This window comes from Gekko japonicus, unplaced genomic scaffold (assembly GCF_001447785.1).
Source record: "Gekko japonicus isolate JY-2015 unplaced genomic scaffold, Gekko_japonicus_V1.1 scaffold33, whole genome shotgun sequence".
NCBI classification, from domain to species: domain Eukaryota; kingdom Metazoa; phylum Chordata; class Lepidosauria; order Squamata; family Gekkonidae; genus Gekko; species Gekko japonicus.
In genome coordinates this window covers 2333714-2477892 of record NW_015174272.1, presented here as the reverse complement: position 1 = coordinate 2477892, position 144179 = coordinate 2333714, and the positions used below count along the sequence as shown (strand labels likewise).

At 44.8% G+C, this 144179-nt stretch overlaps 1 protein-coding gene across 1 annotated transcript; it reads left to right on the top strand.

Moving 5' to 3' along the window:
- The first annotated feature begins 67202 nt into the window (after positions 1 to 67202).
- LOC107120889 (zinc transporter ZIP10-like) lies at positions 67203 to 140007 on the top strand. The gene is made up of 24 exons (XM_015423652.1): positions 67203 to 67382; positions 68629 to 68726; positions 70361 to 70484; positions 72408 to 72492; positions 74572 to 74630; positions 77654 to 77745; positions 79547 to 79657; positions 90175 to 90369; positions 92321 to 92375; positions 93746 to 93845; positions 97543 to 97601; positions 99367 to 99484; positions 101736 to 101809; positions 104890 to 105023; positions 122812 to 123240; positions 125101 to 125317; positions 126464 to 126641; positions 128215 to 128384; positions 131789 to 131941; positions 133161 to 133239; positions 134181 to 134432; positions 135276 to 135356; positions 136097 to 136287; positions 139609 to 140007. The coding sequence occupies exons 1-24, from the start codon at positions 67203 to 67205 to the stop codon at positions 139759 to 139761; spliced, it is 3387 nt and encodes a 1128-aa protein (XP_015279138.1). The 3' UTR covers positions 139762 to 140007.
- The last annotated feature ends 4172 nt before the right edge of the window (positions 140008 to 144179 follow it).

Sequence of the window (144179 nt, the reverse complement as noted above, 5' to 3'; positions counted from 1 at the left end):
ATTCCCTTTATAAAAATACTGCCCTTTACAGTTCTGTTTTGCATAGTTTGTGGAATGACAGAAGTGTAGGAGCATTCCTGACCTCCTTAGGCAGCCATTAGACAAGGTGGGAGTCACAGCAGAGAATGTACATGTATGAGCAGCTGCTGGTCTTACCCACTTGCCAGGTGTTACCTTAGCAAGGCTTTGCTCAGATGAGCGAAGCTGTCACAGTGGAACATAGCAGGAGGGTTGGTCCTACAGATATGAGGGTCCCAGGCCAAGAAGGGCTTTTTTGATAATTAACCAGTCCCTTGAACTGAACCTTGTGAGTGGTAGGTAGCCAATTGAGTGACTTCATAATAAGCTTAGTATGCTTACTCTGCCTAGCTCTCAGTGGTAATTGACCTGTGGCATTTTGTACTGGAGATATTTGTTACAGATGATTCTGGATGCCTCATGTCAACTATTTTGACCTGAAAATCCCCATTTCAGTTTTATAAACTGAGGTCATGATCAGTGTTCCCTCTAAGCTGAGTTATAGTGAGCTAGCTCACAGTTTTGTATCCTCCAGCTCACACGTTTTTGTCTCAGCTCAGGGAGGTGGGCTCCAAAGCGAACTAATTTATGCAGCAGCCAAATGGCTCGCTCACAACTTTAATGCCATCACAACTTTAATGCCAGGAGCTCACAAAGGAGAATTTTTGCTCATGAGACTCCACAGCTTAGAGGGATCATTGGTCATGATTCTTTATTTCTGTGACATCCCCTATCTCTTCAGCCTAATTTCCCCACACAAATGTACACATTTTTCAATGTTATTTCTGGGTCAATAAATCAATATGATACATTAATACACAGTATGCATATAAATGAAGTATGCTATACATATTACTGTGGATTTCTTTATTAAAATATTTATACCCCACCTTTTTTCTTGGCTCAGGGTAGCTGTTGGTCCCATGAGTTGGCTCCAGTATACCCATTCCACTGACTTTCCTTCGAAAGGCACCAAGAAAAGGCTCCTTGGATCACAAGAGAGCACCATTGCTAGCATACTTGAACTGCAGGACCCACCCCTGTGCATCCATTCCACTAGCGATGAAAGCTTCCTTTTGTGTAAGGAAACCTTCCTCTGGCAGAAGAGCCATATTACACTGGAGCAGATTACCTATTACACTTGTAGCCCCTCCAGGCTCCCTTGTTAGCTGAACATGTTTATAGGATCCAACCTCATTTAAATTGCATACAAAAAAAAAATGCACAGTCTGTATGCAGAAGACAAACACTTTTACAAAACCAGCAGTAAAAAAAGCAAAATAAAATAAAATGCTTGTCAAAAGTATAAATGAATACAAAAAGAAATTAAATAGGGAACATTTACTCATCCTTAATCCTTATTTCTTTGACATTTCCCTTTCATGAGTGCCAGCATAGTCCTTATCACAGCCTAATTAAAATAACGTTTGTACAGAATTAGGGGGTGAAGATGTTTTAAAAATAGCTTGGTTATCGTAGAAAAGATTGCATTTTTGTATGAATTTTATTTTCTTCACTAATAAAATTACCTCTTCAGAAGGGAGAATATATAACCTTTGTGTTACAGGCTTTGCAGTAGTTCAAAGAGCTCCTTGACAAACTCCAGGGGGAGTACAAAGAAGTGATTTCTTGAAAGTGTTATTTTACTCATTGCTAGATGTTCAATTGTAGAAAAGCAAAAGGCACAACCCACAGTTGGGACTCAGTTGCTAAGTCTGGATACAGTACAATCCAGATACAGAAAACAATTTAGAGAAAGCTAGGCACATGCATTTAAATGTGTGGTTCAGGCTAGAGAAGAATGTGATTCATTTATTCAACTCTTTTGTCCTGGACCTTTTTCTGGTCAGGTCAAATAGGTATTCCAAGTGTAAAGAGCATAGCACAATGGCTCTATCACTCCACTCTACCCAGGTGGGGGGGAGGGGGGAGTTGTCTTCCTGTGGATCTAGTTATACCTAGCTCTGTAAATGTTTACCACTCACATGTAGTGGAATGGATTTATGGGATCCTGCCTTGTAAAAAATGTTTGTAAAAAGTTCAGTTTGTGCACACAATACAAACAAATGTACAAATTTATAGCAAAAAGGCAAAGAACTAAAACCAACAAAGATATAAATGTATACAAGACAAATTATTTATTTAAGAAACGTAATCACTTCCTCCCCAGGGATCTGCTGAAGGTGGTTCACAAAGTAGAAATGAATACAGTTAAATGATTTCAAAAACAGCAAGAATAAAATTATCAATGTCGAAATGGGCCATGAAAACAGCAGTGTGTGTGTGTGTGTGAGTGAGAGAGAGAGAGAGAATAAAATTATCAATGTCAAAATGGGCCATGAAAATAGCATTCTCTGTGTGTGTGCGTGCGCGCGTGTGTGCACATGTGTGTGTGTGCGTGCGTGTGAGGGGGAGGCTGCCGTCAAGTTGCAGCTGACTTATGGCAACCCCAGCAAGAGGCTTTCAGGGCAAGTGAGAAGCAGAGGTGGTTTGCTATAGCCTTCCTCTGCAGAGTCTTCCTTGGTAGTAATGACCCTGCTTAGCTTCTGAGTTCTGATGAGACTAGGCTATACCATGCTGCCTTCCCTCAGAAAAACAGCATTACACAGCCTAAAATGGTATCTAAAAATCACTGAATAAAGAACATTTGCTTGTCATTAATTTTTGTTTTCCTTGACATTTCCATGCCATGAGTGCCACTTTATTCCTTGTTATACTCTGATTGCAATAGGGATTGCAGAGAGTTGCAGGTGGGAGAAGGTGTTTTAAAAATAACTGTGTACTGAGTCTCTCAAATATTTGGCTTGCAATGGCTATGGGGAAATCCTGTTCATGCCATTGTTAAGCCTTCATAAGAAAAAAGGACACAGTCAACTGCATAAAACAAGAGGGACTAGCTGAAAGAAGTTATAGAAGTGTCTGTATAGAAAGTGACCGCTATCTAACATATTTCAAACCTAGAGAATATAAAGAGAAAACCAAAGGTAAGCTGTGAAAACCATGGCTAGGATCTGCCATGGCTTTTCTAAAACAGGCTGGGTGGGTATTCTCTGATCAACAGTACAGCCCCGCCTGGAACTGCAACATGAGATATGCTTTGGATTTTCTCACTGATCCCCACGCCCAAGGATTTAATAACTAACCCAAAGCTGACTTTTCCAAACATTTCCCACATTTCCAAGCTGTAGAAAGTACCCTAATATTCTTACCTGTCTCATCAACTGATAACTATTGGCTAGGCAATGACCACTTGATCTGATTCATCAGCATAACAGATCATCAGCCAGAAATGGATACAGGTTAGAAACCATTGCTAATTCTCCAAACCCTGATCAACATACCTCGATACCGATGTTTACTTTAAATGTTGAAGTTGGTTTGTAAATCAAACATATTCAGCAGCCACAGACGAAAGGAACCTACTCAGGGAAAAAGTAGATGTTTGATTTTTACAGACTTTTACAGCACTCTGGTTCCCAATTGGGAGGGGGAGCTTCAGCCTTCATCCTGAACAATTTCTGTGAGCCAAAACAGTCACATTTTAAGACTTCACAAGCCTCAATCAGTTCATGTACAGCCCCGCATCAAACCACTACAGTTTGGGGTAGTGGTTAAGTGCGTGGACTCTAAACTGGGAGAACCAGGTTTTATTCCCCACGCCTCCACTTGCACCTGACTGGATGACCTTGGGCAAGCTGTAGTTCTGATAAGAGCTGTTCTTGAAAAAAGAGCAGTTTCTGTCAGAACTCTCTCAGCCCCACCTACCTCACAGGGTGTCTGTTGTGGGGTGGGGAAGGGAAAGGAGTTTGTAAGCTGCTCTGAGACACCTTTGGGTAGTGAGGGGCGGGGTATAAATCCAATCTCTTCTTCTTCTTCAAATAAAGGCCCTCCTTGGCCATTCAGGATTGGAAAAACAGTGGAGGAGGAAGGCTGAAGCTCCTCCTTTCCTTGTGCTATGCTTCCAAGCTGAATCAGCCTCTAGAGGGTTTGTTAACCCCAAGTGGACTCAGACTTAATTTAGTTTGGCCCTCAACTATCACACTTTAAGTTGAATAGATGAATATAAGAAATTCTTTAACATGAATGGCTTAATGAATAATATTCATTCATACATCCCCCCTATTTCTTTACAGAACCCAAATAAATTAAATTAATGGAGCTTTTTCATTTTTTCATTGATCTGAAAAAAAATTGACATCTCTTATGGAAAGGCCATTCCATCAGTTGGTAACCAGCATGTTGCCATCAATATTTACCATTGTTATACTATTTCTGTACTGCATGTGTATTAGTGAAAGTTATTGACTTGAGTAGATTAGCACTGATGTCAATAAAATAATCTCAGGCACTGAGCAAGTCAGACTTTGCATTGAGTTAATTAAGTGCCATAGTGCCTAAATCCTGTCAATGCCACAGCTGGCTTGTATTGGTTGCCATGGGGAGAGCGGCATTTATGCACAATTTAAGTCTATAAGGCGTCTGCAAGGTTGGATTTGTACTCAGTCATTTGTAAAGCAAAACAATTTTATAACATGAGATTTAATGTTCTAGTCAGTGTGTAAACTTTGGCAATGGAACAAATATACAGGAAGGGCAAAATATCACCATTGTATTTAAATGTATGTATAGATTTTTAAACAAAACTTATATGCCAAATCAATACTGTTATGACTTCACATGCATAAGCGCACTGTTTGCTTCCCTCTAACTGTTTACCTTGGCTATATTTCTCTAGTGTCCCTGAAAGAGATGTTCTGAGTTAAATCTCATTTTAAAAATGTTCTCTTGGAACCCTGGAACACGCTACCAGTTCTTAAAGGTGCCATGTATGATTACAGTGCCAAGTACTCCAACCGGTTGGGTTTTTTTCTGGTCTCTGTGTGGCATGAGGGATCAGTGGGAGAAAGACCTCAGGTGTTGCAATAAGCTCCTGGGTGGGGGATTCAAGATTGTAGTCAGAAGGTAATGTTGTATCCCAAGTTGACAGTTTGGTTCAGACTCCTTGGGCTCCTCTTGCGCATCAAAAAGGGTTCCTGAAGGTATTGCAGCTTCTTCCTGTGGCAGTGTCAGGTTGTCAGGCTCCATCTGTGGCCTGGGAGCTGACCCGCCCGTGGCTGCGGCATCTGGCTTCCCACCAAGGTGAGTTGGAGGGAGTTCGTTAAGGAGGAGTCTGCCGTGGGGCCTCAGATAGGCAGGGGACGGGGTTAACATTACCCCTTAAGCCCCTCTGCCGGCGTGCGCAGGACTCCTCTCATTCTCCCTCTCTCTCTCGCTCTCCATTTTTCTCAGCTCAGTTCTGTCACACGTTTCTCCTCCCTGGGCCCTCTGTATCTCCTTTTATTCCCCCTTCGCCACTCCCAGCACCACCTGTGTTTCCCGCCCCCTCTACTCCCAGTCTGGCCCCGCCCCGGTGATAAGCCCGGACACCGTCTGGGCATTCTGGGCATGGTCACAAGTGCACCGGCAGCAGTCCTGTTGGCCCAGGGGCCACGCCGTCGCCTGGGCTCCTCGCCATGTCCACCCTCAGCTCTCCCTCCACGATGTCTGCCGGGGTGCACACTCCAGGGGTCGTGCTCTCCCAATGCTACTGCAACTCTCTGGGTCGCCAAAGGTTGTCTGTCCCTGGGCTTCCCGCGCTGAGGTGCTGGGCCACAGCTCCACCAGTTGCCATGGCGTTGTGGTTGCTCCACTCCTCTGCTGGTTCCTGGGTGAGTCAGGCTGTATAGAAATATGGATTTCTAAAAACCCCTGCCTTCCCCTGGAATGCCTCTTGCTGATACCCTGCTGTGTTGATTCCCTATTGAAGCCATATGGCCTCAATAGCCTGCCATATAACCCTACATTCTTCACACTCCCAGGCTGGCAGAAGACCAGATGGCCTAGCAAACAAGCAAACAGTCACGTAGGCCATGGGTGGGTTGGAATTTGGGGGGCACATGACTGCGGCTGTGCCCTTCAGAGCTCTGACCATTCAGATTTTGTCCCCATGGCAACCTTACAATTGGACACTCCCATGTCTACTCCAACTGGCCCCTGGCCAGGGCTAGGTTGGAGACTGGGATTGCCCTATATCTGATCAAACCCTATGGAGAGAACTCTCTCTTCTGTTCCTGCTATCTCTGCTGCTCTGTGGACTTATCCCTGAAATGCTCTTGTCCTGCCATGTGGTCTGTGGGAGAACAAAGGATCCCCTTGTGCCTTAGAGCACATGAAGGCAAGGAGAGGATGTTCCTCCTCAAACCCCCTTGGGGGTACCTGGACTATTCCAATGCACAATATTGAACTCTTGGATGCTACTCTGATGTTGGTAAATATGCTTCTTACTTTTTAGTTAAGGCAAAACTTGCCTAGGCTTGTTATTTTGAAATCCTTATTAGTCTGTGCTAAGTTCTATACTGAATAAACTTATTCTGGTTTTCTAATTTGTCTGTATTGTGGTAACTGGACTTCAAGCCTTTTTCCTGTGCCTGCTGCTCACCAAATGGCACTACCTTGGTAAGATTAACTGCACAGCTCTGGATTGAGTTGCTAATGTGTTAAGTCCCAGAGGCCAGTTAAGAGTCTAAACCTTGCTCTTGGACTGGAATGGGACCATAGTTTAAAAAGGTTCTGGTGGCTATTGTCTTGAAATCCAGAGAGCCTACATCTCTGGGTGATTGAGTAATGTATTGAGCCAGTGTAGAGTTTTCCCCTCCATCCCTGGACTGGCCTGGGGGGGCAGAATCTATAAACAGGTGGTTGGGGCATCTCTGGGGGTTGGGGTGCACAGGTGCACAGCCCACTCCTCATGTGAGTCTTTGGTTTTTCCACCTGACAAGGAGGATCCTGTACTCTAGTCCCTGACAGAAGGTGCTGCCCAGCCTGGCCGAGTTGCATGTGGAAAACACTGCCCAGCTGCGTCATGGTGGAGTGGGGGTGGCTGGGCAGGCAAGGGGAACACCACTGTACCCTGCTTTGCTGCCAAGGAAAGCAGTGGTGCCTTCTTTCTTCCAGCTGGTTCTTCTTCTCCCCCTCAGTTGGGGGTTCAGGGTTGGGATGGGCCAGGGGCAAGTTCCTTTTCCAAAGCAGTTTAGGTTTCTTGGTCTACCCTTGGCTGGATTTGGTACCCAGCCATTGGCTTGGAACAACAAGATGTTTCTGCAGTCAGAAGGATTTCCATGGAGTGCTACTTTCTCATCTTCCCCTCACAAACACACACACACATTGCAGCCCAAAATGCTTCTCACAGTGTCTCAGCATGGGGGGAGGAGGTATTTAGGGTTGCAGCAGGATGGGGAGACTAGGAAGTCACACTCTGCATGTGGAAATCCTTCTGCCCATGGCAATGGTCTGTTGGATTGTAGTCATTATTATACTTAGTCATTGCCAAGAGCTTCCCTACCTGAGTCCACTGGCAAGTGTTGGGCAAGTGTTGCGTTTCTGTCATGCTAAGCTTTGCAGAAAGACAGAAGATGTTTTCCACAGTGGGGTTTGGTCTCTGATTCCTAGCAACAGTCTTCCCTCTCTAAATCAGGGATGAATGAATGTTCCCTCTTTTGTTTTGTTTCGTTTTATATTTGTTCATATTTTTATCAACAATTTTTGGTCCTCTACTTTTTGCTGTTGGTTTTATAGATTCATTTGTATTTTGTACCCAAGTTGTATGTTTTTGATCTGCGATGTATATCATGTAGATGTTTAATATATGTAGAAGACATGCATTCATGATTTGTTGATTTACAGATGATACTGAAAAACGTATTTTAGTCCTATAAGAAAAATTGTGGGCAAGGAACAACAAATTGACAGAAAAATCAATTACATGAGAGAGAAGCAAAATTGAAATGGGGTTTTTTTGTGATTAAAACGAATGGCATTCCCATTTCAAATATTCTGTGATGTATGAAGAAGATTCTCTGTTTATGCTGAGTGTGAGGAGAGGCAACCAATGGTTATCCCTTCTACTCTGGGACTTTATATGTGATTCCTGCCTTGGATGTTCAACCATTTTTCCTAGTCCTAAAGCCTCAAGAAATCCTTTCATTCTGTTTCTAGCCGTTCACAAAGATCATTTTAGGGTTCTTGGTGTTTGTTTTATGCTGGATTTATGCCATGGCTTGCTGTTTGTTTGCTGTATTATTTGAGTTGCAAGTTTCCTCAAGCAAATCTTTGGAAATATGACATGTACATTTTTTAAAAAAAAAATCTAGGGGGCATACATGAAGAATTTTGGAACATTCTTGCTCAACAAAATAAACAATTTTGTCTAAACTAGAATAGACCTCTGTTTGTTTCTGTGAATTCCTATGAAAACAGGCACAGTTGTCCCCAGAACAATCTCCATCTTGCACAAGGACCCATCGCTGTCCACAGAGTATTACTTAGTTTTATCTTTGATATTGATTTATATATTTGCTGTGTTTATAGTTTGCCTTTCTTGCTGAGACTGAAGGCATATTATAAAATATAAAATGATGAAATCAGACACTATAAAACAATTAGTGAACAATGCAATGGGACTAGGATTACAAAACTGAAACACAATGCAAACAAACTGAGGCAAAGTATATGAAAGTGAAATTGCAAAGGTAGAAGATAGCATAGTAAAGAAAGATGATACTTACAGTAATCGTTGAAGGAAACTACAATCCTAGTTCTTTACACAGGCTACCTCCTGCACTATTCCATTCTAAAGGTAAAGGTAAAGGTTCCCTTGCTCGAAAGCCAGTCGAATCCGACTCTAGGGTTGCGGTGCTCATCTCCGTTTCAAAGCCGAAGAGCCAGCGCTGTCCGAAGACGTTTCCGTGGTCATGTGGCCAGCATGACTAAACGCCAAGGCGCACGGAACGCTGTTACCTTCCCACCGAAGTGGTACCTATTTATCTACTTGCAATTTCTTGCTTTCGAACTGCTAGGTTGGCAGGAGCTGGAACTAGAGACAGGAGCTCACCCTGTCTTGCGGCACCCGGGTCTTGAACCGCTGAACTACTGACCTTCCACAGCCTGCAGTTCAGCGTCTTAACCGCTTGAGCCACCGCAGCTCCATTCTACTGTAGTTCTAATCTGACATTTCTTGTCTCATCTCTGGTTTCAAGATGTTTTAGCCAGGGTTCTGGGAACTGTATAATGCATTCTGCAGCTTTGTGACATTGGCTCCTAAAGGCACTACCACAGCCACATTGCAAAGACAGTCAAAGGCAGGAGGTGGTACAGCATAGTGATGCTGTCTAATAAAAATGTCAAAAATATCACTGGGCATGTTTAAACTGTGGGAGTACCTAAGTAGCTCTTTGGATCTAGGCCTTTTGTTCTTGACTATTACCTCTCATTCCATAGCCCAGGCAAGGTTGCCAACATACCTGGAGTAAATTGTCCTGTCCTTTTAATAGAGATAGAATGGGATTTTTGCCCTGGCCTAGATACCCCAGGCTAGCCGATTTCATCAGATCTCAGCAGCTAAGCAAGGTTGGCCCTGGCAATTATTTGGATGGGAGACCTCCAAGGAATGCAGTGGCAATGGCAAACCAGCTCTGAATGTCTCTTGCCTTGAAAACCCTACAGGGTCACCACAAGTCAGCTGTAACTTGACAGCACCAAAAGTGTGTGGGGGGTGTTATTAACCAGGTGGTGTTATTAACCTTCATTCCATAAAATGCTTCAACTGCCCATTCTCACATAAAAAGACTTTTTTAAAGGGACAGAACATCTTTCTCCAAGCCTGTTGGGAATTCTAAGTCCAAGGCCAAAAAGTGAATGTCCTCAGGGACCATCCTGAATGAAGCATCCACCTGTGCATTCAGGTTCTGAATAGTATGAACTGTTGTACCAAACCCTTTCCCTTTTCCTGAAGGAGAAATATGAGGAAATGAGAGATCTCTGTGGGCTTGAAGCATGATTATTGCTAACAACAGCAGTGGAAAGCTGTCCCTCTATGCTTATAAACCAGCTAACTTGAGAAGAGTCTGAAATGTAATGCTCTTGACCCCCAGGGTCATATCTCAGCTAAGCAAAATAAACAGTGAATTGGAGAACCAGGATGAAAGCTCTGCCTTCCAGAGTGATTTGAGGTATTTCTGAGAATGGGATAGTCTCCCTCTCTTGCATTATTATCTTCTACTTTTATTTCTCCTTTGCCTTTCACTCTAATCCCCCTCCTGCTCTCCATCTCCATGCTGCAATGCAATTCTTTTTTTCCCATTCCTTTTTATTTACTGATTTATTTATCTGATTTTTGACTTAAAGCCCAATTTGCCCCTCCTCGCTAACACATTTGGAAAAGAATTTTCAGCATATTAGAAGTGGAAATTAGTCTCCTGTTCCCCCCCTTCTTTTATCCATTTCCCTCCCCCCTTTAGTTTTATTTTTTAAAATTAAGTGGTTTTTATGCCACGCTGTCCTAAATACATCCCCAACTGGTGCCACCCTTCAAAGAGACCAAGCACTACCCTGCAGATCCTTTCAGGGGTTCCCTGAGCCACTGCTGTTTCGATCGGAACAGTTTGTCCTTTGCTGTCACACATAATTTCTATTAAACTAGCTCATTTTTCTTAGTTGTGAGTGGAATTGCAGGAAGCAGATAAGTTGTCCTGTCCTTCCCCTCTAATGAATCATGCTGCCTTCCTTCCTGCATTATACACACTGGCCAAGCTCACTGTAAGTTAAGCCTCATGTAAAATGTTTTGTTCAACACAATAACCTACAAACCCAATGCAAAAAAATAAGAGTATATTTAAAAGGGGCCCTGTCAAATCTGTTTTTTTGTGTCAGAAACCAATGGAACATTTTGACAAAAGTGGAGGTGCTGATCAGTGTTCCCTCTAAGCTGAGTTAGTGTGAGTTAGCTCACACTTTTTTAGCCCCCAGCTCACAGATTTTTGTCTTCGCTCAGGAAGGATGGCTCCAGAGCAAACTAGGGTTGCCAAGTCCTTTTTCTTCCATGGCGGGGGGCTCCCGGATGGCGTCTTCAGCTCAGATGGCTGTGGCCCCGCCCCCAGCGTGCCCGGCGTCATCACGTCACTTCCGGCTGATGTGCACGCCGGGGTGGGGTTTCCCCCGGGGCCCGATTCCGCGGCGGCGGAAATCGGGCCTCCAAAGCGGGGGGAAATCCACCCCCCGGGGGGACTTGGCAGCCCTAGAGCAAACTAATTTATGCAGTAGACAAATCGCTTGCTCACAACTTTAACGTCAGTAGTTCTCAAAGTAGAATTTTTGCTAACAAGACTCCACAGCTTAGAGGGAACATTGGTGCTGATCAGCGTAGCCTCACACCTAAACATGACCAATAATGGTGGTGTGTTCAGGGCTTATCTAAGGCAGCTTCACATGTTCATCGATCAGTTGCATGTTCTTATTGTGTGCTAACCTATAATACACTTTCTTGGTCCCAGTTCAAGGAAAATTACCCATGCTTGAGTCTCATTTAAATCAGTGGGGCACATTAGTGATTGCTAAGGTAACTTCTGTGAATCTGAAGGACTGCGGGGTATAGTTCAGATGGTTAAAGCAGAATACAAAAAAAATGAAAATGCTTTTGTTAGAAATTTGGAAGAAAATCTGTGTGAGGTGTTCAATAAATTCTAAGAGGCTATAAAGTGCAACTGTGGTGGAGCTGGGCTGCTGACAAGGACATTCTGACCTCTGAAGGGCTGAGGGCTGCATGTAGTACTTCTGTAGCAAGACAGAAGCCAGACTTTTTTGTAAGAGAATAATTGAATTGTATTTACTAGGCTGACCTTGGGTGCACCATGTGCTAAATCTGGGCCTTTATGGTTTACATCCTGAAGTTTTGAGCATGTTTGGGGTCAGGTCATAGCCCAGCTGAGTGGCATTTCAAAGACACATGTCTGTATAGTGCTGGCATCCCAAGGTCATGAGCAAGAGCCATCAATTTCTGTATGCATTAGAGTATCAAATGCTTGCCTTGGAAATCAATTGGCTTATGTAAACATACCTTTTTTCTCATGCTGTTTATGGAAGTCTGTTATGTAGTTGATGTTCCACTGTAGCTGTCTAATGGTGGGATCATAGGAGGAGGAGGAGATTGGATTTATATCCCGCCCTTCACTACCCAAAGGTGTCTCAGAGCAGCTTGCAAAGTCCTTTCCCTTCCCCTCCCCACAACAGACACCCTGTGAGGTAGGTGGGGCTGAGAGAGCTCTTGACAGAAACTGCTGTTTTTTTCAAGAACAGCTGTGCCAGAACTACGGCTTGTCCAAGGTCATCCAGCAGGTGCAAGTGGAGGAGTGGGGAATCAAACCCGGTTCTCCCAGATTAGATTATGCGCACTTAACCACTACACCAAACTACATCATGCTCTATTTGGCTCTATTTAATTGATTCTGCAGTGTCACTTGTGAACTTTCCCCCATTTCTAAATTTTGTTAATCAAAGAAGGTAGTGTGAAAAAGCAGTCCCTTTCAACTGGTTCCTGATAAGCAAAGGTTCTGAGGCAATATGTTCTCCCTAATAATGGAAATACGGGCTTTAAAAGAACATGGATATTGTGTGTGTGTGTGTGTGCGCGTGTGTGTGTGTACGCACGCGTTTCTTTCTTGGCGCGCGCGCGCGCGCGTGTGTGTGTGTACGCGCGCGTTTCTTTCTTTCTTGCTCTGGTGCCCCTACCTCTGTTTGGTTGTGTTGATAATAAAATTTAAAAGGTTCCACAATCCACAGCCAGCTGAATACGCAGACACATAGAAGAAATCACATACGATTCATAAAGCATCACATTTTTATGAAGGCACAGGAGATCTTTATTCTCTGCTGAGCTCTCACCCATCCCTGAAAGCACATTTCTCCATTTCATTTCTGCCTTATCAAAGAAAGCTCGAATACTGAAGTCGTCTCAATTCCTTAGGATAAAAATTACCCGATAAAAATAAGCTGATCCGCCAAACTCCACTACTGTGTAAGTGTTTCCTATCCACAGGGTGCATGGCAAGGTTACAGAAGCATGAAGACAGAGTTGATTCTGTGAAGTGGTTATTTACCTGCCTTGCATCTGGGCAACTGTGCTGGATAACCTGGAAGGCATTTGATGTATGTACTTCCTTGGAAGGTAGCATGTAGGTTATAAGACTGTGGCGAAGTAAAAAGCAAGCACAATCAATGGCATAAAGAGAAAAGGGACTCATTTAAACAGCAGGAATCATTCATGCAAAAATGTGGCTCAAACTGTGATTCGAAATGTCTGTAATTAATTAACATTCAGAAGAGATCTCCTGTGTCTCCTCTGTTTTTTTTACTCTGAAGAGAAGCGCTCTATATACACAAGGCCCCACCATGCTCAATTTCTTCCACAAAGTCTCACTTCCGCCTTTGGCAGAGCATATGACACAGATGGCAATTTGGCAGGTGGTTTGAGCAACAATCTGGATTCCTTATAGCAAACTTTAGCATGTCAGTTGCACCCACTCACTAGATAAGAGCCACCAAGCATTGCTCTGTGAGCTCCTATTCATCAAGTGTGACAATTTCCTCCTGAGATAAGAGGGATCAGATTATTTACTGGCCAGAAATGGGGCTTCAAGTGGTTCAAGCAAAATACCTTTAGCCTCTTATAAAACCCACTATTCTGCTTGGAGGAGGGATTTATGGTTTTATATATGTAAGAAGCCTTCTGGCCCCGGTCACACGGAGGATTTGCCATGCTAAAGGCACGAATGTCAGGCGGATTTTTGGGGCACGATCACACTGCAACATCTGGGAAGCGTAGCACACCCGTTGTGTCCCACCAAAGATGCGCAGTAAAAAAGTATCTCGGAAAGTGCACTAGTATCCAGAAAACGTGGGGCAGGGGCGGGCGTCCGATCGCGAGAGCTCTAGTATCCCATGGCATCCGACGCCCATCCACATCCCATCACAAACCGGAAGTTTTTCATAAGCACATGCGCACAAACACATAACTGAAATCAGTGCTGCTCCGCGGAACTGTGTATGCGCACAAATGCGAAATGCTTGCCGCGCTGCTTCTTTGCCACACTCCAGCATCGCCGTGTGATCGCCAGCTAACAGCCTAAGCGTGAAGACTTGGGGGACCATGTGATCGGACTACCGTGCTTTATTTTGTTCCAGGGTGAACAGCCACGTCTCCCCCCTGCACTATCTGGCCCATGTGACAGGGGCCTCTGCTGGTATAACGACTTCCTGGCTCTTATAAAGGATGTACTGTGGTAAACTTTTTAATGCCTTTGTGCCAGAGAAAAGGCTTCCTGGGGAATCATGGGAATGGTTTCCTTCCTGGCTTCTCCCTCTCTCTACTCAGCTCTTTTCTCTATGAAGTCAGTGGGTTGGATCCAGTGGAAGAGCCCATGGAAAAAACTGCTGGAGTGTCTCTCTTCCCACCTTCCTTAAGCAGACTGAAACTTCCGTCTGAGGATCAGGAGACAGCCAAAATGCCCAACAGGATGGGGTGCTTCAGCAATGAGTAGGAACTGGGTAAAATTGTCTTTTGAGGCTTGCATGAATGGAGAAGGGAGAAAAGCTATTTTACCTCATTGTTCTAGTACCCTGTCCTGTGGCACATTTTGCTTGTGAGGCTTCCCCAGTCCTCAGAGGAGTTTCAGGACAAATGGCAGAGCCTGTGTGGAAGTTAGGGAAAATATTTGCTCAGCCAACTGCTTCCACTGGATCATACCCAATGCTAGCAATGAGATAGCCAAAAAAAGGCAGAGTGGGAAGGCCATATGGCAGGTCATTAGAATGCTATATTGTTTGTAATTCCAGTCTAGCACGTAAAGTTGGCCCAAGTCTAGTGTGTACAGAATCATTCACATAGACCCTTGGCTGAACTTGTGCATTCCTGTGGGGAGAGGGCTGTAGTTCACTGGCAACAAATGTGACTGAAAGGCTGCAACCAGGGTTTATGGCAGCCAGATGGTTTCAACAAAAATGTGGGACACACATGATAAAAAAAATTGTTGATGATAGATAGATAGATAGATAGATAGATAGATAGATAGATAGACAGACAGACAGACAGACAGACAGACAGACAGACAGACAGACAGACACATACAAGTGGGATTTCTCAAGGACTTGCGGGAGGCACCCCTTCCTGAAAGCTCCTATAGCCTTTCCCCTTTTCCAGCTTCCTTCTTTCCTTCTAGTTGCCAACCTCCAGGTAGAGCCTGGAGATCTCCTGGAATTACAGCAAATCTCCCAACTACAGAGATTAGTTCCCCCTTAGGGTTGCTCCAGGTTGGGAAATTCCTGGAGATTTGGGGGTGGAGCCTTGGAAGGGCCACATCTGGGGAGGGACCTCAGCAGAATATAACACCATAGAGTTCACCATCCAAAGCAGCCATTTTCTCAAAGGAAACTTGTAATGTATCCATCTTGGACCACCTTGGACCACGTGCGTGGCTAGGTTGCCACGCGGTCATGCAAAGCGGCTGAGCTTCGCTCTCAGGAACAATGGGCCAAGCGGATCCTAGCCCACACCAATAGGAGGGCTAGGCTCCCGACCGAGAGCCCATGGAACTCTCAGCCACTATAATGACCAATCACTTGTGTGGGGGTGTATTTTGGGTGTGGGATTGTTGCACATATAAACCAGCCTGTAAAAGTATGAGAACTGAAATCACTAGTAAGTCTCAGTACTTTTCAAAACTGATCTCTGTCGTCTGAAGAGCAGTTGTGATTCCAGGTGATCTCCAGCCCCCACCTAGAGGTTGGCAACCCTAGTTCCCATGGAGGAACTGGCTGCTTTCCTAACCTGGAGCTGGCAACCCTATCTTTTCCCCATCCAACAGCCTTAAGCTTTCCCTCCCCTCTCAGCAGCCTGTGCCTAGGAAAACTGTGGCCAAGTTGTGTGGTGCTACAGTTCCCTGCCCTATTCTCTCAAACTCAGTCATTCACCAACCTACATTTTATCTCCCTTCCATCTTCAGCTATAATTATTATTTGTTTACTTCATTTATACCCCACCTTTCTCTACAGTGGGGACCAAAGCAGCATAAGTTATTCTTTTCTCCTCCTTTGTATCCTCACAACAACCCTGTGAGGTAGATTAGGCTGAAAGTATGTGACTGGTCCAAAATCACCTAATGAGCTTCTGCAGCAAGATGAGTATTGAACCTAGGTCTCCCAGACCCTTCTCTCAAGCTCTAATCGTTATAACACATTTCATAGCGTAGTTGCTGTTGAGCAGCAGCAAGTAGCCAGGCCTAGTTCAGTCATGCAAGTCGGGTGGTATCAAGTCCTTCAGAGGCTGCTGAAAGCCCTAGAGTTGCCAGCCTCCAGGTGTGACCTGGAGATCTTCCAGAATTAGAACTAAACTCCAGACAACAGAGATCTTTCCCTCTGGAGAAAATGACTGCTTTGGAGCCTTGGAGGTTGAACTCTGTGGCATTATATCTGGCTGAGGCCTTTCCCCTCCCCAAACCTTGCCCTCCTCAGGCTTCACCATAAAATCTCCAGGAATTTCCCAGCCTTGAGCTAGCAACCCTAGCCTCAGGCATGGCTGCAAGAAGTCCCCCCTCAGAGGTGAAAGTAGGCCCTGCCCCTTCCCCCTGCTTTTTACTCATTGAAACTCAGCCTGGAATACTGTGGTTGCTTAGCAATGGCCACTGAGAGGATCCGTTGCTTAAAGCTACAGGAGCTCCTTTAACATTTTCAGGTTTTTTAAGCTGGCCAGTGTATTATTTTTAGATTTCACATTTTTCTGCAAACCTGGGGCCCTTTTCAGATTTGTAGAAAGAGCTGTCTTGCCCCAGTCACTCCATTTAAGTATCCAAAAATGGGCCAACTTCAGTATTAGAATGAATATATAAATATCCCTTTAATAGAAGATTATGTGTGGAAATAAAGTTTTTAATGGCATAGAAGTAAATAAGATCCTATTAAGCCTCTGTTAAAGGAGCAAGACATTTTTCTGTAGGCAGCTGACAATCCTAACCAGGATCAACCCAGTCCTAGTCTGACATGCTAAACTATACCCCATACTACACCACACTGTCCCCTCATGTAACACATACAGGGAAAGTACTTAATAGTAATAGTGCCTACACTAATCAATGTTGCACAAAGGTAAATATGCAGACACACTCCCTGTACACGTACCACCTGCTTATGATCCCACCCCCATGATCTCTTTTTCACTTTTCTCTAGAAGATGAAATCCTGCTACCATCTACTCCCCACAGTCAGCCGGAACCAATATGGGAAGCCGACTGGTCAGCTGCAAAAGTCTCTCCCTTTCCTGCCTTCTTCAGTCAAGCCAACAGGATATCCCCAGGAGTGTCCTGCCTGGCCACGGAAGGGGGGGATTTGGTTCTTTTCAAACCTTGCTAGCTGTGTTGGAGAACAAGCAATCAGCAGTGTCATCACATAATTAAGACACAGGGCAAAGAAAAAGTGTGTGCATGGAGGCTGGTTGCATGATTGCAGGCTTACTTAATTAAGAAATACCAGACATTTATAAAAACACTGAACTGTCCAGTTCAAAACTGGACACCTGGCAAACCTAATCAGGTATGATGGGGAGATAGGAAGGCCCTTTGGCTTGGGCCTCAAGTTCAAAGGCAGCCTCAAATTAAGAGGCATGCTGATTTTAAAATATATTTTATAAGTTTCTCAACTTCTTTTTATGTGAATCTCCATTGGATTCAAATGCGGAATACACTCTCAGCTTAGAGCTGCAGATTGAAGCACATGAGGGATGTGATTTGGTCAAAGATATTATTTTTGTTAATATAGATTTTGTCATATTAAAGAGTTAAAATGGTCATAAAATATTAATACAAAAATATTAATTACAGCTAGGTGTCCCGCTCAAGGCTGATATCCAGTCATCATGGTGCAAGTCAAGGAAGGAGTCAAGTTACTGGGGCTGGAGCCAATAGCACCATATCATAGCTGTTCTTCCAGCAAAAGCTGAGGGTGGACTGAGGTCTTCAATGCTCCTGCAAGGAGGTAGAGATGAAAACCCCGCCTTTTCAGGAGTAAACTACAAGTTCTCTAGTGCTCTGACAGGATAGGAGTGGTTCTTAATTTGTGTGTGTGCACTTGTATGCCTACAAGTCATGGTGACTTCTGGTGACCCTTAGTGGGGTTTGGACATTTGCCTCTGATTGCCCACCTCTGCATCCTGAGCCCTGGTATTCCTTGGAGGTCTCCCTTCTAATTACTTGCCAGGGTCGGCCCTGCTTAGCTTCCAAGATCTGATGTGATTGGGCTCGCCTGAGCTATCCAGGGCAGGGCAGGGTGGTTCTTGACGTTGAGAAGCTTGGGCAGGCCTTCAAATTACCCACCCAAGGTGAAAAATTACCTGCCCCCAACACCAATTCCCCACTCTTGAGGAATGGAGAAACAGGAGAAAAATGGCATCCACACAGTGACACTATAGGAAGCTTCCCTAGTCTCTAGGGAGCCAGCATGGTGTAGTGGTTAAGAATGGTGAACAGTTCCCAGGAGAAGCAGGTTTGATTCCCCACTCCTCCACATGAAGGCTGTTGGTGACCTTGGGCCAGTCACAATTAATTCTCTCAGAAGTCTCTTAGCACCACCTACCTCACAAGGTGCCTGTTGTGGGCAGAGAAAGGGAAGGTGGTTGTAAGCCACTTTGAGACTCCTTAGTGTAGAGAAAAGTGGGGTATAAATACCAACTCTTCATTTTCTGTGGCAAAGACCATAGAGACTAGGTGAAGCAGCCTAAATCACCACCTATAAGTGATATAGGCCCTGGTCACACGGGCCGGATAACACCAGGGGGAGGTGTGGCTATTTGCGGCGTCGCAGTTTGATTTGCGATTATGCGTTCAGATGCGATGGTGGCTTCCTCCTTTGGCACCCGCGGCAAACAGGATGACAGGGGAGAAAGCTGCACACCGGCGCAATCACACCAGAGGAATCCGCATGCAGCCCATGGCAAAACATTTGCCAGTAGGTCATCCCAGGTAATTTTTTAATGCGCCTCTTTGGCGGGACGCCACGGGTTCACCACGGGAGTGCTACGCCTCCCAGATGTTCCGGTGTGCCTTCAGCGCAGCAAATGCTCCGTGTGACCGGGTCCATAATATCCTTTTCAGACTCCACCCACCCCAGGTACTACCCTGGGCATTTGCCAAGAAAGCGTTGGGAACCCTAGGCTTGAGGGGTCATTTGGGGAAAGATCTCAGGTGATGCAGCAAGACCTGGAAAGGAGGGTTCAGGGTCTGAGTCTGAGCAGGATGTAAAACCTCCTCCTTGTCTGAGTCTTCAATGTCTTCAGTTGGTGAGGAGCAGTCAGCACTATGACACTAGAAGCCTCAAAAGCTGGAAGTAGTCCAGCCTTCTCTGGACTTCTGAGAGGGCCTGGCTGCAATTTATAAGTTTCAAAGAAATGTTCAAGGCCCTCTTTCTTTGATGACTTCTTATACTGCAATCCCAAACAGAGTCATACTCTTTGAAGCCCACTGACTTCAATGAGCCTAGGGGTAAATTACATGATACCTTTGTTTACAAGTTGTCTCCAGGTTCACCACTTTGATCCTGAGCCAGTGGGAACTTTGGAGGTGAGTGCTCGGACTACTTCCCCTGCAGCTACAAAGTGATATGAATAATTTCCCACCAGGGGGTTCTCTATGGGAAAAGGCTGGGAGAGAGCAGGAGCCCCCTCTTCCACATATGATACCCTTTCTCAGCAAAATCAACTTCTGAGGCTTTTAAAGTAACATTCTTGGAGCTGACCTGTGATGGATCAAAGTGGTGAACCCGGAGACAATCCATAAACAAACAAGATGTGTTGTTTTGCCCCTAGAAAAGTGTTACTCTGTTTAAAATCACACTGAAAGTCTCTTTTCTGTATCAGTGTGCTTATATTTTCAACCCAGAGTAGATCAGCGGGACAACAGCATGTGAAAGAGAATTGATTACTTCCCTGACATTCTGCTTGGTGAAAGTACAAGGCTGAAATTTTGGCTTTTCTGTTGCTGGAAATTGGTGCTATTTCTTGGTAAAACAATGGCTGTAGGGCTTGTGCCTAAATATCAAATTTAACATTAAAAGCTAAAGTAATAGTAATGCTAACGTAATGGGGTAATAGCAAGATCATTCACATAACCCCCTCATCTGAATCTTTGTCTTCTTATGAGAGGATTCCTCAGTTCACTAGCAACAAATATATTTTGCATACACAATACCCCAGTTTTAATCCCAGTATGCTCCAATTAAAAACTTCTCAAGTAGCAATACTAATGAAGACTCTTGATGGAAATTCTGGAGAGCCATTATCCATCTGAATAGCCAGTGATGGGCTTCATGGATGGACCAATGGTTCACATATGGCAACTTCATATAATCAGAATCATATATTAAAAACCATCTTTTTATATTTTTTTATATGATACAGTTCTGATATGCTGTTTTTATTGCTGAGGGCTTTTTTTGGTTTATTGAGAAATTATTTCATTCTTTTAACATTTGGAGCACTTTTAGGAGCCTGTGTGCCATATACAAGGCATGTAAGTGTTTTAAATAACCATAGTGGGTTTAGTGTAATACTTTAGTGAAAATTAATCAAATCCTTGGCCTCTAAAGCATGGCATCAAGTCAAATTGTGTCTCCTACCAGTGATAAAGCATAATGCTTCTTTCGGGTTGGCTGACCAACCTTTGCAGATCTGGAGACCACTGAAGCTTCATCCCTATCCATCCCGGGGTCAAATAATTGTCATTATTTACATTTATATGCCATCTTTAATACAAGCACTTTGCAAACATTAATTAATCCTCAGAAGAGTCCTGCAAGCGAAGTTACTGTTATGGGAGAGAAACACGCCTAAGATAGAGCTGTAGATATGGAAGAGCATGGAGAGAGAGTTAATATGGTTGCCCCTGTGCCAAGTAGGAGCAGATGTTCAGGGCTTTGACAGTTGATTTCCCAGCATGGGTGAAATAAGAATGTATTCTAACTGCAACTTGTTTTAATTTACAATATTTAAAAGAGAGGTGGTAACAAGAAGCATATAAAGTGATCCCATCTTTCCCAAATTATCAGCATCAGTGCCTATGTTCTACTTTGTAAATTATCTCTAAACAATCTTTGTGAAAGAAAGAGTGGGAGTCTGACATGTTCAGGGCTGCTTTGTACAGCTGAAACCACAATGAAGACATGGAGCTCAGATTATGGTTCTCACCAGGGCTCATCATCTCCAGTTCAATTGTAACAATGGAAAGCTACACCAACATCATCACTGCCACTACTGCTGCCACGGCCTTCCCTGAGAAAGCTCAGGGCTGCTTCCTCCGTCACATATTGTGTTCCCAAATATACACACCTAAAATGACTACAAATATGATGTGTGAATGCAGCAAACATATATTTGCAAATATATGTATCTTTAAAGTATACTTTTACATTAGGAAGTTGGGATTGGCTACATTCTCTTATCTAGTGTAGACTCAGGGGTTTTCTCCATGCGTGACTTATTCCTGCTTTTCTTAGCAGTCCATCTGCTAGAACTAGATTTGTGTTTAGGATGGAGGTTTCACATGCCTTTCCTCCCTCTGCATTTTTCCAGTGGTTTATTTTCTCACAGGATTTTTGAGCAAGGGTATAGTTGTATTTGGTGGTGTTGTGTAAGCATTAAAGTACCATATAAATGGCACCAGTAGTTTGGTAATGATCTGGACCCCAGCTATTTATACAGTCTGATCTATAATAAAAATATTGTGGTGTTTTGGTTTTATTACACACACGTCAAAAAAGAGGATTTGTAACCACTGTACTAGAATGCAGATAAGGGTAAAATCACCTCTCAGCACTGAGGGGTGCACTGAGTGGAGAAACGGATGAAATCTTGTAATTCATTATTCTTTTGGCTGGTTGATATAAACATGTGTGGTAGATGGGAATCTTCTTTTGCCCACATTCACCTGACAGCACAGATCTAAGCAGAGTTACACTGTTTTAAGTCCACTGGCGTCATTGCACTGGCAAATTTCTGACTTCGTCTTAATGATAGGCTTACCTTGCTGATGCAAAAAAGTCTGCCTACTGGCTACTGAATCTTCCCTGGTCAATGGAATGAGTACATGACTACTCTGCTGCCAAGAACTGTCACAAGCCTCTAGACAAAAATCACTTCTGAGCTCCCTTCCCTCCCATAACCTAACATTATGTTGCCCAAACATTATGACCCTTTTCAAACAGCCTATCTATTCCATTTTAGTAACTGGTTACTAACAGAATTTTTCTGTCATTTTAGACGGACCTGTTTTACTAACCAGCTGCTAACTGAATTAATTTATCTGTTCAGACCTGGGTCGCTATGAGAGCACACACACACAAATGCAAAAGAATCTGAAAATATTGATATGCAAGATAAGTTTTTATTTAAGTCCATAAAAGGGAAAGATAACAGGTCTGATAAGAACCCGGTGTGCTTGGAAGGGGTGCCAGGTCTTTCTTGGCTAAAGTGGGGGGGGGGAGTAAGGTTGCCAGCTCCAGCCAGGGAAACTCTTGGAAGATTTGGGGATGGAGCCTGGGGAGGACAGGGACCTCAGAGGGGTACAATGCCATACAGTCCACTTTCCAAAGCATTCGTTTTCTCAAGGGGAACTGATCTCTGTAGTCTGGTTAACACCCCCCATTGAAATTTCCCACCATGCAAACTGTGTTAGCAGAAAAGGGGTTTTCTGGGTCAGAACTGCTGTTTGAGAGCCACCCATGATTGACACAAGAGTAAATGTACGGAAACCAATAAGGCTACTCTCATGGAAATCTGCATTTAAAGATGCTTGCACTTTTCCCATGTATTAAAGGAAGAGAGGCAAAGCAAAGGAGGCTGAGAGTCCAGGGATCTCTATGGTGCCGCCATGATACTGATGTGCTATATTTGTTTCGCAGTTTAGTGCTCACATAAGAAAGTTTTTTTATAAAAACCCTCAGGGAACGATTGTGCCCGTGCAGTGCAAAAGGGCAGGAAAAGAAACCGGCACTGTTTGAAATGACCATAGTGCTTCAGAAATGGCTTATTAACAGAAGGACATTCATTGTGTGAAACTGCCATTCCTGTATCGCTTTACTCAGAACTGGGCCAATGACAGCTAACATCTGGTTTTGAATAGTAATGTGAAAAGGCTCTATATGAATATAAGTCATATGACTTGTCCATCCTCATGAGCCCTCCAAGTGAAAAGAGTTACTTCCAAGGGTAACCCTGCTATGGCAACATATTGTTCTCAGATGCCCTGTGACATTCAGCACTGGCTTTATGGGATAAAGATGAAATCCTGTTGACTCAAGGGGATGGAGGGAGAGAGCCATTTCACTGAGCTCCCTCCATCCAAGGAAACTTGGGTCCAACCCATTGTCCACCATGAGGCTATACACCTACTGTGGACATAGCAGGTAGGATCACAAATGATGAACTCTGATGAATGTATGACTTCCTAGTGTAACATGCCCTTACTACAGCATAGTTCTGTGCTTATTAAGCAGGGTAAGAAGAATTCAGGTGGTTCATCTTGGTGCTTGCACTACTTGATGTTTACTTTCAATGACAGAGAAATATGGAAAGGAGATCATGAATTTTCTGTCATCCAACTGCTGCTGGCCTTTGAGGTTGACTCAGATTAGAAAGTTTTTGAAAAGAAGAGGAAGTTATGTTCTTGGCAGATTTCTTACATTGTCTTCCATGTGGCGATTACTTGTAATTCTACCGAACACTTGCAGTGCAATGTTAATCAGACTTATACTCTTCTGCGCCCACTGACTTCAATAGACTTAGAAGGATGCAACTCTGTGCATGAGTGTATCGATAGACACTTAGTGAATACTTGGGTAATATCTTTTAGGCTGCAGTTAGTTTTTAAGTTTTGTTTGTAAAGTGTGGAGTTGGGGAGACAGAGTTGGAATGAGCCCACCCTGGGATTGTGAGGGAGAGAGTGCTGTCCAGAAACACCCTGCGGAACCTTCCACTGTGAAAGAAAAGCACAAAACAGGGCAGCTGTCCCACTGCTCTTTCCTTGCCTCTCTGCCAATTGGCATCGATTGTCAGTTATCTCCATTCATCTACCTCCATATGCTGAGCTCAGCCTGTGCATTCCTTCCATGAAGAGATCTTCCCTGCTGCTCGCAATGGGGGCTCTATATATTGGATGGCTGCAGAATTGAATGCTTTTCCATATTGTGTTCATTCTGAAGAACTTAAGGTATGAATGAGCAGAATTTAAAAACAATCAGTGTTTTTAAGAAGCTCTCAAAAGGACAACAAAACCCACAGATAAAATGTAGATTTAAGGGTGAAAAAAAGGGATCTGGCCTTGACCATCTTATTTTCTTCCCCACTCATGCTTAGTTCTAGCCAATGGGGAAATTTAAACATGTCGTCAAATGCACATGCATGAAAAAAGGACCCAGACTGTTATCGGCATTTCTAAGATAATATATGTCACTTGCTGTTTATGGGGAAAATCCTGCATTCCCTTTGGGTCAGGGAGGCCCTGTTTGGATTGTAAATTGTTTGCAAATTTCGAGCAGGCCCTTCAAATATCAAAAAAGGCATTCAAAATTAGGTTGAAAATGCTCTTCCATTTTCATTGTTATATATTACAAACTAAATTTTGAAAGGGGTGTTTTAGCACAGCTTGGGGTGAAAATACCTGCATGGCTTGTCTCTCTTTTCTAACCTTGCCCATTTTAGCAGACTGACTCATGGTTCACTGGGGCTGGATCATAATTTTTTTGCTTTTACTGCACCCAGCTGTGCACCTGATGCAACCAACAGGGGGAAAAGGCTCATCTTATAAAAGAGGTGCTTTCCTTGGTTGTCTTGATCCTGTTGAGGCGGATAGCTTGTTTTTGCTGTAGTTCCAGTCTTATCCATTTTGCATCCTCTCTTGGATTTCAAAGCTGAGCATCATTGTATTTGTTAGTGTCAGGTGGATTTATGCTTTCTTGCGCTGTACTCTGGGATCCATGGTTCTACCTGGTCCGCTCCAAGCAGGTGCCAGCTCAACAAATGCTGCTGACTGATTAATGCTGCTGACTGTGCAAGTGCAAAAGCAGCACATACCGTCAAAATGGAGATGGGATTAAATTATGCATGACCTGACCATAATGACCGTGGGGGCTGACATAAACACATGCAAGCCAGTGAAATTGTGATTAGATATCACTGAACAAATGCAAAAATTACTTGAATTGGGAGCAAGTAACTGAAGGGATCACATGAGGGGACATTGTACAGCTTGACACATGATGAGTACTGCAAAGAAAGTACATTCCAATAGCAGTAATCTTTTTTTTGCAAGGTTCTCAGCATCTCTGCTTCAGACTGAGAGAAAAACCATGGCGTCCCTTCATCCCAAAGCATTTGATTGTTCAGAGGGACTCTGCCTCCTTTCTCACTCAAAAGAGCTTGATTTAAATGTTATGCTGCAGCTAAACCTGTAGGATTTTGAACTCACCCACATTTTGCTTAATTTGGGCTGCAACGTGTGCAAAGAAGTGCAGGGTGCCACCTCTGGGATTGCTGTGTGTCCAATGGAACTGCTCCTGCAGAAACTGGATTGGGTCTAGGGTTGCCATTTCCAGGCTGGGAAATTCCTGGAGATTTGTGGGTAGATTCTGGGGAGGAGAGGGGCCTTATCAGAGATGTGATGCCATAGAGTCTGCCCCCCAGAACAGCCATTTTCTCCAGGGGAACTGATCTGTCACTAGAAGTGACATCATCAGTAAGCATTGGGTCCACAGGTGCCTATATAATGCTTATAGGTGTCTATATATCTCTGTTTTCAGAGATAGAGACCATCACCCTGAAAGAACTGACCACCCCCCGGTTTCTCGATCCTACGTCAGTCCTGGACAAAGGATCAAGTGACATCATCAGTAGGCATTGGGTCCACAGGTGCCTATATAATGCTTATAGGTGCCTATATATCTCTGTTTTCAGAGACAGAGACCGTCACCCTGAAAGAACTGACCACCCCCTGGTTTCTCAGTCCTACGTCAGTCCTGGACAAAGGATTGGGGTGGCAATGCTCATCTGGGAGTCTTTCTCCTTCAGGACACTCCCCACCCCAATTATCTCCGGAATTCTGTTGGCCTAGCCTGGGATTTTGGAGAGTTTGGCTGTCTGGCTGGTGTACCATTCACCTAGTGCACCAGCAGACAGTCTGTCTGGCTCACTGAGGTGATGTCAGCCTGGGCCTTGGAGTTCCCTAGACTTATAGTCTTGGGAGACTTCAACCTCCATGTAGATGACACCGCCTCCATGCAGGCCAAGGACCTAGTGTCCTCTGTGGCAGCACTGGGACTCTCCCAGATTCTGTCAGGTCCCACGCATTAAGCAGGCCACACACTGGATTTGATCTTTGGCATGGAGATTGATATGGATCTGATTGCGAATGAGGGAATGCCATGGTCAGATCACTTTGTCCTGAAGGCCAGTCTGGGCATCCCAACCCCTCCCTGCATAGGCAATTTATGCTCACCCACAGAGACGTATGGAGTCAATTGGGTTCCAGAATGCTCTGCAGGATCCAATGCCCCCTAGAAACTCATTAGATGAGCTGTTAGAGGACTGGAATCTCCAGCTCTGGCAACCCTACTTAGCCCTCTCTGTCCTGAGGCAACTATTTAGGGGGCAATTTGGGGTCAGAAACAGCATGCCCAGACGGTGAGTCCCCATTCCCAGCCAGGGTTCATGCCTGTGTGCTGCCTTCTGCTGCTAGAGACATCCCGCCCCATGATAGGGCCAACAACCCAAAGGCAGGATTTTTCTGCATATCTTGACAGTTTCTCACATGTAGCAACCCCCTCTGGCCCATTCAATAGCCCAATATGTCCACACATTGAGGATCCATTTTAAAACAGAAGGAAGGATTACAAAAAAGGAAGGGGTGTAGCTCGATGATAGAATATCTGCTTTGCATGCAGAAAGATCCAGGTTCAGTCCCCAGCATCTCTAGTTAAAAGAATTAGTTAAAACAATGTGAAAGACCCCTGTCTGGACCCCTGGAGAGCTGCTGCCACCACTTAGAGTCAACTGGGGTTTCCAGGTCCTCCCTGGCCACCAGCAGGGTGGGGGTAGGGTTGCCAGATCCAGGTTGGGAAGCTCCTGGCGATTTAGAGGTGGAGCCTGAGGAGGACGGGGACCTCAGAGGGGCACAATGCCCTAGAGTCAACCCTCCAAAGCATCCGTTCTCTCCAGGACAACTGATCTCTGTAGTTTAGAGATGAGCTGTAATTCTGGGGGATCCCCAGGTTGAGTGCTCCCTCTAAGCTGTGGAGTCTTGTGAGCAAAAATTCTACTTTGCGAGCTACTGACACTAAAGTTGTGAGCGAGCAATTTGTCTACTGCATGAATTAGTTTTCTCTGGAGCCATCCTTCCTGAGCTAAGACAAAAATGTGTGAGCCAGAGGCTAAAAAACTGTGAGCTAGCTCACACTAACTCAGCTTAGAGGGGACACTGCCGTCCCACCTGGAGGCTGGCATCCCTAGCATCAACAATACTGTAAGGTAGCTTCCTGTGTTCAATGCTTGAAAAATATTTCACTGTAACTGCTGATTTAGAAATGTCAGCCATTTGCTAAGCAATATGAAGCAATTAGGGAACCATGCCAGCAATTGCTGCAGTACAAAAGCTCCTGTCCCCCAGTTTCCCTTCACTATCTCCATTCATTGGGGACTAAAGAAACTCTAGAGCTTCCCATTGACTCCTGGGTTGTAGTGCTACCTCTGCAGCAATTGTACAAATCATTTCCCAGAGAAACAAGTGAGAAGTATATTGCTGGCTTTCCCTTTTAGTGTTGCTAGGTACTTGTTTTAAGGGACAGCCCCCCTACAACCCATCTTGAGACAGTGCAAGAAATATCTGCAGCCCTGAGTGAGGGACTGAATCTGTGCCAAGCTGCACAGTAAGAGTGTCATAAAAGCATTTCTCTCTTTTCTTCCATCTTAGCTGGGCAGGATTTAGGGTGGGGGCAGGGGATCCCCCTGCTTTTTTGGACTCATGCCTGACACCATGCGCAACACACTGACATCTCCCAGAGGATTTGGGGGCAAAATTCTATGGTTTGAGGCTGTTTTTACCATATAGTTTGCCCAAAAAGCAAAGCATTATTCCCAATGTCGCTGAAGCGCTGATGTCACTTCTAGGTGATGTCAGCGTGTCGCACAACATCCCCATCCACCCCCAGAATGCCACCCAAATCCCCCCCACCGGCACGACGAAGGGACCTCGCAACCCTAGCAGGATTCAGTATCAAGCATGGTTCATCACACAGTAAGAACTTGGTGTCTTTATCAATTAATATAAAAATAAATATTTATTATATGGTGTACACAATAGTAAAATGAAGGAGAAGGAGGAAGAGGAGGAGGAGATCAGATTTATACCCTGCCCTTCACTACCTGAAGGAGTCTCAGAGCAATTTACAATCTCCTTTCCCTTCCCTTCCCCACAACAGACACTCTGTGAGGTAAGTGGGGCTGAGAGAGCTCTTTCAAGAACTGCTCGTGAGAGGACAGTGTTACAGCAGATGGCTAACTAAATTTAACGTGAGTCCTTGCCAAAGTTTACGGAGGTTCTGCCAGCCCCAGAGAGTACCAGTGATGGAGACAAGACTGGTGTTTTTCCAAAACAAATTGTCTTTTTACTGAGCAATATCAAAATCACATACACACAAAATCAGTCTCACATTCACATACAATCAAGTTTCCTTTAGAGTTACAGGAATAGAAAATAGTTTCTCATTTACTTAGGAGGTAGGTAGGTGCACGGTTTAATACTTGCCTGTTCCTGAAGTCTTGTCTGTTGCAATGTAAAAATAGGTGAAGAATGATAGAATCTAGGGGTACTTCTAAATCACACTGTGCTAGAAGCAGCTAGCAGGGCATGGACATCTATGGCTGCGCACACCAAAGAATCAACTAAAGACAAAGGGTTTTAGCAAGCTGGGCAGAAGGGGAGTTAAAGCAGGCAGGAGGGGGGTAGTGGCTAGCAAAGACCTTAACGCATGGTCTTCGCGTTTTATAGTGAAATCTTCGGGTTGGGTGGCAACCCAGCCAAACTGAGATCCCCCCTATCTGTAGTCCGTCCCATCCCTACTTCTTATTGGTGTGTAATATTGAAATACTAGACTCTAACTCATGGAAATCCATCTGGTCAGGTGCGAATTCTCCGTGTCATAATTCTCCTTGATGTGCAGATAGATACTTGCTTTCTCAGGCAAACAAGGTACCATCCAACAGGAAATGGCAATTCAGATGCAGATTAGCTCCGTGTAAAACATGACATCAAGTCTCTCAGCAATGGGGGAATACTTGTCTTTTTAGCTGTATTTCCTGCTAACAATGGCAAAATGTGCTTCTTCTTCCCTTAAGGCTTAGTAGCTGTGTTTGTGTGTCTGCAAACTCGTTAGCATGAAATGCAGTTCAGTACCTTCTATGTGAAAACCTCTCTCACACAACAGGCGATTCAAATAGCTTTACCTTTGAGCCTATGAGCAAATGTGTGCGCACAATCTATGTAGTGTGTTAGCATATATATAAATTCATAAACAGCAAATATTAGTCCATTTCTCAACAACAGCTCAGAAATAATTTGTAACTGACCCAAGGTCACACCAGCAGCTGCATGTGGAGGAATAGGGAATCAAGCCCGGTTCTCCCAGATTGTAGTCCATGTTCCTAACCACTACACCAAACTGGTGAAGCATTATCAGTATATTTTGGGTTGAGTTTGTTCCCCCCCCCCTTTTCTTCATCTTTATCGATTACTCAGTGACTGGTGGTAGGACTAAGGCTGCCAGCTGCCTATCCATGACAGGTGAACATTTGTCCCCATTTTCCATTGCCCGTGCTCAACTGAGCAGTGAGACAAGAACTGGTGAGCAACAGTGTGATATCATGGGCACTGTGATATCACTGGCACTGTAACATCACTTCTGAGTGCTCACCCAGAACTGACCTCACAACCCACCATGCCATGGGGATTGACCCCATTTCTATTGTATTTACCACAGAGATTAGAGGTATTCTTAGAGTATTACAGGGGGGGCAGTGATATCACTTCCAGGCAATCACCCAGAAGTGATGTCACAGCATCAACAATGCTGTGCTCGCCCCAACAACAGCTCCTGGGGGGTCACAAATGCAGGCTTGACAGCCCTAGGTGTGACAGGAGCTGTGACTGTATGTTACCTACCAGAGTAACAGCAATACCTGCTTCCTCATCATTACGTTTATATTATGGCAGTGGGGAGGAAAGTGTGCAAACGCAAGTCAACTGCAGCTTTCACCCACTGACATTTTGGCCACGTGCTGATTGCACAAAGTCTGTCTCCTTAGCAAATAGGGTAACTTAGCTGCCCTTCGGAAATGTGATCAGTTCAATCATGTAAAGGAAAATACCACAAGCACAGTGCTTCTTGCCCAAAGAGGGCAGAGGAAACTCAAGGTTAGAAAACTGAAATCATTCTTCTTTTGCTTTCCCCAGGAACTGTTACTGTTAGAGTGAATAATTGCAAAGTGGCTGTGTCAAGACAGGCCTAGTTCTGCTTGCAGTTCCTTGACAGTCATAAAATGTGTAGTCTACACCATGAAAATAAAACAGGAACAAAATACCCTAGTAAGCTACGGAGTCTTCAGAAACACAAATGCCATGGAATATAATATGACACCTGCAAAACACTCTTGCAGTTGAGTCCTGCTCTAGGGAAACATGGCATGGGAGAGTGAATCAGCCTATACCCAGCATCGCAGAGATTGCATCCAGACCTGCACTCTTTGGCAGTTCATTTTATTATACCTTTGTTTCTCATTGTTTTGGAATGTACTATACAACACCAGAGTTACACATATGAAACATGTTCAGATAGGATCCTGGCAGTTTTTCCACTAGTAAAAAAGGTTCCCCTTTTCAAGTAACAAAAGGACTATGCCAGGAATTATGGGACCCACATGGCAAGAGCCCAAAGGTATGGGACCTGCAGTGGGAGGGGAATTGGGTAGGATCAAGAAGAAATTTCACAGGATCCAACTCCTAATCTGGAAGCACCCTTGGAATGTGTGGATCCTGAGTCACATGAGGTCAGTAATCCTCATGACAAAGGAAGTTCTTGAATCCACCCCTCCTAGGGTCCGTGGACCCCCAGGAACAGCTCAGGGACAAAGCAGAGGTCTCTCCCATTGGCTGTTTAAGCCATTATCATTGTTACATTTTATCCTGCCCTTCATCTGGGCCATCTGCAAATGCAAATTACATTAGGATCTAAACCATTTTAACCATTATAACTATTACATTTTATCCTGCCCATAATCTGAGGATCTCAAGACAGTGTACATAGTCTCCTCCCTTCTTTTTATCCTCACAGCAACCCTGTGTGGTAGGTTAGGCAGAGACACAAGAAATTTGCCCAAGTTGACTTCATGGTTGACTGAGACTTGGGATGGGAGGGTATGTGATGTGATGGAACGAGGGATGATTTTTATCTCTCATCTCTACCATTTTGACACCCAGATGATTACTTGAATTTAATTTGTCCATGCATCAACCAAATCCATGATTTTTAAAACATTTTGTGCCATTCTATTTCTATGCAATGCTTACTTTTTTCAATAAAATTTGTGCATCAATTGGTTAGCATAATACATATCTTATGTGTATCAAGGGCAGACACTGAGCATGTAAATACATCATAAATTGCATATAAAAATGTAGAACATGCAAATACAATACAAATAAAGCTACAAAACCGCCAACAGAAAGTGGAGATCCCAAACCACCAATATTAATAATGAAATGAATATCAAAAGAAATTAAATAGGGCACAATCACTCAGATGAAGGCTGAATGTTCCTTGAATACTTAATACAAAGAAATTCCCTCCAACTGGCACGTATGCTAGTTAGGAAAGATTAAGCTGGAGCTCTTCTCCCTGACATCCTAGTTTACAATGTGCAAGGAATTTTAGATGCAGAGAAGCATTCAGTCATGTGAGCCACCACCTACAGCTTGACGTACAGACAATGAATGAACAACTCCAGTAGAAACGGATATCCACAAAGGACCTGAAAGGAAACACAGCTCCCCAAATGTACCATCTCTGCCTGCCTCCACAGAAGTGAACAGGCCATCTCCTTTTGCTCTTGTGAACTGCAGCTGCAGCTTTTGACATTTCGAGTAATCAGACAGCTAAAAAAAAATCCGATTTTTTTACCTGACTATAAATGTCTTGTGAGTTTCCAAATAAAACCATGTTAATGAGATTCTCATATAATGAGCCACAGCCCTTCGTTCTATTTGTGCTTAAGTGTAACACTTGAAAGGATGCCTCAAATGTGCCAGATCTTTATGTGGTCTGTTCTGTCTTCTGTTACTCTTGAAAGGACAGAGAGAGAGAGCGTCTTTGAAGGTGCCTGTCAGGCCCCTCTCACTGTTCCAGGAGATGTTATTTCAAAGTGGTGAATTGACCTGATGTCACACATGCACACATTTTGTACAATAGCCAAGGGGAAAGCAGGTTTCCCCCTGCAGCTTGTTTTGTACCACCTACAGTCCTGCTCCACTGCCATGTCTCATCAAATCATAGGAGAAACATGCCTGTTTGAGGAGATTTTTAGACATTCTCCCAGCAGCATGGGAGCTGCTTACTTTTGAGTGGGTTCTGTGCAGCTGGGAGAATGTTTAAGTGACCCAAACATTGGGTCTGCTCACCTGGATCTTTGCAATCAGTACTCCTTCTTGACCTGGTGCCAGCTCCATGGGAAAGACACAAGATTCAATGTAAACAGAAGCAAGTCACAGATCCATTCCTGTAATGGCTTCTGGTTAATCTGTGTCCCTGTTATCTTGACCGTGATACCTTTGGATCAACTGGAGTGGAGCCACAGATACCACATCTTACCCTGTGGCACTGTGTGGGTGATGTTGCCAGATCTAGCAGCACTCCTCATGACTCATCACCTGTTTTAAGTGTTGACTGGGGGGGGGTAACATTGCATATTTTGGTTTGTATTGTGTGTGTGTATACACATATATATATACACACACACTCCTGTAAACTGCTTTGAGTCCTCAGTAAGGGAGAAAAGTACGATAAAAAGATTATTTAAAAGTACATAAATAGGTTACAAAAATATATAGCTCTCTGATGTTTGATGTGCTGGACTGACCCTGCATGAATAAGGCATGTGTCCAAGCAGTATAGAACACAGAAAATGAAGTGGCTTAACTTAAGAAACTTTAAACTGGAAGAGGAGCGTTTATTCTCTGCCCTTGGCTTCAGTTAATCTCAGGGCCTAACTACACAATACTTTTTTAAAAATAAGTACATGAAGCTCTAAACAGGAACTCAAAAAAATTGCACAGAGGGGGGCAGGAGCCCCTTCTTGCCCTGTACCACGGTTACTAGCCCAAGTGGTCCCCTGCTGAGTTTCAAATTGACGTCTTTCCAAAACTTTTGTGTGGCTGCAGAGAAAGTGAATTGGGTCCAGAGAACCCATACCCATCTCATTAAAAATGCCTCACATAGTTCGATTCTCACAGACGGGCAATGTACTACTCAAATGGATGGTGCACTCCTTTTACCAAACAGTCCTCAAGGCAGACACTACACCTCAACGAAACCCACAAGCGCTGATTAATTCTCAGGGCAATCATGAAGGATATTTGAGTTGCGTTTCATTTATAGACTGTGTAGGTCTCCAGTAATTGGAACACTGCAACTTTTAACACATAACAGATGATACAGCAATGGGGGGAATTTGTCACTGTTCTGCTTTACTGCAGCAAGAAGGGCTCATAAGTCACACCTGACAAATCTTTTAATGACTTCTAAACTTCATTCACTGAAAAGAATGATCATAATCTCAAAAAATGATAGGTTACAAATCTTTCTATACTCTTAAAAATGGGTTGAAGGGCAGCATGTGGCTTTTAACCCCTTTGAGCAGAAATCTAATGCTTAAAGTTTATTGCGCTGGGAATATTCAATGAGGTCAAGTGGGTGAAAAACAATGGATATGACAATCAGTGCTCACAAAGTAAAGTCTGAGTGCTAAAAAGAACCTGTGTTATCCTACACTGCTTCCAACCATTGGTGCTGAATTTTTAAAAAGTGTTTTAACAAAGTGCTTTACAATCTGAATTATATTTGCCTTCCTAGCAAGCCTATGACATAGGTCAAAATGTTACCACCAATGGCCTGCCTTGTTGTTTGGGGAAATTAGCTAGGCAGCAGGCAAGGCCACAGGGGTACAGGAATCGCACACCACTTGTATACTGAGGTCCAGCACAGTAGGAAAACTCCAGATTTGAAGAGTAAATTAAATAGTTTTTATTAAAGTATTTCCCTAACTACAAGCACACTAAACGTTCAAAAAGAGCAAACAATATAGAACTAAGAAAGTAGAGGTAATTGATAGTAAATAGAGGGTCAGCTATGGGGTGATACAACCTGTCCAGACGTGCAGAGGTCCATGAAGAAGGGAAGGTTTAGGGGTGGTCTGCCAGTTGGCATCAGAGCAGAGGCACACACTCTGAGGCCATGTATTCGCTGGGATATAGACATTGGAAAACAATGCAGACCAATGGGCGACCCTGGGGGCTGGTCTCAGGTGAAAACAATAGATTACCTGGGCCAATACTGGGTCTCAGGGGTGTATGTTGCCAGTAGGGGCAGACTTTAGGTATGACCAATGAGATCAGAGTCTGGATTAACAATGGCCTTGATTAAATCAGCCAGGTGCTGGGTGACTGTACTGGGGCTGTCCGTTGTGGAACAATAGAGTGATCTGGCGTTTCCCTGGTACCAGACAAAAGGAGTGATGTTTCTTAATGTGTGGCAGGATGAACCTGAATGGCTGACCATTTACTAGACATGGAGAGTTAATATTTCCTTGATAGGTCTGACATAGGCTTAAGAATGCAGATAGGTGAAACAGGACAGGAGGATGGAAATATGCAACACACTTTGTTCATGACAATAGCACAGACCAGAGGCTTTTTGTCCCTGCCTGTCTGTACATTTGACAGACAGAAGACTAGCCATTTGGTCAGTAGAAGATGCCTGAGGCAAGGGCAGAGACTTGCCCATTCTAGTCCTCTTTGGACTAAGTTGACAGGATAGAGGTGGGGGGGGGGGTTGCTTGGATGGAGAATGCTTGGCCGTACAGCCAGCCTGGAGAATTCTCTTTGGCCTGAGTTTTCTCAGCCAAGATGTGGTTCTCCTAGCCTCCCAGCAAAAGCCACTGTTTAAGCCAAGCCTGGCTTCATAGGGCACTGCTTGTGGAGGTTCAGAGGTCATTTTTGGGGTGTCTCTCTCTCAGGAAAAGCCCACCCGGGTTCAAGGATGAGGAGGCTGGCTACAACAATGGGGGAATGAAGTCTAAGAATGATTGCTCAGGATTGTTTTCCTTCCCCTATCCAGTAGACTATATGTATCTAGCTCTCCCTGACCCATTTCTCATAGTAATAGTGATAGGGCATTAGTATTCCTTTCCCCATTCTATATTTGTAGTATGTAGTGTATAGAAAATGCAAAATAAAAAAAAAATCCCCTTTGGGGGGTCAAAAAAAAAAAGGATTGTGCCATGAGTCAAGGGAAGGGGTAGGGTATGAAGGTTGGTCTTCCAGATCCAAATGATTCTTTCTAGCCAATGGATCCCACTAAGAGCATAACCTAATGTTGCCTATTTTGTATGTCACCCATGGAACTCTGTTTGGCATATATAATGTTTCCTGGAGGTCTACCAGTCCAGATCCTCTTAGCATCAGCAAAGTTGCTGCATTATGTTTCTTAGACTATGCCCTTGGGATCCCATACCTTACAAATTATTAGTGATGCTGTCCTGCACTCTGCAGGCCGGCCCAGTTAAGTCTCCTCTGGAACAGTGCCCTCATGTCTAGATAGTGAGGCTTGGGAGCACTGACAGGTCCTGGCAGCCAGGAGCCGGAAATGAAAAGAATTTGTGCCTACTGGACCAGCCGATCCAGTAAGGCAGCCTTCCCAAGCCTCGGCCTAATAGGCTGAGATGTAATCAGGTTCCGTTGCCCTGCAGGCAGGGGTTGAGATCCTGTGGCTGCACTGTGCCTTGGCCAGGATCCTATGAAGAATTATTGTTCTCCGTGCCTGGCTCTGGGATGGGATTGTATGCTGCCAGTCAAGTACTTCACCTCCTTTGGGCCACTTTGGACTGGGCCAAATGCCATCGCCATTCCTGCAGAGTGATAGTGTCCTTGGGGGGGGGGGTGTCTGTGGACTCAAGTCCTGCCCAGCTGAGCACCAGTAACTATTTCAGGGTACGGTGGAGAGGCCTCCATTGCAGGCTCAGGCAGGATGGCTTCTGTTGCTGCTGGACCCCTGTCAGCAGCCACACCAAGCCCGTAGCCTGTGTGGGGCCCACGGGGCCTGGCCTTCCCACTAGTTTTGTGGGCCCACTCCCCCTCCCCTGCTCCCCCCTCCCAAATCAGCGCTGCCGCTGCCGCCCCCTCCTTCTCTGGCCCTGACTGTCAGGGTCCCGGCTCCGGCCACAGCCCTTCCTGCCTTGGCGGCGGCCCGCCTATCGCTTCCCATCCCCGCCCCCGGCGGCGGGCCCACCTCCCCGCCCACCCGAAAGCGGGGGCTGACCAGCCGGACGATGGAACTCTCCGCAGCCGCAGCCCGAGAGGGGAGGAGAGGAGAAGCGACCCCGGCAGCAACAGGCAGCGCCTCCGCCCGCGTGCCTCCGAGATGCAACGCGGGTGGCCCTCCTCACCACACGTGCACCGGCCGTGCCGCTCCGCTCTCCGAGAGGCCTGCACACCTGTGGCGAGGAGGGCCGCCCGCGTTGCGTCTCGGAGGCGCGCGGGTGGCGGAGGCACTGCCTGTTGCTGCCGGGGTCGCCTCGCCTCTCACCCCCTCTCAGGCTGCGGCGACTGCAGAGAGTTCCATCATCCTCCAGCCGGTCAGCCCCTGCTTTCAGGCGGGCAGGGAGGCGGGCCCGCCGCCGGGGGTGGGTGGGAAGCGACAGGTGGGCCGCTGATTTGGGAGGGGGGAGCAGGGCTGTGGCCGGAGCCGGGACCCTGACAGTCAGGGCCAGAGAAGGGGGGAGGGCATTACGCCACACACTCCGCCCCCCCTTTCCCCAGGGCCCCCCCACTAGGAGGGCTTTAGCTACGGCCCTGAGCCACACAGCCATGTTAGGCTCTCCTTGGTCCTGCTGGTTCTCCTCAGCTGGTAGCCTTGGCTCCTCAGCCTCTTCCTCTGAGTCTAATATGCTGAGCTGGTTGGAGGGGGTCATGACACTGGTAATGGACAAGCACTCCTCTGCTTGAATCACAAGCTGAATGCCATTGCAACTGACCTCAAATATTCTACACGGAATATTTTAAGTTATTCTGAATTGGATTGCCAGTATTTTGCATGTACGCATTCTTGCACTGCTGCTTTCGACGTGTGGTTTGAGGGGAGCAGGCACCATTCCATAATGCAGCCATGTGGCCTGTCCCCTGCCCACCCAATCAACCCAGAAAAACCTTGGGAAATTTTCCCAAAAGAGGTGTTTTGCTACTTTTACGATGGGTGCTTGCCTGGTATTTCCATTTTGCCTGCCTCATTCTCAGTTCTGCTGAAGCAGTGGAGTAATAATTTATCTGCCTACTCTTCATTTTGACCAGTGCAGTTCTAATCTTGGATGGAAGGAGGAGTTGAGTGGTTTTAACTGGGTTGCAAATGCTTTGGGATGTGTGCGTTCTTATACTGCCATTTGGTGGTTTGTGTGCAGGGGAAAGTATTGCATTGCCTAAGCAATCTTGCAATGTTCGCTGTCTTTCATATTATATGTGTATGTGTGTATGTGTGTATGTGTGTATGTGTGTATGTGTATATATATATATATATATATATAGTAAAAACTTGATACTTTTGCAATAATAATTTAATGATATAAGGTGAAATATATAAATTTATTATTAGTGAGCTTGCAGTTCTGGAGATGGTTCTTTAGAGGTGTGGGTCGTGAAGGGTTTTATGTTTTAAGATGGCTGATATATATATATATATATATATCATGTGTCACAGTGTCTTCTTGTCCCATGATTCTGAGAATGTGCCAATAGTAGCTAAGAGCTGGCCACCTAGTGTGATGAAGACTGATGGATGCCACTGATTGTATAGGCCCCAAAGCAGCACATCAGTTCCTAATGCTCATTGTTTTTAAATGATGCATGCCCTGCTCCTGACCCTGGGGTATACATGACTTGGCCAGCAACCCAATACATTCTGAGCATGTGCCAACAGTGACTACCAGTCAGCTGTCTAGTGTGATGACAAATGCCATCAACTGTGCAGATGCCGAAGCCAGACATAAACGTTAAAACTGTCTTCTTTTTAAAATGAGAGCATAACAGCAGCTGGAGAGTATGGATGAGTGTGATTTTTCAAACATCTTGTTTGCAAGGATCTCATAGTGCCACTGGAAACTGCATGAGCTTGCTGCTCAGAAAGTCAAGTAGCAAATTCAATACGTGTGCCTCCTAATCCAGAGCTGCTCAATATCAGTGATGGAACAGCAGTTGAAGACGATCAGATATTAAGATGGATTGACATATCGATGGATAGATACAGATATATGGATATATGCCACAGCTGAAATGGTGGGGGGAAATGGCAACAGTTGCTATTGTGCAGCTTCTGTGGTACTTTTGAGGTAATTTGGCAGTTTGCAAGTAGTGGAAAGGAGGAGAAACAGAAGCACTTTCATTGCTGTGCAGTCCAGCTATTCAAACATGCAGAGTGAGCGTTTCGTTGAAGAATAGGCAATGTGAATTAGAGCTGACATTCCTTTCCTGGACTGCCATTTAGAACCACTTTCCATTACAACAGTGTTGTTTTTGATAAAACAAAAATGGCCAATTGCAAGAAAACCAGCTGTTGCAGGGCTCAGTTTGGTAAGGAAGATTGACCTTAACCCCATAAAAACGTATTATTACTGGTCGCTGAGAGCAGCAGAAGCTGTTGCTTGGGAAATGAATTTCACACAGATCTCCATTTGGCCAACACTTAAGAATTCTGATTAATATCTGAAGTGCCCTGCAAATTTGCTACTGTGTTTGGTGTATGAGGATGAGAAGGCAAGTATTTAGCACTTCTGTTGCCCTTGTCAGTAAGGATGGTTTCAAATTTCTCATTTGCACTATTTTACAGAGAAATGCTAAACCGAGTTACATTGTTTTGAGTCCACTGATCTCAGCGAGTTTAGGGAAGATGCCGCTCGACTTTAGGTCCCCAAAATCTGCTTTAAATACCACATCACAGCTGATTTATGGCAACCCCATGGGGGGGTTTAAGGCAAAAGACATTCAGAGGTGGTTTGCCATTGCCCACCTCTGCATTGTGACCCTGGACTCCCTTGGTGGTCTCCCATCCAAATACTAACTAGGGCTGACCCTGCTTAGGATCTGAGATATGATGAGATCAGACTAGCTGGGGCCATCCATGTTAGGATTTTTAATATACATGTAATGTATAAATGGTATGTGCAAACTGTACAATGTGTATACACAACCCAAATCCACAGAAAAAACAGCAAGAGGGCCGGCTCTTTTTGTAGCAGGAACTCCTTAGCCCCTAATGTAGCCAATCCTCCAAGAGCTTACAGAGCTCTTCTTACAGGGGCTACTGTAAGCTCTTGGAGGATTGGCTACACTAGGGGTGTGTTGCCTAATATGCAAAGGAATTCCTGCTACGAAAAGAGCCCTGGCAAGAACCATACAGAAATATGAATGAATATAAAAAGAAACGAATCAGGGCGCATTTAGTCATCCCTGCCTCTTATATCATCATTGCAGTTTCCTTCCCCTTTTTGGGTTCTGCTCTTCTTTTTTTCAATTGCAGGGGACCTCTTTCATCTGGTTGTGGTTTCACCAGTGTCATGCACCCTAGCTCATATAGATTATTACTTGGTTTTCAGAACCTCATAGGAGCAGCAGCAGGAGACAGTTTAGTGCATCCCATTTGGTTGCTGAATTTTTCTGCACAGTTTATCCCCAGGGCTTCCACGTGGCGGGTGGGCTCACCCTTTTAAAGTCCCAGGCTCCCACAGCAGCCATTCCCCCTCTGTGTCATTTGGGCCTTTCCCAAGGTTTTTTCTAATCGGTAATTGACATACTGATATACCCTTATATTGATCTTTATTTATTTATTAATTATTGTTTTAGATTTATATCCCGCCTTGCCTGCGCGTGATATGTCAATTACCAGTTTAAAAACTCTCTCAGTGCTGGGGGTGAGGAATGGTTGTTGCAGAAAAAATGGCATCAAAGTGGGAGGGTCCCAGAGGATCCAGACTTTCCATTCCACATGGGTGCCACCTTGGCTTTGCTGTGATCTTTCAAATAAAAAGCATAGCAAAGTGGGTTTTGGAATAAATGTACAAAAGCTGGGGGAAACCTTGGAGCTGCACAAAAGCAACATGATAGTGTGGGGAAGTAGGGGAAAAAACCCTGTGTCCCAATGACATCCCAGCTGAGGCAAACAACCTGAGTATAAGACCATGGAGTCTAGCCCTGAGGATGCCTTTTAAATTGGAATGTCCTTTCCATATGCAGTTACCATCTGGACACCCCCCCCAAAGGATGTGTCAGAAACTGGAGGACATCTCCAGAGGTGACAGCCGCAGTACTCATCAGTGGCTAAATGGTGTGCATGATGTTTACCTTGCAGTGGTTCCTGTGGCCGCATGGGAAACCTAACATCTGTTCAAGATGGGTAATGTTTAAATGCAGGCAACCTCTCAGTTAGTGTCTGCAGATGCTGAGAAAGTCTTTTAGGCAAGTGGCCTAGTAAGGATGCTCTCCAGGGAAACCTCCTTTCTTCTTCCTTAGTGCTTCGCAGCTCATTGCTGGATAATTTAATCACCTGTCTTTGCCATGGAGTTCCTGATGAGAAACTGCCGGGATTGTGCTGATATAATTGCTGTTATTCATGCCTGTTGTTATTCCTCCACAAAAGCATCTCTTTCAAATGTTACAGATTCTTTAATATGCAAATATCGCCTGCTGTTAACTGATCAATTGGTCTGTCTCATGCTCTTGGTTTGTATAAGTGCGTCATCATAGTCCCTGTGGCTCAGAGATGTCATTATTATCCTTATCCCCTCGCCTCCATTTGGCTGTCATTGTTTCTCAGCTCTTCTAGCCATGCTGAGCTGAAAAAGGAATTTTGCACATGGCCAATTTTCAGCCCGGGAGAAGAGTTTGGTGCGCCACTTAAGGCTTGTTTATATGACAAACTGTCTTATCACGGGTACATTTTTTGCATTGCCACAAACTATATCATTCATAGTGCCTGTACTGCATACACATTTCATAGGTGTGACCGCTCTCTTGCCACTCATTTGGTAGAGCGTGGCAGGAGGGAGGAAAGAGAGGAGCCATTTTCCGATGTGCATTTCAGCAGCACCAATTCTACTGCATGCTGGAGGCACAGCGCCCTGTTATGCTATGCAGTCTGAGGTAATTGTGGCTCATAATGGTCCATAAGAGGCAGTTGCTTTGAGAGCTACCATGGTCTAGTAATGTTAGGAGTGCTGGACTTTGGCTGGGGAGATTTGGATTTAAATTCTCACACTGCAGTGAAGCTCAGCATAACTGTGGGCATCTCGCTCTTTCTCTCTCAGCCTCATCTACCTCACAGAGTTTGTTGGGAGTGAGGAATCATTCATTCTCTTTGGAAGAAGGAGGGGGGTAGTGGTTAAGGGAGTTAAAGCTGGTGTGATGGATTTTCAGATTCCTGTAGCAAACACACTGATTCCTTTCCTTCTTTTGTTCTCTGGGCCTACGCAACTGGTCTACCCAGTGTAGTCACAGGATTCACGTTTCTCACATCTCACATGCAGCAAAAGGAAATTGATCCTACACCTTTGGGATGTATGTGAACAACAGTTAACTCTTTCACAAGGTGCTGGCTTTTGTGTCTGGTAAGTGCTGTCAAGTTGCTTCTGACTTATGGTGACCCTATGAATTCATGACCTCCAAACCATCCTATCATTAATAGCCTTGCTCAGGTCTTGGAAACTGAGGGCCATGGCTTCCTGTATAGAGTCAATCCATCTCATGTTAGGTCTACCTTTTCCTGCCGCCTTCAACTCTTCCTAGTATTATTGTCTTTTCCAGTGAGTCTGGTCTTCTCATGATGTGACCAAAGTATGAGAGTTTCAGTTTAGTCATTTTCGCTTCCCGTTACAGTTCAGGCTTGATTCAATCTAGAACCCACTTATTTGTCTTTTTGGCAGCCCATGGTATCCATAAAACTCTCATCCAACACCACATTTCAACTTTCTTCCTGTCAGCTAACTTTTCACCATCATAATAGAACCATGTGGGCAACCTGTAGTCCTTAGCTGGAGTCATTCGTAGAAAAAGAGGTGCAGAAGCTCATTAGCATAACTCACTAGCATAATTTATTTGCATATGCACACCCCCTGACATCACCAGAAGTGTGTCAGAAGGCAACACCCACCGCTCAGGCTCCACTGGACTGTTTTGGATTGCTAGCTATTGGGGAGGGACGTGCAGATCTGTCCTCGCAGAGGAGGGAGAGCTTGTACCTGAATAAAACTTGGTCTTAAAGGTGCCACTGAACTGTTTTGGACCAGGGGGCCGGGCTCTGCAGCTTACCTGGCTGCTTCTTGCTCTGACTGAGGGCTGCTGGGAGCAGGGGGTGGGGCTTGTTGCATGTGCCTGCCCCCTGGGCTCCTTACTGCCGGATCGCCACTCCTGTGTGCTCCTGCAGGAAATGACCCCTGGTCCTTAGCATTTAGCATGTGATAAAAAGAATGTTACCACTCAGCCACACCCAATCTGAAACGAGCAATGACAAGATCTTCCTTGTCACACGTCATCACTGGTGTCCAGCTCTCCATGGACCACCACAATACATGTTTGTCTGTATTCACCAAGTGAGTCAGAGCGAGTCAGGGGCACCATATCCAGAGCAGAGGAAAGCAAAGTATGCTTTGAAATAACCCCATCAACTGATAGCAAACTTCTGATCCTCGCCTGTTCTCTGAAGCACTAGCTGCCTCCTGTGTCAACATGTGCCACACAACACATTATCAGAGTGACAGGGAGAGACAAACACAGCAAAGAGTGCCTCACTAATCACATCCCTTGTGCTCGAACAGCAACTCTTGTCAGTGTCACATCGCTTCAGCTGGGCCTCTTGGGAAAACACTTCTTTATGAACTTCTAACTCCAAGTGGATTCTCTGGCCTCAGTTGCTCTAACAGTGTTTTTAAAAGAGCCTGAAGACCAAACTTTTAGACATGGAAAGCCAAAGTGAGGGACCTTTTCTAGTTAGGTAGATACAGAAGCAATTTCTAGGGTGGTGGTTTTTTCCTTGTTGTTAAATGGACGTTTAGAAGAGCTTTGTGCTGCTGTTCTTACGAAACAGGATCATGTTCTAAAACCAGATTTACTAATTAGGAGTATAATTCAGGGAATAAAAAGGGATACTAATAAGGCAGTAAAGGGATTGTTTCCACACCAAGGTTACAGTCCTACATAGAGCCAGGTAATAGAATTTAAATAGTCTATTGCACACAATTTTTCAATGTAGAATATTTCAGCTTCCTATTCTGACCGGTAGCAGCTCTCGAGGGGGGTCTCAGGCAAAGAAAGAACTTAAGCCAGAGATACCAAGGACTGAGACCTTCTGCATGAAAAGCATGGGGTATTCCGCTGGATAAGGATGCCAGGCTCCTGCCTGGCAGCCCTGGGATATTCTTTTTTTTTTTTAATTTAGAAACTAAATTTATAGACTGTCCTCTCCTGAGTACACAAGGCTCAGGGCGGTGAACAGCAGTAAAAAAAAAACCTCTCATAAGATAAAAAAAGGCAAACAATTTAAATAGTGCAGAATTTTCAAGTGGTGCTAAAACCTTCAAGATTCCAGATTGTGCCACTATCTCGCAGGTAAGGTAGACAAGAAACAGGAGGGGGGGAGTGCCAGATAGAATGCACCCATCTCTGTCCTCAACCAAAAACCTGGCAGAACATCTCTGCTTTGCAGGCCCTGCAGGACTGCATTAAGTCCCACAGGACATGGATGTTAATTGACAGAGAGTTCCACCAGGACTGAAGAAGCCCTGGCTCTAACTGAAGACAGTCAGCTGTCTTTTGGGCTGGGGGTCACCAATAGCACTCTTTGGGGGACATACCAGAGGAGGCAGTCCCAGAGATACATGGGTCTCTGACCGCTTAAGGGCCTTGAAGGTTAATACCAAAACCTTGGACCTGGCTTGGTACTCCACTGGGAGCCAGTGCAACTGACACGGCACTGGTTGAATATGTGCTGTCCGTGATGTTCCAGTCAGGACCTGTGCCGCCGCATTCCGGACCAGATTGGGGGGTAGTGGGGACAGGTGTGTGGGTATCTGCACAGACTGTGGGAGTATGCTTATGTCAACCTCAATGTCAATTCTGAATTTTATTGGGAGGCCATTAATCTACAGTGAAACTTTGCATGGGTCAGTAGAATTGTCAGAACATCTAACAGGTCCAGGAAGACTGGTCATTGGCATTCTCTTGTTTTATCACCTCTCTAAGCCCTCAAGTGCATCAGACAGTTGCAAAGTGTCCTCTCTTCTTGCATTTGTGGGCATTCTGTGGTGCTGATGTGCTCATTCATCTAAAGGACATCACATCATTCCATTTTGCTGGACCTAAAAGCTGTTTCACTACTGTTGCTTTTGATTTTTTTTTTTAATGTAGAGCCATGGATACCTGCATCTCTTGAAGAATGCTGTTGGTCCTTTTTAAGAAAACAAAAAAAGTTGCAGTATTTCCATGTAAGTTCAGTTGCCTGCTTCCCTCTTGAATAAATCACTCAGTTAAAATGACATTAGCGCTCCCAGAGCCTTAGTTCATTAACTAAAATCAAGTCAATACGCTGCTGAGGGGAAGCAATCGCACGAAGGTGCCTGTGAGCACAAGATGGGCTTGCAGATGGGGAGACAGCTTTGTGTTTGCCTATTAGGATGTGCCTGATAAAGAATTACAGAGCCATTCCTGAGAAATTAGTCATGGCCAGCCATTAGTGATAGTCCTTCTAGGCTACTAATGAGCTGGATCCAAATCATTGCACCAAAGGTTTTGTTTTAATGAGATTAATGCATGTAGCATTGTCCATTGCCAAGTATGTAATCATTTGCACCAGTGGGACCGTATATGACATTCTCTTTAATTGTTCGCTCTTTTTTGAACATTCCTTTTGAGACTCCCTTGCCTCCAAAGAATTTAACCACCACAGCCCTCCCCCCTCCTTGCTAGCATAAGCTAAATGTTAGCCATAAAATTCGGAGTATGCGAGTGCTGCCAAAAGTGGCTTATCTGATTCAATTGACCTTTAAAATTTATTTTGCTTCTGTCAAAAAGCATGTTAGCCTACACAGGAGAGATTTCCAAGGCTATTAGAAGCAGAAACTATAGAAAAGACTACTTGTTGCATTTATCTGTAGAGCATGACGTTGTTTCTCTTCTTGTTGAAAGAAAGAGAAATAAATGAAAAGGATTTGAATAAGGAGCTCAGGGGTTCTGCGTTCGAGAAGGTACAGAAGATTCATGTGGCTCAATTGTCAAACATTAATATTCTGTCAGAGGGGCTGCGGTTCGCATGAGGAAGATCCCAGGTTCAATTCCCAGCCTCTCCAGTTAAAAACAGATTAGGTAGTTGATGATGTGAAAGATTCCCCCAGCTGTGGCTCCAGCGGTTGGGGAGTTGGTACATTCTTGGTGTTGGTGGTCTTCCCCAAACTGGTGACTGAGGAAGTCTGTTTCCATTTCTCTTGTGATCTCTTAAAGTATGTCCTGTACCAGAAGCAGCAACTGCCTTGCCTTGTGAGCATCTCCCAGAGGAAGTTCCTCAAGCCCCCATGCCAGGTTGAAGATGTGGGCAGACTCATCCTAGAGATTCAGACAATGATAAGAAGCATTGGCAAGTGCTTGGTGAACTGGAGAAGTTGTTCCAGCATTTGGAAATCATGTTCAATCTGACTTCTGCTTGGGGGCACTACTGTCAGCCCTAAGCCACTGTATGAGATCAACCTGCAGGACATCTCGGTATGTGGCACCAAGGAGAGCTCGCAGATGGCGGCCTATGTGCACAAACTTTTCTATTCACTCTTCCTGGCAAATGTCTTCAATGAGATTCAAGATGTCTCCGCAATGGGAGTCATTGTTATGGTCCAAGGGCACAGCAACTATGGTATTCACTGTTTCAGAACTAAACCACAAACTACCAACTCATGGGAGGAAGCTGACTGTCAACGTATCATGTAGTGACTGACTGTAATGAAGCAACCCTTTCTTCTTATCTGTATGTCCCCAATTCAATTCTGAGAGCAAAACATGGCAGATGCAATGCAGACTGCCTCTCCATTGGTGAATGCCAGTAGAATCTTCAAAGCAGAGTTGGTGTGGGAGTATGCCTAGTGCAGAGCCAAAATAAAAACAGGGTATTGCACATTACATAGGCTGCAATCCTAGAATACTTTGCTGGGCATAATAAAATGGCACTGGGACTGAGAAATAATGACTCCCCAATGGTAGTTCTTGTGTTTAAACTGTTAGAACTGTGGAATATCAAGTCTTCACAGGATCTTACCTCAGCAAACCACTGAACTCCTGTAAAAACTCCTGTAAAAAAAAAACCCTGCCCCCTAATATCATGTAATTTTTCCCTGGAATTATGTGAGTTCTACATAAGAACATAAGAGACGCCAATGTTGGATCAGGCCAAAGGCCCATCCAGTCCAACACTCTGTGTTACACAGTGGCCAGAAATACCAGTGCCATCAGGAGGTCCACCAGTGGGGCCAGGACATTAGAAGCCCTCCCACTGTTAACCCCCCCAAGCACCAAGAAGACAGAGCATCACTTGCCCCAGAACCCCTATCTATACCTTGTGGCTAATAGCTACTGATGGACCTCTGCTCCATATGCTTATCTAATTCCCTTTTGAAGCTGTCCATGCTTGTAGCCACCACCACCTCCTGTGGCAGTTTATGCTAAATGAAGGTAATGGATACACGAAGCAGCATAAACAAAATCAATCACTTCAAAAGCTGAGCTCTTTCAAAAGCTGAGCTCTTTGTTGTCACATCTGGTAACTGTTTTGAAGAGCATTATGTCATTTGTTTAATTTCCCCCAAATGGATCATGTAGCAGATCTCAACTTTGCTTTGGTAGCATCAGCTGATAACTTTTCTGAGCAGTCAAGACCAACCTATTGCTTAGAGAAATGAGCCATTAGCCCCGAGTGGCAATGCTGTCACTGCTTCCTCCTCTGACTAGATAGTCCTTTTGCTGGGGCTATGGAAGATGGAAGTATAGCCACAGTTGCAGGGCAGTATTTGAAAGTGCCTTGCAGCATGTGTCTACCCAATCATGTGCAGCCTCTCCACAAGAGAGGCAGATGCCATTGGGAAATTCAGCTCTGGTGTGGACTTACTGCAATGCACATGGTAAGAAATACCAGGATTGTTTCTATGCAGAAGCACACTTCATTAGACTCTATTACAAGGTTGGAATGTTTAAATAAGCCTCAGCATGGCCCATTCTTGAGTAAACGTACATCACCTTATGATGATACCGGAATGTTGTTTGAGTCCAGTTATTCCATGGGTGGAGTGAGTTTGTATTGTTTATCAGCCACTTCGTCCTGCAGTCCTTGAAAAGCTACCACTTTCAGTACCCTCTGTGACAACAAGACAGGCGGCACCAGAGGCTACAACAAGAAAGTATTAGTTAGGAATTGTCTTCCTTACATCTTAGGACTTTTCATGGTCTGCTGTATCTAGTAATACAAGGGGAAGACAGCAGAAAAACACTTCTATAACCTTGCTCCATTCATGGAAGCGCTGGGTCCGAAGCAATTGCAGAAAATTTCCATAGTGCTCATAACTTCTTTGCCTTTCTGTCTCAGCTTCTGTAATTCACAGGCTGTAGAACAGACTTCAACAACCTGTTGTCTACAACCCAGCAGTTCTCAGAGATATAGACCTTCCTCAGAACGTGTGAATGGTTGGTAGGGGAGGTAGAAGATGCTCTGTCATCTTTTCTAGGTGGATAAAGCTGGAAGTCCTGGGCTACACCAAGGGCACCTTGTGTTGATTCCTGGGCACCTGTGGGGCAAGTGTTCTTAAGTAGGCCTTTTTGTCTTTTCAGATCCTTCCCTGGCAATCTTATATTATGCTCTTGGCCTATTTGACCTTTTTCCTTCTCTTTCCTTTTCTGTAGGGAACCAAGCTTTAATTGGTTCCATCAACTGAAGCTTTAGTGGGTTAGGGGGGAATTATAATCAGTGACTACAAATTTTAATTAATTGGGACTGAGAATTAAGGACACACATGTTTATTTTATGAGACTCTTTTGGTTCTGGTATGTTGCTTTAAGAGGGAATCAAAAGAAAATATTAAAGACGGCCTTGCTTTCTATCAATGTGGAAGCTTACATCACTCTTCCTTTCAACAGACACTTGCCTATATTGAGGTTTTAGAAATATGCAGGTTGTTTAATCAGTAAATTAACCAGTGAATCGGTTAAATTGGTACACAGCCCTACTTTTTCCTGATCTGTATGTCCACAGGGCATGACAGGATAAAGTGATGTAGCTAAGCAGTGTTTTGACTGAGCACATGAACAAGCTGCCATACCAAGTCAGACCACTGGCTTATGTCGGTCAGCACTGCCTACTTTGACTGGGCCACCAAGGTCTCGGGAGGAAAGAAAAAGATATTTCCCAACATCTGCTACCTGTAGTCATTTAACTTGAGAAGCCAGGAATTAAACTTTAATGTGTTATTAGTTTTAATTATAACCTCTTATTCATATCATTTCTATTATGGGTATATAGCTAGGGGTGATCCAAAACCACACATGCAAACCAAATGTTTACTTGAATATTAAGTTAAATCCTATTAGCTATTCCACTCACCCTCTTCCAGTTCTCCTCCTGACTGGTTCCACCATGCCATGTGGCTTTCCTTCATGAGTTCTATGATTCCTGGGATATGCTTTTCTTTGGTCAAAAAGGCCTTCTTTCTCCCTCTTTCATCCGTGAAAAAAGACAGGATACAGCACAATATCTTTAGAATTTCAAATGAAGCACTGCACAGTTCAATAAGGTCAGCCCAGGATCCCTTGCCATGTAGCAGAGGCTATTGGTGGAACATTTTCAAACTGCCTCCTGAAAGACTAAAGACTGGCATTTAGAAGACTTGTAGTGATCCCTATCTTCTTTTAGAGGGCAGAGCGATGAATGTTTTGAAAGCACAATGATCAGTGGTAACGGTAAGCATGGCCTGGAGAAATGTAGTTTCATCCTGGTTCATGGGTTTGTGAGGTCCCATGAACCAGTAACAACAAACTGGGACAAACCTTTCCCACTTTGTGAACTGGTTCAGGTTTGTGAGGTTTGGTATCTCCACCCCCCTCCTTTCTGCTGGGGGCAGCCCCCAAGGCCAGCAGAATGGAAGGGGGGGGAATCTAAGCCATTTAAAGGGAACTTTCCCTTTAGATGGCTTGTACCCAGCTTTTGCAAGTGGGTGCCATGCAGGAGTAAGTCCAAGCAGCGAGTTCACCACTTGGACTCACTCCCACACTTTGTCTGTTTGCAAAAGCCATTTAAAGAGAATGTTACATTCCCCTTTTAAAAGTCTTTTGCCCTAGGAAGCAGGGGGGAGCAAGAGGGACTGTAGTAATGGCCCTCTCACTCCCCCCTGTTTCCCACCACAAACCCCACAAACCTCCAACAATTTTGGATGGGCACGAACCTTGGGTTCACAAACCACGAACCAGCTCAGTTCAGCACAAATTTTGGTTCAAGAGCCAGTTCATGCCCATCCCTACTCAGTGATGCTCACAAGTATATCTACCTAATGCACTAGTATCCTTTCCCCCTGTTCTTTAAACTAATTTGTTTGAGTGGACTGCTGTTATTATTATTGTTGTTGCTGTTGTTGTTATCATGAAAATATAGTTGCAAGCTTGCTATAGAAAAGAAGCAATACTTTGAATAATAAAAGAAAACACAGAAAGGCAAGTTATTACTATTGTTTCATGTTTCTTATTGGAGAACAAGCATATTAGATTTCTCCTGCTTTATTGTCTGCCTTAGCTGTCAAAACACTCACTTATAACTGAGGATTTCAGAGTTAATAACTGTGGTTGAAACTGCTAACACTGAAGTTGTCTCACTGAAGCCAATGGGGCTTCTCTAAAGCATGTCGTTTCAACATTGCAGCCCAGGTATTTTCACTACTAAGCCTATATTCTAGGGCATTGTATCAGTACAATGTTTCTCTTTTCTTTGATAATGGAGCAGGTTCACACCAGAGATGACGAGCTTTGTTCCCTTCTGCTCTCTGCTTATAGCACTATAATCTGAACCATATGGGCTAATGCATTCATACTGTGTACTGAACATCCTGCACTGCTATGTGATGCTAATGGGATAACTTTCAAGTGTACCTGCAAGGCCTAGTGCCAGTAGCATAGTGACCACTCCATCTGTTTCCACCCATTGCCATTTCTCAAGATCAAGCACAGTGTTCAAAGAAATGGGCAACTGCCTGAGAACGGATAGGGGAAAGGAGGAACAAAAATGTAGAAGAAATTTTCAGAAGGTAAATGGTACACAGCAGTCACAATATCATCCCCATACCTTTCCAATAATTGTTCCCTCTACAGACAGATTGTCCGCCAGCGCTCCAAGACCTGACATTGTGGCTTAGATCCAGCGATGCACAAGCAGAAACATAAATGGATTTAACCCAGTTAGCCTTCCACAAGCTCTTGTTCAAAAGCTAACACTTTCTTCCTTATGCATTATAGTGCCCAGAAATTGATTGCACAAAATGGAAATGGAAGCAAGGATACAATCAGTTTGGTTTACTGTAATTTGTTACCTCAATCTTTTTCTTGCATTTCCCCTTGCTCAAGAGGTCTACCATACACAGGAATTTTATGGTGGATCCAACCTTCAGTCTGTTCTCTTCAAGGCCATAGCTAAGCTATGAATCTACATGTTGTTGCGAGTACAGAACCTGATGAGCAACATGGAAGTTAAGCAATTTGCCCATCTTCCCACATAAAAGGCCTTTGGCAGTTCTTGAATTATGTCAGCTCTTATCTCCAAATCCCATCCTCTGCCAGTGCCGTTTCTTTAATCAGCTGTTTGAAACTAAACACCTTGCAGGCACTATAAGCAAAACGCATTTGAAAATGTAGCATCTGCTCAATAGTGTGCATTGCAAAGCCCATTTATGCACAATTGGCAGACTGATGCCATCGCAGGGGCTGGGGGATTTAGTTGAATGCTTGTTAGAGAAGATTGAGGAAGTGTTTATTTTCCACCTGAGTTGTGAAATGTTGTATGTGGGAGAAATCTCATACATTATCAAAAGTACCCCTAAGGAAATTATCAGTCTGGGTGGCTAATTTGCATCTCAAAGGCATACAAACAGAGAGAATGAATAGTCTTCATTGGCTTAGATTCACTAGATATTTTCCGTGGACGGGATGGATTTCCATCTCTTGAGCATGACCTTCTTGCTTCCTCCCTCCCACTGCAGCTCCAAATACTTCCTGAAATGCTGCTCCTGGGGCCCTGGGAGTGCAAGATAGGAAGGGGGAACTGGTGGAAATCTCTCTCCCTTTGAACCATGGAAGTCCTCTTCTGGATCCTACCCTCTGTCTTCAGTTCATACAATATATTTTCAGAGGCACAGAGAAGTACACTTGGTGATAGTGAGAAAGGCATGACTTTGTGAATTTCGAAGTTATAGGATTCTCAATATCAGTGATTGTGTACCAACTTAGCCCGCGCACGTGGTCGCTCTGTACTCGCAGTCAGCTAGGTAACCAGAGCTTCAATCTCAGAGACAATGGGTACCTAGGATCCTAGTAACAGCCTATTGGCTGACCAGGATCCTAAAGGAACCCTAGCAAATGTAGGATTATGTAAATAGCCAATCACGGGTGTATGGGTGTGTGTGGGTGGAGCTGTTGTTGTGTATTTAAGCAGCCCACGGGCTTGCCCTGTATCTTCTATCTTCTGAAATCACTTAGTAAAGTATGAGCTGAAAATCACTCAATGATGCGTCAGTCTCAGTACTTTTCATCAGCCATGAAAACTGTGTGATCATATACTTCTGGGATGATCCTACCTATCCCAAAATAAATGGAGAAGCTTTGCAGGATAAATAAAATGTATACCTTGCAATCCTTGCACCATTTATTTTGCTCTCATTATTCCCTTTTCCCAAGAATTGATTCAACAAATTTCGCTCAGCACATAGATGTCATTTCACTCAGCACATAGATGTCATATGGTTCCCATTTTTGTTTTGCATTTGAGTTAACGTACAAAGCTCTCAGTCATTTAGTCATTCTTTATCTCCTTGATTTCCATTATGTTTCGTTCTGGACTGTACATTTTTTTTCTGCCTTTATTCTTGTTCTATAAAACATCTTCCTTTTTCTCTTTCTTCTCTGTATAACAGAAATGCCCTTTTCATCATATTAATGACTGACTCCTCTTTTTTTAAAAAAAACCTGAGCTCTTTTGATCTCCTTTTTCCTACTAAACATTGTTATTTCTCTTATTTCCCTTGACCTGTTATATTCTTCTCTCATTATTCTCTCTCCCACTGCATTATTTTTAAAAAGCAAGTAAACACATTTTGTAACTTAAATTGTATTTATTTTACTATTTTAAGTTTGAGCATCTTTATATCTCTTCCTTCCTTCCTTCCTTCCTTCCTTCCTTCCTTCCTTCCTTCCTTCCTTCCTTCCAATTTTTAATTGCTATATCTAATTCTCAACATGACTTTAGATAAGGTAGATCTTTTTACAGATGTGGGATAACCCCAGATTTGCAGAAAAAATTGAAAAGAGAATTTTTTAAAAAGTTACCTTACAAGGTGGGAAAGCTAAGATTTACTTCATGAGATCTTGTCTGCCATTTTGAAAAAAATCCATTTTGAAGGTTGCTTAGCAACTGCATACACACGCAAAGGCAGCAGGAAGACAGTGTGGCTGGGATAGGAGGGAAAGGGGGGAGGAGAGAATGAAAGGAGGGAGGAGGAGACACAAGAGGGCAAGAGGAGACAGACAGAAGCTGCAAGAGGAGTTTGAAGGTGGACAAGTGATGGGGGATGGGCAGTGTCGGCAGCAGTACAGCTTCTGTTTACTGCCACTGCTGCTTTCTCCTTCATTCCTTCCAGGCCCGTAGCTAACATGGGGCCCATGGGGCCTGGCCCCCTTGTGTTTCTTCTGGGCCTCCTCCCTCCAGGGCTGCCCCCAAAGAGCTCCAACTTACCACCTGCACTGTACTTCCATTTAATTAGCTGATGCCCCCCCCCCAAGGCCCCCTCCCAAAGAATTCCCTAGCTACGGGGCTGATTCCTTCCCACCTCCCTCCCGCCAACACATGCAAGAAGGCAGGCAGGTGGCACTGGGGTCTGTCAAGCAAGGATGGGATTCTCCTCTCAGGTCCCATGCTTGTCTTTTATAAAACAGAACCTAGTGGGTAGTAATAATAAATTATGTGCCATAGTTCTTCAGAAAAGGGTGCAGAACATTAGCTGTACTTTCATAATCCCAATTTTAAAATGCCAGAGTTAGGGTTGGTTTTGAATTTTTCATCCCTGCTGTTTCAACTCAAAAAGCACCATTTTGATTTCACTTGTCCCTTGTGTGAATCAAACACAGGATTCTTCATTTCTGCATATTTTTGTTTCTTCACACTAAAGTAAGCACTCTACATATATCTTTATTTATATCTATATCTATGCCTCTCCCTAGATAGATACATAGATAGATTGATAGATGACAGATAGATAGATGATACATGATAGACAGATGGATAGATGACAGATAGATAGATGATACATGATGGAGGGGGCTGGATCTAAGGTTCTGTACTGCTAATGTGGAGCCTTCTGCTAATGCAAAGAGCCTTCCACTGGTGGAATATCTATCTCAAATTACAAGAAGTCTCCATTAGCAGGACAGAACCTTGTGTCTAGTCCTCTGTATGTGCGGGGTATGTGTGTGTGTCTGTGTGTGTACCATATAAATAGTGTATTTCTAGAGAAGCAAAAGACTATTTTGAACAATTCTGCAATTCTGGTTTATGGAAATGATTGGACTACACAAGATTGAAAAGTTGTCCATCTTCTGAGAGAAATACTAAGATCTTCTGGCATTCCAGAGAGAAACCAGTGGGGACTGAAAGGTTATTAAAAAGATTGCTGTCTTTACTGTTAAACAAATATTTTTGCAATTGCAATTGCAGTTTGGGGATTTCCTTGTAAATTCCCCTGAACTCTCTTTAAGGGAATAGCTAGTACTAGAGATTTCAATACAATATGTCAGAGGTCATTTCGGAGGGGAACGCGGGGGATTGCAGTTCCCCCGGGTGAGGTACGAGGGGCGGGGCACATGACGAAGCCCTGCCCCCCACTTCCGGCCGCCCCGCTTCCGGCCCTCATTCAGCCAGGAGGAGGCAGGAGAAGAGGGAGGGTAAGTTGCTTCCTCCCTGCCTCTCCCCACCCCTGCTTGCCTGGGGCCAGGGAGGGCCTTCGCGGGGCTTCCTTGCACTCCCGCCGGCCTTGCAGGTCCACCGCCGGGCCCCTCATGGGGCTCGGCAGCGAAGCTGCAAGGCCGGCAGTGGCGGCCGGGACCGTTGGGGGCGGGGTGTGTGGCCTTATTACACACTTCTGGTGATGTCAGGGGGTGTGGCATATGCTAATGAGTTCCCCTAGCTCTTTTTCTACGAAACGACCCCTGCAATATATTAATATGTACTGGTGATTTTATAATGGTATGCCAGTCTCTGTATTATTTATGACAAACTTTCTATACTTTTCACACTTGCCTGGTGGAATTCTCTGCCTGGTGACATCTGCACCCTGCAGGAATAACACAGTTCTGCAGGGCATGGAAGACAGAGATGTTCTACCAGGCTTATGGTTAAGGACAGCAATGGTTACCACCATTATCTGCCCCCTCTTGGAAGGAAGAAATCTATACTGTTTAATGCCTTCTATAACTCAGATTGCACTATTTTAATGGTTTTTATCTTGAATGACTGACTTAATTTATAACTATCTATAAGCTTAGTTATATAAATTAAATTATGATGTTTTAAAACTGTATTAGAATGTTGTACACTGCCCTGAGCGCAGTTAAGGAGGGGGGCAGTTTAGGAATCAAATAAATAAATAAATGCTTGTGCATTTACAAATGATTCTGGGACAAGTTACAGGGAACATTTTCGGTTTGCATAAGGCATTTGGGAGGTCTTCTGGGTTTAAACAAACCTCTGATCCTTTGGGGCAGGGAATACACCTTAGAAGTTGAGTATTGCAGTGAAGAAAACAAACTGTCATGGTGCCAGCTACTGCTAGCATCCCCACACTCCAACAAATTATTTCACATGGGCATTATGTGCTACATGCTCCAGCGCTGGCCTCAAAAAACTTATCCAAACCCTAACAATGGCAGAAGTGTCATTCTTCCAGCATGAATGTATGCTTGAGGAGCTAGTGTTTCCGCTACGGAAAAAAAGGAGGGCTAGACTGAAGAAGTGTGGCTGCCAGTGTTGCCATACCTAAGCAGGATTCCCAACTTCAAGGTGGGACCTGGAGTTCTCCTGGAATTTTATTTAAACTACTGTGATTAGTTCCCCTGGACAAAATGGCAGCTTTAAAAATGAATTCTAAGGTATAGAGGGCCAGGTTTAGGGGGCCCAGAGGCCCATATCTGCCCACCACCAGACCCCATTCCCACTCACTCACATGCCCCCACTTGCCCGCGTGCCCTTTCTCTACCTTCTTATAACCTTCCCCACCATCCAAAGCAGCCCACATCACCTGCATTCCCTTTATCCAACAGTACAGGTTGTGCATGAAACTGGGAGTTCTGCCATTGTGCTTTCAGGAGCACCACCACTGTGGATCTTATGCACACCCTTTCCTGGAAACGCTGAACAGGCCATGCAGCCAGGTGATGAACAAACAAAGTGCGTGGATGGGAGAATCAACCACAGTGGATCTTGCCAGTCTCTCTGGGACCCAGCAGCTTCCCTCCTCAGGGTATGCTAACTCCAGCCCTGATGGTGTATCACAGAGTCTAGAGGCAACAGAAGTCCTTGAGTGGCTACAGAGGGCAGATGCTCTAGGACTTTCACTTCTATAATACACCATAAAAACTCTATGGAATACCATAGGGACTAAGAGAAACTGATTGTAACTTTACACTAAAAGCCTATGTGCCATCTGAAGATTGAGAGAGGAATGGGGCTGCCCTTGGGTTGCATCCTTATACAGGTCTTCACAGTGGATTTTTCTCCTTAACACTGAGGGAAAACTGAAGAGGATTTTGAGAGGGGTTTTAGGTTGAATGGATAGCAGCACCAATATGTAGGATCAAAAAGTTAATATGAAATACCAGAAGCTTGCATACTGAAGCCTACAAGTGATCTTGAGCGGGATTAAAAGATGGGGGAAAGTAATATGAGGATAAATATTCACATTTAAAACTTGAATTATGGTGGTAGGAATTGACTTTATAGGAAGAGAAGGAATAGGAGAAGCTAACCTTTGACCTGGAAGTGCATCCCAGGATGTGATACCACATCCCTGCTGAGCATCATCCCCAACCCAAACTCCACCTTCCCCAGGCACCAAATCTCCAGGAATTTCCCAAGGTGGAGTTGGCAGCCATATGCCTGAAAACAAAAATTGGAAGAAAACACAACCAGAAACAGCAGACTAAGTAACCAAAAGGTATACAAAGTATAAAAACGCACTGGGTAATATACAATCTTAATAAAGTGTCTTCAAAAAGCCAGGAAAAGATGTGGTACAAACCTCCCTGACCAGAAATACTTGTGAATCATAAATGCAAACTAAGACTTGATATGAACATATTTTACATCTATTATTTAACACCCAGTTGTATCCTACTTCAGAATCTGATAGCTGACAATTGCTATTTGATTATTAACGTGAATGGTATTTGACAACATCAGGGTAGATGGAATCGAATCAAGGTAATTTAAAGTATGATTGAATTATTTAAATCTCAAAAAAAAGACCAAATCTTTACATTATTGATTTAAGTTTTCATTGTCTTAGTACATATGTTTCCTGATGAAGCATGCAATTTCTACTTCTAGACATATGAGGTTTGAGATTATTATGAGACATCCAAGCAGAAATATCAGTCAAAAGGACATGTGGGATTGGATTGAAAGGGAAAGTTTGGGGGAGAGAGAGCTTGGTGTCATTTGCAAATAGGTATGCTGAAAGCCACTGGCTTCAGTGAGGTCACTGAGGTATAGACTATATAGAAATAGTAGCAAGGACCCAAAAATAGGCTCCTGAGCTAGTCAGGTAGAGAAAGAACCTGCTGAGGTCAAGTCTCAATCTCACACTGGACAATAAGCGGGAGATCCATCACAGATTTCCCACTTTTTAAAACATTCAAAGCAGCCACAAAGAAAAACAGGAAGGTATGGATGGTGTCACTAGGGGAAAGTATGACTGTTTGACACTTTTTTTCTTGTACCATTTTCCCTATGTGAATCATCTCTTCTACTTCTGCTGGGTTTTCTTTGAAACATTGTTCTGGATAATGATTTGGAACTCCTGTTAGGGTTGGTAATCTGTGCTTGCACCGGTGTTGATGCATATTAAAGAAAATAAACCATCCATCAATGGATGCTATAAATATACATGGGACTTTGCATTAATGTCCAAGTTAACATAGGATGGTAAAATAAGATCCACCCCAGTAGTAATAATAAATGTATTACGAAATAGGCATTATTTGTAATGTGCTGGAATGACAAGTTTAATGGTAAATTTCAACCTTATTATCTTTTTGTTTTGTTATAAATGGAGGAAGGGAGGGAAAGCTAATCTTGTCAGATCCTGGAAGCTAAACAGGGTCAGTACTTGGAAGGGAGACCACCAAGGAAGCTCTGCAGAGGAAGGCGATGGCAAACCACCTCTGCTGCTCACTTGCCTTGAAAGCCCCTTGTTGGGGTCACCATAAGTCAGCTGTTACTTGAGGGCACACAGGAAACCATCAACTGTTCCATTGTTAAATATCTTATTAACCTAGATATATAAATAATTAGGTGTCATTAGACTCCTGTAGACAACACTATTTAAGACATAGTTACATATAATTAATTATGTTAAGTTCTAAGATAAGGCATAGGAATCAAAATGTTTTGGGTGTACTTATTACACGGCTACACTTTTTATATACACAGCTTTGGGGGTCATAAAACAGTTGTGGGGGGAGAATACTGTTTTGATTTGTTATATAAATTTATATGAATACCAATACTATAGGTGTTTTCTTCTTGCTTTTAAAAAAAATCACCTCTCCAAAGCTACTATTTACCTTGTGGTAGGAAACATAAAAAGAAAACAATTGGAAAAGAAAGGTTAACTAGTTTCTGGATGAAGAAGCACACGCGCCCCACATGCACATCAGCCGGAGGTGACATGATGACGCCAGGCACGCTGGGGTGGGGCCACAGCCATCTGAGGGGGAAACATAGAGTTTTCCCCTCAGATGGCTGTGGCCCCACCCCCAGCGTGCCCGGCATCATCACGTCACCTCTGGCTGACGTGCACACCGGGGTGGGGTTTCCCCCAGGGTCCGATTCCGCAGTGGCGGAAATCGGGCCTCCAAAGCGGGGGGGGGGAATCCGCCCCCCGGGGGGACTTGGCAGCCCTATGCTAACATCAGTAGGTGCTTAAGGCATGTGGCTGTCTGGCTGTATGCTAATATGCCTTTGTCCAAGCTGATGGCGTAACAGGGATGGTAGCATGAGTTAGAGAGCAACAACTTTCGACAAAAAGCATTCAAAACCTAGGCAGTTAGAGTGACTTTTGAAGATTCATAGGGACTCAGAAGCCTAGTTGTGTACAAATGAGCTGAATTGGTCTTGCCTCACATCATTCTGGATTTTTAATAAAGATGTGTGTCTGAGCTTAATCCTAAAATGACTTGAATATACTTTCTCTAATCTCAGATGCACAGAAGTCTGATGTGATTATTCAGTGACAATGAAAAATCATTTTGCATATGCTCAGTGACACTTTCCTCTTTATAATCAATCACATGTTTCAGTGTTCTAACCTTCACAACAAGGTCCAAGTGGGTATTGGCTAAAATCAAGTATTATTCTCTGGTTGTCTATGATGACCTCTTTCAAGGTCACCAGGTGAATCTTCACATCTAGTTCTCTGCAGCCACCTTTGAATGCCAAACTCTACTTTCCATTTCAGCAGTGTAGCTTCTGCTTTGTAGTGGGAGTCACTGAACAGGAATGGAGAGATTCTGTGTTGTGGCACTTACACGCTGCTGGGATTCTTCTCAGCCAGTTAATTATCTGAGTTTTTGGAAACATGTGACTGTGTTCAGCTTAGGCACGAGAAGAAAAATCATGTTCCCCATTTGCAAACAACCATGATAAGAAGGAAATAACAGCTGGGCCGTGTGTTGTCTTTACACTGGAATAATGAGAACCTTCTGCAAAAAGGGAGAAGTAAACTCTTGCGCCTTCTTCACTGACAGTTCATCACTAAGACGGTGGCCTCTGGGGACAGTGTGACACCTGGCTCTCAATTAAATAGCTAATCTGTGAAGCAAAACACTTACAATCGGGAGGAAATAGCTTATCAAGTAAACCAGCCCTGGCTTTAGGCCATCAGTAAAGTGAACATCAATAATTTTAAAGGATTTAAACATGGGAACAACAGCAGTGACCACAGCACTGAAAACTGTTGCACCCATTGTGTAGAATGAGGTAGTAGACTTGTGAATTGCCCTGTTTCATAATACAGTCAGATGGGTGTATGGCAGTTTTGAATACTTCATATTAATACTGTATCTAAAACTCCAGTTTACTTCACGCAAGGGAATATTGTTTTCAGGGGACAACATGCAGAAGTATGTACCTCCCCACCACCACCAACACACATATAGTTGGAGCCTGAAGAAGTGAAATGCAACTCAGTGTCAGGAATCCATGACTGGATCTTCCCAATAATTTTAACTGTACTATTTAAAGTATCTAGGGCAGCTGGGTAAGAGCTTTGTGGGGAGCAGAAAAAACTGGCTGCACCTATTGGCACGTATACAGCCATGCAGTACCTCAAATGGAATGGTATTTCCATTTGCAGAAGGTACAGTGATTTCTGCCCATTGCTCCTTCCACTGCAAATGACTACCTTGCACCTGTTGGTGTTCATGAGGGTCTACTGATCTCCAGAAACAAAATTTGGGGGGTGGGGCTCAGTGGACTGCAGCAGGAGAGGGCAGCTATAAAGGAGAATGCATTCCATGAAGTCTGTGGATGGTTGGAGACACACTGATGTTGTTAACAATTTAAATACAAAAGAAAAAGACAGTCAAAAGATGGGTACCTGTTTCTCAAAATCTGACTTTCCTGCCAGGGCGGTCTTAGTGATAATAAGGCCCTGGGCAAAATTGGAGGATGAAGCCCAGAATCACTGGGTAAGATGGACAGGGTATGGCTCCTGCCCCCTTGCTGCCCAGCCCCCATCAGCACCCAGCTCATTGCCACTTCCACTGCTCTGTAGCAGTTCGAATCAACTATAGGGCAGTGGTAGGGGACCCCCAAGTAGTGCAGGTGGGGCAATGAGCTGGGCAGTATGAGGCAGGCTCTTCTGGCAGCAGGGCAGGGCCAGGGCAGACCAGCAGTTGGGACCCACAGCATTCCCTACAGTGCCAGGCTTGGGGTATCTGCCCCAGTTGCCACATAGGAAAGACCACCCCTGCTTTCCTTTCTCCACTGTCCTGCTGCAATCCACTGAACCTCTCAAAATTCTGCTCCTGGAGGTTAAGCAACCATCACAAACAGTGGGAGGGGAGGCTAAGATATGGAGTCAGAGGGTTTGATGACAAAAATACCCCCTCCTCTACCAACAGAAGTGCCATTCTGCTAGCATTAGTTCCATTACATCACCAAAACCGCACCTTTGTTTACTACCCACCATCTGGGAGTAATAGATTTGATGAGTGAAACAAACCCCTTCTCCCCTCTCCATATGGCTTTGATCTGCATTGGTATTCCATGCACCTGAAATTTATCTTTAAAAGATGTGGGGAGATCCATGATTCTTGTCTTGTTTGGTTCGAACTTCATTCCAAATAATGGGAGGGATGCTCTCAGCTTGTTGATGAAGTGTTTGAGTTGATGAAGTCATTTTCCCCACTAAATTCAGCAGGCTTCTGAAATCTGCACACCATTGGCCTGATTCATACCATTCTCCCTCCCCTACAGGGTAGAGAATGGGAAATGCTCAGAGTGACTGCTACTCACTGTAGGAGTTTCCCTTAGCTCAGAAAGCAAAAGTCATACCAGGGCTTTAGGACCTGTAGGGGATGCAAAGCTAAATTAATCTCATTTTCTGGCTGGTTTAATAGGACATGATGTCTAAGGGGAGTTTCTAGCCAGGGGCTGAGATTATAGTGGAAGGCAAAGGAAATGGTACACAAATGTATTCAGGTCTGGACTCTCTTAGCGCCTTCTTTATATGTTTGAGTTAACAGGAAGCCAGTGTTGCTTTGTTGGGGTTTAAGTGCATGAGGTGGTGGTTGGATCTTCCTGGATTGTTTAAAAGCAAGCAACAGTGCTACAGTGCTCTAGTCTGGATTGGAGCTGCAGCAGTGCGGGGGAAGAGGTTAACCCCTCCACTCCCTGCATGGTTTTGCAAGTCAAAACTGACCTGCTCCCTCAGCACTGCGATTAGCCTCGGAAAGAAAGAAAAAATCAAACAAAAAGAGGATGCTCAAGGTTATTTATTTATTTATTTATAACACTGGTAAGTGTATCTTTCTCCCAGGCAACTGAGACCCAAAGTACATAACAGATTAAAAACCAGACAAATCACAGAAAGTTAAAACAACAGTTTGTTAAAGCAGCCAGCAGAAATGTCATAAATGAAATCCTTAAGAGACCCTTACCTTATCCCTGACCTGAGGCTAGCCTGACCTCATCAGATCTTGAAAGCAAAACAGAGTTGGCCCTGGTTAGTATTTGAATGAGAGACCAGCAAGAAAATCCAGGGTCAAAGTGCAGAGGCAGGCAATGGGAAATCAGCTCTGAACATCTCTGGCCTTGAAAACTCTATGGAGTCACCATATGTTGGCTGCAACTTGATGACGCTTTCCACCACCACCTTAAGACACCCCTGCCCCATGAACCAACCAACTACAGAAGCTGCCTCCTCAGGTTCTCTTTGAATGTTCTGTCTTACAGTCCTCATAAAAACTGCAAAAGAGATGGGGCCTTCCTGACTTCTACAGAGAAGGCCTGCAAACAGGCAGCAATGGAGCACACCGTGGCAGACCCAAAGTGAGCTTCCTAGCTCAGTAGGGATTTGAATCCAAGTCTCTCCAATCCTAGGCTTGATTTCACCAGAGCATTTCTACAGATGGAACAATTTCCACTAGTGGAGCAAAGCTTTCTCCCCTCCTCCTACCCACTAGAGCCCCAAATACCCCTCCAAAAATGCTGATCCTGCAAGACAGAAGCCCCCCACAACAGCATTTGGGAGGGCCACTTGGGGATGCAATGGAAGGGGGGAAACAAGGAAGTCACATTTTGTGGTTGAAATCCTTCCATCCATGGAAGCACTCCAGTGGATCCAAGCCCTAGTCCAGGACTCTAACAATGATGCCACACTGAATCTCTCACACACTGTATGGTTGGGGCCCATCCTCACTGGAGCCTACACATCTTGAACATGATGGTCATCAAGATGGAGCAGGAGCAGTTCTGATCCAGTCATTGCATCTATAAGTAAACATTTTTGTTTGGACTTGCTATATTCATGACTGAACTGTGACATTCAGATGAAGGGGGAAATGCCGTTTTCTCAGAATAGACGTACATCAGGAGGCTTCCGGTTGACTGGTGCTGGGCGGCGGCTGCTGCTTTATGATCCTCCCTTTTGCAAGTGTTTTTATCTTTTACAAATTGTTTTAACTGGTTATAGAGGCTGGCTGCCCTAAGGAATATTAAGGAAAAGCTTTTATAATTTTGCAATCTCTAAACTGGGATGACATCCAGAAAGAGAAGGAGAGCAGGAGAAGGAGAGGGGGAGGGCTGTGATGAAGCGCTTCAATCTCCGGCAAACAAACAAACGAAAATGAATGATTATTTCTTCAAAGAAAAGGATGTGACTATATCGTATAATGTTCCAGTCTCTAATCAGTTCTCTCCACTGGAGACCTGCCAAGACTCTTCAGTGCTGTTAGAAACGCTGACTGAAGGAATTTATTCATCCAGCCAGGAGTTAGAAAGGCAGACGATCATAACACAACCGGAGACGTCTGTGCCTGACAACTTTGCTACTCTAATGGCTAGAACTGTTGAACTAATCTCTAACCTATCGAAAGATATAATTTCATATAGTAATTTACTGTCTTCAAAGATTGATAATCTAATTAACAAGAAAACTCTGTCAATTTTGTCATCTCCTCCTCCTAGCTGTAACAACGCAGCCAATTTAAAGGCAAAGACTCCTGCTCATTCCAAACTGCCTCCTGCCGTGATTCCTCACTCTCACTTTATTCAAAAGCTCGTTCTCCAACAGAACCAATTGTGTTTTACAGTTTCTCTGTTTAATGGCTGTTTCATCTCCTGGAGAACTAAAAAGGACATCAGCAGGCATTTGTCCTTCCTTTTCAGGACCAAAGTATTGCCTTCGGAGATGACATTTGTTGAACCTCTCAATGGACACTTTCAGGCTCAAAAAATGCTGGTCACTTTTAAATCTTTTGCACTCCCCGCCCTGATATTGAAGCGAAGGAAACAGCTATCTCAAAGGGGTATAGCGGTGACACGAGTATTTATCAACCTCTCTGTTTCTCCTCTGTTTCGCAAAGTTTGCTCACTTAGCAATCCTCCCTCGGACATGAACACAACCTCCAATCTCCATCAGAGGAATTCTGCTAACGTCCCTATCCTGCCAGAGTCACACCCTCATGTCCCCTCCTATTTGGATAACTCTGTGGAGGAGAACCTTATACAGTCTTTTAAAACTTTACCTTCTCAAGACCAAGTGGCCATCACTGACAGACTAGAAGCTTTAAGAATTAAACTTATCGAATCCAAAGAACCTTGTCTCTTGCCGGATTCTCTTCAACAAGCTTCGGACGGGAACAATGCCATGATATGTGAGAACCAACAGGACAACCAGGTTCCTTCCCCTGAACATTCCCAAAGGGAAACTTCTGTTGTCTTACCTTCCAATCCAATGAGCCTAAGCACTGAACCTCCCTGTAAAAATGGATGTGTCTTTATAGACGATGACGGCAAACTTGATCTCATAACTGCTCATTGACTTCCCGGTCCTGGGTCGGTCCCTCCCTTCAATCAATTTTTTTCACTCCTGTCATGGAATATTGCGGGCTGGGCCGGCAAAGCTCTGGATAGGAATTTTACTGACTACTTAACCCAATTTAACATTCTTCTTTTACAGGAAACATGGATGTTATCAGATTTTGATCTCCCTAATTATTTTACATTTTTCTCAGCAGCTCTACCAAGTACCAAAGGGGGAAGACCATCGGGGGGGCTTTGTATTTTAATCGATACAGCCTTAACTGCAGAAGCTACAGAAATCCAGCTCACAGACAATAATGCTCAGGCTGTTCATCTTAAATTTGCTACCTATTCTTTATTGTGTTTTAACTGTTATCTCCCCCCCCAGCGATCCCAGGCACAAATTCGTGCACTTTGGGAGAAGTTGGAATCAAGTATTGACTCCTGTATGCAAAGGTTTCCCAAAGCTATGGTGTTGGTTGGCGGAGATTTAAATGCAAGGATGGGTCCTAATGATGACATGTTATCTTTTAATTATGGTTTTAACTTTGCAGCCAGTGCTCTTCCTTCTTACAAACGTTTTTCTTTAGATCCAGTTGTAAATTACGCTGGTCTATGTCTTGCACAAACGGCCCATAAGCTTGATTTGTATATTCTTAATGGCGCTGTAGAGGGAGACCGCCCGGGTCAATTCACGTTTTGGGCCGGCTCTAAGCATACAACAATTGATTACTTACTGTCTTCACAAGATTTCTTTAGAAGAGTTACGGCTCTATTAGTAGATGCAAGAACTGAAAGTGACCATCTTCCCCTTATATTGAGCTGGCCAAAGGATTTAGACGGCTTTTCTAACAAGCATGTACTCTATCCCGCTCCAGTGCCATCGACTGGCAGACAGAAACGTAAGTGGAATGAGGAGTTAAATGATAAGTTCCTTAAGTGGACTTTGTCAGAGCAAGGGGAAATCTTCTTCAGTAATTTTGTAAATCAAGCAAAGGAAGACCCCTCTCCTCTGACCACATACACCCATTTAACTTCCATACTAACCCCTCTTTTTTCAAGAGAAATCTCTGTGACATATGTAAGGAGATCTTGCTCTAATAGCTGGTTTGATAAGGACTGCAGGCAGGCTAAGGCAAATCTAATTAAGATCTTCAAAGCTTTTCAAAGTACTCCAAATCCTATCCTAGCAGCTGAAATCCAAAAGAAGAAAAAAGAATACAAGGCAATTTTGAGAGCCAAAAAGTTAGCCGACTCTCAAACCAAATGGTTGGCCTTGATCAAAGCTGCTAAGGCAAAAGATAGCAGAGAATTCTGGAAACTGGTTTCGAATTCCAATAGTCAATTCTCCAAGGTATCAGCCAGTAAGATTCCACCAAAACTCTGGGAAAATCACTATTCGACTTTGTTCAGTGCCTATCATTCTGATTTGTTTATTTCCACCCCTCTTGAGAATATCCCCTCCTGGGATCCGGTGTCTGTCCAGGACATTGAACAGCTAATTAATTAACACCTAAGAAGGCCAGTATAACATGTAAATGGTACTTTTAAGCAAACAGCTGTGGTTGATTCTTATTAATAATTTCTGGAATTCAAAATGGTAAGAACAATTAATAGCACGCTCTTTGATACAAAAAAATGAGCTCTAATTCCATAAATGCTTCCATTGTTTAATAGCCAGACACATTAGCTGGCTTGTAAAAAAGTAAATTGCAACCTTCCCCTTACTTGATTAAATTTAATCACTGGAGCTTGTGCTAGCTATTACCTTTCCCAAGTGAATTCCTTTATGTGTTGCAGTTCCTAGACTGTTAACATGCAAACAAAAATGGCAAAGAAACAGTATGTCAAACACAACAGCAGCCATGCTCCTCTTTTAAGTATGCTATTAAAAGCATATTGTCTTCGCTCAGGAATGTCTAATTGAAAAAAGAATTCTGCAGAATTCTTTCAGTTAAAATCAATCAAGCATCGTCATAGCTAGTAAAAATATATGATGCTGTCAGAAAGCAAAGAATGGTATTGTACCCCCTGGTCATTTCCAACGTGATCTTACCTAAGGGCAATATTCCATACAGTGGCAAGGAGAGGGAAGCCCATTTCTTTTCTCACTGTCCTGTCCAGCGCAAGCTGCGCTAAGCCAATGCTTTCTAGATGTGAGTCAACGCACGACCACTGTGGAGAGCTTAAATCATCTTTATTTAACTTCACACGCATTCAGAAGATCATTTACTCCCAATCAAGCTGATAGCTGGGTGGAAAGTTACATCTTGTGATCTAGGTCTGTTCTATAGCCATGGTGAGAAAAGAGATGGGCTTCTCTCTCCTTGCAGTAAGTGAAGATGGACAAAGAAACAGAAAAGAACAATAAAACTCCTATCTTTGTGCCTCTGAGCTCAGGAAATTACTCTTAATGAGCCAGTCAGAGGGAAGCTTCTGGGACCCCTAACTGAGAACTACAATTCCCTGGTGCAACTACTCTTAAAGATACACAGCAGTTTTACTAAACTACAGTTAACGCTGACTGGGGGAAGCGCACACTGTAGTATCTGTACATGGTGATTATATTCCCTTTACCAACCACTTATATCTTCTCTGGAGCTTAAGAACTCATCAATACATCATTCAAGGTTTTTTTCAGTTTCAGAGGATGGGGGCAGAACTCAAAAGACTGATAATATGAAGGGACTAGACAGTTTTTTAATTAACCTAGTTCTAGGTGAGAGTCTGAGAGATGCACAACTTTTCTGAGAATATATGGTTTCCTTTGTGCATTCTCTATGTGAGTTCTGAGTATCTAACTCAGATGGGTGGGGGGATTTGAGCAGCCAGGGGTTTTATGTTTGGTATTCATGACTGGTGTCCCTTGTTCCCAAGAGGAGATCCTGCAGGCAAGCAGTGCACACTGGTGTTCACCTGATGGTTTGCAGCTAGCCTATCTTACCATCAACAGTTCCCTGGTGCCCAGAATGGAACTTCCCCAGTATCTAGGAGGAAATTACCCAACGAGCCGGCACTATCCCTACCCAAAGGTGAGTCCCACTTCCATTCTCCCATGCAAAGAGATGGAAATAGTAGTTACAAGGACATTTATGTGCAGTTCCTAGAGCGTCCAAACAAAGTACCTTGCCTGTGCCTCAGCCTTTATTTTTATTTTTCTTGCATAATTGACCAGAAGCAGGGTTTTTTCAGTGGTGGTGCCTCATCTTTCAAAAAGCCCTCTCCTGCGAAGCTTTTACCCAGGCTTTTAACTAAGGGTTTTACCTACTGGGGATTACCTACAGTATTTTAAACTCCTCATTGTGTGTTTTATGCTGTTAGGACCGGGATGTTTTAATGACAATCACTTTTTTTTAATAATAGTTTTGTTTTATTGTCTTCATTTTAAGCCTCCTTGAGCCAGGTTGCTGGAGCGGTGGCATTTTCCCCCTAAATAAAATAAATAAATCATATTTGTAGAGCCAGCTATTAGATAGAATGCCTTAGCGTTTGTCCCTTCTCATTACCTGATCCTGAAACTCTAGTATCTGGTCATAGCAGTCCAAAGCAGAATCTCTGCAGGCCACAGTGCAAGAATTCCTGAGTTCTCCTATGCTGCTTCTCCCAAACCTCTCTTTGCAGCATCCAGTGCAGCTGTACCAAAATCAGAGCCTTCCTGACCCTGGAGAGAGAACAGCGTCTTCAGGGTTCCTTGCTTCTGTCAGCCGTAATCACTGACATTTCTCCTACTGTGTAGTAGAACCCTCAGTTCCTTAATATTTTATACTTTTAAGGCATTGATGATTTTTGGGTTTGCCCTAGGATCACACAACTTCAGTTCAGAGACCTGTGCAAGATGTTTATATTATATTATTTATTTATTTTATTCATTTATTTTGGTAGATTTATACCCCACCCTCCCCACCGAGGCAGGCTCAGGGTGGCTTACGTAAATATTTGAAACAATTTAAAACCATATACAAATCTAAAGTGCTATACATAAATTTTACATATATGACGGCGAACGATAATCCAGTATTCTCCATAGCAGGCATCAGTTAGTACAAGTACTTAATTGCTCTTCTCAGTAAAGCTGAGTTAAGCCATTCCTCAATCTGTTCATCATATCTGAGTACCCAGAAACATTATAGAGTATGGTTTGCCCACAGCATCCCACCACCTTTCTCACAGCTTGTGTTCACACTGGCATTGTGTGTTGTTTGTACAGCGTTGCTCCCCTAGCACATTCTGATGTGTCCTTAATTTCACTCTGTCGTGACTTTTCCCCCATCCTCTTAGGCTGGCCAGCGCATCCCATCGGTTCACCTTTTAGTGGTGAATCTGTCTGGGCCACTTGGCACCCTGGAGTTGCTTCCTCCTGAATCCTTCCAGGGCAGGTGAGTGGGGGGGGGAGGTGTTAGTGTTGACCAGCTGTGATATTTTCCTGCCCTAAGTCTAAGAAGCAGTGCGATGGTCGAGAGAACTCATTAAAACTTGGCACCCTTGAAAATACGTGATTTCTAAAACGCACAGATTAATAAGGAATAATAAACAGGAATTTGGCAGGAAACAGCACCCTCGTGCATAATCTGTGCAGGGTCCAGAAAGAGCCCAGTAAGATCTTGCCTTTCACCATATCTCTCAATATTTTAATTTATAGTGTTCCATCTATTCAAATGACCAAAATGAATAACAGAAACAAAAATCAATTGACAGCTATCAGTCCCTAAAGACTTGCCTGAATACTTTTTAAAAAAGATTCTTGAATAACTTCATAAATGCCTGCAGGCTGATACATTGACAGGCCTCCCTAAGGAGGGAATTTGAAATAGCAGAACTACAACCAGGAAAACTGAGCTAGGATCTCCCAACAGCACCTTCATGATCAAAGGTGACCCTGAGCTTCTTGAAGGCTGAATACATAGGTGCCCTTGAAAATGCTTTTCAGCACTTCTCCTGTGGCTGAGGTACATATGTGGAAAGCAGAAAGGAAATCCTAAACATGCAAGTACTATTTCTAATTGTGAAAAACAGACTGTTTTATATGTGCTTGTACCAGGCTTGTAATTTATTATTTATTTATTTATTTATCACATTTATACCCCGCTCTCCCCGCTGAAGCAGGCTGTGCAAAAAGGCTAATTTACAATCACATTCCAGCCTTTCTACACTTCACACTACCATGCAATTTTGGTCATAGGATGGGAGAAGAGATGTCCTGGGCTCAGATTATATATAGGGCTTTAGTGGTCAGGCTCAGGAAACATGGACAGCCTACGCCAGACTGGCTATATCTTAATGTCTAACGTGCAGCCTTTAATGTGAGTTTTGGTTAAAAAAAAACCCTTTGCTTTCCACATGCCTTGGTAAACAAAACAAGCTGGAAGCACTCAGTTGCTTAATTCAATGGCGGCTTAATGAGCTTGAATTGGTCCAGCTGAGCATTGAGACCCACCGTGGACACAAGCACACTGACAAAGAAAGAAGTCGTGAGTCTAAATTGGCTCTTACGTTGGTTCTTCCTGGAATATGTTGGTGTAGGAGTGGTCATGTCTTTTCAGTGTAGAAGGGAGGGGTCAGCATCTCCCAAGGCAAGCTGCCTAGGGGCCGGATTCCCTGTCCAGTGAGGTCAATATGATGGGCCCAGAGCCCAGGATGAACAACCTGGCAGTGCAAGATGAAAAGCTTTCTTTAGAGCCCATTTCAGATTTAACGCCAGCAGGGACACTAGCCAGGTTCAAAGCGTCTTTTATGCAACTCTGGCTCTCCCCCCTCCAGTAGCTTGGCTGGGAAGAGTCCTGTGCAATGACTCTAAGATATTTGAGGGTGTTATTTCATTTTGTTTCAGGAGTGGATTCTGCCAAATCAGAAACAGCATAGTTCTTACTTGGCACAGGAATGATACAGTTCAGAGCGGGGCTTGGAGTGACTGCTGCTGCTGTGTGAATGGCTTGGGCAAGGGCTATGTTGGCTGTTTGGATTGCTTCCTGATCCTCCACACCCAATGGCTTTTCTCCTGTTCTGTCCCCAGAGAGTACTACATCACCATGGTAAAATGGGTGGCACAATCCCGGCTGGCTGTGCGATGGTTAAACAGGCCGCAGAACATGTCTGTGTTGAGCTTGTGTGAGGCCACCACAGGGGCCTGCACTGAGGTAAGCAGCAGGCCTTGTGACTCTGAGCCTGGTGGCAAGGTACCAAGGGGAGAGAGGCTGCTTCCACACTTAAGTTGGATAAGTCTGGAATGGACAGTATTAGTTCACCCAATTTTAGAGAATTCAGACGATATTGTCAGCCTAGGGTTGCCAGCTCCTGATTGGGAAACACCTGGAGATTTGAGGGGTGGAGCCTGAAAAGAGCACGGTTTGGGGGGGGGGGGGTGAGGGAATTCAGTAGGGTGTAATGCCACAGAGAGCAACCTCCAAAGCATCCAATTGAACCTGGAGATCAGTTATAATCCCAGGAGATTCTCAGCCACCACATGGAAGGTGGCAACCCTATCCGTCAACCAGTTGTATTCGTCCAGTGTCAGTGGCTGCCTCCACACAGGGATTCCCCCCCCCCCCCCGCATGGCAAAGAAGCCACCCCTCATGAAAGAGGGACGGTGACACCATGCTCATTCCAGGAATGATTCATGGTGGTCTTGGGGCTTTCCCCTTTAACTGGGAGGCAAAAATAAACCTGTTTTCCTCTGGGTTAAAAGGGAATCTGAGTCTGTGTGGCGACTCCTTCCATCACCACTGGGGGGGGGGGAGCAGCAGAACTAAGCTCCATATTCAAAATGACATGCAGCAGTTTGCGGCCCAGGGTGCCAAATCTGGGTTAGTACATTCCTAGAGATGTAGGGGTGGAATTTGGGGATGGGAAGGAGCTCAGGCATGTGATGCCATAGAGTCCACCCTCCAAAGCTGCCATTTCCTCCAGGTTCCTGTGGTCTGGAGATCATTTGTAATTCCAGGAGAACTCCAGGTCCCACCTAAAGGTTGGTAGTCCTGTCACTGCCACATTTTATTTCTCCCCTTTAGTCCTTGAAAGGCTTCCCCCCCCCATTCCCTGCTGAGGCATGCTTTAGCATTACAGCATGGCCTTGTGGGGAAAGAGGGTTTCCAGGCTGCGGGGGGGGGGGTGTCTGATGTGATCACTGTCACGCCTGCACTTTTTGCACAGGTACAGCTGAGGTGTAGCTGCAAGTGGGGTGTAGATGCCTTTCCTGCTCACTCTTGTGTCTCTTGCTGCTACTGCCATGTGGCAAGGGTGTGTTTTCATGCCCTGGTGTGAAAGTCACCTGTGTTGTTTTTTATCTCATGGTTTATGGTGAAATTTTTACTTAATATACAATAGAGGAGAATTTTTATAATCATAATTGAACAACAGAGAAATTAATTAAAAAATGATGATCATGGGACTTGGGGAAAAAAAGAATTACTGAGCACTAAGTTTAGCTGAAAAGAGAAAGGGCACTCATTAAAGCCTTAATGACTGGGAGAAGAAACTGATGGAGGATATACTGCCGGAGTGAACAAGAAGTAATTCGGCAGGGAGAAGCTGGAGAACAAAAGAGGGAAGAAACAGGGCCTTTGCCAAACATGGAGAACTGCTAGATTTTATGCAGAATATACTGTTATATTCACTGCTGTGCTGTGTTTTAATTCCACTTATAAGTAATTGCAGAAAAAGGGTAATTTAAGACAGCCAAAAGTCACGGTGTGGAAGCAACCAATGCAAAGAGAAAAAAGCCACACTGACTAAGTTGTTTCCACAGGTCTGAGCAAAGAGGGCTCCTGGAGGTAAGGCAGAAGGTGCTTAGAGTCTGGAGGACCCCCAGGAATGTATACTTAAGCCCTCTTTGTGCAGGTTATTTGTCCCTTAATAGATCAGCCCTATTCAGGATGAGTGGGTGGATGTCGTCTGCTCTTTCAGAGCATGTCTGACAGTGAAGACATAATAGGCGGTGGTTCATTTTAATGCTTTTATGTCTATCCTCTAGGGGTGAGCACAGGATGCAGTAGTGCGATCTTTTATGTGATGTGCAGTTTGAACCAGAGGCTCTGCTAAAAACCTTGTGTGTTTCCTTTAGAAATACAAAGTGACCTCGGATGCTTGGGTGGACATGCAGGTAACAGACTTGACACCATTTTTGGTTTCTACTGTTGGTAATCCAGGTCAGCTGCATGCTCATATCTTAGAGGAACAAGAAACTTTCTGGTATTAGCATATGTGACCACTTTACACTTTGAAGTGCAAAACACAGGTGTAGTTGTCACATACTTGCAAATATGCACATTATATGGGTACACTAGACAAAGCTGGGATTGGATGCATCTACTCCCTAATGAGCATAACATTTGAATTGTGTACACACATTATAGATAACATACAAACATACTGGATGTACGTGCATACATCTGTTTGTAAGAAAGAACCAACATGTGTTTGCTTTACAAATAAACTGGAGGCCACTACCTGGGTAAATGTGGAGCATAAATCACATGTTTAGCTGTACCTGCACTGAATGCAATGTAAGAATTACAGAATGTACATACGAAGAAAAAAACCATGTACACTATAATGTGCGTATGCATATGTTCACCGTAATGTGTGCTCAGGGCTTGTGTGACAAACCTGGGCTTGTGAAATGGCCTCCTCTGTCCCGGCTGAAAGACTATCTGAGCCCGGTGACAAGAAATGTACTTGCCTTCTTTGTCCTGGGAGACGTATCTGCACTGAATGTCTCTGGGGAGCAGTACTAGCAGGGTAGCATTGGTTACCTTTCTGGAAATCTGGCTGCTATGAAAAGAAGCAACCCCCGTCCCCAGTCAGCTTATTGTGCAAAACAAACCTGTAGATGGAAATGCCCTAGGGTTGCCAACCTCCAGGTTGGACCTGGAAATCTTCCACTATTATAATTGATCTCAGAGGTCATTTCGGGGGGGATCGCAGTTTCCCCGGGTGAGGTACGGGGGGCGGGGCACATGACGAAGCCCCGCCCCCCACTTCCGGCCGCCCAGCTTCCGGCCCTCATTCAGCCAGGAGGAGGCAGGAGAAGAGGGAGGGTAAGTTGCTTCCTCCCTGCCTCTCCCCACCCCTGCCTGCCTGGGGCCAGGGAGGGCCTTGGCGGGGCTTCCTCGCACTCCCACTGGGTGGCCTTATGACACACTTCCGGTGATGTCAGGGGGTGTGGCATATGCTAATGAGTTATGCTAATGAGTCCCCCTAGCTCTTTTTCTACGAAACGACCCCTGATTGATCTCCAGATGACCAAGATCAGTTCCCCTGAAGAGAATGGCTGTTTTGGAGGGTGGGCTCTATGGCATTATATGCTACTTATGTCCCTCCCCACCCCAAACCCTCCCTCCCTAGTCTTCATGCCCAAAATCGCCAGGTATCCCAGCCCAGAGCTGGCAACTCTAATTTAATGCCCCAATTCAGACATGACAGTTGTCATCCAAGGTTAGACTTGAATAGGAGCTGTCATGAAAGGGGGCATCTTTTGCTTATTTTTTTGGAACACTGGTGTCGTCCCAATTTGTTTAAATCCTAAAGGAGAAAAATAGTTCATCAATTGGAAAAGACAACAAAGAGCAAAAAGAATGTCCTTTCCACAGAGAGCCTAGAATAGCCAGAGCTAGGTGTATTTTATACTTAGAAACAGATGAATTCTGTGCCTTGAATCAAGGATACAAATTGAGTATATTTATTTGCTTGCTTATTCTGCATAGTCTATTATTCATTGGGTAGCTGTGTAGAAGGAAAAACTAGAGAAATCCTGCCTACTGGAAGTCAGGTTCAGACTGAGTTTGCCAGCTTGTGATCAAAATGATCTCTATGGCAATACTGACTAGAAACTTATAAACTTGCTTTCTTAAAAAAATTGAAATCTCAGGTTCTCAGGATGCTGGAGGGGGAAAGGCCTGCCCCCCCCCCAAGGATGTTCCAAGTATTCTTCCATAGAATTTTTCACTTACTTTAAACAATAAAACTTTCTAGTCCTTTTACTTACATATTCTCTACCCCATTAGACTTCGACCCATGAAAGTGATCTACTTGAGATCCTGGAGAGCTGGTGGTCAGAAAAACCAAGGGCCTGACTTACAAGGCAGTTTGATAGCTTGTGTGAGGCAGGGTAAACCCCAGCCACATCCCATAAACTGGGATATCCTGCAGTGCAGCCACAGCCTTGTTCTTCTAACAGCAGGGGATGCCAGTCTTTTCTGAAGATGCCGAAACTCTCTTTCTGCCAGTGCCGGTGAAGCAGGGGGCCCGAGGAGAATTCCACCACGTCACCATGCTTTCTACACAGGTAAATCTTAGCCAACTGGTTGATCTAGTAGTCCACTTTTTAAAAGATAAAATTTTCATCTAGAGAGACTACAGACCTGGCAGATCAATTCCCTGTGGGCCAGTCTAAGCCTCCCAGCCCATGCAATGGGCCATGATGAGATATTTTAAATTCTGTTTCCACTCTAGGGTTACCAGCTGTCCAGAAACAAACCCAGCCTTGCTTGCTCCTCTTTCTTTGAAAAAGGTTCAGTGTGCTATGTGGAGGAAGGTAGTGGCAAACCACCTCTGTTAGTCTTTTGCCTTGAAAACCCTGTGAGGTCACCATAACCCGAAAGCAACTTGATGGCACTTATATGCACCCAATATGCAGACATCTTCAGATGAAGCGTTTGGTGGCACAGATTTGCATTTCCAGGTTGTTAAAGGGAGACTACAGGGATTGGTTGGCCATTTGACTCCCACCACAGACACTACCTCCTATATAGGGGGCAGTGCCACAGAGCTCCTGCCACAGCTCTTGGGTTGCTATTTGTTTGCTAATGAGTCTTGTGCGCCTTTCAGATTAGCATTGCAAGCAGAAATTTAACTGGCAAAATGTTTCATGGCATGGGTAGGCTAAGTTGAAGGATGCTTCTGTCTTTCTGCCTATCATATAACTTAAATGCACAGGAGCTCTGCCAGGAAAAACCGTGGAAACCTTTAAGTGTTCTCAACTAGATAGTCCTGAAAAGCATGAGCTGTAGCTGGCAGTATATAAGACGAGTTTTGAGCTGAAAAGACGATTGGATGAAGAGAGCCAGTGTGGTATAGCTCGGAGTGTTTAGGTCTGAATTCCCACTCTGTCATGGAAGCTTGCTGGATGACCTTGGGCCAGTCACTGTTGGCCTAACTTCTTGTTGAGAGGATAAAAACAGAAGGAGAAGAAAATTATGTAAGCCACTTAGGTCCCCATTGGGAAGAAAAACTGGGTATAATGAACCAAATAAATAAGTGATTCCCAGAGAAACTGTACTGTTGAAAGATTATACAGTAGTACGTATTCAGGGACTCTAAGAGTTGAAAGGAATTGACCCCCAGGCATTGTAAATAATTGCTTTGTCTGCTTACTGAATTCATTTATTTAAAAAACGAATGTCCTTCCTCTCCAGAGATGGATTTGTGGCAGCTCACTGCTAAAAGAATGTGTAGAATAGTTGAGTCATGATGACTTAGATCTTTATGAGGCAGAAACCAAAAAGAAAAATATATAATGCAAAGACAGTCAAATCCAAACGATCATTAAGGCCTTCAGGAGGTAACGGGTCTAATGTGGAAATCCAAAAGGCTTCCCTCTGAAACAACAACTTATCAATATTATAAGAGTGATAAGGCCTAGACTGAATCTTCTCAATAACAAAACATTTGAAATCAGTGGGTTGTTGTTTCAGAGAGAGGCCTTTTGGATTTTCACATTAAATACATTACCTCCTAAAGGCCATAGTGATCATTTGTGTGGTGCTGCTCCTTGGGGTGTGGGGGTGCAGGCGAAGCAAAGACGACAGGATACAAGCTTGCAGGAACTGTCTGAAACCTCTCGGCTTCCCAGCGTTTATTTATAAGCTCCGTTTTCCCCCATTTCCTCCCCCCCTCCTCTCTTCCTCCGTCTATCTGCGTAGAGGAAAGTTTCAAGCATTCTAGCATCCTTAAGGAGTGTGTGAGTGTGTGTGTGTGTGTAAGCTCTCTGTTATCTGCCAAGGTCACACTGACTGGTAGGCAATCACCAGACTTCTCATGCTGTTAGCACACAAATACTTCTGGATTCCCAATCTCCAGGCAGGAGAATCCTACAATTTGGATTTGACTGCCTTTGTGTGATATATTTTTCTTTTTGGTTTCACGGCTAAAAGAATACAACAAAACCAAACAGTGCAGGGGGTGAAAACAACATAAAAAAACAAAGAGCAGCCTAAAATAATATCCATAAAACTGTCCCCAAGGGTAGAAGAAGAATGTGAAAACAGCTTAAAAAAAGATGGAACCCCACAGTGATTAAAAAGACAAGTTTCAGCCCCGGTACCTGAAGGACAGGAAAGCGGGTTAGGAGCTAGGCAAGCCTCAAGGGGGAGGATGCTCCAAAGGCAAGGTGCCACCTCTGAAATAGCCCCGTCTGATCAGACAGCCCCCAGTCTTTTTGCTCTTGGAAATGGGATGCTGGGAAAGTGACAGACTGTTCATCATGGAAACTGGGCATGTATGCCATGGCAGGAGGTCTTGCCAGCTTTTGGAAAATGCACCCTGCCATTGTGCCCTTTCATAGAAGCAGACTTCAGCGGGTGAGAATGTTTACCTGCATGCCTGGAAGAGCTTCACCTGCTGATTTTGTATAGATCCAGCTGCTGTTAAAAGCACAAGAGCAAGTCTGGCCAGGGATTTTTCTGGTCATGTGTCAGCTTTTGTTCATTGGGAAAGCAGCTCAGGCATGTTCAGGTCAATGCTCATGTACCTTGAAGCCCCCTCTTCAAGAACAGTCCACACATTCCACCTTGCAGGCTTGCCACCTGTGACTTATTTCAAAGCCCTGTTTCGTGTGAATAGAAATATTCACAGGGTAGATGATATGACCTGAAATTACAAGAACCAATTCTATTAGAAATCACCATCCTTGTAATGTATGAAAGAACTGTTCGTGTTCTGACGCATGCAAGAGGTCATTCCTTTGCAATGTCCTGGCGGGTTCATTGTTCTGGAGTTCTTCAGGTGACAACTCTGCCTTTCTGATTCCTGGTCTGTTTTTGTTTTCCTTTATTGGTCCTTCTTCTAGCCATTGAAGAGCAGCCTGGTATCCAGGCATTTCCTTACGTTACTTGTTTATTCGACTTTATACATAAGGAACCATCATGCACCTGTAAAGTTTAGAAGGTGAAGCTTTTCCTGACATGGCGATGAAACAGTGGGAGCCTGCTTTGGTTCTGCATGGCAGGCACATAGATTTTTTTTTTAAGTAACAGCACTCGTGGGGAAAATGTGTGAGTCTCACCACATTTCCTTTTTCTCTCTTGCCAGCCCAGCCGCAAGGAAAGCAGCGTGCGCCTCCTGACCTCTGGAGACTGGGATGTGATCAGGATCCTGGCCTACCAGGAGCACAACAAGCAGCTGTGAGTCCCTGAAACGAGACAGGGAGGGTTCAGGGTGTAGTGGCAGAGCCTCCGCTGTGCATGCAGGAGGACACGGGTTCAGTGCCTGGCATCATCAGTAACAAGGATCGGGAACCTCCCTTTTCTGCCTTAGGCCCTGGAGAGCTGCTGCCTGTCAGCACAGGCCATGTTGAACCATGGACTGGTGGCCTGACATTAGGCAGTTTCATAGGATCCTTGCCTGTACCAGTTCCTCAACAAGTGGGGGGGGGCAAGAGCGTCTGATTGAATCTCTCCTGATTCTTAGGTACTTCCTAAGTGCCGAAGATGGTCCCTCCACTAGACACTTGTACAGGTGAGTAATACGACCTGCGTGAAACAAATTACATTCTTGCCACAGTGAGCCAGTTAATCATAATAATAATAATAATAATAATACTTCTTTTTATATGGCATATTTCAAGTATTAAATCAGCTCACATGCGTGTTCTCTCCGTTTTTATCTTTGCTTGAAGAGGCTAAGTTATAGGGTTACCAACTACGGATTGGTAAGTTCCAGGATGTTTGGGGACAGTGGTGCTTGGGTAAGAGAGAGAGAGAGAGAGCTCAGCAGGGACGTGATGCCACAGAGCCCACCCTCTGATGCTGCCCTCTTACAGTATGGAGATCAGCTGTAATCCAAAGAGAACCCAAGATCTCCCCAGTCCGATACGCCAACAGTGCAATCCTTGCAAGGATTATGTAGGTTAGATCAGTGTTAGCCTCATTTTGCCTATGCAAGGCTGAGGCCTAAGGCTATCTAGTGAATTCATGGCCGAGGTGAGATTTTTTGGGGTGAGTGTGCAGGGCTATTTTTGGGCACGAACGCACAGGAACGGAGTTCCGGCTGGCTCCCAAGTTGGCCACGCCCAGCAGGAACTCATTAGCATAATAGGCCACACCCAACAGCAGAAACTCATTAGGATTGGCTACATTAGGGGTGTGCGGCCTAACATGCAAAGGAGTTCCTGCTACAAAAAAAGGCCCTGGGTTTTGACAACAAACAAGGTAAACAGAATAAGAAGCAAAAGGTGGGTGTGGCTGGATAACCACACTTCTGGTAACATGGGGGTGCGGCCTAATGTGCTAGTGAGCTGTGCTGTCAGGGGTGTGGCCCAATATGCTAATGAGTTCCTGCTGTTGGGTGTGACCTATTATGCTAATGAGTTCCTGCTGGGCTTTTTCTACAAAAAGACCCCTGGACTGTGTGTGTGTGTTTGCATTTGTGTGTGTGTGTGCACGTGTGCCCATTCCTGGAAGTCATGGCAACCTCTGCCGACTCCTACTGGGTCACGGAGGACGTTCAGAGAAGTGGCTTCTGGCTCTGGCCTCCCGGTCTTGGTATTCTCTGGAGGTCTCCCATCCAAATACCCTGCTTAGCTTCCAGGATCTGATGAGACTGGGCTTGCCAGGGCTATCCAGGTCAGGGCATGGATGAGATGAGATTTGATCACCATCTTTGATGTCTTATTTACATGAGAATGGGCCAAATAATGATTAACCCAACATAGCTATTTTAAAAAAAAAAAAAACCTTCTATCCCACCTTGTCTCCTCAGATTCAAGGTGGTGTACAACTGTTACCAGCAGCTAAAAAGAAATACCAAACGTATCTTCCCCTGCCCACCACATGAAAATCTGAACTGGGCCCTAATCGTCATATGTTAAACTTCAGGCCCTCTGGCCTTTTTGCAATGATAACATGCTGCCACCTAGTACTATTGATAAAGAATGACACCTGAGCAAATCAGAGATTTCTGAATGAAATATGGAAACCCTCATAGGAGGACAATTTTAGATGAAGGTGATCAGGAAAGAAACAATCACAGGGAAGATGGGGATATAGTTTATGGGAAAGAATTCTTCCTCATACCACCTACACCTAGCGTCCACAGGTGGGTTTGTAGTATTATCACTAGGTAAAGTGGCCAGCTTTTCAACTGACTCCTCATAGAATCATAGAGTTGGAAGAGATCTCCAGGGTCATCTAGTCCAACCCCCTGCACAATGCAGGACATTCACAAATACCTCTCACACACACCCATACCCCTAGTGACTGCTGTTCCATGCCCAGAAGATGAGAAAGAACCTCCAGAATCTCCAGCCAAACTGGCCTGGAGAAAAATTGCTTCCTGACCCCAAAGTGGCGATCAGCATTTCCCTGGGCATATAAGAAAGGGCTACAAGAACCTAAGCACTGTAGCACTGTAGCTGTTCTTGTGGTAGGCAGCTTTTGGTAAGAATTGTGTAGGCTGCATTTTAACCTCACAACCATCCTGTGAGGTAGGCTCAGCTGGGAGAGAGTGAATAATAATAATAATAATAATAAATGATATTTCAATTTATTAATCGCTCAATCCTGCAGAGCTGCTGGCTCTGAGCGATTTACAGTTACTCAAATACACACGGGACTAACAATGATTCAAAGGGGTAAGGGAGGACAACATATAAATCTTTAAATCACATACGTTTGCAGCCAACGGGGAGTTTGTTCAGCAGTAAGGTCAGACATGTTCCAACAGCATTTTTCCCTCAGCGTGGTTTGATGTCTTCAGCTTTCTCCAGGACTGCTTCAGTTGCAGCACAGCACTGCCACCGCCTGGCCGGACAGCCCATTACAGGCTTTCTTGATGCCGAAGAGTTCTTTCTAGGCTTTCGATCTTATGCGCTGGACCTTCCGTTTGTCGGCTAACACCTCCCCCACTGGGGGATTTAGTGTGCCCACCCTCTCTAAGGAGTGGTACCCATTTTATCTACTCGCCGAAGCTTTCGAACTGCTGGGTGGATGGCGAGCTGGGGATAAGGCTGGTAGCTCATACCAGCATGGGGCTAGAACTGACAGTAGTTCTGTTCAGCTCAGATGTTTTAACCAGAGGATAAATCCCCTGTGCCACCGCTTAAAAGAGATTACATGTTTTCTAGCCTCTGGACGACTCTGGCTTTTTAACCATTGATAGTAAGGAGACTAGGGCTGAGAAGGCCAGGAAGCTTCCTCCCTCTTAAGGGGCAGGGTGCACGAAGGGTGTCAGAGCAAGAAGAGAGACTCAGTATTTCTCTCTCTCCTTTTTGCTGAATAGCATGGACCTTGTTGGCTCCTTCAGCCGCACCTGTATGACCTGTGGCCTGCGACTGGGCTGCTCCTTCGTAGACATCTCTTTCAGCCCTGGACTGGGACATTTTGTACTGTTCTGCAAAGGTGGGTCTCTACAAGAATACCCACTCATGTTTGCCAAACAAATGGGCACATATATTATTTCTGTAGCATGGGACTCACTCACTCGCATGGTATTAAGGTACTGCTGCAGCAGTTAGAAAGCTGAAATTTGGTACATCTTCAGTACCTTGTTAGGGAAGTCTGAAAATGGGATATATTTAGTTCTGTCTTGTGATATCTGAAATATCAAAGCAGCTTCCTAACAGCAAACTGCATTTTGACACAGAACAAGCCAAAGCTCAAACGAGACAGACTGTTCAGATGGGGTGCTTCCAACAGGTCTTTTGCAGAAAGCTGAGGGATCAGGAATTTAAGTCCGTAAATGTAACAAGCCACATATGCATGGGACTTCACAGAGCCAGTTTGGTGTAGCGGTTAAGTGCGCAGACTCTAATCTGGGAGAACCAGGTTTGATCCCCCACTCCTCCACTTGCACCTGGCTGGATGACCTTGGGCAAATCGTAGTTCTGATAAGAACTGTTCTCGAAAAAGAGCAGTTTCTGTCAAGAGCTCTCTGAGCCCCGCCTACCTCACAGGGTGTCTGTTGTGGGGAGGGGAAAGGGAAAGGAGTTTGTAAGCCGCTCTGAGACACCTTTGGGTAGTGAAGGGCGGGGTATAAATCCAATCTCTTCTCTTCTTCTTCTTCTTCACTTGCTTGTACAAACCTCAGGACTGATTCATACATTACAAAGTTCATGTAAGACTTTGTGCAGCCAGGCTCTGGGAATTAATTCCCAGGCGTGTGTGGGCCCAAGTCAGGTCAGGACTGTAGCATACAAGGAAAATAGGTTTAAGCCTCCCGCACCCCTGCACCCTTGTCCTGACCTGAAACATGCTGTGGAGCTGCTGTTTGCATCTTTGAGGAACTACTGCACACAAGTTTCCCCAGTAGGGAAAAGTGGCCCCTAGGACTCTTTCAGGTTGTGAAGATGGCACGCAGGGCGTGGAAAGACTGAAGCCAATCTCCTTGTGCACTGAGATCATGACTTGAATCAGGTCCCCCATGTGCCTGGGAACTGAGTTCCCAGCATGGAATTTCAGCACACATCTCATCAAAACTCCTTTGGGCAGCCTTGTGTCTACCACATGGACTTTGTAACATGTGACTCAACCCACATGTCAGATTAGAGGAGAAGGAATCTGCAAGGGGACACAGGAATTCGGCCTTCCCCACTTCTCAGGTGGGGACATTTTTTCCCCATCCAGGGCCTTTAATGATGGGGGATGCTGAGAACAGCATTCACCGTGGGAAGAATGGTGCCTGAGGGCATTGATGCCCTTGGAATTCTCTATACCTTTCTCATTCCCTTGCCAGATGTAGCATACCCACCCACTGGAAGGACTGTGAGTTTAGTTGTTTCAGGGCCAAGTGTGAATCTCCAAGTGAGGCATTTTATATCCTTTTCTCCAGACAGGCCAGGAACTGAGCTTTCCCCCCCACCCATTCCACATTGTCTTGTGCCCAGGACTGTTATGTGTCCAGTATGGGTGAGAAGACTAGGCTTCAGGAATTGTTGTAAAGGATGCTAGAACTGGATGCTAGAACTCTGAGCTGGAGAGAAGCTGATGGGGACAGCAGATCAGGCTAAAGGGCTCCTTATTCTGTAAGAACAGGGTGCCAGAAGGCATGTTCTGAATGGCCTGGAGCAGACTGCCCCAGACCCCTGGGGACTTCAGGCGCACTGAATATGACTTCTGCCCAGGGCGTGCACCTTGCCAGTCCCATATTTCACCAGACACAGTGCTGGGTCAGTGAGAACCACAGTGTGGAAAATTGCATTTGGGCTCCCTTGGCCACGCAGCTTGCTCTGGCAAGCTGAAAGAGGTAGCCCCTAGCCCCTTTCCCCCAGGAATCTGGATGCACCAAGAGCGAGATTAAATCACGCTGCAGATCTTTCGGAAAAGTTGTGACCCTGTTCAATCAAGCTCATGTGTTGCATGGTCCTTCCTAGATTCAGGGCATATATCAATGCAAGCTGTGCTGTCTGTAGTACTGGGAGTTTATACTTGCACGTGTATTTTGATGGATATACACTCAGGAACATAGATGCAAATACACCCATGTGTACTGCTGCTATTTACACTTTCATGTTTGAAACAGGGAAATCCCAGTCCTCCTAAGGTTCACAGTCCGTTGTCGGTAAATGATGGAAGAGCACTGGGGGTCTTAAAGCAAGAAAACTGGAAATTGTACCCATCTAAACCCTATCTGCATACAGTTGTGTGTAATTGCTTATGCTGTTCCATCCAGCATAGGCTATATCTGCATTTCCTTCACTCTACAGGACCTGGAGTCCCTCAGGTCTCTCTTCATCATACAGCTGACCCACATGGTAAGTTTGAGACCTAGGAGGTGCTTAATTTTTATCAGAGATGAGCAGATTCTCGCAGGGTCATTTCATTTTGGTTTTACGCTTTTTCCTGTAATCTATTGTATTTTATTAATACTGTCAGCTGCCTTGAGCTCTGTAAGGAAGAAAGGTAGCTAATGAATATTTTAATTAAATAAATAAATAAATAAAATTTAGGGTTCAGTCCTTCTCTGCTTTGGGGGATTTGATCTAAAAATCTTGTGAACTTCAGTGCGGCAGAATCCTAGGATGGAAGAGGGATCCACCCTTTGCCTCCTCCCCCCCCCCCCCCCCCCCCCGTGTCTGATCACTGTGTATTGTTATTTCCAAGCTGAGGTTCTCCTCCTTCTGCACTTCTTAGTGACTCTTTGCACAATTCAATCTGCAAGAACTTCTTCTTTTACAGTCTTAAAACTGTAACATAAACTCTGCATATGATTTAGAGTTCAGTAACCACTCTCAGAAATAATTGTTTTATCCCTTCTGTTTAAAAAAATCTTTAACATATTTGACAAACTTGTTTTTTTATTGGTGAAGACATTAAATTCTGCAGTAATAAAAACCTAAAGAAAAGATATTTTAAAAAGGAAAAGTAGAGAGAGGACAGGAATTTTTTAGACCTCCAAGATAAGGAAGAATTATGTACTACAGAAAAACATACACAGAATTCTTTATGTCTCAATAAAGATATTATTTTATTGTCCCTGAAAAAAGAGACTGCAATGTTAGAAGTCACTGTTAAGACTAGCCTGGAGAATTAATACAATTGTGTAGAGAAGCATTGGCTTTTAAAGACTGGCATCCACAAATAACTTTAGAGGGTAAGTGGGAGGCTTTTCCAACCATTGCCTATCCAGTTGATGTCTGTTTCATTTCCCCCCACCCCAAGACTTTCTTCTCCTGGAAGAGAACCGACTCTTGCAAGATAGCCTTATGCATAAGGAGACACCCCTAGTAGAACTCCGGACCCTCCGCTTAGCAAGCTATGGTAAGTGTGCCACAGTGTGTGTCCCCCAAGCTGGCTGACCCAAACTCTTCAGCTGCCTGGGAAGGGCCTGGCTTGGTATGGTTGGGGGGCAGTTTCTGGTGGAGTTTGGAGCCATGGGGATTTGGTTTAAATTGTGGCTGAACTGGTGGTGGATCTGTTTTGTAGCGATCTAAACAAGGCCAAGGATCGTCAAGGACCTTTAATCAGTTGCATAGACAAGGAGAATGTTTGGTGCTGTTTCTCCCATTAAGGAGCTGGTGTGTGAGAAAACAACTGAGATTCTTCATCCTATGACACTATCGAAGGCACAGAAACCCTGTTCCAGGCTGAATCTGGCAACCTGGGTCTATGTTACAGCAAGAATGCTGTTCAAAAGCTGGGAGGACCTGATGCATGAGGTGCAAGAGAGGGAGTTGGTAGTAGTCCAGTGTGGTTGGGGGCAAAGGCTATGTTTCTGGTGTCAGGGAAGTAATTTGGAATAAGCAAGGTGTTGTATACTAAGCTTGGCCAAGCCCACACGCGGTCAGGCGAAGGGCCCTCGCTTCGCTCTAAGGAACAATAGACCAAACGGATCGTATCAGAGGGCTAGGATCCAAGGTAGGACCTATGGAACTCTTGGCTACTGTAAATATCCTATCACTGGTGAAGGGTGTGTGCTTGGGTGTGGTTTGACTCCTAAATATAAGCCGGCCTGCGAGCCGGCATTCTCTCTCTTGTTCTACATCTCTAAATAAAGTGTGAGCTGAATCACTTTGCTATGCATCAGGCTCAGTACTTTTCACAAGGACAGTGCCTGGGGTCATGATAAGGCTGCTCTGAGGCAAAGTTGGGGTTTCAAAAGCAGTTTGATGTAGTGGTTAAGTGTGCGGAGAGAGAACCAGGTTTGATTTCCCACTCCTCCACTTGCAGCTGCTGGATGACCTTGGGCAAGCCATAGTTCAGTCAGAGGTGTTCTTGAAAAGAGCAGTTTCTGTCAGAGCTCTCTCAGCCCCACCTACCTCACAGGGTGTCTGTTGTGGGGAGGGGAAGGGAAAGGAGTTTGTAAGCCACTCTGAGTGAAGGGCAGGGTATAAATCCAATTTCTTCTTCTCTTATTACTATTATTATTGGCGTCAGGGAAGAAACAGGGTGCTATTATAGCTTCTCATTGTGAGTGTCAGGGTCCATTGGGAACTATGAAAGACCCATGATTCTGAGGCAGAGTCAGTCGGAGTCAAAAGTCATAAGATTCTGGAACTTTTGATGTTTTGGTGATTTGTCATGAGGAAGGATGTTGGAGTAGGGCAGGTCATGGGATCACCTTTCTATACTCACAATTCTTTTCGTTCTTCTTTCCCTCACAACCTAGACTTGTCTGTGCGTGTGACCTTGCCACCTCCAAACCAGTGTGTTATCTGTCCATTGCTACTGATGCTGTAAGTGATACCTGGCCCTCACCTGATTCTCTTAGCCACACCTCCATGTCCTAACTCCACATTTGTGCAGCTGTTATCCTATCAGCAGAGATGGCAGCTGGCTAGATGACCTCTGGGAATGGTGCAGCAATACTGCTAGAGTGAAGATGGAACAAAGGAACTTTAACTCTCAGTTGAGGGGGATTCCTCAGTTGGGATTGGCACAGGCAAATGGACCTGCCTTTGCCTGAACTAGGCGGGAGCACATCCGGCCTGTGTTGAAAGCACTGCACTGGTTGCCAATAGCATACCGGATTCGCTTCAGAGTGCTGGTTCTTACCTTTAAAGCCCTATATGGGCAGGGTCCGACATACCTAATGGACCACCTTTCCCCATATGTTCCCCCAAGGGCACTATCGTCGGGGATGCAACATCTCCTGGTGATGCCAGGCCCCAAAGATGCCAGGTTTGCTGTAACCAGGGCCAGGGCTTTTTCGGTGGCGGCTCCTACCTGGTGGAATGAGCTCCCGGAGGAGATCCGGGCCCTGCGGGACCTTGTGCAGTTCCGCAGGCCCTGTAAGATGGAGCTCTTCCGCCAAGCTTTTGAGTAGGAGCCGCCACTACCGCACCACCACTACTGCATCACCATTACCGCACCATCATTGCCGCACCACCACCACTAACTGGGTTAGGTAACATCTTGGTGTGTGATGGCCCTGTGACAAGTTATATATAATACCGTGTGGAACCCATACCACTGAATTGAGTCTAACATTCCCAGGAGGCCATGGAATTGGGACTACCATCCCCAGGATACCATCTTGTGATTGAAAATCTTTTTGTAACATTTAGAGCACTTTATGTTGTAAATGTTGGTTTTATCTTGTTTTTACTGTTTTTACTACTGACATATGTGCCCTATTTGTGAGCCGCCCTGAGCCTGCTTGCGGGGAGGGCGGGCTATTCATTCATTCATTCATTCATTCATTCATTCATTCATTCATTCATTCATTTAATATATTTGGCTTATATACCGCCCTGATCCCGAATAAATAAATAAATAAACTACCCTGCACCGTCCAAAAATAAGCACTCAAATGATAGCTCATGGCACACGGAGCATAGCTCTTTTTTCCCCTTAATTGGTTTTACAGAGATGAAGGCTTGAGTAGACATAGAAATTTAAAGGAACTATTCAAGAAGCAGGCTTAGTGAGTACGGATGGCTACTTCTGTGATCATGAGGCTGAGGGGGTTTGAACCCCCGGCCCTCCTTGCCTCTGTTAGTGGTTGTCCTTTCAGGGGTATGCTTTAACTGGCACTTCCCAAGTCTTGGGTAGCAAATGTGTGTAAGAGGTGCTGCTAGTCCAAAAGGGTGGTGTGTCAGACTCAAGTAGACTACAGTTGATGCCCCCTGAGCCCGCCACCATTCCCTTTCTTTTTAAAACAAAAACAACAGTCCTACCGGAATGCAGTACCTAACTATTGCTCTCACCCCAATTACATGCTAACATCTGACAACTTAGTAAAATTTCGTGCAGTTCTTCACTTCTGAGGAACATCAATAGGCACTTGCTCATCTGAAATTAGGAAGAAGCGCTTCCAAGTCAAAGGAGATGGGGATGGCTCTAAAGTGAGTTTGAACCCAAGAATCTGTTGGGGTGGTGGTGGTGGTAACCAGTGGTCATAGCCCAGCCCCTCTTGGCCATCAAATCCTTCCAGCTAGCTTAAATATCCGTCCCTGCTCTCATCTTGCATAGCAAGTCACCTGAAATGACCATGCTGCCTTTAGGTATCTCACGTATCTCAGTATGCATATTGATCTTCAATAAGATTTCACTGGCCCCTGCCACACGGCCTCTTTAAGGCGCGGCTTTGAAAAGCCGCACCAACGTTGACACGGCGCGGCGGGATCCCACGGATCCCCCGGGCACGCCGCCTTTTCTCCCCGGCGCGATCAAACGCTGGGGAGAAAACACAGCCCTAACCGGGGGCCGGCCGAACTGCGCATGTCCGAGCATGCGCAGTTCGGCTCCGGCCCGGGGTTGTGCCGGCGCAAGGACGCGCCGGCGATCAAATGTCCGGTTTGCCGCGGCGCGTCCATTTGAACCACCAAAGTAGGTGGCTCAGTTTGCACCGGCTCATCCCGGGAAAGGGGCAGTTTGGGTACGGAAGCCGGACGCTTCCCAGATGTTGTGGTGTGATCGCGCCGGTTTGATCCGGCCCCAAACTGTCCCGCTCCCGGACCAAATCGGTGAGTGTGAACGGGACCACTGTTGCCCAAACTCTTTTTATTTGGCATATGCATCCAGGCTTTGTTAGACTTTATTAGGCTTGCTTTATATTGTTACCCAAACTAGACCCAGAAAGGGGGAAATTAGCTTTAAAAAGGGTTCCAGAAAGGAATTATGCAAGACCTTGCAGCCTCTGTAAACCAGGGTGACTCTCAGTAATGGTACCCCAAAATAAAATTATGAAGAAAGGGAGTGGGAGTGACTGTAAACACAAATAACTTTATTGCATACAAAATAAAAAGGAATGCAAATATAAAGAACCTACAATAGGCACCTGAGAACTAATACTGAGAACTAATGCACACATGCACCAACATGCACACACATATAAAAGGTAGGAGGGAGGAAACTGGGTAGTTTTAGGAAAGGGCCATATGACCTTACATCCTGGGCCTCAGGTCTGGAGAGGTCCAGGGGCAGATGTAGCTGAGGTCCAAGAAGCAGAGCGAGGAGCCAGCTAGGCAAGGAGAAAAGGCTTGCGCAGTCCAGCAGGGGTTCTCAGCAGTTCTGAACAGCAGAGATCTGGACCGTGGATCTCTGGCTATGGCATGGGGTCCTTCTTTTATGGACAAAAGACTCCCAGGGTAGGTGACATCTGGGCCATCCTGGCTTTGGATTGGGTCAAAATAAAAATGTTGAATCTCACTGGCTAGTTTAAAGTTAACTGCTGTTAAAATTTGGCAGGAAAAAGAAAAGAAAATGCCTTGATGTGAACCAAATCTGCATGGGCACGAAGAGCCTGGGTGAGGCAACATGATTATCATACTTTAATTCAGATTCAGGTGGGGTAGCCGTGTTGGTCTGAAGCAGCAGAACAAAGTTTGGGACCAGTGGCACCTTCAAGGCCAACAAAGTTTTATTCTGGGTATAAATTTTTATGGTTCGGCTGGAGGAGGGTACAGGCCGGGTCCTCACATAGACGTAGGTTACTGTCTGTAAGAATTGTTTGTAGTTTTGTATCTTTATAAAGCCAGCTCTGTTGGCATGGCGTTCACCACCACCCTAAATGTCTGCATCCACTTGGAGACTAGGAAGTGCTCTTACCAAACAACATTGAGATTAGTGCTTCAGCTCTTAGAATGAGAGCCCTGTAAAATGTGTTTAACTGCCTCTTCTTCACATTTTCAAGCAATCTTACTTATTTCATTGGCTTCATTCGTTCTCCTTTCTGTTTCTCAGCTCCCCCCCTACAGTTGCTGTCAACTGAAGCTACATTTCATACATTTTTCACAAACTGCATCCCATCCTTCCCTCAAAAGGGAGCCAGTTTGGTGTAGTCATTAAAAGCGTGGACTCTAATCTGGGAGAACCAAGTTTGATTCCCCACTCTTCCACATGCAGCTGCTGGTGTGACCTTGGATGAGTCACAAGTTCTTTCAGAGCTGTTTTGTCAAGAGCAGTCCTCGAAAGAGCTCTCTCAGCCCCACCTACCTCACAAGGTGCCTGTTGGGGGGAGAGGAAGGGAAAGGAGATTGTAAGCCATTCTGAGACTTCTTTGGGTAGCAAAGGGTGGGTTATAAATCCAACCTCTTCTTCTTCAGTCCTACAGTTTATAAATTCTCCTACAAATGCTATATTTTGAGAGCCAGTTTGGTGTAGTGGTTAAGTGTGTGGACTCTAATCTGGGAGAACAGGGTTTGATTCCCCACTCCTCCACTTGCACCTGCTGATGTGACCTTGGGTCAGTCACAAGCTCTGGCACAGCCGTCCTTGAAAAAGAGCAGTTTGTGTCAGTTCTCTCAGCCCCACCCACCTCACAGGGTGTCTGGTGTGGGGAGGGGAAGGGAGAGGAATTTGTAAGCCGCTCTGAGACTCCAAGTGAAGGGCGGGGTATAAATCCAATCTCTTCTTCTTCTCTTCTCTTCTATATCTAAAAAAGCAATTGTGCTCATATGTGTATCTTGATTAACTGAAATGCAGTCAAACTGAAAAACTGGCTGGCATGGCTTTAAAACCATGTGACATTTGAAACTAATGGCGCAGGGCCCATTCAGAAACTCTTGTTTTACACAGGGAATCCCAGAAGGGCTTTCTTTTCATGCCTTCAACCTCTGTCTCCGGGGGTGGGGGGGGGAGTTCCACTTATGAGCTGTTGGGGTCATTTTGATAGTTTTGCTTCAGTCCCAAAAACTATTTCTGTACAACTTTAATCCTTGACTGCCATTCTTGCAGCCCGGAAATTCCAGGCAGCCAGCAGGCCACAGAGGAATTCCATCTCGACTGGGACACTGCTCTCTCCAGCTCCCTGGGGGTTGTGGTGGTTCAGTTCGATGGCCGAGGCTCTGGAAACCAAGGCCTCAAGCTCCTGCATGAAGTCAACCGCCAGCTGGGCTACTTGGACATCAAGGACCACCTCACGTTGATGCAGTAAGTCTGCTCAAGCCCTTTTGCTTAGGCCTTAATCTTTACATGTTGCTTATATTTCAGCCACAGGATGGCAGTGCTGATCCTCCTGTAAGAGTTTCCCCCACCTTTCATTAGGAAGGGACAGGGGAGGGGGAGGTCAGTACAAACAAACAGCCAGTGTTCTTTAACTCCGTCTGTGCTGGCACCCTGCCCCTGGAGAATACCACAACTGGGATCTACAGCTGCTGTGTGCTTATCATTGCAAAGCATCTCAGAGTAGGGTTGCCAACTCCAGCTTGGGAAATTCCTGGAGATCTGAGGGCAGCATCTACAGAGGGCAGAGTCTGGGTAGGAAAGGGAGTTCTGTGGAGTTTTAATACTGTAGTGTCTGCCCACCAAAGTTGCCATTTTCTCCAGGGGAATTGATCTCTGTAGTTTGGAGATCACTTGTAGTCCGGGGAGAAGTAACCTGAACAACCCTAGGTCTAGAGTAAGGTGTTCACATGCCGAACAACTGCAGTTTCATCTTGTAAGTGCCAAAGATATCGAAATACATGGTTTGTCAAGGTCAGGAATATGAGTCCCTGTGAGCAGGTAATGTATGCTGACCCCCCAAGCCTCATCTGTTGCAAAGCTGAGAGACAGAAAATGATATATGCAAGAGTTTTTCTTGACTCTTAAATTATTGCTGGTGCAGGTGTCTGTTTTTAGTTATTTCGCATTTAAAGGAATTGTTCTGGTTTTTGTGTATTGCATTACAGTATTTCCATCTGATTTTTATTGTAAGTTGTTTTGAACTTATTCACAGAAAAACACATGACTGGGAGAAATGTTTCAGCTCTCTCATACTAAACTAAATCCCACTAGTATGCCTTTCAGAATGTCCAGCTCACTGTGAACCAAGAGACAGCCCTGCAAACCACTTTTTAGCTAAAAGTACTTTTGATTTATAGTGCTATTCTAAGGATGTTTTCCTGGGAGTAAGTCTCACTGAATAGGCTTGAGTATGATTCTGTGTAGATCTGCTTAGGATTTCTCACTCAGTGCAATCCTAAACAGAGTTACACTTCTAAGATGACTGACTTCAGTGAGCTTAGAGGACTACAGCTGTTTAAAGATTGAACTGTGTGTCAGGTTTTTTTGCTGAACAGAAATGATAACCAGGATCCCTGTCTCACTCTGCATTGGGATGCCATGGGAAACTGCCTTCTGCTGATCCAGGCTCTTGGTTTATCAAAGTCAGGACCAGTGTTCCCTCTAAGCTGAGTTAGTGTGAGCTAGCTCACAGTTTTTTAGCCTCCGGCTCACACATTTTTGTCTCAGCTCAGGAAGGATGTGGCTCCAGAGCAAACTAATTTATGCAGTAGCCAAATCGCTTGCTCACAACTTTAATGCTAGTAGCTCACAAAGTAGAATTTTTGCTCACAAGACTCTACAGCTTAGAGGGAACATTGGTCAGGACTGTCTCCCCTGACTGGCAGAACCTCTCCAAAGTCTCAGGCAAGAGGTCTTTCATATCACCGCCTATCGGACCCTTTTTAACTGGAGATGTTGTGTGGACTGAACCTGGGACTTTGGGGAAGGGCCATGGCTCAGTGGTAGAGCACCTGGCAGGCAGAGGGTCCCAGGTTCCAGATAAAATGGTACTGACCTCCTGGATGAACCAATGGTCTGATTCAGTATAAGGCAGCTTCATGTGTGTCTATGACTTCCTGCAAGCGAAGCAGCGGCACTACCACTGAGCCATGGCTTCACCCCAGTAACAGTGTACATTTTTCTGATTGTCACAAGCTCATAGCAAAGAGGAGGCAGGGGGAAATGTTAAAGGTCTTAAGAGTCTTAAGTAGCAGAGGAGTGCTTGGGAAATGGAAACCTTTGTAGCAAATGCAGGGGTAAGAAGGAAGGCAGTGATAGGTTGCAGAAGGTGGCAGGGGAGGGGGTTGCACTAACAAGACCTCTCCTTGTATTGCAGGTTGCTGCTGCAGCTTCCTTATGTGGATCGCAGGCGCACAGCAGTCTATGGAAAGGTAAGCATTGCCCCTGGGCACCCGGGTGACCTGTGGCTACTTTCAGTTTACACACTGGGTCTGTATAGCACATGCAGCCTATTGGGCACATGGCCTTTCTACTGACAGCCAAATTTCTAGCCCAGAGAGCATTTGGAGTCCTTCATGGGCAGTACAGAATGCCCCAAAGGATGCTTCCTGCAATGTATCCAGTCCAGACAAGTCCAGACAAGTCCAGAGACAAACACAGAGCTTCTCTCCAAGAGACAATGGACTATGCGGACCCTAGCCCGCTCCAATCAGGGGGCTAGGTTCCCGGCCAAGAGCCTATGGGACTCTCGGCCACTGTAAATAACCCATAGGGAGGTAGGGGTGTGTTTTGGGTGGCAGTTTCTCGGGGGATATAAGCCGGCCTGCGAGCCGGCCAAAGTCGTCTTGTTCTGGATAGAATAAAGTACGCTTTGCTGAAATCATTCTCCGTCTGCGTACTTTTCACTTCCCAATGGCAAGTCATCCTGCATTTGTACTGCCCACACGGGGCTTTGAACAGGAAGTATTTAAAGGACAGAGCTAAGATAGAAATTAACGCAATTAACTGAGTTTCTAATACCAAACTACAAAGCTGCATTTGAAGGAGTAGGCCCAATGATACAGAAAGCACTACGCGCGCACGGGGTGTGTGTGCTTTGTCTCTCTGTGGGGCAAATTCTGTGGGGCAAATCATTCTTTGCTTGACATTGGCCACCATCACATTCCGTTTGAAACCAGTTGTGCCAATGATAGTGCACTGGGACAGAGATCGTTTGCATGCAAAGGAGAGGTACTTCCTAGCATGGTACTACTATGGCCAGTTTGGTGCTGTTTGTATTGTGTTCTTTGCAGCGGTCTTTCCACTTTGCTTGGTGTTATCAGCAATCAGCACTGGAATTGATATGCTCATCCTTGCATGGCTTGTGAGTGTTAGAGGTCCACCTGTCATTTGCAAAAGCGCCATGATTGGTGGGAAGAAACCGATTGGTGGAAGCATCTTTAGTGATTCTGCCTGATCCATGTTCATCCTGCTTGTGTAGGAATTTGAATGGCTTGTGTCTATAAATCTATTGAAAGAGCAGCATTGAGTAGAACAAACATGCTGCTCTCTCTCTCTCTTTCTCATTTTCTGTCCTGGCAAAGAGCAACAGCAAACAATAGAGATTAAATTGTAGTCTTAGTACCAATTGTGAAAGCAGCCATTATTGCCATTGGGAGGAAGCAGGAGGTCAAACACGTAGACACAAATAGGGTTGCAAAACTGAATAATCCACATCTCACCTACAAGTCAACTTAACCTGCACTAGAGGCATGAGTGTTTTATTCTCTGCTGTTTCTGTTGTGGTTTTGTTTTTTTTAAGGCCTATGGGGGCTTCTTAGCACTTAAGCTCCTGGCAGTAGCAGAAGACCTTTTTAAGTGTGGAGCAGCTGTAGCACCCATCACTAGCTTCCGCTTCCATGGTGAGTAGCAGCAAGGTTAGTGGATTGCCTGTGCTTGTAAAGGAAAAATGAAAAGGAATCCAAATCTGAATTGGTGGTTAAAAAAATAATAATAACCATCTGTAAACCTGTAAGTTTATAATTGTATTTTCATAATTTCTAAGATCTCTCAGCCATGATTCCTGCTACTCCTTCCTTCTTTTGGCTAAGTAAAGAAGCATCCATAAAAACATAATTCTGTATGAAGAATTGCTTGCAAACCTGGAGAAGCTGAGGCAGAGAGAGAGGTTTGGAGAGAAGACCTTGAGGGACTTACCAGCACAGACCCCACTCTCGCACTAACCGCTGTTCTGCTGTTGTGTAGAGTGAGAGTCTCAAGGGTGGAGGGTGTCCATCTGAGGAGGACCTATGTGATCCCTTAGAAGGGACTCCTTCCTTCAGTGACAGACCAATATCCTCTTGTACATAGGATACCCCTCTGGGGTTGGGGGGAGGTGGGCTTTTGGTAGTGGGTGATTTGATTATTAAGAATATAGAGAACAGGGTCTGTGACAGACATTTTGACTGCATGGTGACTTGCCTGGCTGGTGTGAAGGTTGTGGACACCATGCGCTGCCTAGACAGGTTTATAGATAGTGCTGGGGAGGAGTTAGCAATCATGGTGCACCTTGGCACCAGTGACATTGGGAAATGTAGTTCTGTGGTCCTGGAGGAAAAAAATAGGTTACCAGGCAGAAAGTTAAAGGCCAGGGCTTCAAAGGCAGCAGTCTCAGAAGTGCTACCAGTTCCACACACAGGGGCTGCTAGACAGTCACAGATCAGGGGTCTCAGGAGGAAGGGTTTAGATTTGTTAGGCACTGGGAAACTTTCTGGGACAAGCCAAACCTGTACAAAAGAGATGGTCTTCACTTGAACCAAAAGGGACCCAGGATGCTGGTGACTAATATCAAAAAGGTGGCAGAGCAGCTTCTAAACTAGTCATGAGGGAAAGCCTGGGGCTGGGGAGCCTCTGGTTCAGGACAAGTCAGTACAAAGGGATGTTTGCATAAACACTCAGGGTACTATTGATAGGATCATAATAGAACTTGGGAGTGAGGGTAGGATGGCAAAGGAGAGCCATGTCTGGAGACAAAGGGGCCAAGGGAGATTAAAGTTGCTGGAGACAGAAACACATGATATATGCCAATGATAGAAGTCTCCAAGCCAAGGTGGGGGAGTTGGAATGCTTGGTACTCAATGACAATTTAGATATAGTAGGTATCCCTAGAGGAATCTTGGAAGCTATTTAAAACAACACTAACTGAAGCCCAGATAGAATGCATTCCACTGGTTAGAAAAGGCACTGCCAAGTCTAAAAGAACACATGCATGGTTAACAATGCAAGTCAAGGATGCTATAAAAAGTAAGGAGGCTTCTTTTAAAGATTGGAAGGTCTGCCCAATGAATTGAACAGAAGGGACCACAGGCTCTGGCAAACGAACTGTAAGCATTGTTGTTGTTGTTCAGTCGCACAGTCGAGTCCGACTCTTCGCGACCCCATGGACGAGCTCTCTCCAGGCCTTCCGGTCTTCTGCCGTCCTCTGAAGTTGGCTCAACTTCATGTTCGTTGCATCGATGACACTGTCTAACCATCTCATCCTGTAAGCATTAGGTATGCAAAAAGAGAATCTGAGGAGCAGGTTGCTAAAAGCTTCAAGAAAAATAATAAACATTTATTTAAATACATCTGGAGCAGGAAACCAACCAGAGAAGCAGTTGGGCCTCTGGATGACCAAGGAATAAAGGGATTGCTAAAGGAAGATGGAGCGATGGCAGAGAAGCTCAATTAACTTTTTGCTTTTGTGTTCACTATGGAATGTGTGAAGCATGTACCCATGCCACAGCCACTATTTTCAGGAAGGGAGTCTGAAGAACTGAGTCAAACTAAGGTGATGACAGATGACGTTCTAGACCTATTGGGGAAATTAAAAATCAGTAAGTCTTGCATACACCCAAGAGTTCTTAGGGAACAAAAATGTGAGATAGGTCATGTATATGAGTTAGTAGATCAACTATCACTAAATTCAGCCACTGTATCAGAAGACTGGAAAGTAGTAAATGTTACACCAGTTTTTAAAAGGGGATCTAGAGGGGAACCAGGAAATTAGAGGCCAGTCAGACTAACATCCATCCCAGACAAATTAGTAGAAACTGTATTCAAGGATAGGATTATTAGACACATTGAGGAACAAAGCCTGCGGAGGGAAAATCAGCATGGCTTCTGCAAAGGCAAGTCCCGCCTCACCAGTCTTTTGAAGTTCTTTGAAAAATTGAACAAGCAAATAGACAACTGTGAACTGGTAGACATTATATACTTTGAACTTTCAAAAAGCTTTTGACAAGGTACCTCACCAAAGACTCCTGCGTAAACTTAGCAGTCATGGGACGGGTTCTCTTATGGATTAAAAACTGGTTAAATGAAAGGAAGCAAAGAGTAGGAATCAATGGACAGTTCTCACAGTGGAGGGGAGAAAGCAGTGGGGTCCCACAAGGATCAATATGGGGCCCGGTAATACTTCATTTGTTCATAAATGATCTGGAACCAGGGGTGAGTAGTGTAGTGGCCAGGTTTGCACATGACACAAAATTATTCAGGATGGTAAAAACCAAGGATGGCTGTGAAGAGCTCCAGGAGGGCGACAATGTGGCAAGTGAAATTCACTGTAGGAAAGAGTAAAGTGATGCACATTGGGACAAAAAAATCCCAACATATAGGCTAATGGGGACTGAACTTGCTGAGACTGAGAGGAAAAAAGATCTTGAGTCCATACTAGATAGCTCAATGAATGCATCAACCCAGTGTGCTGCAGCACTGAAAATGGCAAACTCTGTGTTAGGGTTTGTTGGGAAAGGGATCGAACATAAAATGGCTGATATTATAATGCCCCTGTATAGATTTATGGTGCGGCCTCATTTAGAATACTGTGTCCAGTTCTGGTCTCTGTATCTTGAAAAGGACATTGCAGAGCTAGGAAAAGTACAGAGGAGGGCAACCAAGATGATTAGGGGGGCTGGAGCACCTTCCCTATGAGGAAAGGCTGAAGATTCTGGGACTTTTCAGTTTAGAAAAGAGACAACTAAGAGAGGACATGATAAAGGTTTATAAAATCATGCATGAGCTGGAGAGAGTTGACAAGGAGACATTTTTCTCCCTCTCCCAAAATACTCACACTTGAGGGCATACAGTGAAGCTGATGGGCAGGACTGACAAAAGGAAACACTTCTTTACACAGCAAGTGATTAAAATTTGGAATTTGCTGCCAGAGGATATTGTGATGGCCACAGGCATATTTAGCTTTAAAAGGGGTTGTGTAGACTCATGATTGGCCTATCTGGTGACTAAAGGGAACCTTCACGTTCAGAGGCAGTCAACCTCTGAATCCCAGAGCCAGGAGGCAACGTCAGGAAAAGGCCTCAGCTTCTATGCCCTCTTGTTGGCCCTCCAAAGGAACTGGTTGGCCACTGTGCCTGACAGGATGCTGGACTAAATGGCCCACTGGTCCTATCTAGCAGGGCTCTCTTATGTTCTAACCTGACTGCTGAGGCTTGTCAAAGCACAAATGCCCCTTATCTCTTACTTTGGGACACTGTCATTGAGACTGTCCCATAGGGAGATGCTTCTTGGAAGAGGTCAGCCCTATAGCGCTGTAAACATTCCATCCTTTCTCTCTTTCCACAGCTGCCACTTTCTCTGAACGTTATTTAGGGATGCCAGCCCGTGAGGATGCAGCTTACACGGTACGGGTACCCAAGAGGTTTTCCTCATCTCTGTCTCATCCTTCCCCCTCTTTGCTGTGCTAAATGCAGTAAGAACTGAGAGGTTTTGTCTCCCAGACACCATTTTGAGTGCTATTTATGCAAGAGATTCCTTCTTCAGTCTACAAACGGCATTGGCCTGCAGAAGTATGACCTGATTTCATCCCAAGATGGGACAGGTTTTACTTGCCTAGTGCCTCCAAGGGGAGGCTGATCCTAAATTAATTTGATTTGTTATTTATTTTATTCCAGATTTTAAAATTACCATCCTGCTGACTAATCCAAAGGGTTCTTGCATTCACTTACAGTAAGAAGATAACAAAGATCCAAACTAAAGGATAAACTTCAATACATCCAACCCAAACGCTGCAGGCAAAACTTACACAGAAAAGTCTTTGCAGATTTCCTAAAGATAATATCCTAAGGACAGCAAGTATAGATGACAAAAACCTAATTCATCCTGAAAGCAAATGAATACTAGTCCAGGCCCAGCATTAGGTAACACACAGGTCAAGCTCCTAAAGAAAGATTAGTGCATGGATGCGAACACATGTGCATATGTGCTACTGCTTCCATCTCTAACAAATCATTGAAGAAAACTTTACTGGAGCTACTGTCTCAAGCTACTGTTTCAAAGGACAGGGTAGCTTCTATTGTTAACCAAGCTTCTTTCCTTAGCTTTGTAAAACATAGGATGAGGGCTTCCACTGTAGTAGTATGGCAGGGAGTGCTCTGATTCAGCTTAAAAACTAACTTATGAAACAAATTTCAAAATGACACAAGTTGTTTAAAAACTAACTTATGAAACAAATTTCAACATGACACAAGTTGGGAGGAGGAATACATCACTCTGTGTGAACAATACCATAGGCACCTGTGTTGTTTGTGCAACCACTGTCCAACCAAGTATTGCAAACAGCAATAGATTTTCTGACTTGAGGAAACCATTGAATATCCTCAATAGCTAGATTTTGAATGTTTGGATCATTGAATGCCACCATATTGGAAGTGCTTGCTGGGAGAATGTTGCCTGGAATGTGTGTGGCAACCATGTTTTTCACATGAGGCATAGCAAAGACACGACAGCCCACAGAGACAAGCTGATCTGCTGTCCCTAAATACAGCCAGTGTAGTGTATTGGTTAGAGTATTGGACTGTGATCTGGGAGACTTGAGTTTGAATCCCTGCTCAACTGTGGAGGCTTGCTGGATGACCCTGGGCTAGTCACACATATTCAGCCTCACCTACTTCACAGGGTGGTTTTGGAAGGATAAAATGGAGAAGAGAAATCCACTTTGGATTCCTATTGGGGGAGACCAGACACCTTTTTGGCAGGTCAGCATGGTGTAGTGGTAAGTTTCAGGCCAGGATCTGTCAGACCCAGGCTCGGATCCTCACTCTGCCATGAAAATTCACTGGTGACCTTTGGCCAGTCACATCGTCTTAGCCTAACCTACATCACAGGGTTGTTGTGAGGATAAAATGGAGGAAGGGAGGATGTTGTAAACCACTTTGGGTCCCCATTGGCAAGAAAAGTAGGGTATGAATGATGCAAACAAACAATAAGCAAGCACTTTGGGTTGAAAAGCAGAATACAAAAAACCAACAACTACAGTATAAAAATAGCATAAAAGTGCAACAGAAGCAAGAAACTGTATTTTAAAAAAATGGAATCAGACTCAGGTAGAAGAATGAAAGGGCTGGGCTTTAACTCTTTCTGTGCCACCCACTCCATTTCCTCCTCTAGGTGGCCTCTGTACTGGAGGAAGCCATCCGCCTGAAGGACAGGAACTTCTTGCTTGTACATGGAACTGGAGATGGTAAGGCTGAACGTGGATCCACTCTGATGATAATGTTCAAGGATGGTAGGAATTGTTGTGCTTCTAACGGAGCCTCTCAGACCATGTTGTTATGAATGGCTGTATGTCCTCAGTTCTGTCCTTAGGGAACACCAAGAAGAGCTAAAGTGAGGAAGGAACAAAAATATAGACTCATTCTGTTTTGTTCCAGGTATACACATAAGAACTGTACACCTGAAAATGTAAAATGTGAACAATCCTGAAGAAATCTGTTTGTAAACACATGCATCATATATACGTAGGTATTCATAGGGAAGTTTGGATTGGATGTGATTCTCTGGCATGTCTTCGATGTAAACCCAGGCTTGCCATTGTGTGATATGTGAAAGTGTCCTCTTGTCCCATTTGTTCACATGAACCATAGTGGGTTTGGACTCGCACTTTTCTTTCCTAGGAAATGTTTGTCTACCACAAGGAGAGCCAAGGAAAACTCTAGGATACCACATAAGGATTTACTGAGTGGGTTTCTCCTGGCAGAATGGGCACACTTCTTTGCTCTGGTTCTTGAAGTTGGCTGCAAACTGTACAGAAGTACAACGTAACACCCTCCAGAAGAAGTCTAACTGCAATACCCATACTGTGTGTATGTATTCAGGCTAACTTGGTGTAAGAACAGCTACAGCAAGGAGAGTGGGAGTCAGTACCTTGAAGATATATGCATCTTTTAAACAAGCGACCCTTCACCCAAAGAGTGATTAACACATGGAATTCACTGCCACAGGAAGTGGTGGCGGCAGCTACAAGCATGGACGGCTTCAAAAGGGAATTAGATAAGCATATGGAGCAGAGGTCCATCAGTGGCTATTAGCCACAAGGTATAGATAGGGGCTCTGGGGCAAGTGATGCTCTGTCTTCTTGGTGCTTGGGGGGGGGGTCAACAGTGGGAGGGCTTCTAATGTCCTGGCCCCACTGGTGGACCTCCTGATGGCACCTGGTATTTTTGGCCACTGTGAGACAGAGTGTTGGACTGGATGGGCCTTTGGCCTGATCCAACATTGGCGTCTCTTATGTTCTTATGTTATCATGTGTGAAGGATCCTGATAAGCCATTTAGTCCAATCTTCTGCTCAGTGCAGTCAAGCTGAGGAGCCCCCGAGGACCTCCAGGCCCCTCTAGCTTCCATCGGTCAGTGCTGAGGCTACCAAGAGAGGAGGAAGCAACCAAGCACCCCTCCATCATGCCTGCACAGGAACAAAAAAAGCCCCATGGACAATATCTGATTGATACACTGTAAGCTTGGCAATCTATTTCTGGGGCTGGAGGGTATTTTTTTACCCAAGGCCATCACACCTTGAAGGAGGAACAAGAGTCAGAACAGCAATGGCAGGAAAATGTATAAGACCGTGGAGAAGACATTGAGGCATGGCAGTCGGCTTTATATGCAGGCATTGCTAATTTGTCGTATCTTGTGGATTCTGTGTGCTGCTGTGAGGCCCTTATACAGTGAAAAGGCAGGGCTAAGAACATCTTTAAAACAAACTCTGTGAGCATTAGCAGAGTGGGGCCTTCTCTGCTACTCCCTGAAAGGGAATCCATTCACTGTGGACTAAATTATAATTTTTGTTGGTAGAAAGAAGACCAAAGGGGAACTCTAGGATATCAGCACATAATTTCATTTCCCATGATGCCCTTTGTGGGCATGAGGGCATAACTTCAGCACTTGCCTTTACAGAAGTACTTGACCTTGAGAACGTAGCCCAGATCCCACACGATCTCTCTCTTGGTCACATCCTTTCTTTGTGACACCTTTGGCAAAAGTTTTTAATTCCCCAACTGAACCTTAAGTCCATGAAACTGGAATGAACACATTCTTCCCATACAGGTAGCCATAGGGGGACCTCAAAACGAAATCAGTGGCACCTTAAAGACGAACATGCACTTTCCATTTGAGTACAGCTTCAATACATGTAATTTCCCTTTAAGAAACTAGGTTTACATTTGGACATATGAAAGCTGGAAAATACGTGCATCGCCCTATCCACACAGAGTAGTGACTGTGCATATTAGGATGACTGTATGTAGCACATACTTTCATTCTGTGTGTTTGGGACACCGAAACAAAATATCAGAAAGGAAGTATATGAAAACTGTAAACGTTCTAACTATATGGGTGGGACGGAGCCACTTCATCTGAATGCAGAAGCAGCCCTTGGCAACATCAGGTGTTCTTACTTCATCTTTAAGCCTCGTGACATGGGGTCTGGAGGGGGCTTCCTGACATGTCACCCAGTACACTTTCCCTCTCTTTCCTCTGACAGCCACAGTGCATTTCCAACATACCGCTGAGCTTCTCATCCAGCTGTTGGCCGTGGAGTCTAACTACTCTACTCAGGTAGGATATATTGGCAAGGAAGGACCAGTTCCGTCTCACTGGGAAACCTAGTTTATCTCCTCAATACCAATGAATCAGACAGGTGTAATTTTCTTTTCATCTCTTGTTGATTTTGGGAGACATTATGAGTGATCTTTTGAACCTGTTTGATTCTCATACTTACATAGGCATGTGCTGACCAGTTGCAACTGACTTATGGTGGTGACCCCAGCAAGGGGCTTTCGAGGCAAGTGAGAAGCAGAGGTGGTTTGTGTTAAGTCGCTCGCTTAACAAAGCAGTCAGAGAGTGATTCAGCAAGAACACAACTTTATTCTTCAACTCGAACACAACTCCAACACGGATCAACATCAGATAGCCAGAACAGCTTTTACATTGCAGCTGTCCTGCTTTTAAACATTCCCGGCTAATATAGCCACACCCACTGTACACATATCAACCTATGAGGTTGCAGAGATAAGGTCCAATCACCTTAGTTCCCGCTCAGGGAGCTTGCATGAAGTGATTGGCTTGTTACTTCCTGGGCTAGCAATACTATTGGATGACTTTGGATCCTAGCCCAGGACGAAGCTTTACATCACATTCCAATTAGGTGTTTCACACATGTTAGGCATTCAAGGCAGCTTTGGATACACTACAGTTTGCCAGTGCCGTCCTTGGTGGTCTCCCATCCAAGTACCGACCCTGCTTAGCTTCTGAGATCTACAAGATCAGGCTTATACCATGCTGCCTTCCCTCCCTCATAATAATTTAGCAATCCATATTTCTTGTCTTTGTCAGGGGAGGCAACCTTTTTTTGGCCCAAGCGCCCAATTAAAATGAATCATCTACCTATGGAAATGTTGGTGTGCCAGCAAACAAGACGGGGTGGGGAGATGAGGGTGGTATTTGGCCAGCAGTACCACCAGCAAGCCAGGATTTGCCTTGGATTCAGCTGGTGGCTGGGCAGGTTCTGGAGGGTAGGACAGTCGCAACCATGCGGGCTCCACTGAGCCCCACAGTGCTGCCAGAGCCTTGATTTCCTTGGTGGAGATTTTGCCCAGAATGCGAAGCAAGAGGCCACTGCTGGCACACATGCTGGGAGTTGCCTACCCATGCTCTTGAACCTATATGAGCTAGACCACAAGTATAGATAAATCACATCGTCCAAAGCTCCTGGGACAGTTCCACTTCACTGAGGGAAGCCAGAATGTTTCCGCATTTTAGAACCCCTCAAATGTAGAAGACTGGCATGTCAGGAAGAAAACCAAATGAAACCTGTTCCTGGACCTGCTAGTTTTTCTCTGAGCAAAGAGTTTTTGCCACGTGGGAAAGCATTTAAGCATACAGTTTCCTACATGCATTCCCAAAAAAAGAGTTCCAGGAACTCAGTACAAAGTGCCGTATCTGCTTCTGTAGACTGACCCCAAAATTGTGGCAGATACTTAGTTCAAATCAATTTGTAAAATCGGGTCACAAACGCACATACTTTTAGCCCACATAGCGTTTGCCTGTCCAAGCCTTGAGATGCTCTGGAAGTTGTCTAGAAGGAGACATTCTGCCTAGTATGTGTTTTCCTACCCACCATTAATCTATGAAGGGGAAATCCACACCTAGTATAACTCCCTCTTCTGTGCTGCTATTTGTGGCATTGGGGCCTGCCCTCTTGCGGTCTGGATGGACAGAAAGCCCTAAGAGGAGTGGATGGAGCCAAACTTTTTCAGACTGGTTTGAACTGGCAGCTTCTGCAAAAGGCAGGAAGAGAAGCAGACTCTGGTCTGGCCTGCCCCAGATAGGCTCCCTCAGTGGAGCACAATATAGTGGAATGGTGGGAATAGCATCTGTAGTAGGATTGTGCTTTACTTCACTTTCCTCGCACTTTAACAGTGGCAGACACAGCTTTGCCTTTGAGAAGACCCAGCTGCTAAGAATGTTTCCGCATTTTAGAGTTAGTGTGAGCTAGCTCACAGTTTTTTAGCCCATGGCTCACACATTTTTTGTCTTCGCTCAGGAAGGAGGGCTCCAGAGCAAACTAATTTATGCAGTAGCCAAATCGCTCGCTCACAACTTTAATGCCAGTAGCTCACAAAGTAGAATTTTTGCTCACAAGACTCCACTGCTTAGAGGGAGCATTGGCTGCTACCACAATGCAGCGGTAGATGAAGAGAGCATTCTCACCTTTGCCTTCCTTATTCAAAGGCTGTGATCACACGGTCATTTTCATTGGGTTTCACCACTGTTCCCAATCGCATTTAAAAGGGCTGATCAGACGGCCGCATCTCTCTCCTGTATCGAAGCAGACTCACCCCCGCAATCCTCCTGGTTTCCAAGCAGTTATTCCAACACCGGGGAAATCAAGTACTTTCCAGATATTTGCACTGTGAATCCGCAATTTCGCCAATCTGGATAGCCATCTCCCGCTATGAATGCGGTTAGGTCGTTTGAACGTCCTTCATGCACTGAATCCCCCCCCCAGTTTTCACCATTGTGTGCATGATCAGTCCTGCACTTGAATATATTCAATTCATGAACATTCAAGCACACATATATGGACTACAGCACTCGGTTGTACATCGGTGGTTCATTTTGTTCACTGTTTGGGGAGGGGGAATTGCAAAAACAAGGGAGTATAGTGCGTCCATGTGGGAGTGGCGATTTGGTCATGGGCATATGTGCATGCACAAAGAATTTTTTTAAAGAATTTGCGCCGCACTGCTGCTTGGGTGGCATGGCTATCTAGACAGTGCCTGGAGTCTCGTCATGTGATGCAAGTGGTTCAGGGAGGGATGTGTGATCATCCCAACCGACAAAAAAATACCCTCGATCAAATATACAATTGGAACAAATCGCGGTAAGCCAGCCACATAACCATGGAAACGTCTTTGGACAGTGCTGGCTCTTCGGGTTAGAAACGGAGATGAGCACTGCCCCCTAGAGTCAGATTTGACTGGCTTTCGAGCAAGGGAAACCTTTACCTTTACCTTCCTAATGTTGGTTGCTTCCTATAAGTTCTTACTAGAATGAAATAATGCACAGCTTTTCTTTTTTTTGCCTCAGAAGACAGCAACAAAAACATTACTAAGTACAATGTGTCTGTTTACTAGATCTACCCAGATGAAGGCCACACCTTTTTGGATACCAGCCAGCGCCACCTCCACCAGACGCTTTCTGCCTTCTTTCAGGACTGCTTCAAGGACTCAAAGCAGGAAAACCTGATAGCTGAGGAAGATGATGACTCGTAGTTCTTTTCCAGTGAGGGATGCCAAATGTAACAGAATGCTGTGCTGTGACGGCCCTTGGCAGCAGTCTGTACATCCCAAAGACCAGGGCTGTGTCTTTTTCAGTCATACTATGCAAGCACACAACTGGTATTGATTGCAGAACTGAGCATCTTGAAAATCTCAGTATAGTCTTTTTTTTTGGGGGGGGGGACAAGTTACGAGCCCTTAGGGTGCTTTGAAAGTGTGTATTAAATCCTTCGGGAAATCTCAGTTGTCCATAAGGATCAGCATTTACTGTAATTGGGATGGGATCAATGCCCCAGCATATTCCTTTAACCATTTAACCAGCAATCAGAAGCAGAGGAGACACCAAACAGCATATGACCTTCAAATTGTGTGATTGAACACCAAATGTGTTATTTGGTTCTAAAAAGCAACTACAGGCAAGGCCAAGGTGGATTGGGGACAGGGTCCTGGGGAAGAGGGGGGTAATACCCTCCTTGTGCCGTTACGTCAATCACAAATACCCCTCCCAAGGCCACTTGAATCCCCAATAGTATAAAAGACAGGCACGATATGGGTACATGCCTTTTTCCCTACGGAGTTTGTAGCAGCAGAGGGAGCATTTTTGATCCGGGCTATGGTACACGGGGAGGAGACTAAATCCTCCTTCCCCACCATTGCTCCCCTGATAGGTATTTTCTCCCCTCACACTGCTGGTTTTCTTTTTTCTTTTTTTCAAGGGCCAAATTACACAACTGATGATTCAGTCCTGGTGTACTCCAGCATACCAGGTAGTTTAGCCCTAAGTTATGTAGCAGATGTATGCAACTTTGCTGTGTTGTATAATATATACAACTTCCAGAATTAATTTTTTCTTATCCTCTGAGAACTCAAGTCCCAGGCACACAGGGTCCAATGTGGGTCTGGACTTCCACACCTGAGAAGAGGCTTCAGCTTTTCCCCTGTGCCACTTTGCCAACCTGAAATTACCCCTGGATTGCTGCTCTTTGCCTGTTGGGGGCTCCACATGTACTGATGGGTGAAGGTTTCCCCAAATTTATTTATTTATTTATTTGATTTTTACCCTGCCCTCCCTGCTGAGGCAGGTAGGCAGATTGTTCTCCCCTGATATTTTGGGTCAGGAAAATGGCATGGGGAGGGGGGTGAATTGAGTTCACAGCAGGGAACTTTCAAGTGCATGATGGACAGCCTTTGTAGCAGACTTGGGCCCAGCCCAAAGACTGTGTCATTCAGCCCTTCATTGTGAACTAGGAAGTCCCCTGAATGAAATCTCTGGACTCTTCTCTGAGCTCACTACTAGATGGCTTTGTGAGAGCCCCCCACCCACCCTGAACAGAAGCCTCCTTCTAAAAGAATGAGGGTGATTATACTGTCCTACCTCACAGAAGCATTGTAAACAGGGGGTCATTTCCTGTGGGAGCGCACAGGAGCGGAGCTCCGGCAGTAAGGAGCCCAGGGGGTGGGCACATGCAACAAGCCCTACCCCCTACTCCCAGCAGCCCTCAGTCGGGCCACAAGGAGCAAGAAGCAGCCTCATCCCGCCTTCAGGTACATGCTCTCCCTCCTCTGCGAGGGCAGATCTGCCCCTTCCCCCCCCCCCAATAGCTAGCAATCCAAAACAGTCCAGTGGAGCCTGAGTGGTGGGTGTTGCCTTCTGACACACTTCCGGTGATGTCAGGGTGTGTGGCATATGCAAATAAGTTATGCAAATTAGTTGTGCTAATGAGCTCCTGCACCTCTTTTTCTACGAAATGACCCCTGAATGTAAATATTACTGAGTTAACACATACAAAGATTTTGAACACTCTGAAGTGTGATATGAACTCTAAAAGTTGTATTTATATTTATTTTACTTCACTTATACCCCACTGTTCTCCCCAGGGGGAACCTAATGTGGCTTACAGCATTCTCCCTGTCTCTGTTTTATCCTTACAACAATCCCTGCATGGTAGGTTAAGGTAGGAACATGGGACTGGCCAAAGATCACCCAGCCAGCTTCCATGGCAGAGGGGAGATTCAAGCCTATGTCTCCCGGATCCTACTCCAGTGCGCTAACCACTACACCACGCTGACGGTCTTAAGCATCATTAATGTTCTTTATAAAAAGCACATGGAGCCATACAGGACAGTTGAAAGTATCTTCCACTCAGAGTTACCTGGATTTCTTGTGGCAAGTGTGGCAAGCTAGTTTACATTTGTGGAACAGACATATCCTATTCTTCATGCTGTAGGAACTCTGAACTGGACATGGTGACCAGGTGGGTTTCTGTTCTTCTAACAGTAGTGTGGAAGAGGATATTGCAGCAAGTCCAGATTTCACAGGTCACTCTTGGAATAGAAAGCTGGAGATTGGGGACCAGTGAGCCTTGATTATCAAGGGCCCTGGTTCCTTTCATGCCATGGAAGTTCTTGTCATTTAGTTCACAGAAATGAAGCAGCGGGAGCTTTTCCCTGCACCAGACCCCAGCTTCAACTGCTGCACAAAAGACATGTGGCAACACTATAGCTCTGGGCTTTGGCCACCCATTCCCAGGAAGCTTTTTGACTTTGAAACTCCTCCCTGGTCCACAAGCTCTTTGCATGCCACTCCTAGGTCCATCGAGCAGGACTTGGTAGAGCCCTAGTGACCCTTGACCCTTCCTGGTATTCAGCCAGATCTTGCAGCACCAGAAGCAGCAACACCTGGAACTGACACATACCTGAGAAGCTGAGGGGGGAAACGAATCAAGGTAACTTTGCTTAAATCTTTTGCAGAGAGTTTTATTATTTTTCTTTTCTTTTTCTTCTTTTGTTGTAAACACAGAAATAGTACAAAGCTGACATGTTGGGTATGGGTTTCGTTCTGAGAGGCACATGCAGTTTCCCCTAAATTTGCTCCAGGTTCCTTCGTTGCCTTTGGACACCCCTCCAAATAATTCTTTGCAAAATTATTTAGCACTGCCACCTTTTAATAACTCTGTTCCTGCCTTGGGGGGGAATTAAAACAGTACAGATTTTGCTGCACTACAGCCCTCACTGAAGAGGCAGAGTCCCATAGGCAAAAAGTCCCGTTCCATTCAGTTCTTCAGAACAATTCTATGGCTCCATAGGAACCGCCTGCCCCCCTGTAAAAAAAGAAAGCAGATAGCCTCATCCATAACATGTGCATGTCCCCTTTCAGGAGGCTGAGAGGTGAGAAATGTTCATCAGGTAAGATTTCTCATGCCAGAGTTTGCATAGGGAGGGAAAGTATGACCAAATTTGGGAAGGCAACATTAAAGATTTATGTGGAGGAAGGGAGGGTAATTGCCTTGTGTTTGGATTTGTACAGCATCAGGTTCAGTTTTGCATGTTCCGTCTGACGCTTTGCACACATGTATTTCTGTAGTGTAGCCTCTCCAGGTATAATCAGCACTTCATTTCCTATATACATGGTTCTGGTTGACATGCATGTTAATAACTTCAAATGATAATATGGGTGAATTGGCCATCACCAATATAACATTATGGATAAAGTTGCATACCATACTTTTCTACAGAGTGAGTTCACACGTTCCATTCTTAGTCATCAAGAGTACACTAATGAAGTACAGAGAGATTCCGTGATGTACATGCATGTGTGAACTGGGCTTCAGGACTAAATACACATGTTGGCCTCTATAGGAGATTGAAGCAGGGTGCAGTCCCCCCCCCTCCTGTGTAGGTTACTCTCCTCCCCCCTCCTGTGTAGGTTACTCTTGATCCTGGAGCCCCACTCAAAAAAAGTTGACGGTTGAAATTGTCTGTAAAAAGCAACAGGCAGGTTGGACCTAAAATGTTATTCCAGATTATTTTCCAAACATTTTCTGATAATGAGGGCTAACAGATCTTTGAACCATTTTTTTGGGAAGGGGTTCATCACTTTAGAGAGCCTGTGTGGCACAGTGACTAGAGTGGCAGAGTAGGATCCTGGGTAGAACCCTGAGTTTGAATCCCAACTTCTGCCGTGGAAGTTTGCTGCGTGACCTTGGGCCCATCACAGAAAAAATGGGGAAAGGGAGAAGGATGTTCTGAGCCACTTTCAGTTGCAAGTAGGGAGAAGAGTGGGATATAAATAATTATTTAAAAGGTGATAAGCAAATGCTAGATTCTTCCTACCGTTCTGTCAGTACTACTGCTAGCTAATCAATTTTAAAATACTGGTAATTCTCCTGTAGACTAATCAATGATATTGTATTTAGCAGTATTGGCATAATAAAGGTTGAGATTGGCTGATTTACCTTTCGGTCTTGATATGACAAAAATGTATTGCTTTTCACATGTTCTCATAGCCTTACCATATTCTTACTTTTCCCACCATTATGATATCTAATGTATCCTCTGTATTATATTGCTTTTTGGAAGAACAATGGTAACAATTCTATGCTTTTTAAAAGTTTATATTATGATAGAATAATAGATTAGGAACAAGAAAATCTAATGGCTACTTGCAAGCAAACTTGACTGAGAAAGTTACACAGGAAGAACTCAATGCCATCATTGAAAAGTCAGCCACAAATCAAAAAGCCTTATGAATAACATACATTACAGAAGCTAATCGGACATTTCAAATTATCTTCTTCAGATAAATATATGTTATTCTTTTCTCCAGATACAAAGCATGCTTCTTTCTTTCTTGTATGAAGCCACCTAAAGCAATTAAACACTTGCCTGGAAACTACCCTTCATACCACCAAAAAATAAAATATAATAATTGCTTCATCATATACAAAACCATGAATGTAATCAGTGAGACAGCACTGGAATGTTTCAAATTCACAAAAGTAAATAACAAGCTAGAAAGCCACATAATTATCAATCAAATGAAGAGCAGAGGATACCGGTTTCTCTCTAACAAGGCCACTCAACGCGAGGTCACAGCTGTAAAACAACTGTTGACATGCCTATTTAACAAACATACTCATCTTAAAGAGGCCAAAACAAGTCAGATAAAGGATGACAAATCCAACTGGCCTAGGGATGGAAGCCTGCAGGTAGTACCTAGGGATCCCCTGGAATTATAGCTCCTCTCCAGACTACAGAGATCAGTTCCCCTGGGGAAATGGATGCTTTAGAAGGTGGACTTTATGGCATTCTATCCCACTGAGGTCCCTGTCCTCCCCAGGCTCTCCAGGAGTTTCTCAACTTGGATCTAGCAAACCGAACCTCCCCCCATCCCGTCAGTGGCCACCCAGGGGGGACCTGGCAATCCTAAACTGGTCATTCAGACCTCTAGGCTGCATAGTGCCCAAACCATGGCCCATTATGCACGTGCATCTTATTGCAGATTTTCATAGCAGTAAGCCTTTAATCTTGGATTTGGATTCTGTGCCTGCCATACACACCATTCTATTTCTTCTGGTGTATTTATTCTGCATCTACAATTTTAAAAACACACTTTTCTAAATCAGGGTGGAGCATCACTTGTGATGTGTGGGGGGGGTGGCGTGACGTCCAAAGTTTTTTCACCCCAAATTTATGCAATTGCCCTATTGCAGATGTGTAGTGGCATCCAGCAAATGTTCACTTCCATTTAAATCTTTGCACATACATTTTAGCATTTGTTTGTTGAATGAAAGGGAGCAGAAAGGAACACAGGCAAAGGGGGAAACTGCCCAGACTTTTTCTGAAACTGACAAGCAGCTGCAAAAGGCCTGTTTTCCATATTGCTGAGCACTAGGGGATTCTCTGCTGTGTGAAATGGGAGTCACACAATCTCATGATATGGGGGAACATGTTGAATGTACAGAATACATGGTAGAACCCACTGACACTGGCATTGCAAGCTGTAATTGTTGACTGTGTGCGTGCGTGCATGCGCCTGTGCGAAGTCGGCTGCAACTCCACGGATGGGATTTTTATGGGGGAGGAGTCTTCTGGCAGAAGCTCTGGAGAGCTTTTTAAGTCTTGTACCACTAAATTGAAAAAATTGAGGGGGGTATTTTCACCAATGTCCTACTGCAGCTCCATAGTAATGCTGGTTTCCTGCCCTTCCTTGAAAAATTGTGTGGTTTTTCTGTTTGTGATTCTCTAATTTGATCTTGCACACAGGTTGTGATCTTGGCAGGTTTTTAAAGCCTGTTCTGTGTGATTGCACTCTTCCTCCAAATGGATCAATCCCAAGTAATTCTTAAATTTGGCAGTTCACAGAAGGTCCCTGTGGCTCAGCCACCATTTTAATGTTAGGCTTCCATAGATTGCCAAAATGGTGTCCCCCCCACTTTGTTCACTAAAACATTAAAGGGGAAAATGTTTTCAGAGCTTTAGGCTTCCCATCCCAGTGTCTGTCTCTCTTTACATCTCATGTCAATTTCATTCCACTATGACAATCCCCCCTTTTATTTTATTTGCATGCAGCACTGAAATCCTTTTTTTTTTTTTATAAACTGGGGATGCTACCGTTTGTCTCCTCTCCAATCCCCCTTTCAAGTTGATACCAGCAGGGAACTAAACCTCACACAACTCTTTTTAAAACTTTTCCTTGTTGTTTTAATTTTTTATATTTTTTAATTCAGAGATCCGAGACTGACGATAGTCGCATATTGCTAGACTCATGTTGCTTGTCAGAAAAATTAAAACAAGGAGAAATGGAGTTTGTACACCAGTGAAGGTGGGAGGATGGTGGAAGGTGCAGAGTGGGTGGAATGATTTTGATGTGGGTGGGGAGTGACCTGACCTTCAAGGGGTGGCAAAAGGGTGGAGGGGAAGTCCGGGGGAATCTGTATACTTTTGAATTATCTTTGGTTTGGGAGCAAAACAAAGGAAACATTGGCACAAAAGCACTCTCAGAAAACCTGGGGGAACAGCAACCAGAAAACAAACTGAATGTGGAAGGGAGGAAAATCAATGCGGATCAACAAAGAAAACCTGATGGATATGCATGGTGAAAGTGAGGGAAAACACCTGTGCATAATAAGCCTATGTATCCAAAAAGAGTCTCACTGAAGTAAAACATGATTAATATCACAATGGGTATGTTTACAACTCTACGGTCTTTCAGTAACAAAAAAGCGAAAGCTGTTAGAACTATGGTTCATTTCCAAAAAAATAGGTTCAAGTGGCACCTCTATAAACTTTGTTTTTGAACTACAGTGTTTTGTAGTTCTAGTTCTCAAAGAATGCCCTGTCTTACCTACGTATAGGAGGTGGCATAGACAAATCAACACAAATGACATGTGATGTTACAACTGGAGAAATGTCTTAGTGCATATATTCTACCCGTAACAGGGTTTTCAACACTTTTAAACTATAAAGCCTGGGAGCAATTTACAGAATTCCCATATTTGGAATGTCCCTTGGAATTCACAGTGCATTCCTGAACCCGGAGATCACTGTATAACAGGGCATATCCAATTGGACAGGTTCTGTGAAAACCTACTACAGGACATCTTCCTCATCCAGGTATGCCACTGACTAACTGCCAGTGTTTCAAAAGAATACATTTGATGTTATACACTAAGGGAGAAAATTCCATGGAAAAGAACAAATTCTTCTCTTTTGGAGGTCTATTATTTTTAATAAATAATTCTTATCTTGCTTTCTCATTAGCTCATTTTAGCTGCCATGATTACCCTCAAATGATAACCCTGGGCCAAAAATTGGGATATCAAGGCTTTACATTTTATACATAGAACTATCAGTTCTTACATAACTGGACTATGTTGACTATTATGTCGTAGTTAAGAGTACATGTCTGTAGATTTTTATGAGGACCTACCTTTAAATGACCTTCATCTAAATATACAAATGTGTCCAGATATGTCACTTCCACATCACTGCAACAATGGGGAAATTTTATTGTAGAATGAAGATTATTCATCCATTCAATAAATTCCTGAAGTCTAGATTCTCCCTTCAAAACAAGAACTAACCTTCAATTAGGTCACAAGGTCTACAGAAAACCAACTCACATGGACCATTATTTACACAAAACTTCCAATCACCACCCTCGGCAAAAAAGAGGCATAATCAAAACATGAGTAGACCGTGCAAGATGGATATGTCAACCGCACTTTCTCAATGATGAACTAAATCATCTAAATCACACACTTCAAGCAAATGGCTACTCCAAGAATGAAATCAGAAGAGCAATTAAACCAAAGGTAAAACAAACAACTGAGGAAAAACGGCCTCCCACAGGAAAAGTGTTTTTGCCATATATCAAAGGAATCACTGATCAGATGGGAAAAAACACAACCTACAAACAGTATTCAGACTCACCAGAAAAATACAACAGATGCTACAATTGGCAAAAGACAGTCCTCCCCTCACTTCTACAGGAGTATACCGCATACCATTAAGTTGTGGACAAGTTTACATTGAGAAGAGATTGGATTTATACTCCGCCCTTCACTACCCAAAGGTGTCTCAGAGCAGCTTACAAACTCCTTTCCCTTCCCCTCCCCACAACAGACACCCCGTGAGGTAGGTGGGGCTGAGAAAGCTCTTGACAGAAACTGCTCTTTTTCAAGAACAGCTCTTATCAGAACTACGGCTTGCCCAAGGCCATCCAGCCAGGCACAAGTGAAGGAGTGGGGAATCAAACCCCGTTCTCCCAGATTAGAGTCCACGCACTTAACCACTACACCAAACTGGCTGGGCTCTTGTGCCTTTTCAAGCAGTACAAGAAGCTGCTTCTAAACAAATAATAAAGTGTTTCCCCACAATCAGTAGTAGTAAAAGCTGTGCTTGTTAACTGTCTGTCTATTGACTACAAAATGTGCACAGCCTCTGTCAGGGGGAAAAAGCAGGAATTTTTTTTGAATGATGAGGTGAAATACTCAGTTTCATTAAGTGTTTGATTCTGTATGCCAAAATTCCAAGTTCTATTTTGATGATCAGGATGTACATTTGGGGAATAACTTTGAGCTTCTGATATATGTGTGTTAGTGTTGCGGGTTCTAGGCTGGGAAATACCTGGAGATTTTAGGGAGGGAGCCTGAGGGAGGGAGGGAGCTGGGGAGGTGAGGGTCCTCCTCAGTGGGGTATAATGCCATGGATTCCACCTTCCACAGTGGCCATTTTCTCCAGATGAATTGATCTCTGTTGCCTGGAGATCAGTTGTAATCCCAGGAACAATTCAGCCACCCCCTGGAGGATGTCAACCCTAATATGCATGCGCATGGACGAGACTCAGTAGTCACATAATTAAGTGCTAGAACTTCAGCCCCATACTGTTGCTCTTGGAATTCATACACTTCCTGTGTTCTTCACAATAAATACTTTCTGAAAGAACTTGTGAGGGATATTTTGAGCTGTACTTCCCAATGAGGACTACGGAGTGGTTCTGGTTCTAGCGTAATGAGGCCTGAAGCAGATATAAGGAAGGGGTGGGAATTTTCTCACTCATATGTGAATGAAAGACTAACAAAGCCAGTTCCAGATTCAAGATCTGACGAAGTGAGCTCTGACTCATGAAAGCTCATGCTGAAATAAATTTTGTTAGTTTTTAAGGTGTCACTGAACTCCCATTTAATTTTACTGCCGCAGACCAGCATGCCTACCCAACTGGATTTATTTCAGTACAGTTTTGAACTTGCGTTGTTTTAGCAGGGAGGCCTACTCTTGTCTCCCTTCCCCATCTTCTTTTAGCTTTGCATCACTGTATGAATGGATTTCCCTCAGCATGGGTACGATCAGATTGCTAGTTAACCAGCTGTCATTGAGCGACCCTTGATAATTACAGTACTGTAGGTACTAGTACTCACTGATCAAGGGCATATATTGCCAAACAATATCTGTAACTTAACTCTGGGAAATTGCTTTGCTTTTCTCCCCTCATTACTAAACCATTTTTCCCTTCTCTTGGAACGATGTGCTAGCTCCTGTCTTGCTGGTGGTGCCCCCTTCCTTTCCTCATGTGATTGCTGCCAGACACTGACCTTTAGTATTTCCTGCTTGGTGGGAAAAAGAGCTTATTTAATTTCTACGCTAACGGATAACTGGGTGAACCATTAACCTCTCCACATAAAGCAACATGGCTTGCAAAACTGCCTTGTCAAGGACAAAAGGTACTCCTGTCACTTCCTAAATGAAACTTGTGAACTTTTCCCAAAGTAAAAGATAATTCATGCACACACACAAGGCAGTCCTGAAGGCCTAAAAAGAGCTTTGTTGGATCAGACCAAAAATCCCTCTAGTCCAGGATCCTGTTTCCAGCAGTGGCTCACAAAGTGTTTCTGGAAAGGCCACAAAGAAGGCAAGGAAGTAAGAACCCCTTAGCAGCTGGCATTCAAAGCTATACATCTTCTTGACAGGGAGGTTCTATTTAGCCCTCATGACTAATAGAAATAGACTATGCATCTGAAGTTCCATGCTGGAAACTCAATTCCCAGACATGTTAGAGGACCTGATTCAGATAGAGACAACAGAACACGGAGAGAAGGGGCTTCAGACTCCCCTTTCCCATCATTTTCATGACCTTAAATGGTCCTGGATGGCTGCTATTTATCCAGCGGGGTGTGTGTGTGTGTGTGTTTGTCACATGTAGCCATCGCTAATCCTAAAGGAGTTCCATCACCTCTTTAGCCAATGAGAACCATACCGTCTCTCCAAGCTTCAACACCTCAAAACTGTGTCTTGTTAATTAAAAAACTTCATTTGTAAAGACTTTCAAGTATGACAAAGCAATTATATTAAATGCCATGTTATTCAACAATTGCTACTTCTGTCAGACTTTCTGAACAAGTATCATGAGCAATCATTAGCATACTGAGCCTCCCAATTACATACTGGCTGTGTCCACATATTGTTGAATATGTGCTATCGATGTGGTATAGCAATAAATAACAACTGGATTATCTTTTCCAGGGTGGCCCACCCACTAGGCGGAACTAGGCAATTGCTTAGGGCACCGGGGGGAGGGGGACCAGCAGCACAAAAAGAGGCCTGCCAGGGCAAGCAGCAGTCCAAAGCAGCACCCTTTGCCTCAGTGGCCTCATCCTTCCCCCCCCCACCCCGTGTTTCCCTGCTCTGGAAAGAGTGATGGAGAGCTGGCAGGTGCTTTCTCTGCCACATCAGGCTCTGTTCCATCTCTCCGGTGGCTGGGAGTGTCCCTGGCCTAGGCTGCAGTGGCTCAGAGCACACCAGGCCAGGTAAGTGGTGGGCAGTTCAGAGCACACTTGGCCAGGCAAGTGGTGGGGTGGGGGGACCGGGGGGACCAGGAAAGCTGCAGACCTAATCTGCCCAAACCTCTTGGGCCAGCTGGTCTCTTCCACACCAGAAAATCCACATGCTAAAGATAATTACAATATCCACCAATGTGTTGATGTTGCTTTAGTTATTCCCCTACTTATTTTAGGGATTGTATTCTGCAACACAGAAGAGAGACAGATGGATCCATGTCTGGTTACTAAGTTAAAGGGGGAAGTCCTCACTGTGTTAATTTCACCTTTTCTCATGCAAAGTGATAGGGAAGTGACAGGTCTGTTTTCGTGCATGGCTTTAGGTTCTGGAATATAACCATCCTCTAAATACAGAGAATGAGAGCACGTTTTGTTTTTATGCAATAAACTCTCTCCCCCAGGAGCTCTGTTTAATGATGTCACTGATCCAGATCTGAAAAGAGTCACAGAGCTGCACTCCTGTCCTGCAGAGGGAGTGTTATGGACAGAGTCACTGCAACTGCCTGGTCAGATGTAATGTCTAATGTGATTTTAAAGTCCCTTTGAGTGGGCCTTTACTCTAACGTAACAAGAGATATTTGTACACACTTTTCTTGCGAAACTGCTTTTCCCACTGTCTTCCAAAACCCATTGATGTAGGAACATGCTGCTCTCCACTGCTAGTCTGGACTAAAATTTCTGGGAAAAGATGAACAATTCTGTCCCAAGTTCCCACCTGTTGCTTTCCTATGGGCAGAGGCCCAAGCAAGCCCCACCTACTCGAATGCAACACAATCCACCCACCACTGATCAAACAGCCCTATGAGAGCAAAACTGCTCCCATTAAAAGCCTGAATACTGCTGTTTTCCCATATAATCAGAGATGACTGTTTGGGCTGGGAGCTGTTGGTTTTAATTACTGTCTCTGCACAGCTGTGGCAAACTGGGCCTCAACAGCAAGGACTTTAAAGGAACTGATAACAACAGTCAAAAGCTGCACCTCCCAGAAAGTGGCAAGATTTGAAGGCTGATGGTGTTTCCAGACATTGTTCTGGACAGGATTGCAGTGACGGGAACAGGTATTTTTTTAATGATTGTTTCAGTATTTGCTGTGTCTTTATTTCCTTACATAATTTTTCAGCTACTTTCCTGGGGATTCATGAGACTGAGCGCTGAGGTAGTTAGTGGCTTGGATCTTGTTGTGAATTTCTTGGTGTCCTTAAACAGGCTGATATAGCTGCAATGGGGGGAGGCTCTGCAGGGCTGTTGTAAGGATTAGTGAGATAATCTATGTGGTGTGCTGTGCAATATGAATGCTATTAGCTTCCCCCCCAGTAACCAATATTTCCTATTAACTCTTATTGTAATAAACTGTGCCATTTGTTTAAAGCAATCTTCTACACTTAAAGCATCTGCTACATAGCAGTCTTCGACTATCAAATCGGACGTTGAATATCAGCAGTTGTCGGACCCTGGGACTTTTTGCTCTCGAGATTCATGGAAGAGGAATTTCGGGGAGCACTTTAATTGGGCTGCAGTTTGCAACTGACACAATAACCATTGCAACGGATAAAGGGGATGACAGATGGTCTCCTGCCTCCCACCTCTGTGTTACAGTGACTGCGAGTGGGCAGGTTTGGCTTCTGCTCCCTCCTGGCACACAGTCGCATCACAGAAGGCTCCATAAACCTAATGTAATAGAGCCAGGTTTGGGGAGAAACTCCCACTTTATTTAAGGAGGGGCTATGGCTCAGTGGTAGAGCATTTGTTTTGTATGCTGAAGGTCCTGGATTCAATCACTGACATTTCCAATCCAAAGGATCAGTAGGTGATGTGAGAGACCCCCTGCCTGCCTGAGACCTTTTCATCTGCTGCTCTTCTTAGAACAAAGGTATGAGGACTCAGTCTAAGGCACCTTCATGTGCTCATGTGATTAACTGCTCAGAGATCCTGGCCAGTCCTTGTCGTTGTGCAGGAACAAGCACCTTTGGTTGGATAGGGTTACTTAGCTCTCCTTGCGAGAGAACCCATCTTCTCTCTGGAACAGGTGTGGGATGACTTTGGTGGTAGAAAGTGCCATCGTTGCAACCAACTTATGGCAACCTTGTAGGGTTGCCAAGGCAAGAGATGTTCAGAAGTGGTTTGCCGTTGCCTGCCTCTGTGTGGCAACCCTCAACTTCCTTGGTGGTCTCCCGTCCAAGGACTCTCCAGGGCCGACCTTGCTGAGATTCCAAGTTCAGATGAGATCAGGCTAGCCTGGGCCATCCAGGCCAGGGCTGGGATAACTTTATACAGATCAAAACTGGCTGGGGTAAATTCTAGTGCTGTCACTTCAAACCCAAAGGTGGTCACGACCAGTGTTCCCTCTAAGCTGAGTTAGTGTGAGCTAGCTCACAGTTTTTCAGCCTTTGGCTCACACATTTTTTGTCTTGGCTCAGGAAGGATGGCTCCAGAGCAAGCTAATTTATGCAGTAGCCAAATCGCTCGCTCACAGCTTTAATGCCAGTAGCTCAGAAAGTAGAAGTTTTGCTCACAAGACCCCACAGCTTAGAGGGAACATTGGTCACTACCATCCCTTTCCAGGTATTTAAACCAAGGTAAGTAGGCAGTTGAACAAATCGGGACTGCTGGGAAGTGACAGAAAGTTTTTTTTGCTTGCTGCTGTTCAGGTCAGATTCCTTCACGCTAAACTTCTGGCTACCTGTTCCTTAGGACTACAAGGTAAGTAGGCAGTTGAACAAATCGGGAATACTGGGAAGTGACAGAAAGTTTTTTTGCTTGCTGCTGTTCAGGTTAGAATCCTTCATGCTAAACTTATGGCTACCTGTTCCTTAGGACTATAGGGGCAGAAGAACAAATGATAAAGCTTGGCATGTTTTGAGCAAGAGTACGGTTAAAATTAGGGCATATTGTGAACTTTGTAGCAAATACGTTTGCCACATAATGATTTATTTTATTTTATTTTGCCGTCAAGTCACTGCCAACTTAATGGCAACCCATTAAGTGCTTCCTGTCAAAAAAATAATGAAATCTGGCTATGGGAAGCTAGTATGTCAGTGAAAATATCAGGACATAAGTATTCTCCCTGATGTACTACCTTTCTATATGCAGGGAGGCATATACAGCTATTCCAGTAATGCCCACAAAATGCTGCTTCTGGGAACCATAAGAAATTACAAGAGGGGATCTGCAACAGGAAGGGCAAACAAGTAGAAACTGGTGATTTTAGTCTGGATTCAACTGATACATTTATTCCTGCTTTGTGACGTCTGGCACGAACTGCTTCCAGAAAAGAGGGAAAGCATAAAGGCATACTTTGATCAGCTAATTTAACTAAAAAAACAAAGGTTTGACTGAATCTGGTTTCCTTGGGTTGTTGGTTGCATTCAGAATTGGATATGTGGATGTTGTTTGGTGCAATAGAATAGAAGGAGAAAAAACGGACTATTCTATTTGTAATACAGCATATTTTCTAGGTTTATGCCAAAGATGTTTCTCCCAACGAATGACAACAAAATTTTGAATAATGCGATGAGGCCAAAATTCTCCAACTTTTCCACCAAAGATTATTTATTTATTAATTAAATTTCTACCCCGCCCTCCCGCCAAGACGGCTCAGGGCAGCTTACAAGCAATAAAACAAATATATGTTAAACAGCGCACCTCAGACATTTCTTCTCTTGCAAACAATTAGTGCAAGGGCTGCAACTACTGCACATAACCACTCCAGTGTAATTTTTTATGAATAACAACATGCATATGGAGCAATGGAATATGCAACAGAGAGTCCACAAAATTAGCTTTTGAATTTGTATTAGAAGAAATTAGAAGGAATATTGCAAGCAGACAGCAAGAAGTAATGTTAGGGCTTCCACTTGTGTGGGGATGGTTGTATCTTTTGTGAACTCTCTAGCCCATTAGCAGTGTGATAGTGCTTCCCTCTATGCTAGGGTTACCTAGGGTTGCCAGGTCTGGGTTGGAAAATACCTGGAGACTTTGGGGGTGGATCCGGGAGAGGGCGGGGTTTGGGGAGAGGAGGGGCCTCGGCATGGTACAAAGCCATAGAGTCCACCCTTCAAAGCAGCCATTTTCTCCTGGGGAGCTGATCTCTGTCAGCTGGAGATCCCCAGGCCCCACCTGGAGGCTGGCAACCCTAGAGTTAGCATATTTTGAAAAGCAAAAAAGAGGACATATTTCCCAACTGACTACTTCAACCAAGTGATCACTATGACAAATCGCATTTTAAATACCTCTACTATTTAAGCTGTATAATTGCTACTAACTGGGAGTATTCCTAACCTTCCAACCCCAAAAGAGGACATTTTCATCAGTTTTACAAAAAGAGGACATCTAGTAACCCTGCTCTATGCAATGAAAAGCATTGCCTGCAGATTTCTGCAGATCAAGCTAACGTGCGTGAAATCAGCAGGCATTCCCCCTTGGCGTGTGGCAAAGGCCCTACTGGCACCTTCAGACTCCATGGTTAATGGTAAGGATATTGCTGTGGCTGTTCTTTAGGTCTTCTGATTTGGGTTAGGAGAAAACCACGACCTCTTTGAGCCAGAGGCCTTATCGGGAAGGCCTGCCTCTAGGGGTACCAACTATGGCTTGGGAAATTCCTGCAGGTTGTTTGTTTGTTTGTAGTCTGCCTTTCTCATTGAGAACCAAGGCAAATTACATAACCAGTACAGTCAGTAGGATGAGGGTTACCTAATAAACAAAGTAATAGGACTAGGCAGTGCAGAAATATGAAACAAGGTGTAAGCATTAAACATGACAGGTTGAACAATGCAACAAATGGTGTTATGTAACATAAGTTATACGTATTTGTAGTATCCTCCACAGTCTCATAGGGTTGCTGACAACTGGGGGAGGGGGCGACACAGGGACAGGCAGATCTGGCACCACACCATACTGGAGGCGCAACATCACTTTGGACAAATACCAGAAGTAACATCACATCCCTGGGGTGACGTCAAGGTGACATGCTACCATTTAGTAAATCCGTAGAGATTTGCCAAAATCCTAGAGAGTCACCTTGCTGGCTACGTGCCATCTAGGGTTGCCAAGTGAAGAAATTGCCGCAGTGGGGGACTCCTGGCTTGTGGCTTGAGCGTGTGCACGCTTTGCGTGCGCGCTCCGCATGCACATCACCAGGAAGTGACGTGATGCCGCCGGGCACGCTGGGGGCGGGGCCACAACTGTCCAAGGGAAAACCATAGTTTTCCCTCGGATGGCCGTGGCCCCGCCCCCAGTGTGCCCAGCATCGTCACGTCACTTCCTGGTGACGTGCACGTGGGGGTGGGGTTCCCCCTGGGGCCCGATCTGCCACCGGCGGGGAATGAGCCTCTGGGGCGGGGGTTTCCCCGCCCCCCGGGGGGACTTGGCAAGCCTAGTGCCATCACTTCCAGTATTCACCATAAGTGACATTGCTACAATTGCCAACTCTGGGTTGGGAAATTCCTGGAGATGTTGGGGGTGGAGCTTGAGGAAGGCGGGGGTTTGGGGAGGGGAGGTGCCTCAGTAGGGTACAGTGCCATAAGAGTCCACTCTCCAAAACACCCCTTTTCTCCAGGGAAGCTGATCACTGTAGTCTGAAGATCAGTTGTAATACCAGGAGATCTTCAGGTCCCGCCTGGCACCCTAGATTGTTGCCCCACCGGCATGGTACCTTGGGGGGGGGAATCCTCCCACCAGCCCTAACGGGTTAGTGGGCAACAGGGAACAGGAACAGTCTCCCTAAACAGCCCCTTTCTCTCTGTCAAATGCTACAATTGCCAACTCTGGGTTGGGAAATTCCTGGAGATGTTGGGGGTGGAGCTTGAGGAAGGCGGGGGTTTGGGGAGGGGAGGTGCCTCAGTAGGGTACAGTGCTATAAGAGTCCACTCTCCAAAGCACCCCTTTTCTCCAGGGAAGCTGATCACTGTAGTCTGAAGATCAGTTGTAATACCGGGAGATCTTCAGGTCCTGCCTGGCACCCTAGATTGTTGCCTCACCAGCATGGTACCTTTGGGGGGGAGAATCCTCCCACCAGCCCTTACGGGTTAGTGGGCAACAGAGAACAGGAACAGTCTCCCTAAACAGCCCCTTTCTCTCTGTCAAAATGTCTGCCTGAATCACTCTGTTATAATGCAGCCCTGTTCTTTTATAAAGATGCCCTCCTGAACAGTTCTGTCTTACATAGTCTGTGAAATGGGGACCCAAAGCAGCTTACACTGTTACCTTCCATTTTATCTTCACAACAACCCTGTGAGGTAGCTTAGGCTGAGAGTATGTGACTGGCCCAAGGTCAGCCCAGCAGCCTTCCATGGCAGAGTGGGGATTTGAACCTGGGCGTCCTGATCTTAGTCCAACATTTGAATGACTGCACCACATTGGTGGGATGTTGCCTGGGGAGGGCAGAGTTTGAGGCAGGGATGGAACTCAGGGGGAATGTGATATCAATTCTAAAACTTAAGTTTCTCTTAGGCTTTGTGGCAGACCATAAAGTCCTCCTCCAAAGATGCCATTTCCTCTGGGGCACTGATCTCTGTAGTCTGGAGATAAATTGTAATTCCAGGAAAAGTCCAGGCTGCACTCCGAAGCCACTAACCCTACCTGCCTCTCACTTTGAGAACCGTGCCACCACTGTTAAGGCCACGCTTCCTCATCAGAGCTCCATACTGTGTTCTTTCCATTGCAGGCCCCTGTTAATGGACCAGAGAGCACTGTGGTTCCTTCTAGCTGGAGCATGGGGGGTCCTGCTATCTCCGAAGAGCGCATATAGTTTTGTACCGGATGATCCTCCCAACTTTCTCACTGATGGAGTTATGCAGGGCCCGCCCGAAGATGCCGCTCAGGAGCAGGGTTACTACCTGCAACAGCTTTTTGGGGAGTACGGGGAGAATGGCACCCTGTCCTTCGAGGGCCTGACGCGCCTGCTGCTTAGCCTGGGACTAGGGAAGGTGCAGGTGGTGGCAATTGAGCATGATGCACTGGGCCACGGCCACGTCTCCCATCTGGACATCCTGGAGGTCCAAGAGAACAAGCACTTGCACTTCCATTCATCACTGGAGCACCTCCAAATGGTTGAGCATAGAAGCAAGGTTCAAGCAGAGGGTGTTACCCCCAGGTAATCGGTCTGCTTTCGGGAATGCACGTGAGGAAAAAGCTACTTTTGCCAAGTGCAGCATCCTCTATTGTGAACCAATGCACCATGATTGTCGATCGTGCCTGCTTTTGTTGAGAAAGCTGGGTAGATTGATGCAGATTTTGATCTCGATTTGCAGCTAACCTCTTACAAGGATGGTCTTGTGTATCTGATTTGCTTGCAGCCAAATTACAATCTCTCAATGATTCAGTAATCCAGATTTTTCAAAGTTATTGGCATCCTTCTGGGGTTGCACAAACGGTTCTGTTAAACAGCTCAGGTTTTGCAAGGCAACTTGTCAAGGAGGGCTGGCTGAGGACCTCACTTTACTCCAGCTGACTCAGCTATTGCAAAAAAAAAGTTTAACTAGCCTGGCTTAATTAAATATGAAAACATTTGATTACTGACAATTAAATTTCAGAATAAAAGCAAATCCGGAGAAAATAGATAAGCCGTAAAGGAAAAAATAGTTTAACCTTTAAACCAACTAGAACATAAGAACACTGGAAAAGTCATGTTGGATCAGGTCCATGACCCATTCAGTTCAACGCTCGGTGTCACACAGTGGCCAAACCACAGTTGCCATCAGGAGGCCCACCGGCAGGGCCAGAACTCCAGAAGCCCTCCCACTGTTGACCCCCCCCAGCACCAATAATACAGAGCATCACTGCCCCAGACAAAGTGGCTAATAGCCACGGATGGACCTCTGCTTCATATGTTAATCTGACCTCCTCTTGAAGCTGTCTGTGCTTGTAGCCACAAACACTTCCTGTGGCAGTGAATTCCAGGTGTTAATTACTCTTTGGGTGAAGAAGTACTTCCTTTTATCTGCTCTAAACCTACTGCTCATTAATTTCACTGAGTGCCCACAAGTACTTTCTCTGCCTTCTCTATCCCATGCATAATTTTGTAAACCTCTACCATGACACCCCTCAGTCATTGTTTCTCCAAGCTAAAAAACCCTAACCTCTATAACCTTTCTTCATTGGGAAGGTGTTCCATCCCTTTAATCGTTTTAGCTGCCCTTTTCTGCACCCTTTCCAGTGCTATGATATCTTTGTTTTTTGGTGCAGTGACCAGAACTGTACACAGTATTCTAAATGAGGCTGCACAATAGATTTATACAGGGGCATTATGATCCTGGCGGATTTGTTTTCAATCCCCTTCCTAATAACCCCCAGCATAGCATTTGCCTATTTTATTGCAGTCGCACACTGAACCGACATTTTCAGTTAGTTATCTACCAGGACTCCAAGATCTCTCTCCTAGTCAGTTACCACCAGTTTTGACCCCATCAATGTATATTTATAGTTAGGATTTTTGGCTCCAATGTGCATTACTTTGCACTTGCCCACGTTGACCCTCATTTGCCACATTGACACTCACTTGCTCAGCCTTGACAGATGATTCTGGTACACCTCACAGTCCTCCGTAGTTCTCACTGCCCTGAACAACGTAGTGTCATCTGCAAATTTAGCCACTTCACTGCTTAATCCCAACTCCAGATCATTTATGAACAAGTTAAAAAGCACCGGACCTAGTACCGAGCCCTGCGGTACCCCACTGCTTACCGCCTTCCAATGTGAAAACTGCCAATTTATACTCATTCTGTTTCCTGTTGATTAACCAGCTTTTAATCCACAAGAGGACTTGTCCTCTTGTCCCACGACTGCTGAGTTTACTTAGAAGCCTTTCTGTCATGTTGTCTTTAATATGACAGGGGACTGAAGATTAGGATATTTACTAACTATCCATTTAGTCAGTCTTAACGGTTTCAGAAGTGTAACCTAAAACTGCATCACCTTATGTTATTTGGGAATGATTATTTTCCTTTTCCTTCAGGAATGGATTCTCTCAGATGGGCCATATTACCCCAGCATCAGTACCTCCTGCACTCCCTGATATCAGTCACGTTACCAAATCAAGCTCCTGGCAAACGACAGAACATTCTGGGAAGGGTGAAACCCCTTTCAAATCCCCCCCTGGACATTCTGACCTAAATCTTCTGGAGAGGGTCATTGCCCTGGATCATTCTGTCTATAACCACCTGCATGAGGATGTAAGTGAGAGGCAAGCTGGGAGATTCTGTCTATCACATTTTTATCCTGTCTCTTGCCCAAGGAGCTCAGGGCGCCATACACGGTCCTTCCATCCTCTTTATTGCCCCCAGAACAAACAATTGAAGTGGGTTAGGCTGAACAAAGGAGACTCTCCCAAGGTCTCCCAATTAGTTTCATGGCTGAGTGGATAGCTGAACCTGGGTCATCCAGATATGGTTGGGAAATTCCTTGAGATTTGGGAGCAGAGCCTGGGCAGGATGGAGTCTGGAGGGGGAAAGGAGCTCAGTGGGGATTTGATTCCATAAAGACTGCCCTCCTTAACTGTGATTTCTCCCAGGGGAACTGGTCTCTGTAATCCGAAGATCTGTTGTAATTAGGGTTGCCAAATCGAATTTACTCACCGGCGGGGGAGCGTCTTGTCGCTCCAGGAGCTTGCTGGGGATGTGCGCACGTGCGCCGCCGGAATGTCACCGGAAGTGATGCACAACGTAGCACGTTGGGGGTGTGGCCAAGATCGTCGGGGGGGACTGTTGTAATTCCAGGAACAATCCAGTCACCACCTGGAGGATGGCAAGCTTGCCAACTCTGGGTTTGGAAACTCCCTGGGGATTTGGAGGCAGAGCCTGAGTAGAGGGACGTTTGAGGAGGACAGAGCAGAGGGGTGATACCACCCTCCAAAGCTGCCATTTTCTCCAGGGGAACTGATCTCTGTAGTCTGGAAATCAGTTGTAATTCCAGCCTCCACCTGGACGTTGGCAACTCCTAGGCTGCCATTCAAACTACTACACTACACTGGCTCACTCATTATTGAATTTACTGCAAAAAGAGTGCTGGAGGAGGTAGCTCAAAGGCTGCAGTAAGGGTGGGAGGTGTCAGGGTTTTTAAAGCCTGCTTGGAGGCCTTATCCTCTCATCCTGGACAGGTGGCTACTGGCTGTGATGGCTGATTTCGGGGATGAGCCTTGATGTTTGCATGTTCTAGAGATAAGCTTTGCCATTCGCACAACAGAACTGGAGCTGCTTTTTTTCCATCTCTTTGAACTGGCTTTGTGAATCAATGAAATAATGACTGGATTTCCAGGCCTTACTTTACCACATTTGCTTATGTCCTTCTGTGTTTACCCCCCTTGTTTTAATTGTCTACAGTGCCTCAATGTATCACAGTTGTTGGTGAATTTTGGCTTGAATCCTGTCTCCAAGATCACTCCGGAGCAGTTCACTCTGCTGTGTCCAGCTTTGCTCTACCAGATTGATAGCCGGGTTTGCATCCAGCACTATGATGAGGCGGAGTCTACTGGCATGATGGGAAGCTCTCTCTGGCCTGGTAACTTTCTCTCTGCTTCCCCCCAGATGTGGTCCATGAAAGAACCTATGCCTTTGCCCTAATCCCCTATTTAGCAGCTTCGTGTTCTTTGCAGGACATTTGTCTGTAAAGATGGAAACAAGAGTATTTGGAGTGGACTCTGGCATCCCAAAGATTTTGATTTTTTAAAATGAAAATCAAGTTTCTAGTCCTCGTGATTTTGACAAAAAAAGTGTGGGAAAATTTGGTTGAATGCTCAGAAATCAGAGTATGAGGGGCCTGGACAAGGTATCCAAAACTTAAATAAGAATGCTTTGTTGTCTAAATTTTTATTTATGCTTTCCCTATTGATGGCTCTGCGTTGAACTGGATAGCCCCGGCTAGCCTGATCTCATCTTGGAAACTAAGCAGGGTCAACCCTGGCTAGTACTTGGATGGGAGACCTCCAAGGAATACCAGGGTCGTGATGCAGAGGTAGGCAATGGCAAATCACCTCTGAATGTCTCTTGCCTTGAAAACCCTATAAGGTGTTGTCAGAGGTCAGCTGTGACTTGATGGCAAAAACCACACACACAAGAAGATGGCTGCCCTTTATCCCTCATACCTCCAGATGGTCCTTTCCCTTCAGTTTCCATGAGCCTTTCTCTGTTTACTGCTCCTTTGCTTTCTAGAGCATTATCAGTACTTTGGAGAGTCACACCTGGGAAGCTGATTAAATTAAACATTTACTTGGGTTGTGTAATATATTTCTGTTAGCTTTTCTTGGCAAAGAATCCAGGCTATGTTGAGGAAAAGCATAATTTTATTTATTTTAAAACTTATACCTTGGATCAGGGACGCATGGTTCCCATGGCAACCAAGATGTCCTAAACCCACTTATGTCAATGAAATCTCCTTGAAATTTGAAGGCATCCAGAACTATAAGCCTAGGAGATTTCAAGAGAACATTTTGCCAGTTAAGAAGTCTATCAACCAACAGAGTGGTCAGTACATAGCATTTCTATTCCATCACAAAGAAGGGTGTAGGCAGCCTTCTTCAACAGGTGAAGCTGCCATGTTCACAGATGGGGCTTCAAAAACATTAGTGCTTAAAACAATCTCCAGAACCTGATTTCAAGGACCCTTCCTGGATCTGACCCCAGCATGCCCCTTCTTCCCTACTCATCTTAGTTCACCGTCAGCTATTGTAGCTCATCCCTGAACCTCTGCCTTCCCCTTCTCCAGCACCGCACCCGTTCTTTGTTTGGGCTTGCAGGCATTAGGGATTCACTACTTTAAATCTCCCGTTCAATATTCCCAGTGCCTTTGTGACCCTTTGTGACCCAGTGCCTTTGGGAAACGCCAAGCTTTGTATGTTCAGATATTTGTTGCTACTAATCCTTGCAGGACTGTTTGTGCTCCTGCTGCTTTAGGGGGAGGAAACAGACAGTGTCCAGAGAGAGGAAGTTCTGTTGCCTTTAATCCATACAGATAGTATGCAGGGACAGGGGCTCAGTACATGCACTGGTTGCAAAATGTAGCCATGCACATTATTGTCGCTTTTAGTGCTTCTGTCCCCATTCCCCAGCTTGTTCATGCTGTCTGTTTCCCACAGGTTTAGGCTGGGCATTTGCAGCCATCACCCTGACCAGTTTGCCTGCGGCATTAGCCATTGTCCTTGTCCCTCTTCTAAGGGGTGAAGTCTTTCAATTCCTTCTCAGTTTTCTTGTGGCGCTGGCTGTGGGGACACTGTCTGGAGACGCTCTGATGCACCTCTGGCCACACGTATGTACTGTTTCCCTTGCATGCAAGCATTTGATTCTTATGATTTTGGAACAGAAAACGAAAGGGAAGCATTTGGAATGAGCATTTGACCAATGTATGGATATTTCCACATGGTGATGACGCCGCCCCATTGTCCACTCATTGCCACTGTGACTGCAGAGGCAATGGAGATAGTCTCCATGTTTTCACTGGTATTCCCTTGTGCCTGACAATCCCCCACAAACATCACTGGAGGGACTTCAGCTGGCTTCTTTTTTAAACCATTAGTAGCTATATACCGATTATTAAAAGATCAGTAATTGCTGTAATTTCAGGGATTAAAACATTATAACACTATAGAGATACAGATATTATTTATATTACAAAGCCAGCAAAAAAGTGGTGGCAAGGGAAAATGGTGCTGATGTGGGCAGGGAGGCTTGTAAATATGCACCTTCCTTTCCACATGGTGGCCAAACCTACTTTGATATGTGACTTCGACACAATGATGCTTCTTGGTGGTTTCCTTATAGCTGCTGTCATTGCTGAATGTGCAGTAGCAGTAGTGCTTTAGGACTGCAAGTTTTCCTGTTCCTGACCTGTAGGGTGATCATTCCCCCCACAGCCCACAGGAGGACTTTTTCAGAGGCAGGTTTATTGGCAACGGACAGCAATTTGTCAACTGCCAATTTTTTTGATACCCACCAGGAGAGACTGGGGTGCTGAAGGGTTTTGAATGTGATTCAGACATGACAGGGAAATATCTGGACTTTCCTGTTTACATGGCAGTAGCCCTGGTTTTGGTCATTTACTTATAATATCTGGACTTTCCTGTTTACATGGCAGCAGCCCTGGTTTTGGTCATTTACTTATGGATTGTATTATGAATTGAGATCGAGGCAGCTCTTAAACAAAGTGATTTCATTTTATTCAGCTCATAACAACACAAGACAAAACTACGTAGAACAAGGCTGACTTATATACGATTTGAACGGGCAAAACCACACCCAACAAACAGATAACAACCAATAGGAACACGAAGCTTGGAACCAATGAGAGTGGTTCCCGCTGAAGACAAGGCTTCTCTGATTGGCCCTTTAGTTCAATCCTTGCAATACTCTTTTAGTATAGAACTGTGCATAAGCTCACTCATGTCTTTATTACGTTAAGACATAACAGATTGATTAACCTGACTTTAATGTTATTGGAAGATGCCCCCCCTCTCCCCCTGCTTCCTCACAGCATTGTGGGGCTTCTATGTAGGGCCTTTATGGTTGCCAAGTCAAAAAATGTACTTACCGGGGAACTCCCGTTCTGCGGCTGGACAGCACGCGCACACCGCGCGCACATCACTAGGAAGTGACGTTATGACGCTGGGCACGCTGGGGGCGGGCCCACGACCACCTGAGGAAAAACCAGTTTTTGGACCGAGTTTTCCCTCGGATGACCGTGGCCCTGACCCCAGCGTGCCCGGTGTCATAACGCCACTTCCTGGTGATGCGCACGCCGGGGTGGGGTTCCCCCCGGGGCCCGACCTGCTGCCGGCGGGGAACCGGCCTCTGGGGCGGGGGTTTTCCCGCCCCCGGGGGGACTTGGGAAGCCTAAGGGCCTTTTCTATCACTGCTGAAATCTTTCCCAAACGTGCTTTGCTGTGATGTTTTGGGAACAAGTGCAGCAAAACCAGTCTAGATAGTCTCAGTCCTGCCCCCATTAATGCTATGTCCCCCTCTTTAGAACCTTGCAGTGGCCCATCCTTCCCAGCCACCGGAGGGCTTTTTTGTTTTGTTTAAAATTTTAAACTGGCAATGTAACTTCATTGTAGAGTTATAATGTTATCTGCCTGTCAGGTTCTCTGAATTCCCAGCTTTAATTTTTTTAAACTTTAGCCCAGGGGTCCCCAAAAGGGTGCCTGCTGACATTTTTCCTGGAGCCCGTCAAATGTGGGAGAGCCAAGCAAGGCTTCTGTTTGGAGAGTTGATTGGCAGTCCAAATTGTTTAAAATGCTGTTTCGGCCACCACAGCACAAGAATCTTCACTGTGTGACTGAAGGTAAGCTGTGGCAGCCATTTTGTGGATGATTCTGCCTCCTGGGGAAGCCATTTTGTGGCTGCGCCCATCACACTGTGTCAGAATTCCAAAGGTTCCCAGGGACTGTAAAAGGTTGGGGACCTTGCTCTGGCCCCTTTGTTGCAGAGATATGCCTTTGTCCTTGTATCTCCACAACAAAGGTGCCAGAGACTCAAAAAATATGAACAGTGGGATCTCAGTGAACCTGATGGACAGATTATTATAAAATTATGATATACCAACAGTTGATTTAAAAAACCATCTTTGGGGGCAGGTGGGGAAATGGTTGCTAGTGTAGGGAGGAAACCTGCCATTTGGAAGCTCTGTTACTATGGCACTGAATTGGCAGCTGCCTCAGCAGTGGGGAAACCACACAAACCAGTCCCTGTGCAGTAAACACCCTACTTCCCATTAGCATCAGAGCTGGACCATGTGTGGAAGTCACCAAAGATCAGAGCAAAGCTGGTTTGGGAACTACTGGAGTAAACCATGAGAAACTACCACAGAAGGAGAGTGTGTGGAGGACAATGTTATATGGATAGTCTGGGGGGAAAACCCTCTCCAGTTTGAGAGCCAGGCTGGAGAAAAAGACCTGTGTGAAAACAGCCTGTTTGCTTTTAAAGCTCAGTTGAAGCAAGAACTGCTTTAAGTTTCATGTGTGAAAATGCCCTTACCTTCTTTCCTAATGATTGCTGCAGAGTGAATAATCAACTTCCAAAGTGCAAAACAATTCACTTTGGTCTATGGAGTGCTGGTGCTTGCACAATCAAGACCCCCCCCCCCCCGGTCCAACCTGAAATGGCCTCAGGAAGTCACTATTTGTCTAGTGGGAAAACTTGGGTGCACTCCTGTTGTTACAGATAAGATGGTTGGAAATCCATATATGAGAACTGGGTTTCCAAAAAGGGCAGAAAAGATGGGCAGGATGTGGCTGCTGCACTCCCCCCCCCCCCCCAAACCTACCACCCTGTAACTTTTTCTCCCCAGACCATCTTTCTTCCAGTTGTGCTCTGATACCTTTACACATCATGCTGGGGCTGAGTGTTGTTCAGATGCCTTGTTCTTGATCTTCCTGGAAATGTCTGGAGGGATTAAACCCTTGAATACCAGGGCTAGGTGGGAACACCAGAGGAAGGCTTGGCCTCTCTGTTGGCCCTCCACTGTGAGAAGCAAACTGCTGAACCAGATGGAGCTTTGGTCTGATCCAGTAGGAGTCTTCTTATGTCCACATAGCTTGTTAGCTACTGTGGGCGACATTATGCTGGTCTAGATGGAGCTTTGGTCTGATCCAGCAGAAATCTTGTAATATCTTTTTGCATCCAAAGACTACATTTCTCTGCTGAACTGTTTTCATCCAGGCACAACTAAGATCCCATGGTCTATTACCCTTGAACCAAGATCTCTTAGCAGATGATGCAGTACTGAGGGGCCTGTGCGTGCTGGGAGGCATTTACCTCCTGTTCCTCATTGAGAATCTCATGGGAACACTGAAGAAAATTCCCAGAAAGCAGGTAAGAGGTGCAGGAATCGGGGCAGCTTACATGCTGGCTTGGAGACTTTAGCAAGGATTTCAGCACAATGTTTTTAAAACAGAAGTTGCTCTTCCCATCAGTGCCTCTGTGTGCTGAGCTGGAAATCTCATATTTGAGATTTGTTTGCTTGGGTTTGTGGAAGAATGCTCAGCTGCCACATGACAGAGGCTGTGTCCACACGTGGACTTCTCTGTGCCTGAACCAGAAAAGGTTTGGAAAAGTGGGAGAAAGGAGAGGATTATGCTGCATCTAACAAAATTGGCTGTAGTCCATGAAAGTGTATGCTAGAATAAAATCCTGTTAGTCTTCTGCAATGCCACAAGACTCCTGTTTGTTTTTGCTGTGACAGACTAACATGTAACATTGGGGATTACTACAATCCCTGAGCTACCAGCGATCATCCTTCCAGCCCTAGCTCTGCTGGTTAGAGTAGCAGCAACCAGCACAGAATTTGCAAAATCTCCACATGGCTTGTTGGCATCAAGAGTGCTGGATTGCCATGGCTGTCACTTAGATTGAAATCACACTTGCATTGCCATGCATAGAGACTGAAATGCCTCTCTCCACATGTGCCAGCCTCTAAGATGGAAATAACACATAAAGCTCTGGAAAATTAAAATGCATTTGTAAGTCAACCATATTGCATGGCCATTGATCAATACAGAAACCCAGTACAAAGTGCAATCAGAAGTGATTTTCTGTTTTCCGCACATTCACATCAACTGCAGGAGAAGGACTGAAAAGCACTTGACATGACACTATAGCAAGTTTGTTCCAGACAGCAGCACATTTTTACACAGCCTACCATCATCAGTAGAGGGAGACAGCCCACATCCCTTGTGTGTCACAGATTGCTGCTGTTATCCCAGAGTACCACAAGCACCTGGTCCCTCACTGCTACCTTTAGAATGAGACAACATTCCACAGCATCTACATGCCTCAGTACTACGACTAGAGCAGAACTGAATCCTATTTCATGAGGACCAAGTGGTTTAAGATGCCAGTGGTTTCCAAAACGTCTACACTCAGGGCATAGTTTTCAAAGCAACCCCACTGGGCAAAGATCCTCTGTATGTTGCAGGGAATTCTGAGGGTTGCACTCAATTATACAGGCATTTGTCTGGTAAATAACCACTTCTGTGCCAGCACCACCGCATCTCACCTAAGCTTAATAGCGCTTGTTTTCCTTCTTCTAAAGGGCACTGCTGGAAAGCCATCTGACCGATCTGCTAAGAGAGAGGAGAGCAGCCATGTTGGAGTTAGGGCAACACCTCATGGTGAGTTGTGGAGTCTGGTTTGTTGCCTACTTTTTATTCTTTATAATATCTTCTTTTTTCACACTACATTCCACTAGGGGCCGTTTTGGTCCCATTCAGATGCAGGGCTAAGTGTGCCAAATGGGGTCCCACAGAACCGGGCGAATTGTGTGATGGGTTTTCATGTGATGGGTAGTTATTTACTTAGATACTTCTAACCTTGTTTGTCTCCCCAGTGGGGATATTAAGCAGCTTACAAAAATGCATTTTAAATAAATAAGCAGAAACAAGTACAATAAACTGAAATAAAAAGTACAATAAGGCTGCGGTCACACACACTAAACAATCCACTTTCTATGCACTTTCCAACTGGATTTTGCCAGTTCACATAGTAAATTGAAGGTAGATTGAAGGTCAAAGAAGACGGGGACGGCAAAGGATGAGATGGTTAGACAGTGTCATCGATACAACGAACATGAAATTGAGCCAACTTCAGAGGACAGCGGAAGACAGGAGGGCCTGGCGGGAGCTGGTCCATGGGGTTGCGAAGAGTCGGACTCGACTGTATGACTGAACAACAACAACATAGTAAAATCCAGTTGGAAAGTGCACTGAAAGTGTATTGAAGCTGGATTATTTAGTGTGTATGTGACTGCAGCCTTAAGGCTGCTTCCACACAGATGTTTACTTCACAATGGCTTCCTTTACAGCAGCACTGTTTTGGGGAGCAACCACATGATATTATCCTCTAGTACTCCTGTTTCTGAGCTTTCTCCCTGCTTGGCTGTGATCTTTTCCAAACCAGGCTTGGTGTGATCTTTTCTGGAAAGATTACAGTCAACAATGCCTTTGGATACCACGTGGGCAAGAAGGTGTCCATGCCACGCATGGCAATTATCTTGTGATTTTGGGGGTGGCCGGGCAAGGTCCACTGACGTTTCTCTGCTTGTTTTGGGTTTCAGGTACTGAATCTGAGAGTCTGACAATGCCTGAAGAAGAAACTGGGACTCTCTTCAGTGAAGTCCAGGACTGTGCTGTCCAAATCCACAGCTCGGAAGAATATGGGGCAAACTTGGAGAGCCAGGCAACAGAACTACATCACCATGGTCATTCCCACAGCCCATCCGGCGACCCCAGTGCTGGGATTGCAGACATAGCATGGATGGTTATTCTAGGGGATGGGATACACAATTTCACAGATGGGTTGGCCATTGGTAAGGAATTTTTAATGAAGGATTAATGAATTAGGTTTATTCTGGAATCACAGGGAAGAAAATCCAAACTTTGTAATACACAAAAATGTAAATATTGTATGTCATATGGTGTTCTATATGCTTATAATAAAATAACAATTCTTAAAAATCCAAACTTTGTAGGAAGGAAGCCTAAATTCTGGGCACAACTACCGAAAAAGGACACCTTTAAGAGATTTGAAAGTGGTCTGTGAGAGGCAACACTTTTCTGTGGTGTGCACATACAGGATTCTTTCATCCCTGTTTCATTTCATGTCAAACAGATTATGTGGGTTTTAGAAGAAACACAACCCCCTGTAATATCTAAGTGGTATTTCACAGTTTTGTAGAGTGGCAGGAGTGTGCCCATGACAACCAGTGACCTCTCTTTCAAAATGGCTTCAACTCTCTAAAAAGCACTTTAGTTGTAAAGTCCTGCTGGAAACCCTGGATTGAGATTTAGAGGCCACTGGCCTCCGTGAGATTGTACTTTCTGTGCTTGGGGTGATACTGATTCTGCTGCATCAACTGCCTTGCGTTATATAGTGTGATTGCAGTGCTTGTGTTTCCCCAGGATTTAGTATATTTTGAAAAGGACTGGGATGGTTATGTCCCATGAGCTAGAAAGGAAGCTGCACAATGGCCACACATTTCCGGGAAGACCTGCCCAAGGCTCCTTCCACATAATCATAGGGATAGTAGAGAATCAGGAAGCTATCAAGTTGGACCATCATAAAACAAGATTAATTTGCATAATTCAGATTGCCAAAAATTAAAGACAGACAGCATAAGGGTTACAGTAATCTGAATTTTTTTCCCCTCTAGGAGCTGCCTTCTCTGATGGAATCTCTAGTGGTTTAAGTACCACAGTGGCTGTATTCTGCCATGAATTGCCCCATGAACTTGGTAAGTGAGAGAAATTGAAAAAGGAAAGAAATCAGTGTTCAATGCAACATCCTTCTTAACATACACATACACATTCAGGAAAGCCCCTCAAATCCCACATCTCCTTCTGCCAGCAGGCCAAAACCTCAGGTTTTTGCCTCCAGAATTTCTAACCATTGGGTGACTGATACTATTTAACTTTGTGAATATTTTAGGCTGTTTATTTTTGCGTTTTCCTCTTGTGAGTCACCTCAAGTACAAATCTTTCTGATGACCAAAATATTAACCTGCCAAAATAGACCCCCTTTGTTTACTTGTACTTTATCAGCATGGCTACTGCTTGTTTCCAGAAAGACCCATGTAGGTGAAAATCTTTACTTGTATCCAAACAGGCAAGGGAATAACTGCATATACAGCAGCATCTTGGTCATGCTGAGACAGATCCATGTTAAGGGGATCAGAGACATAAGAACATCAAGTTCTCTGTACTCACTTTCTCTATCCCTTGCTTAATTTTATAAAACTCTACCATGGCCTCCCTTAGTCATATTTTTTTCTGAACTGAAAAGCCCCCAAATCTTCAGTCTCACCTGAAAGGTATTCTTAAACCTTAATCATCTGGTTGTCCTCTTCTGTGGTTTTTTCCCCAGCTCTGTATTGCTTGGTTTTGAGAACAAGTGGGGGGGGGGGAGAATGCTTTTGTGCATCCCAGTCTTGAAAGATGTGGCCGTTATACTTTTGATATTCCCTTTCCTTTGTAGGGGACTGTGCCGTCCTGCTCCAGGCAGGCATTCCCCTCCGACGAGTGCTGTTCTTCAACCTGCTCTCTGCTTTCCTGGCCTACTGTGGTACAATAGTGGGGGCCATTGTCAGCAAGAGCACTTCAGATATCACCTCATGGATCTTTGCTATCACAGCTGGCATTTTCCTGTATGTGGCCCTGGTGGACATGGTAAGGACCACTGCCTCTTTCCAGACTTCCCTTGTAGATATGGCATGAGGTCCTAGTCTTTGAGGTCACAAAAAGTTCTAAATAAGCTTTATGGCTTTGCTAATTTCCCACCCTGTTGTTCCTTTAAGGAGCTGGGAGTGGCATTTTGTCCTTACAATAATCACATGAAACAGTTTGTGAAGAAAGAATGATCTGCCACTTCCTACACGGAGAACAGAATAAGGGTTTCTCACACATTATAGGCACTACAGTCAGGGCTATTTTTGGGCAGGAACACATAGGAACGGAGTTCTGGATGGCTTCAGAGTTGGCCACGCCCACTACAGCCAAAACCTCTACGTGACTGGCTACAGAGAGAAGGTCTGGAGAGCAAACCCCCCCCGCGCGACTCTGAGGCAAGCGGGCCAGGGGGGACACTGGAAGGATCAGGGAGGCATTTAAATGCCTCCCTGTGCCTTTCCTGGCCTGTCCAAGGGCCAGCTTGCCTGGGCTCCCCACAGCTGCGGGGCACCTGGGCAAACCAAGGGTGTGGCCTATAATGCCAATGACCTGCGATGTCAGGGGTTGTGGCGTAATATGCTAATGAGTTTCTGCTGCTGGGTGTGGCCTATTATGCTAATGAGTTCCTGCTGGACTTTTTCTACCAAAAAAAGCCCTGACTACAGTGACTATTTTGGTTTGCTGTGGCCAATAGTTAAACCTGCTTGCATGTAAAAGGCCACATGGGGTAAAACTACATGAAAAAGCCCTCAGGAAGGGGGGGGGGATGGCTGTTGGAGGGTAAGGCAAGGAAGACGGTGCTGATAAGATAAGTTGGCAGTGTGAGTTGTTGTTTTTCTGCAAGGCAGGCATTGATAAGAGAGGAAGAGCATGGAAGATGTTTCCTACAAGCATATGATCTCAAGCTTTTGTTTAATGAAAGCCTTTAACAGCAGCTAGACACACAGAAATCAAGCAACACTTTCCTCAGCTTTTTCTCTCTAGGTCAGGAAACAGTTCAGGTGCTAAATTTCTGCATGTTAGGTTCATGTTAAAAAGCAAAAAAGGCAGCAACCCTAATCTGATCACAGAAAGTTGCACTTGGTGAGACTTTGAAGTGAGCTGAGAACCAGCCCTATATACTTGTTGGAATGTCTAACAAGGCCGAGGAAGCCCCTGATTCCAATCTCCAGTCTGCCATGTACCTCAGTGGGTGACCTTGAACAGCATTAAAACCCACAATCTTTAACTTGAGCCTATCATCTGGCTTTTCAGTCTCACAGGGTTGTTGTGAGGATAAAACAGAGGAGGGGAGAACTCTCATGTTTTTGGAGAAAGGTGTATATATAGATGAGGCTCAAGGAAGGAACTTAGAAAATGCTATGGTTTAATCAACCTTTGACAGAGGAGCAATTTTGTGGATTTGCACTTAAAATAAAAAGAGACTGTAGTGTTCTCACAGCTACTCTTTTCTAGGCTAGCCTTATCTCGTCAGATCTCAAAAGCTAAGCAGGGTCAGCCCTAGTTAGTACTTGGATGGGAGACCACCAAGGAAGTCCTGGTTGCTATACAGAGGCAGAGAATGGCAGAAAAATCGCTTGCATTGAAAACCCTGCAACATGACAGCACTTTTCACCCACACAACGCTGTGTGTGAAAAAGCCATCAACCTTGGTCAGAGAGAGGAGGAAGGGACTCCCAGATGTCTTCTCAGCCAGTGGAAGTAACATGGCCTACCAAGGACTTTCCAGTGGCTGTCCTCCCTCCACACACCACCATGCATGGGTGGTTCAGCTGGCTGCCTTGTTGTGTCATACAGTATATACAGGCCTGATGGCTCAATTGAGTTGGCTAGGTCTTTAGATGCTGCAGAAGACCCACCTAGAAGAACATGGAACTGAGGCACAACTGTAAAACAGGTTAGGCAATTTGGAAGCAGAGAAGCGGTTGGGGTGCTGAAGCTGTCCTTACCCACAACTTTTGACCCCCCCAACCAACCCTTCCACTCAGCAGCATTTCTTCCACTTATGCTCCAAAACTGGTAGTAAGCCCAAGAGGAAGCGCTGCAGCTGGGGAGGAGAGATTGTTTCAGGGGCTGAAGTAGTGAGGAAAGGGCTCAGAAACCTCTCCCAAGAAGGTTGCCAACTTTTAAATGGGTCCCTCTAAGCTGTCCCTTTAGTATCAGCTTGATCTGCAGCAAATACCAGCTGGTATGCCGATGCCATGAAAAGCTTCAGCAGCCCTTTCCTTTGCCTTTAACCATTATGAAAAGAACAGGATATTTTTATCCTGCCCAGTTGGCAACCCTATCTCTCACCCTAAACTACCCCCCCTTTCCACCAATACAGCATGACCTACCTCCTAAAACATGGCTGTACAGCCCATGTCTTATCGTTGTCCGTATGCAAGGAAATGGAAAGCAACATGTGGCCCTCACCCACCTCTCTGGCATCGCTGGCCCTGTGTCTTCTGCCTCTGGCCTCCCAAACAGCAATCCTGTGTCTACTCCGAGTCCTTGAGGGTGAGGGAAGAATTCTACTTCCATCCCACTTTCTCAGTGTCAGCTGACTCCTTATCTATAAAACCCTTTTCTTTCAAGATTTCAGACGGGATAATCTGTGTTATTTTAGAAGCCTTGTATTACACTTGTATTCCATCCTTACATCCAGAAACCCAGGACAACATACATAGTTCTTCCTTATCCAGTTTCTCCCACAACACTGCAACGCAGTTAGGTGGAGAGAAAGACCATCCGGCTCAGGGTCATCTAATAGATTCGTGACTGAGAGATCTGAATCCAGGTCCTACCTTGATGCTGTCACATCACACTGGGTTATATCCAGATTCTAAAAACATATTCACATCTCTGCTCACCCACATAGCTCACTGGGTTGCCTTAGAGCCCGTCCTTATGTCTCAGCCTACCTCCCTTACTGGGTTGTTATAAGGATAAGTTAGAGGGTGTATGCATGCTGCCTTGAGCTTCTTCAAGGAAGGGCAGGTTTACGTTAACTAAAGCATGAAAGCACTCCCTTGGACTCTGCAGGGTTTTCTCCCTGTAAAAGATATAGGTTCAGGCTAAAAACTCTGGAGCAAGGAGAAGCGTCTACTCCATGTCGCAGAGGAGTGGAGAGAGCGGTTGTTTCAGACAGGAGGGTGAAGTAACACCCCAAGGCCTCTGCTCCTAAATTGCCCAGGGACTCAGGTAGCCAAAGGTTGTGATGTGATTAAGATAACTGTACAATCTGCTTGTTACTGCTTTCAAGGACAAATCTCCTTTAACCTGCAGGCTGTTTTATTGTGGCTTCCAACTGGATAACAGGCTGTTTTTGCTTCTTTTTAGCTGCCTGAGATGCTGCACAGGCGCTCTCCCAGGGGTAAAAGAGGCTCCTTCATACACTTTGTCCTCCAGAACCTGGGCTTCCTTCTGGGAGGTGCCCTTATGCTCTGCATTGCCATCTTCGAAGGCCAGATCAGTTTCCATGTGGATGGGTAGCACTTTCTCAACATGCAACACCCAACCATAAGGAGGGAAGGAATGGGCCACTCCAGTACAAGCTCCTTCCCATAGCATCCCGAGGGATGATGAAATTCACTGTATTTTCCCAAGAGAATGTCCATTTGTAGGAAAACTTTAAGAGGAAGATCAGTAGCACCAGTAATACATCATTCTATCTACTTGCCTCAACATTTGGCAACAAGCCAATGGTATCCCTTCCAGTACCTTTCCCACAAAACTGGAATATGCTGAAACACTTTGTACTTTATAAAGGGGAGTAACAACAAATTGCTTGAGGCACAAATTGTGTGCCTTTCACGGTGCAAGGCGGGGGGGGGAGAGATGTAAGACAGCAGCTATCTTATGGAGCAACTCAATTTGGATATAAATTGTAGGCTCCCAGTGCACTTTAACTGAAAGGCTTTCAACAGGAGAAGCTACCTTGACTTGGGGGGGGGGGGAGAATGTAAAAAACCATATCTGCAGCATGGCTGTGTTTTACAGGCTATCTGTATCATGAATGCAGTTTTGAAATTCATTCTCATTTAACCAAGTGTACCAATAAAGAAGAATAAGGTTTTGAAACACTTCCAAGTGGACATTCATTGAAACAACTGTTCCTCCCCCCCCCCCCAATATACAGCCATATCTGCTCTCCTCTGATATGAAAGAACTGGAATTCCTCAGGCACGGGGAGTGGAGAGCAGACCTAAGCCTTATCTTATGCTAGAGCGAAAATGGGGAAGTGGTGGCGGCACCTAGGACTTCTTTGAGTTCTCCACCATAAGGCTCTGAAGGAGGACTTATTTTTTAAGGGATGCTAGGGAAGCCATAGAGCAATTCAAACTGCACCCAACAGCTTTTACAAGGGACCTAGCCTAGGTCATTTGGGGACAGCAAAACATTTTTGACCATACATTTTTTTAAAAAGCTCTGGGAGGGGTCACAGAAAGGCTACTTCACTGGCCTTCAGCACGTGCAGGTTTGAGTGGAAGGGGTGCAGGCCAGCACGGAGTCACCTAATGTACTCAAGTCCCGCTTCACAAATTTAGAGTGAGGCTCACAGATGTCTGCAACCAATTTTTGACAAGTTTTAAACTGGACAAGGCCAATAACTTTGGCTCTCTCCTTATTTAGATCGAGACAAAGGGAAATGAATTCTTTAATTCTTTAAAAGGCAGTCTTCCCCTTGTTGCACCACAGCTGGTTGTTAGCACTGGATTGTGGCAGAGAGCACCTGAGGTAAACAAGGAGACAATTTTGACGGTATCTCCTCCCATGGTTCACACAGGGTAGGGGAGGACAGAATTAAAGTGAGCTGCTGCCAATAAGTAAAGATAAGTCTCTTCCAAAGTCTCTAGTGTCGTTCACACTTAAGAATGAAGAAATTAAAGACTTTGTCTCAGTCTCAGATTATGTGGGAGAAAGCATATTAAGAAAGCCGTGGTGGTGCCCTGACCTTAATAGCCCAGGGAAGCTCGGTCTCGAAAGCTAAGCAGGGCTGACTCTGGCAAGTACTTGGATGGGAGATCTCCTTGGAATACCAGAGCCAGTAGGCAGGGGCAGGCTTTATTCAGCCACCTCTCTGAATATACTTCATGTCCCCAGTAGGGGTCAGTCGCCATTACTTCCAGGTGTACACACACACACACAGATGGACAGAAAAAAAATACAAAAATATCCCCCCAAAAGCCATGGTGATATAGTGGTTAGAATATTGGACTGAGATATGAGACCTGGTTCAAATTCCCATTCCGCCATAAAGCTATCTGGGTGATGACCTTGAGACAGTCCCTTTCAGCCTGACCCACCTTACAGTGTTGTTATGAGGATGAAATGAGGAAGAACCATATACATCACCTTGAGCTCCTTGACAGAAGGGCAGGATACAGAGGTACTAGATAGAGAGTGGGGGAAAATTTGGGATTTGGGGTTATGCTGAGGAATGAATAAAGGACCCAGGCAAGCCACCAGAGAACAACCACTCTCTCTCTCAGGGAAAAGGGAACTTGCATTCTCTTAAATTGCTTGTTCATTAGATTTTTTCCCCCCCAAGTAAGGGCTACTTCACCCCTTCTGTAGAGTACCTCAGTATGCCACAGGGGAAAAGGATTCTCTCTAGAAACCAATACAATCATGTATCAAAAGAAAGCAAGTTATACACAGAATCATCTCTGTCCCTTTAACAAATCTAAAACTGTGATGCGCTTGGTTCACCATACAGAAAATGCAGACTAACCATCATCCCCACCATTGAAGGGAGATTAAAAATAAATAAAAGGGCCATCACCAAACACAAAACATACTTCGGCAACATGGCTCAGATCTTCTTCCAGGAACACTTTACAGAAACAGGAGACTAAAATACCTATGGAATTACCCTGAAATATAGGAAAACATTACTAGGCCTCACTGCCATGCATAACAGACCATGATCTTTTCCTGAAGAGGATGCAGAGGTTAAACTCGGAATTATATTGTTTTTAGAGGCTTCTGGATATCAAAACTGTGCTCCAAGCTCTATCCTAGACTGGTACGTATCTTCCTGGACTTCAAAGCTCCCAAAATCTATAGTCTTGCAATAGTAACATTATTTTGCCTTACCAAACCAAGCCAAGGTGAAGCGTACCTTTAAAGATAGGAAAATGATTTCTGATGGGCATCCATTACAGAGTAAGGCTGGAGAACAGATTATTATAATAAAAATAAGCTACCAGATCATGTTGTCAGAACATGACTGTCACTTGTGCCCTCTCCCCGTACTTCACCCCCCCCCTTGTGGTGTCAGAAAAACAAGTCAGAGACAGATAGAAGCAACAGCATTTTAATAAACATAATTGATTCAAAGCCACAATATGAATAACAGGACCTGGTCGCAGCATACATTGTAGAAAATAGATCAAGTCTGAATGCTTTGTTTTTAATTTAGCTTTTAAGTTCCTGTTCAACCCCATCCCTTCTCCCACCCCCAAAAGGTGATGCAGTAATTCCGAAAATGCATATTATATATTTATATATATATATAACATCTGAGACAAAAAAGTAACCATTCACTGGATTCACATAAGGGGCTTATACAAGGTGGCTTCCACACTGTGCCCAGGAAGGGGGTGTATTGGGGTGTGATGGATGGCTTGTGGTAGCTCTCTAATTTTCCTTGTTCTTTTCATACATATATTTATTTAGATGTTTTAATATAATGCATTCATTTCATGGAACAACCAGGCAGAGGGAAAAGAGGTTGTCTGTTCTTTTCTTGGAAGGAAATGCAGTCTTGTCAGAGGTTCGTTTCCTGACAGAAAACCAAGTGCTTCATTTTGTCAAGAGGCCCCTAATGGCGGAGGGATTAGGGCGGGGAGGTGAGGAAACCACTGAGAAAGGAATGATGCCAACAAAAGCACCTGCATCTCAAGCTTTTGGACTGTAAGGTGGGACGTAGAAAAAAGGTTTACATTTTGATTGTACATTGGAACACAAGGGGACTCTCTGCTGCATTTGGGTTGGGGCTGCATCGGCTTGGGAGAGGAGCTGGGGCTGCATCGGGAGCTCCTACCCACAACCAACCCTGCAAGCCATTTGTGAAGAGAGCCTTTTTTGTGCTTTAAACCAGTGTTCAAAGGAAGATCGTGTGTCTGCAAGCAGGAAGGCAGGCCTGTGAGCTGATTGAATGTGTTCTTTTTTTTCAGTCTGTTCTAAACATTGGTCCAAGATTCACAATACTAACAAGACAATGGTGCAAAGCTAAATCTCCCTCAACTGCTGTGGGTCAACAGGCTTGGATGGGGAGTGTTCTGTAGGCAGCATCCCCCCCCCATCCCCACTCAGAACACTGTTACCTGTCCAACAGCACTCCCTCAGGCACCCTTTCATCTTGCAAACATGTGTAACAAAGGCATCTAAGCCAATAACAATAACCCTCCTTAGACAAGCACCCTCCAATTAAGGCCCCTGCTCTCAAGAAGGACAAATGTGCCTGCATGCTGGTTTTGATCAGCAGGTTGTAGGTTTAGTGCTCTGAAGGAGAATGCACAAGTAGCTTTCTTCCCCAAGGTTATCCAACCCCCAAGCTGTTAAAACAGAAAGACCAAAAAAAGACAAAGAAAGCCCCTCAAGTACAAGCAGTTGATCTAAGAGCTAACCCACCTTCACCCCACCCAACCCCATTTACATTTGCTAGTTTATCACAGGATAAGAAGAAACACAAACCCATACAGAGCAGGAGAAAGTATTTCCACTATTGCCGCTGCTCCTCTCTGTTCAGATTTTTTCCTTGCACAGACTTTATGCCGACAGAGATGAAGAGCAAGAAAGGGTTCTACGGTGTCCTGCTCCACTTCATTTTTATTGCAAGAGGTAGGTGCAAAGACCTGTTTTCCTCCTGTCCCCCTAAAGTTCTGAAAACTGAACAAATTTCA

What these genes read in the sequence shown, in the direction of transcription:
- LOC107120889 (XM_015423652.1), top strand. Translation starts at nt 67,203, where the DNA reads ATGACTGGTGTCCCTTGTTCCCAAGAGGAGATCCTGCAGGCAAGCAGT. An exon ending in TCACCATGCTTTCTACACAG is followed by an intron (nt 74,631 to 77,653) that starts GTAAATCTTAGC and finishes CTCTCTTGCCAG; the next exon opens with CCCAGCCGCAAGGAAAGCAG. An exon ending in GCTGAGGAAGATGATGACTC is followed by an intron (nt 105,024 to 122,811) that starts GTAGTTCTTTTC and finishes TTTCCATTGCAG; the next exon opens with GCCCCTGTTAATGGACCAGA.